Source organism: Monodelphis domestica, chromosome 2 (genome assembly GCF_027887165.1).
Source record: "Monodelphis domestica isolate mMonDom1 chromosome 2, mMonDom1.pri, whole genome shotgun sequence".
NCBI classification, from domain to species: domain Eukaryota; kingdom Metazoa; phylum Chordata; class Mammalia; order Didelphimorphia; family Didelphidae; genus Monodelphis; species Monodelphis domestica.
In genome coordinates, this window is record NC_077228.1 from 64,531,440 (window position 1) to 64,659,631 (window position 128,192).

The 128,192-nt window shown below is 36.9% G+C and overlaps 3 protein-coding genes across 13 annotated transcripts; 1 reads left to right on the top strand and 2 right to left on the bottom strand.

The window, feature by feature from the left end:
- Positions 1-11,582: 11,582 nt before the first annotated feature.
- On the bottom strand, positions 11,583-15,510 carry METTL18 (methyltransferase 18, RPL3 N3(tau)-histidine). Of its 2 annotated transcripts, XM_007480752.2 has the most exons (3): positions 15,385-15,483; positions 14,164-14,454; positions 11,583-13,200 (listed from the first exon to the last, which is right to left on the bottom strand). In XM_007480752.2, exon 3 carries the CDS (start codon positions 12,940-12,942, stop codon positions 11,815-11,817), a length of 1,128 nt encoding a protein of 375 aa, XP_007480814.2. In that variant the 5' UTR covers positions 12,943-13,200; positions 14,164-14,454; positions 15,385-15,483; the 3' UTR covers positions 11,583-11,814. The 2 variants fall into 2 exon arrangements, with proteins under 2 accessions (XP_007480814.2, XP_001372447.2); XM_001372410.4 differs by lacking the exon at positions 14,164-14,454 and having other exon boundaries at positions 15,385-15,510.
- Positions 15,511-15,669: 159 nt separating this feature from the next.
- On the top strand, positions 15,670-89,610 carry FIRRM (FIGNL1 interacting regulator of recombination and mitosis). 2 transcript variants are annotated; one of them, XM_056815508.1, is made up of 25 exons: positions 15,670-15,779; positions 18,024-18,064; positions 23,081-23,169; positions 24,214-24,318; positions 25,544-25,684; positions 26,650-26,815; positions 29,362-29,446; positions 31,908-32,046; positions 41,854-41,934; positions 44,478-44,542; positions 49,092-49,240; positions 50,577-50,706; positions 52,180-52,366; positions 54,517-54,599; positions 56,871-56,922; positions 59,309-59,398; positions 62,262-62,447; positions 65,210-65,332; positions 66,615-66,710; positions 70,727-70,840; positions 73,411-73,515; positions 75,965-76,045; positions 78,835-78,957; positions 82,992-83,177; positions 83,952-89,610. In XM_056815508.1, exons 1-24 carry the CDS (start codon positions 15,670-15,672, stop codon positions 83,175-83,177), a joined length of 2,727 nt encoding a protein of 908 aa, XP_056671486.1. In that variant the 3' UTR covers positions 83,952-89,610. The 2 variants fall into 2 exon arrangements, with proteins under 2 accessions (XP_056671486.1, XP_016285427.2); XM_016429941.2 differs by lacking the exons at positions 15,670-15,779; positions 18,024-18,064 and having other exon boundaries at positions 24,255-24,318; positions 82,992-89,610.
- On the bottom strand, positions 76,029-120,681 carry SCYL3 (SCY1 like pseudokinase 3). Of its 9 annotated transcripts, none has more exons than XR_008916101.1 (14): positions 120,530-120,681; positions 107,863-108,074; positions 98,043-98,228; positions 95,781-95,894; positions 94,094-94,150; positions 93,295-93,397; positions 92,168-92,279; positions 91,066-91,143; positions 89,468-89,607; positions 87,867-88,054; positions 86,564-86,735; positions 84,786-85,468; positions 83,611-83,965; positions 76,029-78,252 (listed from the first exon to the last, which is right to left on the bottom strand). XR_008916101.1 is itself a non-coding variant. In XM_007480749.3 (13 exons), exons 2-13 carry the CDS (start codon positions 108,025-108,027, stop codon positions 83,900-83,902), a joined length of 2,064 nt encoding a protein of 687 aa, XP_007480811.2. In that variant the 5' UTR covers positions 108,028-108,074; positions 120,530-120,681; the 3' UTR covers positions 83,289-83,899. The 9 variants fall into 9 exon arrangements, 6 of the variants coding, with proteins under 6 accessions (XP_007480811.2, XP_056671488.1, XP_007480810.2 ...); XR_008916100.1 differs by having other exon boundaries at positions 120,215-120,666; XR_008916102.1 differs by lacking the exon at positions 95,781-95,894 and having other exon boundaries at positions 120,215-120,667.
- Positions 120,682-128,192: the final 7,511 nt, after the last annotated feature.

A 128,192-nucleotide genomic window follows, 5' to 3' on the forward strand; every position in this document is an offset into this window, starting at 1 on the left:
TTTTTGAATATCATATTACAAGTTCACCATTCATTTACTTTGGTGCATGTTAATTTTTATGTGATTCTGACTGTGTTTCCTTGGTATGTGAATTCATTCTTTTTGGCTGCTTTTAGCGTTTTTTCTTTGACCTAGAAGCTCTGGATTTGGGTTATAATGGTCCTGGTAAAATCTACTTCTTCCTTTTTCCTTTAATTCTTTTCCCTCTAATTCTTACTATCTATAGACTCTTCTTATTCTGGGACCACACAGGCCACCTTTACCTCATTGGTAGCCTTTGATTTACCCTGGCACATGACTCATTACTCTCTATCTCCCTGCTCTACCCCAACCCACTTCATGCCTCTTCTCATGGTGTAATATAATCCCATGAAAGAAATATTTTCTTGTAGGCAGCTACTGCTAGGCTTTTGTCTTTAATACCTCCTGTTCACCTCCTCATTATTACCTCTACTAGATACCTGCCTTCACTCCTGTCTCTTAGTAAAGCTTTAGAAAGAAATCTCTTACCCTCTCTCAGTTGTCATTTTGTTCCTGTTACTGTTCTTACTTATTATATTTATTCATACCTCTTGTTGTTTGAGGCATTCAAGAAGAAAATAATCTTTTCTTTCACGGGAATACATTACTATTTGGGAGGGTACTTGCTACTTCTTTGAAAAGCTTCTGAAATGTATCTTTTGTGTAGTTTCTTCATAATAAAGGATTGTTTTTACCTCTCTCTAATGAGTTAGTCTATGGCCATCAGTTATCTTATGTCTTAGACCCAAGCTATACCCAATCAGCAAGAAGATCTCCATTTTTAAAAACTATTTCATTTCCTTTCAGTGGAAACATGCTAGCAATGGATAACTTTATATTTGGATTCTTGTAAATTCTTTTCAATTCCCATAATGACCCTTGCAGTTAGTATCAAAGTGTATACTTTTTTATTTGTGTCTATTTGATTTAAATTGATATCTCCTGGTTCTTTTTTTCCATAGAGTATAATTTTCATAAATTCTAAGATTTAGGATTGTATTATTTGTAGTTGTAATTTGTAATTATTTGTAATTGGGAATTGTATTTTGTAAAATCCAAGATTTGAAACTGTAAAAATTAAATTAGTTTCTCTACTAAAGTATTATATTTTATGAGGTTTATTAAAGATTATTAGAAATCAACAAAATAAGAAAAACATGTGTCTAGGGCTGATTAGCCCATTCACATTTCACTTACTACATCTTGCATGCCCAGTAGAGAGACACGTATGCTTAGAAGCGGAAGAAGAGAGAGCTTGGGAGACAGAGAGCCCTTTAAATACTAAATTGTGTTCTTGCACTCAGGTGAGGACTCAGGTGAGATTACAGAGAATTCTGGGAAGTACCAAGGACTTCTGGGGATTGAAGTCCAGGGTTCAAATCTCCATTTTACAAAATCTTTTGAGAGTAATTGTAGGATTTGTTAACTCCCCGAATCAAGAAAAGTGAACTGTTTTAAGAAGACACTAAAGAAACCTATACTGCATTGGAAAATCCAAAGTGAACTATGAGAAATAGTGATTGAACAGAAGGGGATCGAATGCATTTAATGAATGTAAATTTCTTATGCCAAAGGAGATTGCCCCCTACTTGACTTTTTGTCAATGTGCTGTAATATAGGTCAGTAAGGGAAGTTACACTGATGAATAGGGGAGAGGGAGAGACGGGATTGAGAGAATGAGAGGGGAGAATAGATTGATCTTCCCCTCTCTTCCCTTTGGTGAAGACAACCTGAGTTTGTTCCCTGAGGGACAGAGTATGTCTTCCCAGACATTTGGTTTGGGAGGTACAAGTTAAGGACTGGAGAAGAGGGCTTTGGAGAAATGACCTACTGCCTCCTTTCTTCATCTCAGGTGCTGTTGAGAGGCAGGATAGATTTTCCTACCTCTGGATCCTCCCAATACCCCAACTACCACTTTCCCTTTGAGATCTGGGTTCACTCCCAAACCCTAGTCTTGAGCTAATCCTCCTCCTGGGGGAGAGGTGTGATTCTCCCCAAATCTTCAGTACCCTTCTTTGGTGTCAGAAAGCAGGCAGACCTGGTCTATATAATAATACTTTAATAGAAAATCACCCATGAAAGGAACATAGGGGGGTTGAGTAAGGAAAGTAGGTAGCAGGAGTCCCTAAAGACTGACAGACTGACCCCCCCCAAAATTTCAGGGGGCCCAGGCTCTAAGCCTTGACCCCTCTTCTGATCAGCTGCTGGTTGTCCCTATTCCTGAGCTAAGAACCTGTCCTTAAATTAAATTAAATGCTGAAATTGAGGTCAGATTGTGGGGGGAGAGATGGAGAAAATCCTTGGGAAGGATTTCCTCAGCAGACGGCTTCTTCTAAAGTCTAGTCGACCATGTTCAGGTGAACAAAAGATTTCCAGGGATCACTAGGAAGTCTTTGGTGTTCAAAGGGAAACCTCCAACCTTTGAGATCCTCTTGTCAGGCTCTCAGCTGAAGGAGTCAGAGCTGAAGTGGCAGTTTCCTAGTTCCCTCAGCTTTTGTTCCCTTTGGAATTCTGGGTCCCTTCCTCCTTGTGCGCTGTTTCTTGCTTTACTGGATCAGATTTCTTTCCTTTGCATCTTCCTCTTTTGCAAATTTTCTCTTATGCCAAAGGAGATTGCCCCCTAATTGACTTTTTGTCAGTGCACCTACCTACCATTGGTTTTGCTTCCTTTCTTTTATTTCCCTTTTCCTTATTATTATTTTAGTTTTTCTGTTAGTGTAATATTATAGGTACTTTAACTAGAAGATTTTTAGAATTATAAGTTGGATATGTTTAACTGATCCATTCGGGAGACTAGTTTCCCAAAGGTTCACAGGGAATATTGTAAAAAGGAATTCTTTAATTTAATGAGGGACCTGGAGGTCCTCTTACCATAGAGATGTGTAGGGATTAACCAGTCCACAGTGACAGTAAATAGGAACTAGGGAGCCCCCTACTGAGTGAGTTAGTTGCTGGCAGTTGGTTGGTAAGTTGCTGACAGTAAGGGCTGGCAATTGGGGGGAAGTTGGCTGCTGGGCGTGAGTTGATGATGGGGGTTGGTTGCTGGTGTTGTGTTTGGAGTTTAGCTATATAAAGGTCGGCCTGAGCTTACTGAGAGGGCTTTTTGCCTCTGGACCTTGAGGGATCAGGAATCTTTCTCTGAGGTAAGGGGAGTCTGGGAGTTAAACACTGGCAGTTGAAGGATAAACCTTATTTAAGGAGGTTGTGGATGGTGGCTATATATTTATTAGTGTAGATAGGTAATTAGTGAATCAATTTCAGGTAGAGTAGGTTAGATTAAGCCTGGTCTGCCCAGGCAGAAGAACCTGTCCTTAAACATAGTCTGTCCTTAAACATAGTTAGAGTAGGGTTTTTAGAAATTTTAGGTAGTATTAAGAATTTTAGGTATAATTATAAGGTGTAAGATTAGTAATCTCTCTTTCCTCTTTTCTATCTTTTTTTTTCTTCCAGGTGTAACGACTTTTCGTGCCAATGGACCCAGGCTTCCAATGCCGAGAGAGGGACTGTCTCTGTGCATCGACTTTTCCACTAAATCTTCACGCACAAGTGTCTTTGTGCACAAAACAATCGTCATCCTCCATTACCGAGAGACTACTACTATATGTATACATGTATATATATATATATATATATATATATATATTGCTAGAAGCTTTCTTTTCTCTAGCTTAAAGAGATAATATTAATTTGCAATTCTACTATATTCTCATTAAAACTTGAATTATTAAAAACTGTTCTCTTATTTTGTCAAAACCCCTATTTTAACCCCGAAAAAGACATAAAAAAAATGTTGAAATAACATTTGAGGGGAAGGATAGAGCTGGTAATCATTGTCTTACCTTCCTACAATGCTTCCCAAATGACTGCTCACCATATAAAAAAAAAAATAAAGGTCTTTTGTTCCTCTTTGTAATAGGCAAATAATTTGTACATGAGAGAAAGGAATGAGGGATAAAGTAAAATTAAATGAGTTACAGGGGGAAAAAATATAAGATCTTGGCTAGAATGTAAAAGGAAGAGTTCCAAAGGGATATAAAAAGAGGAAAATAGAGGAGTTTAAGCTGAAGCTGAAAGAATGTTCCTATCTCGGAATTCTGAGAGAGCCTTCTGGGAGGTTCACTGGGTGATCCTACATTTGGATCCTGTCCATTCCTGAGACAGTCTGGCCAATTTCTGATCTAATTTAATTCTACCTGTGATACTTGAAAGAAAGAAACCCAGTTTGACTTGACTCACCTGTTATACCGACCTCCATAGGCAGTTGCCTGAATCCTTGGTGATCGGGCCATTTTGGTCACCAACCCTCATCCAGCCAACTTGATTTGTTACCTTTACCGAAAACTGTTTTGGAGAAGCTATAGATTAGGGAAGATAGGATAGGGATATTTTGGGGGACATAGCACAGACAGGAAGGGTGTGAGATAGCTTGGAAGAAAAAGAAACAAAGCTTGTGAAAGTCTCTTAGTTGGGGGTTAAGCATAGTTTTATTAGCCTAGGGACCTCCTTGGCCCTCCACCCTCACCCAGTCCTTGTGTTACTTCATTAAACCTCTGTTAACAATTACACATCAGTCAGATTGCATTTTTGAGAACTCTAGGCCTATGGGTAGCCATCTTGCCTTCTGAGCCTGAGAGAAGCAGAGACAACAGACTTCTGATTTTACTAATCTGTTCAGTGGCCAAACGTCAATCTTTCCCACATAGGTTGGAAAATTACATTTTATTTGTGGTGTTTATGGATAAATGAAAGTAAACCAATTTAAATCACCAGGGGATTTATTAACATTCTAAGTGATTTTGATTATACTTAACTCAGTTTCCAGGCAATTTGCCTATAAGAAAGGAGTTGGTAAAATAGTTTAAGATTCTTTATTCTTTCTTTGAGAGTGAGAGTTTGATTCTTTTTGAGATTAACTCCAGGAAAGAAAAAAACACTTTTGCAGACATATAGGAGAGGCCAGCTTCTCAACATATCCCTGATTTTCAGCTAGTCTTCCTAGAAAATTTAGGAAATTTCCTTTAGGGTGAGATCGGGATGTCTCTTGGTTAAAAATGTCTTAATACTTGAGGGAGAGGGCAGCTGGGTGGCTCAGTGGATTGAGAGCCAGGCCTAGAGATGGGAGGTCCTAGGTTCAAATCTGACCTCAGACACTTCCCAGCTGTATGACCCTGGGCAAGTCACTTGACCCCCATTGCCTAGCCCTTACCACTCTTTTGCCTTGGAACCATATTGGTTCCAAGGCAGAAGGTATGGGTTAAAAAAAAAAGAGAGAGAGAGATACTGGCTAAGAAATTCTTTGTTCTGAACCACTGATGAACCAGCAGTACTTGTGGTGTCATAGAGGCAGATAGATATAATCCTAGTTGTATACCCTTTTCTTAGAGAACAACAGCCAGATTATGGCCCCTTTTCCTACTCAGTTTTTCTTGGAGAAATTTCAATTTCAAATCTCACCATGAGCTACCTGTTTATATCTTTAGCCAGAACTTTTCTCTGTCACAATTCTACTTTCAGACAACTCCAATTGTTATGAAGATTTTCCTCATGTGGAGTCTAAATTTGCTTCTTTTTAATTTCTACCAATTTTTCTTAGGCCAAGCAAAACCAGTTTTATGCTGCTTTCAAAGAAAAGCCCTTCAGACCTTGAAGAGAGCTACCATATCTCTCCCCTCTCAGAGTTTTCTCTCCTCTAAGCTAAACATCACCTACAAACATCTTTCCAATTGGATAGTACAGTATGATCAAATGCTCATAACCTTTCTTTTTCTAACCTTGTGGACCCTTATCCATACACTCTCCACCATACTTCCACTCCTTGGTTACTGAATTTTTCTCATATGAGTATATCTTCTTAATATATAATACTGTATTGCAATCTTCTCCCCCTCCCCGCCCCCAACTCTTTAATCTAACCTATTCCTTTTGAATAAAATATCCCCTTACAAAGTCATATTCTAGTCATGGGCCCCATCTCACAAAGTTTCAATGATTCTTATGAGGTCAAATTGTATTTGTTCTTTATTCATGTGAGACTCTTTGTGATCCATTTAGGATTTTCTTGGCAAAGATACTGGAATGGTTTGCCATTTCCTTCTCTAGTTCATTTTATAGATGGGGAAACTGAGGCAAACAGGATGAAGTGACTTGCCCTGAGTCATACAACTAGAAAGTTTATGAGGTCACATTTAAACCCAAGTCTTCCTGATTGAAAAAAGTCCTATCCTATTTTACATAGACCTCTGCCCATTTTGAATCAATAATTTTATTCCTATGACTATTTCTAATTAGTATTATCTAGTTTAATGTGATTCCATAGGGATAGTGATGTTACTTATTAATAAGCAATAATCAGAAGGAACTAGGTATAGGTTATAGTTGAGTAGGTTCTGTTCTATAATTAGTCTTTCCTGCTGTATTAACTTTGTTAATACTTCAACTTCAACTTGTCAGCATAGTTTGAAGGAGACCTCCACACGGATGTCAAAAGTTTCAGTGAAAAGTTCTGAGCTTTATTAAGAGCCCATCCACTCTGTATCACTTCCTCCTCATGAGGCCCCTCCAGTCTGGACAAGAGGCTTGACCTAATACCAGCCATATCAGCTTAGGGTCTGTTGCTGAGTGGATGTCTTGAGGTTGGGGTGTAGATGGGCTGATCATCATGAGAATGGGTTGTAGATGGGCTGGTTGCTATATGCCCACTTCAGTGTTTGGTTGCAACGTGATCAGGGGGCATAACAAGAATTTGGAGTCCACCAATGAGATAACACACTGATGCCTAGAGTAACCAGATATATTAGTATGGAGCTAGGCACTGAAGGGTATAAAAAGCGGTATTCTGGAGGTGGGAATCTCTGATCATGAAGAAGGTCCATGATGGAGGGGATCCGATCCCTCAAATAAATAGTTACTGGCTCAGAGCTCTGCCTCAATTATTTTATTGGACAAAATTCTAGCCTTACATGACTTCAGGCCCCAAATTTTGACCACTGTACTAGTAGCTGCCCCCACATTGCATTAGGATCTTGATTTCTCCTTGTTATAGTTTGCACATTAGTGTATATGGGTTTTGTGAGCTCTTTGATCTTGTCTCGTATGAATTTCTAAGTGCTTCTATTAATGTTCTTCCTACATTGCAATTACTCCCTATTTATTCCTAGCTAAAAGGTCATCAATATTATATTCATAAGACATGGTGCAGAAATCGAAATGCAGTTTCCAGATATAATCTTTCCATTTTCTATTTCTGTCTTTTTCTTCTCAAGTCTTTGCCTTTGCTCACAGAAATGCTGAAAATTCCCCCTGTAGACCAAATGTTTTTAATTTCTTACCATAGACCAGCATTGGCAAAGTATTACAACGTGTGCTGGCCCCAGCACAGGGGAGCTGCTCTGTTCCCCCCGCTCTTCCCAGCACCCAAGGACATTTTTTACAGGAAAGGCCCCTCTGTCCAGTCACCCAAAGCAAACACTTCCTCCTTCTGTTCTCTAGGGTAAAGCAGAAGGGCTCATAGGCAGTTTGAATTTGCCCTCTGGAATTTGCACTCCAACTCGAAAACCTTCATCGATGATGCCATAGACTATCACCTCTAAAAATGATTCTTAGTTTTCTTCTGGTGGTATAATTTGTTGCATATGCTTACTATAAGATATCACTCGAAGTATACAGAAAAAATTTGGTTTGATAAGCCTTGAGAAGTTCTCTGTCTTCTCCTGGATACATGCCCTGGGAAGATAGTAAGTTATGAGGCCAACAAGTATATGCCTCAGAAGCCTTTAGCATGGAGTCCATTGACTCTTACTGAATGCTTTTTCACTTGGAATTGTAACCTTGAAAATGTGAGTTTCAAGACTGTGAATGGCCAAACTGTAAAGATAATTTTTAGTGTCTTGATTTAAATAAAAAATAAGTGGTCACCATGGGAAAAATTCCCAAATATGAAACTACCCAAGTCAGCTGGGCTTTATGGAGATTTTAATTAATACAAATGAAGAAATTAAGGAAAAGGAGAGAGTAGAGAGTAAATAGTATGAAGGGCCTAGGCCTGAGCCTTAAGAGAGACTAGTCAGTCTTTAATCACTCACAAGATTTGTCCCAAGCAAAACTCCAGTCCTTCACTGAAATCCTCAACTCCTGAACTGAGTTTAGAGACCCAGCTCCTTCAACTAACTCCAAACTCGAACTAAGTTCAGAGAGCTAGCTCCTTTTAAAGAGAAATTTCTCTTATGTCACCTCCCCTAAATTTTCACATCTACCAATCACAGTAGATGTTTTCCCCAGGACTGACCATTCTTAGTTCACATCTTCTTTTGTTATCACCTTCTCTGATTAGATTATGTCTTCTGAGTATTTCACATCTCTTTGCTAAGCTTGCTTGACCTTTTAGTGATTAATTTAACCTTTATAGGTACTTAGCACCCTTTTGTATTAGATCTAAAAATAGACCTAGTTTAAGGTTTTGGCTTCACTATAAGTATGAGTTAGGGACTTTTTCATTGTTCCATCAGGAGTTTACAACTTTATCTTCCCCTAAGGCACTGTCTGAGCAGGGTGGAGTAATTTTAAAGTTCTCAATACATTTCTGACCAAGTACCTCCATTTGTTACAATAAGAGAATAGCTTACCCAAATCTTCTAAGGTAGAGTCTGGAGCAGTTTTAAAGATTCACAGAATCCACACCATCATTCCCTGGAGAGTAGTCAGTTATTTTCTCTCCAGAGGGAACAATTCTCTCCTTTTCAGGAATAATCTGTTGCTTACTTCCAGATACTTTTTTTCCTAGAAAGAGATCAGTCTGATTTCTCTTTTATATTTGTGTATATTTCATATCCTTTTAGGAGAGCAGAGGACAGGGACTGTTACAGATTTCTCTAATAAAATTACTGAGAATATATTACATATGATTTACTGAGCCAGGTGCTGCATGGGATATAAAAGGAAAAGTAATGGTCCCTACTCTGAAGGAGCTTATGACTTAATTGAGAGTACCTGAGTTCTAGGGCAGATAGATGGTGTGGTGGATAGAGCATGGAGCTTGGAAGACCCGAGTTCAAATTTGACATCACTTATTAGCTGTATGACCCCAGGAAAGTCACCTAACCTTGTTTACCTCCGTTTCCTCATATGTAAAGTGAGTTGAAGATGGAAACAACAAACCACTCCAGTATCTTTGCCAAGAAAACTCTACATAGGGTCATCAAAAGTCAGGCATGTCTAACTACATTAAGAGTCCTAAGGCAGCAACCAAGCAAAATTGTGTAAACATTACACCTAATAGTCTGAAGTTAGTTTCCTGGCCTTTTATGTCAACACAATGAAATTTCTCTCTCTCCTCTTAACTTCTGAGCAAGACATGATGTAAAGCATATGGATTATTGTTTACCCTGCCTGAATTGAATTTTTCTTCAGAGAAATGGGAAGTGCCATTAGATTCCTGCAAATGTCTCCACACTACCCTATCCCAATTTTGTGAATCAACAAGTTTTTTTTAGAGAGAAATCTTGAGTAGGAAATTCAATCCTTCCTTAAGGGCTTAGACATTTTTTTTCTTCATTGTTGCCTGATGAAGGCAAGGGATACTGAATAGAAAAGTTGCTTTGGGAAGTGAACAATTTAGCTAAGAAGGTAGTATTTGAAAATGGGATTTGGAGTTGCAATTTGTATTTTCAATTAACCACTAAAAAGTCCCCAAGACTCTTTCAGGGGTTCGGTGAGATCAAAACTATGTTCATAATAATATTAAGACATTTTAATTTCGAACAAGGTAGTTGTTGCTCTTTCATTTTTTAAGACAATGACATCATCTTGACTTATGCATTAGTTGGATTTAAATGAGGCAGTTGCACCAAGTCATCAGCCTCACTCTTTCTTCCAATTATCAAAGTCAAGTGGCAAAACAGAAGTCAAGATGACTGGTGATGGCCTGATATGCATTAGATGACCGTGGCTTCTTTGATATCTGACCAAGCTTTAAGTGATCCACAATACCTGTTTCAGCCAACTTCATACAGATTGTTCTTACCTGACCTTTCTACCTGGGAAAGTCTTCATATGGGATACATTCCCATAACTCACTGAGGGATTTGTGGTCCATCAGTTACCCTCAACCTTGTTTAGCTGACTGTTGCAGAGACGGTTTACTTGGCCTCTGTGCATGCTATAGCTTCCTGGAGTCAGATGGGGACCAAAGGTGAATGAGCAGCCCTGAAAAGGGCTTGACAAGCCCTCACACTAGAGATACTAGTTCTCCTTGAACACCTGTATGCTTTAACATGGGAAAGAAAAGACTGTTTAGGTTTTTGTCTTTGTATAGCTAGATAAGAATGTGGTATAGTGAGTAAAGAATAGACTTTGGAATCTGGAATATTTTATTTCAGTCCCACCTCAGACACCTATTGACTGTGTGACCTTGGGAAAGTATTCCCCAAGAGCTAAAGTGAGGAAGATCCAGAGTTCAAATTCTGAATTTCACATTTTTGTGACCCTGGGTAAGTCACTTAACTGGTTTATCTGTTTTGTCAACTGTAAAATGGAGATAATATTATCACTTAGTTCCCAGGGTTGTTATAACAATCAAAGGATATATTTCTAAAGTGCTTTAAAATAGTGACTTGCACATTGTAGGTTACATAGAAATGATTATTCCTTTCTTTCTTCTCCATAAGCTTTGGTTGTTTCATTCATGGGGATCTGTATTCTTAGTACCAGCACATAATAAATCCTTATTTCCCTTGGGAATCCTAAATTCTATTGGATCAGTCAAAAGTTGTGTAACTTTACTTTTCTATTTTTCTCTACCACTAAATTATTTACTTAATAACCACTGCACAAATTAAAACTTTAAAAACTCCTAGAATAAATTTGATTACTTTCTATACAAGGTTTCCCCAAATCTAGAAGTGGTAAACTTTAATAACTCCAGAAGTAGAAATGTTCCAAACTTATAAAAAAATTTGAAAACTTATTTACATTTCCTTTATGCCAATTTAGTTTTCTGAATAAAATATTTTAATAAGATGCAAGCATCTTGTCATTTTGCATTGTGTGACAGTGTTTGGGTGACACTTTTTTAAACCAAAGGATTGGTAGAGGACGTCCTTTTGATTGGCCATTTCTGATCTATCTACATTAGGCTGTCTCTTATGAGGTCATATCCAAACTGTCACACATGCATGAAACCTTTTTGTTGGGATGTCCTTAAGGCTAGGATTACAAATGCAATCCTTTCTTGCCACTTAGCAGTGTCTGATTAAAGATTTTAAAGTTCAAGAACTGGCTAAATATATCAGTATTTAAAAAATTTTAATAATTAACATTTCAAATTTTTTTCTAAGTTTGGAGCATTTCTGAAGTTATTAAAATTTAAGATTGTACCAAGATTTGGCACTGTGCTTCATGTTTGTCTGGAACCTTTTTAAAACTAATACCAAGAACATCTGACTAGATACTATCTTTGAATTAGGTCTAAAAAGTTGGAAAGGAAGTTTGCAAGTTTTGAATAACAGTTTGTAAATATTTGTGAGAATTGCTTCATTTAATATCAAATGAGAATGAAGAACACAGGATTTGATTCCAAAATTATCAATTTAATAAAGGGTGTTCAGGTATATCAGTTTCTCATGATTCCTGTCTTTCACCATAGATGACCTCTTATTTTATAAAGAAAAGAAAACAAGGAAGGTAACACTGGGTCGATTTCATAAAGAGATCATAATATATATAGAAAATTGATTCTTAGAGCAAAAATCTTTTAGTCAACAGTTGAATACAATGAAAACAAAGGAATGAATTTGGACTTCAATGGGTCTGCTTAAAGGCCATTTTAATTAAGACCCTCTTTAGTCCTTCATCAATTATTCTAAGTGTACTAGTTTCAAATACATTCCTTTCTTCTACATACTTCTGAAAGAGATGAATACCTCCTCCAACACCAAAATAATGTGCTTTACTTGCTAAGAACACCTGTCCATTTTCATCCAACAAACTAGCTAAAGTTTGGTGGAAAGAACTATAATAACTTGGATTATAAATGGTCTCAGAGGTAAGAATGATGTCATATTTTGCAAAAGCTTTTTTGCTACTTAGCACAAGTTTGGAAAACTCATACCATTCTCCAGAAAAGAATCGACATTTGATGCAAAGTTCTTGTGTAGGGTTCAAGATCTTCCTTCTTTTCAAATCTGGCTCATTTACTTCATCATCTTCACATTCAAAAGTGGAGTTCACTATTACATTTGGGATGGTTACTTCATCAATTACAGTGCTATTATAATCTTGAAAGTGGATTTCTTTAGCTTTTCCCTTGAGGGCAATTATACCCAGAAGCCCTGCTCCACAGCCAAGATCCAATACTCTTTTCCCAGCAAACTGTATTTTTTCATCCCATAAATAAGCAAGAAGATCAAAAGTACACTCCCAGACCTTCAAACCTCCTTCATAGATACCTGTGATGAGATCAGAGTGAAAAGAAAAGCTTTTGGATACTATGTCTTCTCCGCAAGAGTTGTCTTTCAAAAAGGCCATTTTCACTATTGACAAATTCATATGCTGAAGATCTGGTATAACTTCTACCACTTTATCTTCTACCACTTTCTTTAAATCTTTAGGGACATCATGTTCTTTGGCAACTTTTAAATAAGACTCTTTTTCTTTGGGCCCCAAATCCCTTGTAATTTCATCTGAATTAGCCAATGAGTTGTCATAGTCTTGAAAAACCTGAAGTTTTGGTGATGATTTGCATCCCCACAATGGCTCCTCTGATAAATAACATTCTTCTGAGGACCATTTTCCACCTTTCAGGTTTCCTTTCTGACTCCCTAAGAGTGATGTTTTTGCTGAAGATTCCAGGCCTGAGGTCTCATCTCCAAGGGATGTTAATTCATTTTCTTGGTGGCTATCTATAGTAAAATTAAACTGGAATGTCATTTTCTCATTAAATGCACAGAACTCTTGTATGCAAAGTGATTTATAAACATAAACAATATGAAGTTATGGTGAAAGTCACTACTGACTTTAGGAAATTTCAACACTCATCAAAAGAACTGGTTAAAAGAAATTCTTCCTGAAATATGCCATTAGTGACTTGCTGTGATAAAAAAAAAAATCTCTCCAGATCTGTAGCCACAAGAGGAATCTTCCTGAGTTCACTGTTGCCTTGCATGCATATAACATCTCTCAATTTTGCTACAGGAAGAAAAGAAACAAAACTGAATTTATCAAACCAGAATGTCAGAATTCCCTGACCTATGATATAAATACCTCAATCTGATGTGGGCTGACAGTGGGCAGTGAGGGTAGTAATAATGGGAAGGGCCTCATACTCTGAAATCCTGCATTTCTCATTAATTAGCACAGGTTAAACATCAACTGCAAATTCAGTTTTAGCATTAATCAAGCATGAACTACCAATTGATCAATTATCCATTCTGTATGCTGGATCTGTAATATTCTATACTGGGCATCAGCTTTATGCCTAATCTGTTTTTATTAATTACTCATATTGTTCTTAGAACTGAAAGACATAATTATCTATAGTGTTTCTCCAATGTACCATATCTCTCCCCTCCCCCACCCATGTTCTCATTAGAGAAGGGCAGCAAGACCTCCCACATTGACAAATGATGACAAGTTAGACAATGGGGGAATATGGAACCTATGCATTGGACACTGGCATTCCTGAAGAATCCCCCAAACTTGAACATGCTCCTCATTCCCTCTGGCAATAAACACCAAAACATACTTCCACTTGAATTTGGAATGGGAGATGACAAGCTCCCAGACCCCTAAAAATATGCCAATCCTGCCTGAATCACAGGGTATAGAAGATGTCATTCCTCAATGGAAGCTGCTATTCCATACTATCAGCTCCAGAGAGGTCACTCTATAAGCCTCTAGGCTTGTCCAACAGCCCTAAAGCTACCAGGTTAGCCCAGACTATTCCATCTATTCCACCAGCTATTAGGCTATTATACCACCATAAATCACTTCAAATAAAATTCTTTTCTTACTTCTGGATTGATATGGAGTCTCCCATTCTTGGAGTGAGACTCTACAAACTTGGGTGTGTTTTCTCCCACAACAAATTTACAAAAATAATTACACACAGGAGAAGATCTTTGTCTTGCCTAATACTCCTAGGAACCTTACCAATGGTCAGGTATGTACTTCAGGATTTGAGAAAGTCATCTCTCAAACTCTCTAGGATTCAATTTCTTTCTTTTTTTTCCAAAGGAGGGGGGTTAAATTTGGTCACATGTAGCACTGGAACAGACAGACTTTGGAGATCATAGGGTAAAAACCCTTCATTTTAGAGGCAGTGAAAGCAGGCCAAGGATACATATCCTTCCAGGGGTTCACCCAAGGTAGGCAAGGAGACAAAGGCAGCAATGAAAGGTAGTAGACTCTGTTTCCAAGGCTGGTTCACCTTCAGCAGGGCTCCTAATTGGTTTTCAAAATAATGATTAAGGAGATAATGACTGACATTTACATAATATTTTGTCAATTGACAAATAGTCACTACTACTTTTATTCCATTACAGATAAAGAAATGCAGGCTTAGAAAAGTGATTTGCCCAAATCCAGTTAAGCAGCAGGGGCAGGGTTTAGAAGAGGTCTTTCTGATCCCAAGACTTGTATTAATAACAGTAACAATTGCTAGCTACCATTTAATAGCCCATTGAGATTTGTTTGCAAAGCACAGAAACCGAATTTAGACCAGGTCTTTCTGATCTCAAGTCTAACAATAATAGCTACCACTTAATATAACATTTAGTTTTCTTTGCAAATCACTTTACAAATATTATGACACATAATCCTCTAAAATCCCACTTCCTACAGAACGCCTTCCCCAACCCCTCTTAATTCTACTATCTTCTCTCTATTATTTATTTCTTATTTATTCTGTATAGAACTTGCTTTGTATCATTTGTTTACATGTTGCCTCTCCCATTAAATTGTAAACTTCTTAAGAGCAGGAACTCTTCTTCTTTTTGTATCCCTGGAGCTTAGCAAAGTACCTAGCACATAATAAATGTTGGTAGAATTGAACAACCCTGAGAAGTAGGGTCCATCGACTCCATTTTAGCTTTGAACTCAGGTTTCCCGGGCCCACGGGTCTATCCCCTGTGCTAGCTATCTGCCTAAACCTAGTCTGGGGCTGCCCTTTAACTGTTTCATCAGGTCCTGGGCTTTTGGGGTCACTTTTGGTACTTGATTCTCCCAAAGAACCACATTCCACATGTGTGACTCAAACCTCCTCTGAAGTCCAGTGGCGGCTTTCCGGGTTCAAGCCTTCCCTAAGGCCGTGGGCCCAGACTCTTGTCCAGCCACTACTAGGGAACCTGACACCCTCCTGCTTCCCCTCCTCACCCCATCTGGCCACTGTCAGGGTCCGGATCCTGGGATTCCAGTCTTCCACTTAGGGATCCTTAAAGTACAGCACCGTCTTCCACTTTCCGGAAGGCGCTTGAATGTTCATGCGCAATAACTCCACCCCTCCGCTCTACTCCAATCCTAAACCACGGTTGGCAGGAAGCTTGGGGAGTTCGCAAAGCTTGCCGGGACGGCGGAGAATTTTTTTTTTTTCCCCGGCGCTAGAAGAGGGCGGGACAGATCTGATTTGAAGTGGCGGGATTTTTTTTTTCTGCTGAGAGGATGTCTCAGGGCCACGCGGAGCCACCGAGTACCGTCGTGCTGGAAGAGCTGGCAGGCTGGTCCGAGGACTTATGTCGTCAGGAGCTGCCTTCCGTCCTGCCCCAGCTTCTCATATCCTTGATTATCCCCTGGGTCGGCAGCATGCGTAGCTCCCCGTACCTCCCCAACTCATCCGCTGGGTAGAGAGGGTGGGCGGGATGCGTATGCGCGCGATTCGCTCCTGCGTACTACCTAAGCTGGAGAAAAAGGAGATACGTTTTCTTTTATATCCTGAAGTTAGTGGTGGGACGAGTCGCCGGGCTCCCCTTATTTAGAATTCAGGAGTGGTTGGCGAGAATTTGTACCCGTAATCTGTTTGCTCTCCACGTCTCTTTCCCCGCCCTCACTCTCTTCAGCGTGTTTTTGTGATTCTCCTTTGCTTCTATAGTACCCTTGACTCCCCGGGTGCACCATAAATGCTTTTTGCCGCTGCCGTTATGTTGATGACCCTTCATGGAAAAATTCTTACTACCGGTCATTTTGACTAGCCTGAAAGATCTCCACTGCCAAACTGTAAAAGAGAGTCAACTCTGGGACAGTTTAGGACATGCTCAGCCACATCTATGACTTTGTAAAAGTATTTGGATTCCAAATGCTTCTTCCTAAGTAATTATAGCAGATAGAACTATATAAATATTATATAACTAACATAAACTATGTAAATCTATAAATAACAAAAGTAATTATAACAGTGCTTCAGATGACCACCTCTATTAATTGAGAAAACTCACTTAACCTCTCCAGGACTTTTTTTTAAGCTGTGAACAGAGGAGTTTGAATTAGATGATAAGAGGCAACCCTTGTGGATAGATGCTGGGTTTGAAGTGAGGAATCTAACTCAGAAACTTTAGCAAGTCGCCATTGCCCTGGGTTTTAATTCTTAATACATGTCCCTTAATGAGGGACTACTACTATCTTAGATAGCCTTTAAGATCCCTTTTCACCTCCAACTAATGTATTTTAAGATCACAGGGATGATTTCATCAGAATAATATTTTTGAAAGTGAATTTTATAATGTGGAAGGTAAAAAAAAAAGAACATACCTTAAGACTAAAAACTTTTGGATGACTAGTTAAATGTTAGAATTTGGTAGAATAATGCTGATTTGCATTTAGGAGCAAGTGTCCTTGAATTCTGTGAAGATAACAGTAATTTATAAGTTATTATTTACAACAACTTTGTTAAGGTATTGCAAGTATTTTTTTTTCTTTTTATAGATGAAGGAATAGGATCTGAGAGACTAAGATATTGGCTTGAGATCACACAGGTTCTAAGTGTTGGAGCTGGAACTTAAGCCAAGGTGTATTCAATCTTGATTTTGGGGTGAGGTAAAACCTTATATTTAATAGTTAACCTCATTAGCTCTAAAATATTAATATAAAAATCTCAGACTACTATAAGTAGAAAAGACTTGTCCAGCCCTCTCAGGGTTTTGCAAGTGAGGAAAGAGCCCAGTGAGGCTTCCTATACCAAGGGTTCTTAATTTGGGATCCATGAATTTTTTTTTAATTTTTATATGTTTATTCAAGGAAAATGATATCAGTAACTTATATTTGGAGCTCACTATTATTATTATTTTCAACCTTTACTTTCATCTTGGAGTCAATACTAAGTAATTGTTTCCAAGGCAGAAGAGTGGTAAGGGCTGGACAATTGGAGTTCATGACTTGCCCAGGGTCACACAGCTAGGAAACGTCTGAGGCCAGATTTGATCCCAGAACCTTCTCTCTCTAGGACTGTCTCTCAATCCACTGATCCACCTAGCTGCCCCTCCCCCCCATTAATATTTGTAGAAAGAATGTTATAATATGGTGTTGCACCTTCATTACATTGAATAAAACTAGATATTTTCTCAAGCTCCTAATACTAAACACACAGTATAATACAGTAGTTAGATTTGGTGTCAAAAGAGCTGGTTTTGGATCCTGGCTTTGCCACATTGCAAGTTACTTAATTTATTTGGACCTCAATTTCTTCCTCATCTGTTAAAGGAATGGGTTAAGTAAGATTCTTTCCAGATCTAAATAAGTGTTCAGTTTACTCAAACCTTAGAGTAAGAAAGGTAACAAATAACTTACTACACTAAACAATGACTTGATGTTGAATTGGCTTGATTGTGCCTCAGTATTAGATGGGATTTTTGTTGAGATCTGTACTAAGAGAATTTCTAATGTTCAATTAAAATGTCGTTTACATTTGTATTCATATTTCTATTCATATTCATATGTGTGTTCTTATTGAAATGACTATAATTCCATGTTGTTGGAAAGTGGCAGACATTTTAAGTTATATTGGGTATTCCTTAATTAATTTACTCTAAATATCAGTGTTCTGACAACTGGAATGAGCACATACGTAAGTAAGAATATTTTGATTGTGTGGTTCTTAATTTGGTTTCAGCAAAGTCTGGATTCTACATCTCAGTGGAAATGCCTTTTATTATTGTGCTTATTTACTGGAAAATGTCAATTCCCATTTTTTAGTTTCTTTAAAGCTACCTTTACTTTTAGTGAACTTAAAGTATTTGACCCAGTTCTCAAGTTAAAGTGTTTTCTCTATTCAAAAAGGAAATTTTAATTACACTTTTAAATAATATCAGAATCTGTCTTTTTCAGATTTTTAGCTATGTGGTATATGGTTAAGTTTGTATATATAATTTGTAGAATTTAGAATTCAAAAGAGAGCAAGTTGGTGAAGTTGATAGAGAGTTGAACTCAGAATCAGAAAGACTAAGGATCCTCTATGACCCTGAGCTGGACACTTAGCCTCTTAGTGATCTAGACAACTCTTTAAGGTATGTTGTAGATAAAATGCTAACTTGCATTGGTAGAGAGAGTTTCCTTATTTTAAAAAATGCTTATTTTAATTTAAAAAAGTTTTGTTGATGCCTTTTGTTATTACAATTAAATTATTTCCCCTCTTAATTGCCCCCTTCCCATTAATCCCTCTCTTTTAGGGAGGGAGTTATAGCTTTCTGCTCTGGGATTAAGTTTGGGCATAGTAATAATGCCTTCCTCTTATGGTTATCCTGAGGATCAAATGAGTTAACATATGTAAAGTAAACCTTATAGACTGTAAAAATGCCAGCTATTATGATGATGGTGTTAAAAGTGTTTGTCAAAAATGGGTTGTGCTTTATACTCCCAGAGGGCACACAAATAACAAAGGGAGGGAGGGGAAGAGCAAAACCCCCCACTGGAAAACCAGTTTAGCAGAATTAACACATCAAACTAGTATTTCAGTAAATTCCATGTTCCTAACCCATAGCCCCATATCTTTTTAAAAGGAGAAAAGTACTTTCTCTTTTGGTGGGGTAGGGTGTCAAGTTTGGATATAATTGAACAAAATAATGGTTTAGTTTTTGTTGTCCTTTCTACTTATGTTATTGTCATTATGTTATTTTCCTGGTACCACTTCTTTTTGCAGCAGTTCATGTAAGTCTTCTCATGCTTTTCTGTATCCTTCATATTCATCATTTCTATATAGCACAATTTTTAATATTTCTTTACACTAAAGTATCACAAATTTATTCAGTCATCCCCCAGTCAATGAGAGTTAATTTTATTTCCAGTTTTTTGCTTCTACAAATAGTGCCAAAATAAATGTTTTGGTATATAATTGAACCTTTTTTTTTTAATCATTTCTCTCTTTAGTTTATTTGCCTAGCAATTGGATCCCTGGGTTAAAGGTTATGGACATTTTAGTTACTGAATAATTTACTTTCCAGAATTCTTTGGTGAATTCACAACTCTTCTTAGTGTATTTGTCATTCTACTGTTCTTCTAACATTCTCTTCTCTTGTGATTTTTGCCAATTTTCTTGGTGTGAAAAGTAACCCCAAATTTGTTTTTATTTTCATTTCTTATATAATTAGTGATCTGGAGCAATTCTTTATATGGTTATTAATAGTTTGCAATTATTACAAAAACTATTTATTCATATCTTTTAACCACTTTCCACTAGGGAATGGCTTCTGGTCTTTCCTATTTGATTTACTTCCCTATATAATATATTGGTGATTGGATCCTTATCAGAGGTATTTGATACAAAGTCATTATCCTGTCTCCACCCCATGCCCCCCCCCCCAGTCCCCATCCTTCTTACAAATCATTTTCAATTTTCAACTTAAATTGAAATATCTTTTATTTTTTCTGATTACCTATATCCTTTTATTGGTAAAGAATTCTGCTTATCTACAGCTGTAGTTGTACCTTGATTTTTTTTCTCCTGTCTAGCTTTTAAAATGCTGCACAATTTGGCCTCAACTCTTCTTTCTAGCCTTTTTTGGGCATTACTTCTCTTCTTGCCTTCTGAAATTAAGTAAAACTGAACTTATCTCTGTTCCTCACTCAATTTCCCACTTCTAGGCTTCTGCATTGTTAGGTGTCCTTACCTGGAATGTATTTCCTTCTTACTTTGATCACATGGAGTCTCTCTCTTCCTTTAATATGTAGCTGAAACTACCATTTTCTTCAAGAAACTTTTTTTCTGATCCCCTGGATGCTAGTGCCTTCTGTCCCAAAAATCTTTCATTTCACTGCTTTCTATATATTAGTATTTATTTACTTTGTATTTACACTGTATGAAATTACTTTTTTTTTTTACTTGTGATCCTCATTCAGATGTAAGCTTCTCACAATTAGGGACAGTTTCTTTGAACTTGTATCCACAGTGCCTGGCACAGTGCTTAATAATTACTTGTTGGTTGATTGAGGTCTATGTCCAGTAGTGGGAATGCTGGGTTAAAAGTTATGAAAAGTTTAGTCTCTGTACTTGCATAATTCCATTTGATATTTTCTCTAGAAGCACATCCTTCTTTGGTTTTCGATATTTAAAAATAGATGTCCATCTCAGGAATAATTAAACAAATTGTGAATACATAAATGTAGTGATAGAATATTAACTGTACCATGAGAAATTATGAATATGATGAATACATGGATGAATGGAAAGATTTGTTTGGTTTCTTCTTGTTTGCTTCTGTTTGCTTTCTTTTCCATTATCGTTCTTCCCACTCCCCCCAATTTTCTATCCCCCCCCCCCAAGCTCATCATCATAGGGATTTCTTTAGTTTTCCTACTTATACCCATTTGAACCCTCAGTTGCCTTTGTTTCTCTGATTGAACAGCTGGGAGGGCAGAGCAAAATATTCCTTCCACTGTTTCCCTTTTTGGAGAGCTTAGTTCCCAGCCAATTCTTCATTTTATACTAACTTCTCTGCTGGATTTTGACTCAACCATTATTATCCCCTATATACCTGCTCTTATTCCCACCCCACCTTCACTTCCTTTTGTGTTTTGACTTCCCCTATTAGATTGTTAGCTCCTTGAGGGTAGGGACTGACTTTATTTTTCTTAGTGTTTAGTACAGTGCCTGTCATATAGTAGGCCCTTGATAAATGTTTGTTGTATTTTACTTGTTTAAACAGATAAAAAGTAAAAAAGGAACAGTAAAAACTTACATCAGGGAAAATGGAGAGAACAACCAAAAATTGAAACTGAATGTTATGAAATTATGATGACCAACTTTATCCCCCAAAAAGGATGAAAAGGAACTTATTTATTTAAGTGGGGGTCTGTCAATATGGAACACTGCATGTAATGCCAGATTTGTTTTTTTTTTTTTTGCTATTTTAGCTAGACTTGCTTATTTTTTTAATGCTTCTTTTTATTCTTGTATAAGAATTGGCTTTTAGGAAGGAATTGGAGAAGAGTGATGCATTGTGTAATGTGAATCTTAAAACTGCTCAGACTCTACCTTAGAACATTTGGTTAAGGGTGTTTCCCATTTAAACAATGGAGGTACTTGATCATTCCTTAGGGGAAGATAAAGTTGTAAAACTCCTTACTGAACAATAAAAAAGTCCCTAACTCATACTTATAATGAAGCCAAAACCTTAAGCTAGGTCTATTTTTAGATCTGATACAAAAGGGTGCTAAGTACCTATAAAGGTTAAATTTATCACTAAAAGGTCAAGCAACTTACAAAGGACACGCTTAGCAAGAGGTGTGAAGTTTTAGTCTACTCAGGGAAGGTGATTAACAAAAGAAGATGTGAATTAAGAATGGTCAGCCCTTTGTACCCCAAAGAGATAATGGACAAAAAGACTTGTACAAGAATATTCATAGCTGCACTCTTTGTGGTGTCCAAAAATTGGAAAATGAGGGGATGCCCATCAATTGGGGAATGGCTGAACAAATTGTGGTATATGTTGGTGATGGAATACTATTGTGCTCAAAGGAATAATAAAGTGGAGGAATTCCATGGAGACTGGAACAACCTCCACGAAGTGATGCAGAGCGAAAGGAGCAGAACCAGGAAAACATTATACACAGAGACTGATACATTGTGGTACAATCGAAGGTGATAGACTTCTCCATTAGTATCAATGCAATTTCCCTGAACAATCTGCAGGGATCTAAAAAAAAATACTACCCACAAGCAGAGGATAAACTGTAGGAGTAAAAACACAGATGAAAAACAACTGCTTGACTACAGGGTTGCAGGAGATAAGACTGAGGAGAGACTCTAAATGAACACTATAATGCAAATTCCAACAACAGGGAAATGGGTTCGAGTCAAGAACACATGTGATAACCAGTGGAATCATGGGTCGGCTATGGGAGAGGGAAAGGCGGGGGGGGGGGGGGGAGGGGAGGAAAAGAAAACGATCTTTGTTTCCAATGAACAATGTATAAAAACGACCAAATAAAATAATGTTTAAAAAAATTTCAAAAAAAAAAAGAATGGTCAGCCCTGTGGAAAACATCTACTGTGATTGGTAGATGTGAAAATTTAGGGGAGGTGACATAAGAGAAATTTCTCTTTAAAAGGAGCTGGCTCTCTTTAACTTAGAGGGAGTTCGGACTAGTGAGAGTTCGGACTAGTTGGAATAGCTGGGCCTCTGAACTTAGTTGGAGTTTTGCTTGGGACAAAATCTTGCAGTGAGTGGATAAAAGACTGACTTAGTTTTCTCTCTTAAAGAGAAAGGCCTTTTCCTACTATTTCCTCTTACTCTGTCTCTCTCCCTTCCCTTAATTCCTTCATTCGTATTAATTACAATCTCCATAAAACCCAGCTGACTTGGGTATTTCATATTTGGGAATTTTCCCCATGGTGACCACTTATTTTTGACATAAAATCAAGACACTAAAATTATTTTTACAGTTTTGGCAATTCACAGTCTTGAACCCACATTTTCACAGTCACAGTAATGGATGTAATATAAAAACAGAAGACATCAGTAATAGTGATTTTGAAAAAAACATGACCCATACTTGAATATTTCTGCATATCAATATACTCTAGTCTCTGCTATCATTTTGCTGGTTTTGATTTTTGTTTTTTCATAAAGCATTTAAATCTTTATAGGAGTTCTGAAGATGCTTACAGAAATGTTTCTACCTCATATCAACCACTTAGCATTGGAACAGACATTTTTTTCACAAGTATTACCAAAGGTATGACATTTATTAAAAGTATTATATATTTATAAACCAAATGAAAGAAAGAAAGCTTTAACCTTAGAATATATTTGTATTTAGAATATTAATCACTAGGGAGGCAGCATTGGAGTCAGGAAGACCTGGGGTTATACTTTGACTCTGTTCCATATTAGCTGTGTAAACCTGGACCAGTCACCTAACTTCTCAGTACTCCAGGGGATTAAAACAATTATTAACTGCTCCTTGGCAAAATTACTTTATCAGTATATGTGCCCTTCACTTAGACAATAATGTAACAATTAAATTCATTGATTTTATTTTTCTCTCATGTATTTTAATAATAATTATGATATTCTGTTGCCTTAGGGAAAAAGTAACCAGAATCTTAAAAAAAAATAACCAAAAAGAAAATTTAACCAGTTTATAGGATTATATGAGTTCTCAGAAGACTTCTTTTTTAGATTTGTTGCCTTTACTCCAAAAAGCATGGTAGTAAATTTAATGATTAGCTAAAACAAAAGCATATGCATAATTATTTGGATTTATAGCTGTAAGGGTCAAAGTAACTTCTCTGTTACCACCTTGAATTCTAAATTTTATAACAGTCATCACTTTCCTTGTTTTTGTTGCACAGTCTGAGAGAGAGAGAGATAGAGTCAAATAGAATAGTTGGATAGTTAGGTGACTTGGTATAAACCTATTTACCATTATTAGGGGGAGGAAAAAGCAACTTTAAATTTGTATCTTCATTATGATTAACCAGTGGGAAACCTAGCATTTAAAATTTTTCCACCATAAAAATTAGAATTTAGAAATTTGGTTTTATGAGTTATATAGAAAACAGATGTCTTTTTTGTTAAGAGAAATTCAGATCTGTATGTTCTCAGCTAGGAGTTATAACAATATGTAATGTTTTTCTAAATTTTTATCTTGGAAGTTGATAGTGTTAAGTACTATAAATAGACAAAATCAAAGTATGCTATTTTGTGTTCTTTAAATAACTGAGTTGTTTGCTAGAAATTTCTGTTTATTTTGGTCTGAATTTCTCTACTTTCACAGACTGTAAAATTATTTGATGATATGATGTATGATTTATCCAGTCAGGCAAGAGAATTATCAAGCCAAAATTTAGAACTCCAGGCTACATTAAGGAACATTTTACAAGTAAGTAAAATCTTTTTGGATAAGGGGGAAAGAACTTAAAAGAATATATAGTGAAGCAACTGGGTAACTTAGTGAATAGAGAGACAGACCTGGTGATAGGAGGTCCTGGGTTCAAATGTGGCCTCAGAGAATTCTCAGCAATGTGACCCTGGCCAAGTCATTTGGCCCCAATTACCTAACCCTTACTACTTTTCTGCCTTAGAACCAATACTTAATATTGATTTTAAGACAGAAAGTTAAGGGTTTTTTTTTTAAAGAATATATAGATAGGACAGTAAGTCTGCAAGCATTTATTAAGCATTTACTATATACCAGATATTGTCCGAAACACCAGGACTACAAAGATAAGCCAAAAAAAAAAGGCAGTACTTGACTTCAGGAAGCTACATCCTAGTGAGGGAAGACAACACATGAAAGGGAGTTGAAAAGTCAAGGGAATTGAGGTGACAGAGGTATCTGAAAGGGACATGGAAGAAGTCCAGAGAGGCAATAGAAATAAGAGAGAAGTGAATATAGGGCTAGCCTGGCCCTTCCTCAAAATGGAGATTCCTGGGATGAACTCACAGAGGATGGGCCATAGGCATCTTCCAGGATGAGAAGACTACAGAGAAATTTTCCAGATAAAAATGCTTTTCAGTTCTCTGTTTTGATGCATTTTATGTATTATTAAAGATCAATTCAGAGTTTGAAATTTAGTTGCTAGAAATTGTAGATAAGAAACAAATGCTTGACATCAAGAATTCATATTCATATTTGTGTATATATTCTTTTTCTCTGTACATATCCTCAATTTATATTTCCTTTTTTTGTATACACTTTCCTTCCCCCCAGTAGAGTGTAAGCTTATTGGGTGCAGGGAAAGTTTAATTTTGGTCTTCATGTCCCCTATCCATAGTGTGGCACCATGAAAATAGTGAATAATGTTTGCTATATTAGATTCAATTCACCCTAATTTACCTGAAAAAAAGAATGATATTGATTGCATGTATAAAATATATATCGAATTGTTTATCTCAGGGAGGGGGGAAATGGTGGGAAGAAAAGAGAATGGAGAAAATTTGGAACTTAAATTTTACAAAAGATGAATGTTAAAAATTGTTTTTCCACATAATTGGGGAAAATAAATATAATTTAAAAGAAAAAAGAATGATATAGCAAGACCAATTTTAAATCCACATGCATATATTTAGAGCCCTTATTATTTAATCTTCTTCCTTATTTCTAGTCAATGGTGCAACTCTTAGGAGCTCTTAGAGGATGTGTACAACATGTTTGTACCCTGCAGGAACCCATAGTTCTAGAGAATATACACAGCCTCCCCTCTTCAGTCCTTCACATAATCAAGAGCACATTTGTACATTGCAAGGTGAGTAACAACTAGAATTCTGAATTCCTGAGCTAAACATTAGGTGGCTAGGCACTAGCATATTGGAATTTTAGAAATGGAAGTGTGTTGAATCAGTTGGTTCAATGCCCTCATTTTACAAATGAGGAAACTGAGGCCCTTGGAAGTTAAAGTAAGTTAAAGTAAAGTGTACAAAGTCACAGGATTACCAGGAGATCGACTGATCTGCCTAGAAAATAGAGATTCGGCATTTCATCCAATCTGGCTGAATTAGATGCAGATCCCAAGGGATATATATATACATACATATACATATGTATGTATGTATGTATATGTCCTTTGGTTTTGGTTATAGATACCAGTACAATGATTGTACTGTCTTTTGTCTCTTTTACTTTCTATATGGGCAACCTACCTCCCTTTCTGCTGATTTATGCTACTTTCATTTATGCTTACCATATATATTTTCATTACCTTTTGGATCATCTGTAAATTCAGTTATTCAAAAATCATGAAATTCTGTGATTTATAGCCATTTCTCATCCCTGGGGAAATGTTGGTGTTAAAAAGCTGGGCTTTTGGGATGATTAACAGCTTCAGCTCATTGAAAGCACTGAAAAATAAATACCTCCCCCCTCTTAAACTCTGTACCTATGAAACATATAACATACCACAGAAAAAGATCATTTTGTGAGTTAATGAAAAAAACAATCTCTCAATCCCTGATGGCCTGATAGGGAGAGAGTAGAGTGAAGCCTTTTCCTTCTGCCAATGCCAGTTAGTTCATTCTCCAAAATTGTCCAAGAATGCTGAGAGCAACATAAGTAACTTTCCAGGGGTTATCTAGCCATGTATCTGTGGCTAGATTTGAACCTAGGGCTTCAGCCTCCAAAGCCAGCTCTAACTATTACCCTAAACCTTTAGCTGCAAAATGGACTTTGAACTTGCTCTCATTTGTTTTCTCTCTTATGTTTATCTGTAATCAGAATAGTGATTCTGTGTACTGTGGACGATTGCACCTGGTTTCAGATCTTCTTCAGGCCCTTTTCAAGGAGGCTTATTCCCTTCAGAAGCACTTAATGGAACTACTGGATATGGTCTGTATGGATGCTTCAGTGATAGAGGAGAAAGATATTTCAGATATGGCATCAGGTGCGTAGATAAGGTTTGTCCACTCGTGTTAACAGTATAAAATTGCATTTTATGTGTCACTTGTGCCCACCACTGTACTAGAGATGATTGTTTCAACACTCAGTTTAAGTATGAAATAAATATCATTGAATAATATTTTAAATTCATTTTCTTTCTTTTTTTTTTCCAAAAAAAAACATAAATTTTAGTTGCAAATCCTAGACAATTAAAAGATAACTCATTAGTTCTTATTTCTCAGTAACGTCTCTTTGAAAATGTTTGAGATTTAGGTCACATATACTAGGCAACAGAATTTAGCATCTTCACAGACCAACTAACTATGTTTGGGTAGTTTAGGCACATTTCATAGCACTTAGCCTTTATTTTAGGCTTGCATGGCAAAACAGTTTAACATTTCACTCTTGAACAATCTGATTTATTTTTTAAATCACTTTAGAAAGTATGTCTCAGTTTTAGTTTTTTGTTGTTTTTTGTGTTTTTTTTTTTCAAAAAAGAAACAAACATTGAAAGTATCAAAATTTTACTAGCTCTACAGGTCACCTTATTAGGTTATAAATTAATTTATCTTGATAGTAAATGGTCATCTATGTGCTTTGTTCAATTCATCTGCTGTGTACAGAACATTATGGTAAGTGCTGGAGAGATGTAAAGTTTAGATAAGGCACAACCCCTGCCCCTATAGATGAGGAATAAGATAAACTTAGAGATAATTATAATACCAATAAGATGATAAATTTATTAGGGTGATGCAAACAAATGTTATATGAGATCTGAAGAAGGAATGGAATTGTTGACTGCAGAAGATGGGAGAGATTAACTAAGTAATGCTTAATGGAAGAGGTGGTTTTTAGATTGGACTTTAAAGAATGAGTAAGAAGATGAAACCCATAAGAACATCAATCAGAAGAACATGAGCACAATGGAGGCAACAAGTATGAATAACTATTAGAAGAAGTTTGTCACTGAGGAGAGAATGAGGTAGTGGAGGAATGGGGCAGAGGGTCAAAAGAAAGGATGTGAAAGAATTGGTTGAGAAGGAGAGATTAAACATTTAAGAGAAGGAATGTGAAAAAAGGAAGAAAGGAAACAAGAATTTATTAAGTGTGCCAGGCACTGTGCTAAGCACTAAGAATACAAAAACAAGTGAAAAAAGACCATTGTAGCCTTCAAGGTGCTTATGTTCTGATGGGGAAAGACAACACACAAAAGAGAACTAAAAAACAGAGTGTATGGATGGAGAGGTGAAATTACTTGGCTAAGTAATACGATTTTGAAATCTAGAAATCAGGGGTAGAGACCCTAGAGAATGAAGACTTGCCAGTCTAGACCAGAACATGAAAGCCTCAAGAGCTATTTTGGGGCAGAGCATCAAGATAGCTTAGTGGATTGAGAGGTAAGCCCCAGAGACAAGATCCTGGGTTCACATCTGGCCTCAGACACTTCTTAGCTGTGTGACCCTGAGCAAGCCACTTAACCCCCATTGCCTATTCCATATCACTCTTCTGCCTTGGAACCAATACAGAAGGTAAGAGTTTTGTTTTGTTTCAAGTATTTTAGGGTGCTAGCTTGTGAAAAATCCATGTGACAAGTTGGGAGTAAAGCTGGGATCCTTAACGTTGTGGTTCACAGACCCCCTTCTTTCCCCAAATCCCTGAAAGGCCCATGAACTTGTATAGGAAAAAAGTTAAATCTTTGTTTTCACTGACCTTTAACTGAAATTTAGCATATCTTCCAGTTGTAAGAATTATTGTGAGAAAGGCCCATAAGCTTTTCTAGATTTCAAAGGAGTCTGTGTCACAAAAAAAAGGTTAAGAAACCCCTGCTAGATATTATTTCAAAGAGACACAGTATTGGCAGAGAATGACCTTAGAGTTATAGATGAAGGAATTTAATTTTTGTAGCATTGGCATTTAAGACTAGATTCTTTCCTCAACTAGTCCCTTTCCTAAGGGCTAAGGAAAATAATACAAAGTGAACTAAATGGAATTTAGATTGAGTTACTGCTTGGAAGAGTAGTTGTGTTATGTGAATGGTATAGACATAAGTCTTTTTTTATAAATCTGTTTATTTGATCTCTTCTGCCTAGGGTTGTTCCTTTCTTTATTAAATACTCTGAGAATAAGGATTTATTGAGAGGCAGCATAGAGTTGAGGAAAGAGGGCTAGCCTTGTTCAAATTTGTCTCTCAGAAGAGGGATCTGTAACCTTAGGCATGTCAGCTAATGTCTTAGTCATCCATGCAACTTGATCTGTCTGGCCTCCCCCACTGGGGAAAAAAAGAAATAATTTCATCTTTTTTATATATTATGAGTCAAATGGTAAATAAGAACAGAATAAAGGCTACAAAACAGCAATTTTTGTCTCCTCTTTTTTAAAGATCAGTTTCCTAGAGTTTAACAATTATAAATGATAATTGTTCTATATAGTCTTACTATTTTTAATCCAGTAATTAGTGAACTTTGTCAGCAGATGCTTTTTACTAGAATAGGAAATCATCTAGTAAGTAAGCTTATATTTAATGATTATTCTATTTTTTTTTTTTTGCAGTTATTCATTCAGTTTTGGATATCTGTTCTGTTATTTCTGGTATGGACCAAGCTTTTCATGCCAATACTTGGAAGTTTATAATTAAGTATGTATTTTGTTCTTTGTATGTTTTATATTCCATGTTTTTACTTATCTACAAGTAGTATTCGTTTAATTATTTAAGAAAAGTTTTTTAATGTCTTTAGGTGTCTTCCTCATCAACCATTTGTTGTCATTCTTTTTTCTCTCCCTTATCTGTACTAATTTTCTCTTGTCAACTAACATGATCAAATCTTTTATATAGTTAAAAAAGCCTTCCCTTGATCCTTACATCTCTTAGGTGAGTGTCCTCTGTTCCCTTTCACTGCTATACCCCTAAAAGAATAGCCTATATTTTCTTCCTCAAGAGTTTGGATTTTTGGTCATCTTGGATTCTTCTCCCTCCTCCATGTCTAGTCAGTCCCGAAATCTTACTTAAAATCCACTTCCTCAGGATCACTTGTTTCTATTACCACTTCTTCACTGCCATTGCCATTTTTCTAATGTAGGTACTTGTCATCTCTTACCTAAACTATAGATCTCTTTTTTTCTCCCATCCATCTTTCACACAATTGTCCATGTAACTTTCCCAAAACGTAGGCCTATTTAAGAAACATCAGTGCCTTCCTATTGCCCATTCAATGACATACAGTCTCCATAGCCTGGCACTTGAGGCAAATTTCCAGCTGCTTCCAACTTGTCTGTTTTTAGTTCATACTACTCCTTTTCACTAACTCCGTGTTCCAGCCAAAGTGTCTTACCTGCTAGTCCCCAAACTCAGCATTCTAATGCCTATGTACAATTCATCTCTAGGCTCTGGACTCTATTTCCAGTCTAATCTTTTTCTTCCTTCTAGGCTTGGCTCAATGAGCCTTTATGACCTTGGCTGAAAGTGTTCTTTCTCTCACTTATCCATACACATATTCCTAAAATATTTTGTCTAGATCTCTCGCATTTGCCTTCAGTTTGCTTTATTTACCCATGTCTATGCCATGTCTACTGGACTACTACTTATCCATGTTCAAGTTATAGGCTCCTTATAAACTTAAAACTCCTTAAGGGTAAATACTATGTCCTTTTTCAACTTTATATCCTTAGTAGCTCATACTTAATAATACTTACTAAATATCTGTTGAATTTAGTTAAATTTATATATAATGATTTCTGGTTCTATCTTTTTATGGGATTGATCCTGTCTTGGATAGAACTGAATTCTTTTTATTTTCTCTCTCTCTCTCTCCCTTTTAATTTTGAGAGTAATGGCTTCTCCCCTTCTACAACAGTGAAATAACATTCCTCTCTTGTTCCTATGACAAATTCCAGTGCCATTGGGGGGGGAAATTACAGAAATAGGTAAAACTTTGAGATTAGAATATAATAAAAAATTGTCATATAATTTTAAGAGTAAAACTAATAATTTTAAAATAATTTTAAAAGTTAGCATTTAGTCACTTCAATAATATTTAGATATCACCTGTTTTGTAAAGAAATAAAGAATTGGTGAAACTTTCAAATATTAGTTGTCATTCTATGATTTTCCCCTTTAAATACAGAAATCAGAGCTTATTGTATTCTTTTAAAATTGTAATAATTAGATTACAAATCTACTAGAGAAGCAAATAATTAATGAATATTTACTAAAGTACTAGACATTGTATGTTCACTTGAATTCAACAATTTAACACTTATTCAGTGCCTTCTCTGTGTAATATGCTATACTATATCCTGAATATACCAAGACAAAAATGAAATAGTCCTTGCCCTCATAGAGGTTGTATTTTATTCATATAGTATGTGCACAAGTAAGTATAATACAAGGTAAATTAAGGAGAGAATACTTACTACTGGGGTGTATGTGGGAAAGTCTTGGAAAAGCTCATGTAAGAGGTGGCACTAACCCTAGTATTCTGAGGTATAAGAACGAGGAGAAAGTATATTCCAGACTTGGAGAATAACCCATACAAATGTATGATGTTAGGAAATAAAATGCGAAATTGGAGGGACAACTACCAGTCCAGTCTGACCAAAATGAAGTTTGAATAGTTCATGAAAGGGAATAGCAAGAAAAAAAGGCTTGTAGCCTCAGCCCAAACAATATACCAACTAAGAGAGGAAAAAGCTGAAATGTAGGTAGGAGATGGATTACCTGGAATCAAAAGTCCAGATATATTTGTTTTTAGATCACGAGAATAACATGGTCCAGCTTGTGCCATTTGTGCCAGCTTATACTGTGAGGGATTTGGATTGCAGCACTTTCTGTGTTCATTTGCCCTGGAAATTCTCCTTTGAAACAGCAGAAGGAAAACAATTTAGCCAAGCCTTGGGAAAATAAGAGATTTAAGGTTCTTGGGTAGTTTCATATGCCTGTGTGCTTTGTGTGGGTGAGCATAGGCACCTTTGTGCTGACTCATTCCCATGACCATAATTCCAATTCTAGATCTTTAAAAAGACATGTTTTTTTTTACAACTGAAAGCAAAGTGAGGTTTTATTTGTATTAATCATCAGCTGAATTTTTTTCTCCTCTTAGGCAGAGCCTTAAACACCAGTCTGTGATTAAGAGTCAGTTGAAGCACAAAGATATACTCAGTGCTTTATGTGAAGACATTCTCTTCTCCTTCCATTCTTGTTTACAATTAGCTGAACAGATGACACAGTCTGGAACACAGGTAAAATTTGTTCTGATAAAATATGCTTGATTTAAACAAGAAAAACCAACTTTTTCTTTGACATTAACTGAACCACATTTTCATTGTGACAGTCATTTGAAATTTGAGTTTTCTTCAACTGTATGATTGATTATGTAAGTATTTCCATGTGAAAAAGCATCCAGAAATCCAATTTGGAATGCACACTTTGTTATGTTGCAGCCTTTGGAATAGACATTCTCTTTCCCCATATTTTTGGGCAGTGGATGTGGACTCCCAGTGCTAGGCCTCTGTTGGAGAATCCAGTGAATCAAGGGCCAAAAGGACTAAGTAGATAAAAGATACAGGGTGGTTTAGGAAGGAATTGTGAAGAGATGGCAGAAATGGCAGAGGATAGACCTAGAAAAAGTACTATTGGGAATAAGGGGAAAGAATAAGGCCTAAAAGCAGGTGTAATTACAAAAAGGCGAGTTTTACTCTTTCTAGTGTTTTCCCTATGTCACCTGTGTTGTTGGTGATTGGGAAATCTTCACTGACTAAGTGCAATTTGAGGGTTTTGAGAAGGAACAATGATAGTTCTTTGGCAACAAGGTTGGGCTTTTCTTGCTACCACTCACTAATGCTTGGCATTGGTTATGGCTTATGGTTATGGCAAACGACATATGGTTTCTATCTGGATTTTGGAAAGAGTGGGTGAGGTGGGGCAGAACAGGGTTTTTTGTCACTTGGCCTCTTGTTACCACCTGTTTAATTTGCCATCATAGACCATTCTCCAGACTACACTAAAACAAAATAAAAAGAAAGAAATTCCAGGGAAGATTTCTAGGCAGTCTGTGGCCCTGGAATAATAAGAGAAGAAGAGCAGAGAAATTCTCTTACAGCATTGTAAAAGGAAAAATTCCTAGGGCCACTTGACAAGATTGTCTGTGTGCAAGTCTGCTTTGTATATAAGCCTCTGTCTGCATAGAGATGTCGTTTTTATGCTAGAAGAGATCTTAACCATAATCTAATTAATCTCTTTGAATTTATAGAAGAGGAAACAAAGTGCTAATGGAGTTTCCTATTTATTGAAATCCTGCAAGGAGTGGCATAACAGGATTGAATTCTTGTTTTCTGTCTCCCAGGCCAGGCTCTTTCTACACTATATATGAAAATTTAACTTCTTCATTATGCTACTTTGTTTTAAATTTATGCATCTATTCAGTGCTGTTAAAAATGACACCGTTACCCCTAAATTGGGCTTCACATTTTCCATATAGAGTACTAAAGATGAACTTGCCCTACCTCTTAGTGTTCACTATTGTAAGGGTTAAAATTAAGGGTTTGACTAAAATATATGATTCAAAGTATTGCTCAAAGTTGAAGTGACCTTTGAAAAAGTGAAAGTAGAGAAATACAAAAGGGTAGAGAAGACCAACTCAACCAGGACTTGTTGACCTTCAACCAGAATTAAACTCTCCAGAAGACTGGAAGGGAAAGCCAGCTATCAACTCACCCAAGTTCCCTCCAAGAGGCAGGTCAAGACTATGACTCGAGCTGAAGGTGACTCCTGAGGCCAACTTTCTTCTTGAGCTGACTTCCTTCTTGAAGTCCAACTCCTTCTTGGAGTCGACTTCTCTAGCCCCAGAAATTCAGGGTCTTTTATAGTAGCTCCTTGTCCATTCCCCCTTTCACAAGGACCAATCACAGTTTCCAAATTGTCTAGCATTGCCCAGGGGGCAGTGTCTGTGGGATTCACACCTCTCATCCTCTTGTAAAAATGGAGATTTTGAACCCCAGACTTCAATCCCCAGAAGTCCTTGGTATTTCCTAGAATTCCCTATAATCTCACCTGAGTCTCCACCTGGGCGAGATCACAATTAGTATTTAAACTGGCTGTAACACCTACCTCAGCCTTTTCCTCTACTCAGCCATTGCAAGATGTAGTGAGTAAGCTGTGAATGGGCTAATCAGCCCTAGGCACGTGGCTTATTATTTTGTATCCTTGATTTCTAATAATTTTTAATAAACCTCATAAAATATAATATTTCTATTACTAGAGACTAAATTAATTTTTACGCTCTAAAGGTGTCAACTCTTTATCAAAGGCCTCTGAAGGTCAGTTTCTCATCAAAAGGTTCACAGTTTCCTGATTGAATTTCTAAGGGTGTGAATTCTCTAAGTAATTTGCTAGTTCCTCTACCTACTTCAAGCTTTTGTTGATTCAGTCAAAAGGTGTGTTAAAGGGGGCAGCTGGGTAGCTCAGTGGATTGAGAGCCAGGTCTAGAGATGGGAGGTCCTAGGTTCAAATCTGGCCTCAGACACTTCCCAGCTGTGTGACCATGGGCAAATCACTTGACCCTCATTGCCTAGCCCTTACCACTTGTCTGCTTTGGAGCCAATACCCAGTATTGACTCCAAGACAGAAGGTGAGGGTTTACAGAAGAAAAAAGAAAAAAAAAGGTGTGTTAACTCAAAATAGGCAAAGGGAATAAAGGATTCCCTTTCACAAGTGTCAATTCAGAATAAGCAAAGGAAACTTTTCGCAATCTCCCTTATGATTCTTTGGAAGACTAGTCCTCCCCAATGAATGATTTTACATAATCAGAAACTACAATAGTTAGAGATAAGAGGGAAATGAAAGAAAAAGAGAGAGCAAATTAATGTTTGCTAGGTGCATTGACAATAAGCCAATTAGGGGGCAATTCCCTTTGACATAAGAGTTTACATTCAGAATAAATATGTTCAACACACACACACACACACACACACACACACACACACACACACACACACACACAGAGTTCAATCAATCATTTTCCATGGCTCATTCTGGGTCTTCTGATGCTGTGGAGCATCAGGCTCCATGTGATGCTTCAGGCATCTTCATGGCATCTTCAAACAATGCATCTTCTAGTTTCAAAGAGTTATCGAGCTCTTTCCTGAATGTTTCTCAAAAGAATTTTTAGTTTTGTGACAATTATACATTCCCCCTTGAGGAGGGTGTTGACAAGCACTTGGATCAACTTAGGATACATAAATTTTCATTTAGAAAACAGCTTTATGTAAAACTTTTGTAGCAGGAACTTCGGTTTTCTTCTCTACTTTTAATTCTCCATTCTTTTAATATATATAAAAAATCATTCAGAAGCTACTATACTTCATGTGAAATGCTCCCTCTTGTGGGCAATTTAGGGGTATCATACCTCTTAAGAAAACTTTTCCACCTTCCGTATAAGACTATAACCCATCATGAGGTAATCAAACCCTTTGGGTTTGCTCCCTCCTTTGGTATGAAACTGTAACAGCTCTAAAAGGCATGTCTTTTATATGTCCCATCCATTTTAATGTGGTGGCAAGGACTACAATAGTGAAAAATCACTTCAGAGCTTTCATTCATTGTATTTTATAAATGTTGGGGTGGGTAATATTATAGGCACTTCACTTCAGAAGGTCCTTAAGTCAGCTTCAAGAAGGAGTTGGACTTCAAGAAGGAAGTCAAAAAGGTTGGCTCAAGGAAGAAAGTTAGCCTCAGGAGTCACCTTCAGCTTGAGTCATCATCTCTACTCAGCAATAATACTTCGAATTGGCAACCACCATTATTATTTATAATCTTCATATATTTTAATCAGACCATTAAAACTTAATTCTTACACTATGAAGCTTTGTTTAGAGGTCAGAGAATGATTTTTTAATACTTCAGACCTTGAGAAATTGATTACAACTTTGCTAAGCATGTCATGGTACCATGAAGAACATTCCATTTTTTCTCCAAAATAAAGCTTTAAACTTGGTTTCAAAAATGAGTTATGGCTTCCCAATCCACAAATGGTCAAGGGACATGAATTGCCATTTTCACATTAAGAAATCAAAACTTATCAATAAGCACATGAAAAAGTGTTCTAAATATCTTCTGATTGGAGAAATGCAAATTAAAACAAAGTTGAGATACCACCTCATACCTAGCAGACTGGCCAATATAGTAATAAAGGAAAATAATAAATTTTGGAGGGGGGGTATTGTAAAAATTATTTTAGTCTCTAGTAATAGAAATATTATATTTTAAGGTTTATTAAGGATTATTAGAAATCAAGGAATAAAGAAGATATGAAATATAAACCACGTGCCCATGGCTGATTAACCAATTCAGAATCCCAGTGCTTAGCTTGCTTACTTACTATATCTTGCAATGGAAGAGCAGAGTATAGAAGAGGCCAAGGTAGGCATTACTGCCAGTTTAAATACTAATTGTGATCTCGTCCAGGTGGAGACTCAAGTGAGATTATAGGGAATTCTAGGAAATACCAAGGACTTCTGGGGATTGAAGTCTAGGGTTCAAATCTCCATTTTACATTTACTCCCCCTGAGGCCTAAGGAAGACTAGTTTCTCCAATGGGTCTTATAAATATACCAACTTTGAAATTACAATAATTTGAGGATAAGAGGAAAAGAGAACCCCTTTGGCATAAAAATGTACATTCAAAACAAATGCATTCAAACCCCACATAGTTCAAATCACCACATCCCAAAGTTCACTCTGGATCTTCTGTGCAGTGTGTTGTCGGTGGAGGCGTCTTCATGGTGTCTTCTCCAAACAGTTTACTTTCTGGATTTGGAGAGGTAGCATGTTTCTTAACCTAAAATTACTCTCAAAAGGAATTTAAACTTTGTAATTTAAAATAATAATAATTTATACATTCCCCACCTGAAGAGGGTGATTGAAAAACACAGGGATCACTCAGGGATGCATGGCTGAGTTATGAGGTATATGAATCAATTGGAAGAGAAAGAAAAATATAAAAAATCCAAATAGAAAAAGATAATTTCTGGATGAAATATAGACTATCAAAGTCTTGTGTGTAAAAAATTCTAAGTAAAGGAAAAATAAATCTATAATAGGGCCTTGAATCAGGGCCTAATTAAGATGATATAAGCAATTTACACATTTACCTAGTCAGTAGCCAGGACTACAGAAAGTTGCCACTTTATGAAAGACAGAAAAGGGACTAGATTATAGGAGCCAGGTAGGAGCCATGTTTGAGATAATTGTCTATTAAGTATTTTCACAAAGAGTGTGTATACAAGGAAGGCCTACATCAACGTATGTCAAGCGTTGCAACCTCGAGTCTCACACTAGGTTCAAGTCCTTTTGTCATGGCTCAAAATTTTCATCAACCCCTTTGGGATTCTTGGTCTCTGACCTTGTGCTTTATTGGCACTGTGCAATGGCTCTTTTTGTATTCTCTTGTCCTGGAATCAGACAGAATCATTAAGCAAAGTCCAATAATTTTTATCAATAAATGGCATCATTTTTTTATAGTCTCAAGCTTTTGGGGGCATACATTGACATTATGGCAAATATATTTTAAACTTATATTACTGCAAAATTTTAAAAAAGTTAAAGAAAATCTTAATACTGGTGACATGTGCTTCAAATATAAAAAGGAGAGAAAAAATAAAACAAATAGTATATTGCACATGCAAGCCAAATATAATAATAAAAGAGTTTTTAAATTCAAAAATATAGCTTATAATCATTGGCACACTGTGTCAGCTAAGAAAATATAGAATACAAGACTTTCTCACCAAAAATGAGATCCATTTCCTCTTCATATCTGGCATGATTCACTGTGAATGCAAGCAAATGAATTTCACAAGGTAACAGTAGTACCACATGTAATGCACATTCAAAAGGTATCAATATCCCCCAAATTCACAATAACCCAGTTAAACACAATAGCAAACAAACCCACTATCATATTTCACATAAGTTGCTGTATGGCATTTTAAAAGCCAATGAACTAATGGATATTTGTCACAATTTTTACAGACGTAGCAAATCTTTCAACCTTGGCAAATACATTTTTAAACAAAGCAAAACTTATTTGGATCTAGAACATCATCAAGAAATCTAGATAGCATTAAAAAATACAACAGAGGAGTCTAGGAAAAAAACCTCAAACCTCTGTACTGTTGATGTTAGGTAAAGTGAGCTGAAGAGTTATAAATGAGAGATGCTCCTCTTTTGGGAGTCATCCAGGGGTACCATGCCCTGGGATTAACTTCCCAGCTCCTTTGTTATGAGACTGTGATGTCCCATCCATTCACATTTTTACAAATGTGGGAGGTGGGGATTATAATTGTATTTCACTTCAGCTACCTAAATGGACCTTACCTCTTCTTAGAGGCAGGCAAAATGATCAGAGTTGAGGGGGAAAAAATCTAAAATCATGTCTAAAGAACCCTTAAAATAAATTTGAGATATTTAGCTCATTAAATTTTCCAAAGGTTGTTATACAATTGTAACTAGTTTGATGAAGTCCATCTATCCTCTATGTGACAATTTACAAAGTCAAAAATAGAAAAGGCTGTTTATATATATTTAATATATGGGCTTATTCAATAATATTTGTTCAGTATAGCTTTAGGGGGAAAGCAACAGAATATAGCAGTAGTTAAAACCCAGTACATTAAAATGATTCAGTGTAACAGAATAGTATTGAATACATTAATATATGAACTGAAAACCAACAAAATTAAATCTTAAAACAATCAGTAAATTCAATAAAATACAGAGATTTTTATAAAACATTGAAGTCTGAAAAGTCTTAAAAATATAACCTCCAGTCTCTTTAAAGTTCATTGGTGGTTTTTTTTGTTTGTTTGTTTGTTTGTTTTTTATTTGTTGAGATGCTTATTGTCATGGAATTGGTTCCAAGGCTGAAGATTGGTAAGGGGTAGGCAATGGAGATCAAGTGACCTGCCCAGGGTCACACAGCTAGGAAGTGTCTGGGGTCAGATCTGAACCCAAGACCCAGTCTCTAGGCCTGGCTCTCAGTCCACTGAGCCACCCAGCTATCTTTCCATAGTGAGGGTGGGTTTTTGGAATCTCAAATTGGGTGGGCCCAATTGGCATAGAGTTGCAGGGAAATGAATTTCTCCCTAAATCTCAGGTGAGATAAATAAAAGAATCAGTGCACTCATGAAAAAACATCCTTTGAAATAGGCAATGCATTGCTCTCCCATAGAATATGCCATACTTGTAACTTCCTGTTTGGAAAAGTCTCTTCCTTCTCCTTGTTCCCCCCACCTCTTGAGGTCCCCTGCCACATGGAGGCTAATAACACCCCGGTTTTTAACCAGTTGGTTTGTGATTCCTGAAGACACAGGAGCAGCTACTAGCAGCCTGGGGCTGGGCCTGGGGCGATGAGCGATCTGGGTCAGAGGCCAGAGTTGCTGGGGCTGGGGCTGAGGCTGGGACTGGGCCAGGTGAGCGAGATGGCTGGAGGCCAGGAGCGGGCCAGGACCAGGTGAGTGATCTGGGTCAAGCAGGGCTGTAGCGGATGAATGGAGGCAGGAACAGGCAGCAGGAGTGAGCTGAATCAAGAGGCTTTGCTAAAAAGCCTTGGAGAAATGTGACTTAAAAAAAATTATCTAGGCTAACTTTAAAAAAAAAAATTGAGAGTTTTTCTCTCGTCTCTTCGTGGTTGCCAAATGTAAAAATTATTTTAGTCTCTAGTAATAGAATTTTTTGAGGTTTATTAAGGATTATTAGAAGTCAAGGAATAAAGAAGATACAAAATATGAACCACGTGCCCATTACTGAGTAGCCAATTCAGATTCCCAATGCTTAGCTTAACTTACTACATCTTGCAATGGAAGAGCAAAGCATAGAAGAGGCTGAGGTAGGCGTTACTGCCAGTTTAATTAATTGTGATCTCGTCCAGGTGGAGACTCAGGTGAGATTATAGGGAATTCTGGGAAATACCAAGGACTTTGGGGATTGAAGTCTAGCGTTCAAATCTCCATTTTACAGTAGGGCAAAATTGGGACACTAATGCATTTCTGGTGGATTTGTGAATTGATCCAGCCATTCTGGAGGGCAATTTGGAATTATGCATAAAGAGCTTTAAAAGATTCCCTGCTCTTTGATCCAGTCATACCACTGCTGGGTTTGTACCCCAAAGAAATAATAGGGAAAAACATGTACAAAAATATTCATAGCTGTGCTCTTTGTGATAGCAAAAAACTGGTAAATGAAAGGATGTCCCTTGATTGGGGAATGGCTGAACAAATTATTTTATCTATTGTGCTGAAAGGAATAATAAACTGGAGGAATTCCATGTGAACTGGAACAACCTCCAGGAATTGATGCAGAGTGAGAGGAGCAGAACCAGAAGAACATTGTACACAGAAACTGATACACTGTGGCACAATTGAGTGTAATCGATTTTCTACTAGCAGGAATGCATTGACCCAGGACAATTCTGAGGGACTTTTGAGAAAGAACACTATCCACCTCCAGAGAAAGAACTGTGGGAGTAGAAACTCAGAAGAAAAAGACATGATCGATCACATAGTTTGATAGGGATATAATTAGGGTCTTGGCTTTAAAAGATCACTTTATTGCAAATAAGAATAATATTGAAATAGATGTTGAACAATGATACATATAAAACCCAGTGGAATTGCTTGTCAGTGCCAGGAGTGGGAAGGGTTGGGGGGGGGGGGGGAATCATGAATCATGCAACCATTAAAAACTCTAAATAAATAAATAAAATAAGCATATTTAAAACAGTCACCAAAAAAGGGCATATGGCATTGAATTTAATTTCTTTTCTACTTTGACTCCCTATTTTATTATCACATTCCTTGTAGTTTCAGAGCTACTAGTGATATTCTTTTTCTTCCTAAAAGTTTGGGAAATTTAATTATGAAACATCTTTAGCATATTTTATTGCTTCTTTAGTGAAATTGAGATTTAGGACTATGTATGACAAATGAGCAGATTAGACTCAATGATCTCTGAGGTTCTCTCTAGTTTTATGATCTTATTACTTAGTATGATTAACAATAACTTATGATACATTAAAATATTGACTAAGCATAACTCAACTAATTGTAGCCTTCAGCTAACCAAATTTTTTTGGATGAAAGGGAAGAGAAAATGAAAATAATTAAGTTGATGTCAAGAACTTATTTTAAAAAGCATATTCCCTTACATGTCTTAGGTTCAATAAAATTGGTATCAAAATGCTGAGTCATAAGACTGTCATTTATCAAAAAAAAAAGATTAAATTATATTTACCATTTTGTAGGTGGAACAAGAAAATAAACAAGTGCCTTTAAAAGACCTTTGGTGCAAAAACTGAGATAAAGAGTTGTGGTGCCAGAAAGTTGAGTTAACTAGAAAAATCCCATTTCTTGACTATTTTTTTTCTAATCCATTTCTTTGAATTTATAGAAGAGGAAACTAGGGCTAATTAAGTTTGGTATATATTGAGATGCTTTTATTGCTAGGAAAGAAATAGAACAGAATCAATAAATGAAAATTAAGTTTTGTTCCTTTCAGAAAAAAATTAGAGAAACTGGTATATGTTTATTTGATATTGAAAGTTATTGATTTGTAGTGTGTTAAGCATTTGTTGGTGCTTTTGTTTGTCATAGATGTTAGATAATCAATGACTACCTCAAACTCTTGTTCTTATTTTTAGCTTCAGCCCCAGAAAGCACAAAAACTACCTAAAGCTATTGAAATCTCTTTAACTGTTAAGTTAATCAAGAATCTTAAATGTGCTTAGTTGTTAGTGATTGATTCATTTTATAAATTAAAAGGCCATTTAATTTTTTAAAAGCCATTTGCATTTGATTTTCAGGTATTGCCTTTACAAATAATTTTTTAAATGCATATATTTCTTCATGTTACTTGGACAAATCTAGTGGAAAATTGCTTTTCTTTGGAATATTTTAAACTCTCAGTGTCTTCACTAAAAATTGAACTTAATTTTAAAAATATTCTCTTTATAAGTACTTTTCTTATTATTTTTTTCTTGTTTTAATTTTTAACAGGATAGTGCTGACAGCAAATTATTCCATAAAAGAGTCAAATTATGTCGTTTCTTTACCAATTCTCTTTTACACTACACTAAGGTAAGACTTGTTTTTGCTTCTAAGTGATGCCGTTTGCATTCATTTCTATCCTTAAAAAATTTTTTTCTTTAAATTAGTTTTACTAGCAATGTGATAACTAGTAGAGAAAAATGGATAAAGCACTGAATTTTGACTTTTTTTTTAATGGAAGCAAGTCTTTATTAAGTAACTTTTAATATCAGAAAAATAAAACTCTTATAATTCTCTTTACCACAAATATATAATATCAATTCTTTGGCCATCTTCAGTTAAAGGCCCTTTATCATAAAATATATGATTTTTAAACTTTACTCAAATTGAATTTATAATCCCTATGACCTCCCTACATATACATAACAAAAAAGTGTAGTAAAATTAGCAAATACTATACTATATTGATGGTTTTATCATTCTTAGTTTGTAGTTTATAGAAATGGTATACCCACCTAATATATGTCGATTCCTTGGCTTATTAGTTGCAGTGTATGATGCAATAATGCATGCTTGGTGAACTTGGTGAACATGGCGTTAAAAAAGGTGACCCTGGAGAGAGAAATTTGCTTCTGGCATTATGGTGATGTAGAAGAATAGGGTTTGGGGGAAGAAGCAATATAAGACATTTGTAATTGTGATAGATTGTGTAGTAATAATCATAAATTACAGAGGAAACTCAGAAGGAAAAATGAGATTTGGAATCATCAAGAAAAGCTTGAAGGATGGTAAAATTTGAATTGAATAGATTTAGGGTAGATGAGGGCATTCTAGGCAAGGGGAATAATCTAAGTGACATTTTGGAGGTAATTAATGACCATGGCACAGGACTTTGGGACATTAAACAGTGCAGAGAAAGTGTGCTGGGGAGTAGTAGAAAATTAGAAAGTTAGATAGGTAATGTATGCTGCAGCTAGATGGCTCTGCGGATAGAATTCCTTGCCTGGAGTCAGGAATACTCACCCACCTAAGTTCAAATCTGGCCTCATACACTTACCAACTGTGTGACCTTGGGCAAGTCATTTAACCCTATTGTCTCAGTTTTGTCATATGTAAAATGAGCTGGAGAAAGAAATGATAAACCACTCCAGTATCTTTGCCTAGAAAATCCAGAATGGTTATACTCCAAAGAGATACTAAGGAAAAAGACTTGTACAAGAATATTCATAGCCACGCTATGGTTTCTGGCTGCTGTATTGCAGGGTGGATGGGATGGGGAGAACCACTCAGACACCATTTTGTTCATCTAGTTGTGAGGTATTAAGAGATCCCAGTTTAGGGTAGTAGCAGTGGAAATGAAGGGGTAGGAGACATCATAGTAGAAGTGATCATTAAAACCATGAAGAAAGATGAGATCTCTAATAGAAAAGTGGATTTTTTTATGTATGTGGAGAGGGGGGAGAGAGAGAGATTTGTATACGTGTGTATACAAACACCAACATACACACGTATATACATATCGGTACTTTTACAATATAGATGTACATTGCCACTTCTCTATCTTAAAGATCTCATCTAACATTTATTCTCAACTTTTCACTTGCATTAATCTCTGCCACAAACCTACCCCTATACCCATATCTAATCAGTTGCCAAGTTTTTGGCATCCTACCTCCTTAATATCTCTTCCTCTGTAAATAGATTGTATATATATAGTTAGATATGGAAACATACATGTGTGTATTGTTTTTAATGTATTTTTTTAAAGAGAGAGATATTGAGAGGGTGGGGTCCACAAAATATATATGTCTCTCTGTCTGGCTATTCATCCATCTGCCTCTAGAGAAAAATAGCAACCAGTGATGGAACCCTTGGGAATCCTCTCATTTAGAAAGCAGGCAAGAGAAAGAGGAACCATAAAGAGAAGTGTTATTTTGTGCAGGAGATTAATGCTCTTTCTTCATCTTGATCATTATCTGTCTTGGTTTACTTTTCCTATTATTTTTTCTTTATAAAGAAAGAATAGCTATTTGAATTAGTGCAAATATACTTTCTATAGGCTTTATTGAAGTTGGAAAAAACACTTGCCAGAGAGTCACACAATGTTTTCCTATTTGACATTTTGGGCAAGCCACATTGTCTTGGGCTCTCTTGCCTCATCAATTGTTGTACTTCTAGGGTCCCTGCATTTTGTTATTATCTTGGTTTCAGCCAGTGGGACTTTTGGGAGAGAAGATAATTTAAGATCACAAGCTATTTCCATAAATTCCAATATACTACAGTCCCTCATGTCCCTACTTTCCTAGAAGTTTAGAAATTGGGGGGAAAAAAAGAATGACAATTGCAACAACTAAAAAGTTGCCCATGAGTTTGTTTATTCTGTTTTTTTTATCTTTTTTCCTAGTTGAATATGAATCTTTTACATTATATTCAAATGGGAAAACTATTCTTTATTTTGTGTCTCATTAAGAATTCTTTTTAGTCTTTTTTTTTCCTCTGGCTCCGTTGTTTTTTTCTCATGCAAGAAATCTAGGTCTGAATTTTACTTTGCATTTTGATTTTAATGCATATGTTACTATCATTCATATGTATTAAATATATAAATATTGAAAATGAGCTTTTTTTAATTTTAGGAATTTCTTCCTTTTCTCTCTGATTCCTGCTGTACACTACATCAGCTTTATCTTCAGATACACAGGTAAGGGAGAGAAAATCACATGATAATTAAAAAACCAGATATTCCATTTAAATAGTGGACCTCATTTTCCTCATTTGTAAAATGAAGGGTGTTGGATTTTGTGACCAATAAAGTGCTTTTCATCTTCAAATCTATGATTACATGATCCCCAAAATTATTTAATTATTGTTTGACTTCAAAGCCATTATGCATCATTTAAAATTAACCCATTGTAGTGATTTTTTCTTGCCATCTTTTCAGTAAATTTTATTTGCATAACATAATGGGATTTGTATGTTTCTCATGGTTTCTCTGTTGGATTTTACTAAATCTATGGCATTGAGTTCAGGAATGTTATATATTATCATATAAACATTATTTGCAGTTTGTGTTACAAGCTAGTAGTTTGTATTTGTCTTTTTCTTATATGAGGTTGTCAAGTGTTATATTAGCCCTACTTTGTAGAAGGAGAAATTAGATTATAGGGATGTAAAGTTATTTGCCTAAGAATTTATCATTAGTAAGTAACATCTGATGAGTAGAGTACTGAATTTTGATAGTCTGTTCACTTGATAACCAAAATAACTAACTCATGAAAAAATGAGTCAATTAATTGAAAAAAAATTCAAATAAATTGTTTTTGTTGGGTAACAAGAGCCCGGATTAGTTAAGCGATATAACCTGAAATTAAAAGTTGACAACTTTATTGATCTCAATTGTGTCTTTGCTGCTATTGTTATACAATAGACTAACTTTTCTTCAGTACTATCAGGGTTATCACAATTAAAATAGCTTTTCTAAAAAAGGAAATTAAGTTAAATTCTGATTTCACATAGATTTCATATGAAATTTAATTTGTAACTCTAGTCATCAGAAGCAGAAGATTCCACTTCTATTGTAGTAGAGTAAATTTAGTATCTTTTTCTTTATCCTTCCTCCAGCTTACCCTTTATTCCAACATTTCATCTCATTTTCTATCCCTATTGTTTTCCCCTGTGATTTCTTCTTATATCTCTAGAGTGTTAGTTCAGGACTGCATTTTCCAAATAAGTCTTTCAAAAAGTGTGTTGTTTGATTCTCAATTTGACCCCTGAGAAAGAAAAAGTTTCCATAAATGTTTAGAATCCCTCCTCTCATATTATTTCTTCTCATATATCTCATCACTTGTCCCTGAACTAGTCAAACAGTATTGTTGGATGAATTCACTTTCTCTTTAGATCTCAATCTGCTATCCCTGGTTCTAGGAGCAACATTTTTTTTTCTCTAAATAAATCCAATTGCATTCTTATTCAGTGCAAGTTCTCTCTTCCTAACTTCCCAGTTTCTATCAAGGACAATAGCATTCTTCCAGACACCCCAAGTGTGTAACTTAATCCTCAACTTTTTACTCACATTTATCTCCCTCACTCAAATTAGTTGCTAAGAATTCCCCTCCTGACATCTCTCATCTGCTCATCTCTTTCTATTTCTCTTAATTGGTTTCCATGCATTTGTTCCTTTTCCTCTTCTTTTTATACTCCATATAGCTGCCTCCTTAATAATGCTAGCTCATTATCCATGCCATGCCTTCTAACTGTGGCTATTTCACAAAGTTCTTTCTTTTGTTTTTGTTTTACTTTTAACCAAGTCTTTATTTCCTTGTGAAGGTAATTTTGCTCTGTAGAGGAGTGATATTTAAAAAAATATGATTTAAGCAAATTTGAATATTCAACAAAGAATAGGTGCTTAATATTATTTTGTAATTACACAATGTTTTTTACACATGAAATTCAAAGTTCTCAAATTTTAAGTCAAAAAGACAATGCAATCTCTATTTATCAATGATATAATTTTTCTTTTACAACTCATACAGATCTGAACTTTTCTCATACCTGCCCATTCATAAATTGCCCATAAATGTCACAATTTAAGTTGATGTAGTTTGTTCACCTGTATAACAAAGAAATTATCTTTTTAAAGCTTTTAATTAAACAATCACCTTCAAAGTAATCTGGCAAAATTGTTCAGTTCTGTATATTATACTGTTAACTAATATGCTATCATTTCTACCCATAAGAGATACTTAATAGCCATATTAAGCATCATGCCTGTCACCTAAACTTTTGGGGCCTTTGTTTTCTTATATATAAAATGAAGGAATTAGACTAGGTTCTCTTCTAGCTCTAAATGCTATAGTACTTTCTCTTAAATCAACCCCAATAACTTTTTCTGACAAATTTATATTGAAAAAAATTTGATTATTCAATATATAGTACCATGTTTTGTCCTATGAATAAAAAATTATTTTAAAAATGGATAGTAATCTCATATTGAAATATAAGGAATTCCCCTTGAAAACAGAAAATCCTGGGAAATAATTTCTATTCTTAAACAATTTGACTACAGTCTTTCCTATAACAAAACAAATCTGTTCTGGAATGTGTATTATACACACACACACACACTCTCTTTTTTTTTATCCAGAAGACTGAAAATATTGTTTTATTATATACTTAAGTAACAACCACTATTCCCACCACCAAAAAAATTTAAACAAATACATAAAAAAATTATGTGCAAAACCACAAACTCCACATTGTTTGTTTGTTTTAAACTATGTAAATTATAGATTTGTGCTAATATCCTCTGCTTTTGCATTCCCTAAGATTTGTTTTACTTTGATGCCTTTTTCTCTTGATTTTGTAGCTATTTTTTATGTAATCATAGCATGTATTATTCCCTTTTAATCTCTTCACATATTTCCTTTATTTTCTTTATGTTTTCAGTATTTGTCATTGCTAATACCATAATACAATTCATTACATTCAGGTATCACAATATATTCAGTCATTTCTCCCAATCATCATATTTGTATTATTCCCAGTTATTTTGTCATTACCAAAAAAGCTTCAATAATTTCATAGAAATACATACACAACTTTTTATACTCTGTCAATAATGCCCTTAGGGCCAAATCTTAATTCCTAGGTTAATTAGCATAAACAGCTTTACAGCTCTTAATGTATATTTCCATATTGTTTTCTAAAAAACAATTCACAGCTGACCTAGTAATATAATCTTAGGCCTCTGTGTACATTCTCCATGTTCCTTTTAGCAACTGATTTGATAAACTTAACCACCCTGGTTCTCAGTTAACATACATTATCAGAGCCATATTTAACTAAATTGGTCCTTAAGCAGCAGACACAATCTATTGCCAGGACTATACTCTTTCCAAAACCAAGGCTTTCTAGCTTGGTCATACCCAGTGAAATTTTTGTTCCAATTCCAAAACCCTTCAGGAGTGCAGGATTACCTCCATAGTATGATGAGTGTTAAAGTAAGACTTTTGTAGAATATTTATGCTCTCCAAATTATTGCTGTCTCACCAAAAACTGTTTTTGGATTTGTGTATGCTCAAGCTTACACCTACTGCTAGTTTCATATAGGTGGGGAGTAGGGTTCTGTAGATATCTATCATATTTAACTTATCTAAGGTTCTATTCATCTCCTTAACTTCTTTCTTATTTTTTTTTTGTTAGATTTATCTACTTCTGAGGGAAAATGAAAGTTTCTTGCTATTGTTATTTTATTATCTATTTCCATCTTAATCTCATTTAGTTTTTCCTTTAGAAATCTGAATGTTATTCTCTTGGTACATTGATAAATTTGATAATATTTCATTATCTATAGTACCCCCAAAATAATCCAGTTAACCTCCTCACTCTTCTGATTATACACATTTTAGCTCCAACTCTATCAGAGATCCTGCTCCTCAGTAGAGGCACAATATATTCTGCTCCAGCCCCTTATCTTCGCTCTATGTGTCTCTCATTTTCAGAGTGTTTCTTATAAACAACACATTGACAGGTCCTGGTTTTTGCTCTTTTCTGCTAACCCTTTTTTTAAGGGTGAATCCATTCCATTTACACAGTGTCATAGCTACTAACTATGCATTTCCATCTACTCTGTTCCTCCTCATTCTTTGTCCCCCTCTTCATTTCTTTCCATTGTTTCCTGCTCAAATGTCCAATTTCCTTTGACTGATCCTTCTCCAATTCACACCCCTTTCCCAAAATTCTCCCTTATCCTTTCCTCTTGCCTGCTTAATTCCAAAAGCCGGAGTCTTTGGGTAGTAAGCTGGTAACCTTATCTCTCTCTTTATTTCTCTTTGCTAAATAAATACTTATAAATTTAGTATACAGCCTCCAAGATTATTTTTTATTTATTACAATGTTTACTGTGTTTTTTGGTCTAGACTGAAAACTTCAATGGTATGGGGAACTCCCCATAAGGCAACTCCCTTGACAAGTACAGATAAGTAAATTATATTGTTAGGGAGTTGCCTAGAGAACTGAGAGCAACTGGCTGAAGCTACCACAACCAGAATTAATTGGAGGCAGGTTCTAAGCCCAGGACTTTCTGATTCTGACAGTAACTCTTTATTCTTCTCTATTCTTCCTCTGGATAAACTTCTTAAATAATTTTAGTCATTAGGATTTTCTATATTGGTTTAATCTATTCAAATATCAGTTGGTATAGAATTTGCTGCTATGTAGACATCACTAACAAACTTTTTTTCCCTTTGTAGTAAGTTTCCTCCAAGTCTGTATGCTACAGTGATTCCCAAGGCACAAGAGAAAGAAATATTAGGTGTATTTCTAGTGGCTCTGGATCCACTCATCAGTCAGCTTTTATCATTCAGCCCTTTTGTGGAAGCAGTATTGGGAGACAAATTAGGTAGGTTTCAAAGTAGAATCAATTTGAGGTGTTTTCCTAAAGCATTATTGTGATTGTCATTTCTCTATGAAAAACTTAGAGTTTTGCATATTGTCTGCTAAATAAAATATAAAACTCCTATGCACCATTTACCATTCAATTACTTCTATAATTTGACTCCTATCTACTTTTCCAGCCTTTTAACATAAATCTGTTCCCCTCTATCCTTTTTAAAAGGGAAGTTCTGAAAATCCATATCAGTCCCAGGGCTCAGCCCCACCTTTTGGGCGTGTGTGCATACTCTGGAAGGACACCAGAGGCTTTGTAGGCCTTGTAGGACACCAGAGGCCTGGTGTTCCAGAAGATGCTTGCCTTTTCTTCCTTGTGACTCCTGGTTCTGGAAGACTGAGGTCAAGTCCAACCAGAGAGATCCAAAAGGACTGACATCACTGGGGATTTTAAGAGGGGGGTTTGAAGGAGAGCTCTCTCTAGTCTTGTCTAGTGAGATAGCGCTCACTCAGTATTTGCCTGGGAAACGGTTTGAGACCATTTTGACTTTCCTCATGCAACCATTCTTGACTAGCAAATGGAGATACGAGCGGCAAACTCAGATTAGCTAGACGCGGGTATGATGTTAGGAGCTTTTCTTTCTGTCTAACTCCAAATTTATTATCTAATAAATAATTGTAAATTACTATATACAATCTCCAGAGAATTTTAATCTTAACAATTCGATTCAAACTGGGCAATTCCCAGTCCCTTGATCTCATTCTGCATTCTCTGATTCCCTGACTGGAATGATATTCTTCTCTTAATCCCTTCTCCCCTACCCCTACCTCTTCATTGTCCTCTTGTTGAAGGAGGAAGATATTTCTTCTTTTATGAAAATTTTCTTTAAGCTTCTTTCTCCAGATGATAATGATCTTTCTTTCTCAATGTCCATTATTGCTCATTTCTTATCTTACTTATTTGTGTATATCTTTCCCTACTTATTAGATTATAAACTCTTTGAAAGTAGACCTTTGTCTATCATCAGTGCCTAGTACAGTATCTGCATACATAATAGCCATCTAGTAACTATTTCTTGGATTATATAGAATACATAGTCCTAATCATTATATCTTTTTATGCCCAAAGTGATATTTTGTATAGGTAAATACGTCACTTCCCATTTCTGTGACTTCTGATTCTTTTTCCTCCTACATTTGGATTTGTAATTGATTTAATTTTTAAAATATATACACACATTTAAAAGCATCTCTTAATTACCATAATTTAATCTTAACTAAAATAATGTGCTTTGTATGTTTGCACATATGTAATTATATGATTCTTTCATTTGTTTGTCACCTTTAAGACATATCTTCTGAGCTTCAGCTTCCACAGTGTCTCCTTTTGATCAACATAATGGACAAACTACCTTCTCAGCCTGAAAATGTACAGAGTCTTTGGTGTCAGAGAAACCAATATTCTGAACATAAATCCAGGTAACAAGAACATTTTTTAAATATGTAAATTGTGTAAAATGTAAAAAATACCTATTTTAATACCCTGTCCAAATATTCTAATCAGTATTTTTTCCCCTGTATGGATTGCCATTTTTCAGAGGATTAGAATATGATGACAATTTAACATTAAAACTATTGTATACTTGATCTAATCTTTGTAATTTTCAGAAATTAATTAGATGTTATCCCTTTTTTTAGACACTAGATCTCACATTTGATTATTTAATTTGGGCATTTTCATGACATGCACTTATTGAAACAAAAATCCTAAATACCACATCTTTAAATATATTTCTTTTTAAAAGTTTTTATTTTGAATTAATTCATGTGATCGTATTGAGTTAGTCATAAGGTTTTTCTACATTAACCTCTGGAATAGATATTGGCATTTGGCAATTATAATTGATAATTATTAATGATCTTCTTAGTTAGCTTTTGCTTATGATCAGCAGTAGACACCATCTTGTTTCTATGACAATATTTAAATCTTTTCCATTATGAAGGAACCCAAACAGTTTGTACTTTATTGCCATAGTATATTTCCACATCCCAGTGGGTAATTTGAGTAGGATTTTTATGGAGAATCTCCTAATAATAGTTTATATACATATATGTATATATTTAGCATTTCATGCTTACCGAAAGACCTTTACATGGGATTGTACTTGGAACCTTAGTGGTCAAAATCCTTTCATTTCACAGGAAAGAAAACTGTGAATACAGCTCTGATCATGTCAGTATCATAAACTCCATAAAGTGTTTCCTCTAGGATAAAATATAAATATAAATTCCTTGGTTGGGCTTTTAAAGCCCTTCACTATTAGGCTCCAATAAGTAACATAGATTAGAATAGACAAAGAAGGTAAGTAAGTAACTGGCGTGGACCAGGATGGCACAATGCAAACACCTATCCAGACTCATTATATTTAGTCCCCTTCCCATACTTTCCATTCTCTCTTTTTGGGAATCGTGTCATCGTCCTCTAGCCTTAACCCACTCCCCTTTCCCCAGTTAAAAAAAAAAATCTGTGTCAGCTTTGTAACAAATATGAATAGTTAAGTAGAACAATTCCACATTGGCCTTGTCTCCAAAATGAATGCCTTAGTCTGTATCTTGAGTCTTTCACCTCTCTGTCAGGAGTTTGGTAGCACATTTCATCTGAAACTTTGGAAAGTCTTTACATTAATCAGTCTTTCAAAGCTAAAAACAGCTTTACTTTGTTGTTACTATATGAATTGTTCTCCAACTTCTGCTTACTTCACTGTGCAGCAGTTCCTATGTTTTCTCAGGTTTCTTTGAAATCATTTCTTTTGCCATGTGTTAGATATCTTTACTCTATCTCTTAAAACAGTTTTCTTGGCCTTTGAGACTCCCATATGTGTTATTGTTAGAACTATATGTTTGAAGATTAAATGCTAAATGTACTGGCTTCAATGTTCTTACTTTCTCTAGAATATCTTTGCTTGAAGCTATTTTCTACAGTTTTGAGCAGTGTTCGAGTGAGCTGTCTTTACCAGCTAATTTGCCAGAAATATTGAGTAGAGGGCAAGCTGAAGTGGCCATCACCTTATATCAATATGTCTGTGTTCATTTGTGCACCTTCATTACTTCTTTTCACCCATCATTGTTTCCTGAACTGGTAAGCTATGTTAAAATTCTGGGAAAAGCATATCAATGAAATCTGTAATAGATATAATTCTTAGTATTTTTTCACTGAAATTATGGAACATAGAAATTGGGGAGAAAAATTGGGGAGTAGTCAGAAATTCTTATCTTCTTTAACATTTTATGTATACTTTGCCTTTATTTAATATTCATCCTCAGAAATCAGTATTTTTGGTAATCATATTTAGGTACATTTATTTGATCAACATCTTTCTAGATATTGAAGTGGGAAATAGAAGGAAGGAAGTAGAATTGTGGATAGAATTTTAAATCTACTTAACTATTCATATTTGTTATATGTCCTATATGAGGAGAGGAGCAGGATACTAAAAAAATTGTTTTAAAATTAGTTATATATAAAATTTGGTCTTTTATAAATCTTAGACATCAAGGTGTAATTTTTGAAGTATAATTAAAGACATGCTCAAAAATTCCACATTCCTATTATTCCACATAGTCCTTCACTTCCCCCCTCAAAAAATGCATAATTCCCACCAGAATTTTCTCAACTTAATTCAGAAATTTAGCTAAACTGTAATGATTAAGTTTAGAAATCCAGTTGTCCTGTTCATCACCATTCTGTTCTTGCCTTAACATTATCCTTGAGGGAAACAGATAGACACCAGGGAATCTGGTCTAGTATCTTTAAACTATCAATCTATCCTTCAATGATGTCCAGTTTACTGTCCAAAGAAGTGTGGTCCATTGTTTCTAACCTTGAGGACAAACTCAAACACAACAATTTTAAGTCACAGGAGTAAAGGAAGAGGTTGTTGATATACCCTTATCCCCAGTTTCCAACCAATCATATTGCACTCCATGCCTCATCTCTGCAACCAATATTAGTTTTGCCATTCATTTTTCTGAATTTTTTTACCTTTATTTTAAAAATATTTTTCCATGTTTACATGATTCATTTTCTTTCCCTCCCCCTTCATGCTGAACTCTTTTAATCGATCATAACTTGTTCCCTGCCTATGAAGTACTATTCTTTGTTCTCTTTTCTCCAAAACAATAAAATAAAGCTGTTCCCCTCATTTGGGGTCTTAGCTTTGCTGAGGAAGTTGAGATCCTATTTCTTGGCAAATTAGATTTTTACTCATAAATCAATTGTGCTTGGAACTTTTATTTTTCTCATTTTGACTAATAAGAATCATCCTCAAGGCATTATTCTCACTAACTTCCCATATCTAGTCAGTTGCCAGCTTTGACCAATTGTACCTCCATTACATCTTTTGCATTTGATTCTTTTTCTCTACCTACACCAGAGGCATTTTAGCTGAGGCCCACCCAAATGGGTCTCCTTCTGTCCTTCCTCTTCCTTCTCCAATCTATTCTCCATGCATCAGTGACTCCCCTTAGCCCTTCATAATCTGGCTCCAGCCTATCTTTTGATCAAGAAATTTATTTGTTATGCCATGCATTGTGCTAGGTGCTGGAAATAAAAGAAAAAATTTAAACAATTATGCTATCAAGAAGTTTATTTTCTATGGGGAGAGAGTCAGCAGATACAAACATATGAAAATATACACAAGATAATTAGAAGGTGAGAAGAAGCACTGGGAACTGAGGGTATCTGGAAAGGTCTGATGCAGGAAGTGGTCTTTGAGCTGAAATTTGAAGGAAACCAGGACTTACCTGAGGCTTAGATGATTTCCAGAGTGATGCATTATTCCTCCTCATATACTCAATATTCTAGCCAGCTGGTCTACTCAAGTGTTCCCTTTGGAAGACAGTCTATCTCTTGGCCCATCTCTTTGTCATGGTCTGTTCCTCATACCTAGAATGCACTCCCAGCTCTCAGTTACCCCTTGGAATCTTTTTCATTTTTTCATTTCAAAGATCAATAGATTCTCCCAAATTGTTAGCTCTTCCTTATACCCCTGAAATTATGTTGATTATTATGTGTGATTATTATGATATATCCTCCCTTTAGGATAATAAGGTCATTGAGGGTCAAAACAGTTTTATTTTTAATCTGTATCCCCATTACATAGCATAGAACACCTTATATACAATTGAGAATAAATTCTTGTTGAATTGAGCTCTAAGCAAAAGTGTGTTAAAGCTAATTTGTTGTAAACAAATTATACATAATTTAAAAATATTTCTGCTTTTTATCAGGATGCCACCTTATTGAATGCTGTACTTAATTCTGGAATGATCACCTCTTTATTAGCCATGGATATATGGTGCTTCCTGGCCCGGTAAGGTATAACCTAAAATTGCTCTTTGACATATCTTTATATTTTTTTAATTTTTTTTTAAATTTATTTTTAATTGTTATTTGGTCATTTCCAAACATTATTCATTGGAAACAAATATCATTTTCTTTTCTCCCCTCCCCCCCTCCCACCACCTCTCCCATAGCCGGCGCGATTTCACTGAGTATCACATGTGTTCTTGATTCAAACCCATTTCCATGTTGTTGGTATTTGCATTAGAGTGTTCATTTAGAGTCTCTCCTCAGTCATATCCCCTCAACCCCTGTAGTCAAACAGTTGCTTTTCATCAGTGTTTTTACTCCCACAGTTTATCCTCTGCTTGTGGATAGTGTTTTTTAGATCCCTGCAGATTGTTCAGGGACATTGCATTGTCCCTAGTGGAGGAGTCCATTAACTTCTATTGTACCACAATGTATCAGTCTCTGTGTACAATGTTCTCCTGGTTCTGCTCCTCTCGCTCTGCATCACTTCCTGGAGGTCGTTCCAGTCTCCATGGAATTCCTCCACTTTATTATTCCTTTGAGCACAGTATTCCAACACCAACATATACCACAATTTGTTCAGCCATTCCCCAATTGATGGGCATCCCTTCATTTTCCAATTTTGGGCCACCACAAAGAGTGCAGCGATGAATATTCTTGTACAAGTCTTTTTCCTTATTATCTCTTTGGGGTACAGACCCAGCAGTGCTATGGCTGGATCAAAGGGCAGACAGTCTTTGATCGCCCTTTGGGCATAGTTCCAAATTGCCCTCCAGAATGGTTGGATCAATTCACAACTCCACCAGCAATGAATTAGTGACATATCTTTATATTGATTTGTAAGAATAAGTAGAAATAATTAATTGTCAGTTGAAAGATACTTTGGTTGCAGATTCAATCTTTTGTATCATAAGACGAGTAGAGTAGTGTTGCAGTTCAGAGAAACATTTTAGGGCCATCTTTCTGAAGACTAAACTAACACTTCTCAGCTTGGTTTTTGCCATTTAAGGATTGAAGTTTGTGTTTGTTTGTTAATCTTTTAATTTAATTTTTGGAGGGAATTACATTTTAAGTGCTGAGCTGTCTCCCTCTCCACCCTGAAGAAGAGAAGGCACCATTTGACAAAGATACATATATAAATATGTATCTCTCTCTCTCAAAAAAAAATACATATATATATATATATATATACATATATATATACACACACATAAATAGATAGTAAAACTATATCATTCATACTTCTCTTTCTTATTTTTTTCTCTGGAGATAGACATTCAGTTATTTTTCATAAAGTATCACTGTTGCTATATACGACATTCTCTTGGTTCTGCTTATTTCCGTCTTCATTACTTCATGCAAGCTTTTCTATGTTTTTCTAAAATCAACCTGCTGCTCACAGTTTCTTACTTCACAGTAGTATTCCATCACAATCATATACCACAACTTGTTTAGCCATGTCTTCAATCATTTTAGCCAGTCTGATAGATGTGAGCTTCCCAGAATTATTTTCATTTGTCTTTCTCTAATCAGTGATTTAGAGCATTTTTGCACGTGACTAAATATAGATTTTTTTTTTAGCCCCCACCTTCTGTCTTAGAATTGCTTTTAAGAATTGTTTCCAGGGCAGAAGAGTGGTAAGGGCTAGGTATTGGGGGTTAAGTGACTTGTCCAGGGTCACGTAGTTAGGAAGTATCTGAGGTCAGATTTGAATCCAAGACCTCCCATCTCTAGGCTTGACTCTATCAACTGAACCACCTAGCTGCTCTGAAAGTATATATGTAGTATATTTTTTAATCCTTATCTTCTGTCTTAGTATCAATTCTAAGAAAAGCAGCAAGGGCTGGACAATGGGGGTTAAATGACATGCCCAGGATCACACAGCTAGAGAATATCTGTGGCCAGATTTGAACCCATGTCTCCAAACCTGGCTCTACCCACTTAGCCATCTAGCTGTCTCAGATTATATATAGCTTTGGTTTCTTCATCCAAAAACTGTCCATATCCGTTGATTGTTTATCTCTTGGGGAATGATGGCTATTCTTATAAATCTGACAATGTTTTTCTATACATTTGAGATATGAGATCTTTATCTGAGAAACTATAAAGATTCAATGCTCTGTCAATTTCCTGCCTTCCTTCTCCTTTTGGCTACTTGATTTTATTTGTACAAATGCATTTCTTTTAAAAAAAATATTGCCTTACTGGACCTCATTTTCTCATTTGTCTTAATAAGCATATCAACCTGAATTATTTCTCTTTTGTATCTCAGGTTTGGGACTGCTGAACTCTGTGCCCATCATGTATTTATAATAGCACATTTGGTGAGTAGGATTATTAGGCCAAAAGCCTGATCTCTTTCTGCTTTTATCTTGGAGAATGCTAGAAATAGGAGGTAGTATGCATGTTGAACTACAACATTCATTTCTTATGTGTTTAGATTGATACTTAAAAAAAAAAAGAAATAATAATGGTGATTGAAAACTGAGGAAATTGTTACATGTAGAGGAAATTTTAGAGAGTTTCAGAATAATCAGAATCAATTGAGTATGTATAAAATTAACTTTATAAATGAAAAGGAACTTAACATTGAATGTAAAGCAGAAACCAACAAGTATGCATGCCAAAATATAGTCTCCTCTTCATTTGTTGCAAATAAGACTTACCTCATTTTCACGGTGAGCTCTGAATTGAAACTTCATGGAAATGAATTTTAAAGTGATTATTATCTTTGACTTTTTTAAAAAACAAAGATTTATAAAGGGGAAAAAATTATGTTGATGTTTGTTCAACTGAAAAGGAAGTTGATTGGATATTAAAATGGATAAAAACCCATTTTAAATTCTAAGAAGTTTTGGGCAAACTGTCTAGCTTTTCAATGGATAGGATATTCTTTTGGGATCTGTACCTTATGGGGAAATTTTAATAGGACTGATCAATTAAGGGATGATTTTTGTATTCTAAAAGCATTTTCCCCATCTAGATTATGTATGTGGTTTTTCACAAAGGCCTACTCTGACATCTCATCATAGGATAGAGGTAACCTTAGGTTCTTTTTTTTTTTTTAATTTCTTTCTTAGTAACAGAGAGAAGGGCAAGAGCTAGACAAACGAGATTAAGTAACTCACCAGGGATCACACAGCTAGGAATTTACTGTGGCCAAATTTGAAACCAAGTCCTCCTGATTCTAGGATTGGCACTTTATCTACAGATTTCCCCTAGCTGCCCTCATCTTAGGTTCTTAAAGATTTTGCCAGAAAAACGCACACTGGTAAGTTTTCTTCTGGAAAGGCCTTGAATATGGTGCCAGAAGAAGAATGTGTTTGCTTTCTGAAGCCCAGCCTAGCTGAGTACGAAGAACTTCATCACCAATAGACTTGTCACTTGGTGATGAATTATTTTATTATGGCAATCTCTGAAACGAGATAAGTGAAAAATATTTCTGAGTCCTTCACGTACCCCCTTGCCCTGCTCTTTCATGTCATCAGGATAGCAAACTGACAGAAAAATAGCATGCTGAGTTACCCATTTTTTTAGACTGTCTAAATAGAAACTTCTGATAATCCAGATATGAAATCTTTGTCCAATTATCAAGTGCATATAGACAGAGTAACTGATTCTTCAAATTAGACTTTCTTGCTATAAAAGAAACCCAGAGGCAAAAAGAAGTGGCAGCTAGTTGGAAGGATGACTCATAGTTTCTCTTTGAGAAAGGCAAATGAAGGCCCTGGTGGACCTGATTAAAAGTATAACCACAAATAACATTTATTCAGCTTTCCAATTCCAATAATTGCCCATAACAAGTGTTTCCAAGAAAAGCCGTTGGTGCACTAATACCCATTATAGGGGACAAGGATGTAGAGAAGACTATGAAGCATTCTGTAAGACCTTCCTCATTCAATCAGTAAATATTTTCATGCTTAGTGACTTCAAGGATCACAAAAAGCAGGTTGTCAGAACAAGCCATTTTGATCTTGATGGGTTTTACACCCCTGTGAATAATGTGAGGAAAAAATCCAGAAGTCTACCAGTTTTTTTGTGCAGAATAAATGCTTACCTCAGTGCATTTGGTTAAATTCTAAAATCTATTGTAAGAAGATAAATGTGATGTTGAATGAATGTTAAATGTTTTTACTTTGTGGTCAGTGTCTCAGCTCAAAACAAAACCAGATTTAGTACTGCATATATGAGAGTTGAATATGTTGCAATATAATTAGATATGTTGCATAAATGGAAGTAGTCATGATTTTTCAAGTTTATAATAATTCATCTGAGTATAGAACAAATTGCATTTCTTACCAGACAGTAGAATGTTGGGCATCATCTCTGAACTCTACGTGGACTATTACTGTTAAACTATTAAAATAGAGAGTAAACCTATGGATTTTAATAGCATTTTTTTAAACTCTTACCTTCTGCTTTAAAGCAATACTATGAAGAGCAGTAAGGGCTAGGTAATGGGGGTTAAGTGACTTGCCCAGGGTCTTACAGCTAGGAAGTGTCTGAGGTCACACTTGAACCCAAGACCTCCCATCTCTAGGCCTGGCTCTCAATCCACTGAGCTACCCAGCAGCCCCCCACCCCCACTCCCAGCATTTTAAAACATATAATAATACATAGATTTGGAAGAGAATTTATATTTTCAGGAAAAGCAATTGGATTTGTGAGAAATGTCTAAAAGAATAAAAATGGACCCCATTTATTTTGCAGATTAAGTCTTGCCCTGGAGAATGTTACCAGCTCACTAATTTGTCAGTTCTGCTAAGGCGACTATTATTCCTCATGGATACACACCATCAGGCAAGAATGCTACTGACTTCTTTTGTCTTCAACATATAGAAATTAGATTTCATTTTAATACTTCTCATTTTTAAATTTCAGTATCAATTCAGTCTCAGGTATCTTGCCTATAGATTTTGAGTGTATTGTTTTATTTAAAGAGATCACATAGCTAAAAGCATGTATTCATTTGTTAATTCCAAGTTTTTATTATTTAATCATGTATTCTTTTAAAAGGTCCACTTATTTCCTGCCCTTCCTTTATATACATGTAAGAAATGTTTCCTCATCAGATTTTTTATTTAATGTAACTGGCATTTTAAAAGTAAATATTAAGTCAAGTTGTATTTATGCATATAATGGCAGCTCTCAAATTTTTCTACTGCTTGAATTGAACTTTAGGGTAAAACTTGTATATAAATATAATATTAATAACATCATAACATAAATACCACAAACATTTATTCACTATTATTGCGGGAAGTTAGCCCACAAAGTTGAATTTCCAAAAGCATCTTTTATGGATATACTTTCTGAAACATATTACATCTTTACTTAACTGTGAACATTAATTCAACATCATTAGCCATGGGTGCTAGTAGGGTGCCTTGCCATTAGAACAAAGTCACTCACTCCTATAGTTATTTTATCAGCAAAATCTCTAAAACAAAAGGAAGAATATATCACCTATCCAAGAGAAAACTTCGTCTAAGACCAGAAACATAATCTTTTCTGCCTCATGTTCACTTACCAGCTTTATGTCAGTTTGGTGCCATGTTTTAAGTAAAAGGATAGTTAATTATATAAAGCAGACCTAATATCTTGAATATGTATACATGGATCTGATATAGACTTGTAATTGAGCATTCATTGCAAGCCTACAGTTTTTGTCCTAGTTATTTTAGTATTTGCTTTCTGCTTGTAAGTTCTTCAGGTCTGTTGAATATGCATGTAAACATGTTTCATCACTACTGACCATAAGAAATATACCCTGGGTAGATTATTCAGTCGTGGGATAGATGTGCCATCCATATCTTTGTGTGAGGAAGTTATGCATTTGTGGATATAATCTGTATGTAGTATCATAGGCTAGAGAAAAGTTATCTGCCTTGTGACCTGGTTTTCATTAAACACTTTGCTCCAAGCCAACTGTAATGTTTAACTAGTTGTTCTTTTCCTATTAGTATACTTTAATAGTATGCCTGTATTGAAAGAATATAAATTTGAGTTTTTATGCTAGTATGAGAATTCTATACTAATATTATGGTAGCCGATTTAAAGATATTATCACTGAAGTCAAAATGACTTTTTGTAGATTTGTTTACAAAAGGGTGGAAAGAGTGAAAGTGGGAAAATGTAAGAAGAAGGTAGAGAATTATCTAGCCTATCACCCTAAGCACTGCTCAGGTGTGGGACTCAACCCAGGCAAGGCTTCACCACGTCCTTTGTCCCCATATGGATTTTCTGGTAATCCTCAACCAGAAGTCTTCAGCAAGGGTTCTTCTATCAATGCAGCCTCCTCCCGGAAAGGAAGGCCAACTTCCCAAGACAAAGTCCAAAGGAGAAGATCCAGAAGCAGTCCTCCAAGAAGCAGTCCAAGAACCAAGGTTGAAGGACCAAGCTCTCCTGGACAAGAAATTCAGGACTTTTTATAGTCCTTTTTCCACATCACTCCCTGTCCCTTCCTCCACTTTAGGGGAACCAATTGCAGTCTTGCAATTTGCCTAGCATTGCCCAGGGGCAGGGCAGTGGCTTCTGGAGTTGTCACCCATTTTAGTAAGTGACTTGTGAACTCTTGTACTTAGTGTTAAGTAGGGGTACTTAAGTCTTTGATTAATTTAAAAGTTGCTGATTGATAGACAAAGAAAGTTTGATTCACTCTTCACAGTATCAGTAATACCAGAAAGAGTTCAGAAGAATTCTGGAAATTTTCATACCTTCTAGGGAAAATCCATTCCATTTAACATCTCACATAACAAATAGTTTAATGCTTGTCTTTAAAATTTCCCAGTGAATTTAAAACTAATGCTCCTTGAACTGCTTTTGCTTTTTTTTTTTTGAACCAAAGAGAATAATATTTGTCTTCCAGTTCACAAAGATTTGTGATGAAAAATAGGTCTTTTCTTTGTTATAAATTTTCATGCAATTAAAAGACATTATAGAAATGCTAAAGAGTAAGTGCATATATAGTAAAAAGAAAATTTCTTTATTTTAATTAATTTAATTAATTTAGAATGGTTTTTTCCATGGTTCCATGATTCATGTTCTTTCTCTCCTCTCCTCCCACCCCACTCCCATAGCCAACGAGCAATTCCACTGGGTTTTACATGTATTATTGATCAAAACATATTTCCACAGTATTAATATTTGCAATAGAGTGATCATTTAGAGTCTTATTTCCCCAATAATATTCCCATTGAACCATGTGACCAAATGTGAACAAATGTTTTTCTTCTGCATTTCTACTCCCACGGTTCTTTCTCTGAATGTGGATAGTGTTCTTTCTCATAATTCCCTCGGAATTGTCCTGGATCATTGCATTGCTGCCAGTAGAAAAGTCCATTACATTCAATTGTGCCACAGTGTATCTGTCTCTGTACAATGTTCTCCTGATTCTGCTCCTTTCACTCTGCATCAATTCTTGGAGGTCATTCCAGTTCACATAGAATTCCTCCAGTTCATTATTCCTTTGAGCACAATAGTATTCCATCACCGTCAGATAGTTCAGCCATCCCCCAAGTGAAGGGCATCCCCTCATTTTCCAATTTTTTGCTACCACAAAGAGCACAACTAGAAATATTTTTGTGCATGTATTTTTCCTTATTATCTTAAAAGAGAATTTATTGACCAGGTTGTTATTCATCCATATAACGATTTCTTTCAGATGGAGTTTATCCAGAGATTTCCTCCTACAGAAGTGGAGAATCTGCCTTTGTGGCAATATGTTTCCTTCAAGGCTTTTTCTCCTGAACTTAAAAGCCAAACAGCAAATGAAGTCACCATGATTGGAATTGCACAGTGTAAAAAATGGTTAAGCAGCAGACATACTTTAGGAGAACTTGAATCTTTGGTAAGTAAAGAGCTAGAAAGTGATTGGAATTACTCTTTAGCATCATAGATTATTAAAGAATTCATGAAAATATTGACTGTTCCTTTTGTGTGGAGTGGAATTTTGGAGAGGCTCATACTCCCAGAATTCACTCTAATGAGCAGACAGGAGACTTGATAAGATGCTGGCAGAGAAAACGGCTATATTTGGAGAAAATGGCAGACAGCAGGGGAGGGAAGGAAAAAAGATTCTGCCTACACAAGTGGCTTGCTCGGGGGCAAAAATGTCCTCTCTTCTAGTTTACAATCATAGAATTTTATAGTAATCCTGATACAAGATTCTCCTCCTTTCCTCTGTCCAATCTTACTAAAGGTGGGGCTGTGATGTTCAGAGTCTTGAGTGCATGACTTTTAACATTACATACCCCTAAAGATCCCTATGATCAAGAAAAACCCGTGACTATCTTGGGATTCACAGCCAGGGACCATAAAAGATAGTTTTGAAACTCCCTGTTCCTTCTTATCTTATAGTTGGCTTTCTTCCCAGGGTAGATAAACTCTTTTCAGGGTTTTTGAAAATAGGTCAGGAAAACTAAAAGTTATGAGGGGGAGCAATTTCAGTCTAAGGAATAGTAATCCTATTACTATTTAAAATTTTAAATTTGGGGTTACAAGCCAAATACTACTCTGAAAACTATACACTGACTCTCATCCCACACACTTTAATAGAAGATATGTTATGCCCCCTTTTGTACGACTGATATAGATATAAGGAAAAAGTAAATTTAACACAATATTTCTTATACTTTATGCTGGGAAAACTTTTGATTGTGGATAACTGATTATTCCCTTTTTTTCCCTTCCCAAATGACCTAAGGTGATTATTAGGTTTGATTCAACTATATTTTGCTTCAAGTCTTGGCTTTACTATTTAGGATATAACCATAAAATAAGGAACATTAAAAGGGAATCATTGAGACAGTACAAGGCAGGTAGCTCCTCTTAAGAGAAAAATGTTCCTTCTGGTGACTATATCCTCAGATTTTCTAAAACTAAAAAATTTGGGGCTGAGGTCAAAGAGCCTCCAGCAGGCAAGTTGGAGTATTTTTTGTAGAAACAGAAAATTAATGTAGGAAAATGAGTATCATAAAGATGCACTCAAAATCTTAATTTGAAAAGTAGTGTTAGGATCTGCTAATATAAGTGCCCAAAGTATGTTGTGCAAAAATCATTACTGTATCTGCTAAATTCTCATCATTCTTTTACCAATTTTCTTTTCACTAGCTTGGTATTATTGTACAGCCATATATCTTAAAAGATTAAATCAGTTAAGAAAAATATATTAAGTGCCTATTGTGTGTCAGGCACTAGGAATACAATGCTAAATATGAACTAGTTCCTGCCCTCATAGAGCAAGTAGATTGGAGCTTTGACTTTATTTTTCTGTGGAACATGGTTGCATGTGGTGGTTAGTTTCTTTAGTAGTATTATACATTACGTGTTTCAGTGATTGAGATTTATGATCTCCTCGTTGTAGCTCTTTCCTCAATTGGTATAACTCACAACCCATCCTTACTTTCTCATCCTATGTAAGTAATTTTTCTCTACATTTTCCCATACAATCCTCTGTAGAGGAACTCTGCAATAGGTTAGGGGCTTTCCTTTGTCACTCAGTATTTCCTGGATACTTGTGTAACACTCAGATAGTTATCTCCTCACTCTTGATATATGACCAACCTACCTCTTTTAATGACTATGCGTATCTGTAATTATGTCTTATGTCACTTCTTGAGCCACACTTCATTGATGGTAGTATATTGTAATCCTCCATACATCTCTCTGTTGTCTCATGGGTTACCTATAATTTTGATTCCTCGGAGCTCCATGATTAGCAGGCCTGGAATGTCACTGAAAATGTTGGTTTGGAAAATAATGGCTTTTGTGTCAAGGATCCCTGAAAACATAATTCATTTTCCCAAGAAGAATCTAGCCTCCTCTCCTCTCCTTAATTCTATAGGTTCATTTCATTGTCCATTTGACTCTCCATGATACATGGACTGCTAACCTCAGTAAGTTACTTAAGTGCCAGTGTAGCCTTGGCAATAAGCATTCTACTTGTGAGAATCATACTTTGTGTATAGTACGAGTTTAAGTGGTCCTGTGAACTAGCATAGGAAATCAACCACCATGTCCATATATCATTGATTAGGTGGGAAAATAAGTCTTGATCTCCAAATAACTGAATAACAAATCAGCTCTTATAATTCAACCTGTTTATAAGTTAGGACCTTCTTATAATTTCTTATGCTTGTTTTTAAGCAGAGATTTAATGTTTATGGATCACTTTTGCAGTACCATTTCTAGCTATGTCTAGACTTCTTAATTTCATACCAATAGAGAAATGTAATTTTTGTTTAGGAACATGTAGCGTTTCATATTTAAAGGGAACTAACTGAAATACATTTTGTTCTTACTGCCTTTAGGTTAGAAGTGCTTCACTTTTTTTTTTGTGCCTAAGATTCCTTTGGCAATTTGTTGAAGCCTTCTCAGAAAAATGGTTTTAAATGCATAAAATAAAATACATATAATTATCAAAATTCTTTCTTAAAAATAGTTCATCAACTATAATAGCAGAGATTAATAACCTGCCCAGGGGATTATGCATTGATGTTTCTGGAGTGCTTTTTGGGGGTGATGCCTCTAATGCCAAAGGGATCAAGCTACTGGGATTCTTGTAAAGCTTTAACTTATAAACTTAATGTTGTTATTTTTTCCTGTTCTTAGAATGTTGCACTCTCTGCTTTGCTCACTGTGTGTAATTCTGTAAATGAAGCTTTGGAGATGGGCCAACAAGTAGGAGTCCTGGAAGCTGTGAGTCCACTCTGGACAATCCTAAATGCTAAACAGGTAAGAAAACAGCTTAACATTTCCTTGAATTAAGTTGAAATTCTGAAAGAACTAATGTGTTGGACCAATTGTATCATTGCTAAATTAGATCTTCCTTATTCTAGTGGCTTGAGGACTCTTTCTAAGACTGGAGAGTTTGCCAGTAAATGCTAACCAGCCTCGGGTGGGGGAGAAGAGTAAGGAGAGTTAACTTGTCTTCTCACTTCCCCTGTCCCTGAAAATCCAAAAGTCTGCCAGGCCAGCTGCACCAGAAGAGAGCAGAGCCAATTACTTTACTTGTTTCTAGACTTGAAAATTGTATTTCAAAATTTTTGTCAAGAAAGCCTTTTTGAATTGAAATAAACTTGTGAACCCTGGATTTTCAACTAGTGAAATGTCAATACGGATATTGCCGTATTTTATGATGCTGCCAGACAGGCTATTGTTATAACATCTATTATCAAAGTATTTTTAGATTTCAGATATTTCACTATTTTCCTTAACGTAGTATTTTTTGGTCCCTACAGATACTTTGCACCAGGGTTCTTAACCTAAGGACTATGAACTTGATTTTTAAAAAAAATTTTGATAACTATATTTCAATATGATTGATTTCCTTATTATAATCCTGTATATTTCATTTTATGCATTTAAATCACTGAGCAGTCCATAGACTTAACAAGACTGCTAAAGGGGATTTAAGACAAAAAGAAAGGCTAAGAATTAATGCTTTATAATGTTGCCTGTATTCTTCATGAGAGAAATAAAATCCCTGTAGAGAGAAAAAGTAGAATTTTAAAAAGAAAAGATATATTGCCAACTGGCAATAAGCAATTGTTTCCTATTAGACTTGAAAGTATTTACTGCACAGTTTTGTCTTCTTTCCTACTATATATGTATTTTTGTTTCTGCAGTTTCTTATAGGAAAAAAGGTAAGCCTTTCTTTTTTTTTTTTTAAACACAAAGCCAACCATGTTAAGAGGTCAGTTTTAATGATATACAATTGAGATGTGATTCTATGATGAGTTGCAGTAGAGAGCTGAACCTAACAGAAAAAAAATGATAACTTTTAATCTGACCTAATTAGAGATTTTTCCACAAAAAATCTTTTAACCCCAAGATAGTATTGCTTTTAAAAGGGAGTTTGACTGTTTTGACTTCTTCCTCTCTTCTTACATTTTAGTATTTTGTGGCTTTTTCCTGGTGAAATCAGATTAAATGTCCAATGAAGTATGAATAATTTTTCTTCTCAGTTAACTAGAAATACCATAATTAATACTGCTGCATTTTGATATTTCCCAAGGTCTCGAGTCAACCTTGTGTTCAGTGGACTCTCAGTCTTTTACTTCCACTTTTGGGATTTTTCATACAAACCATAGAACCTCAGCTGATAAGTCAGGTAAGAAAATTGTTCCTGAACAAATAACCTAGGCTATTTCTAGGGAGTTGTTTTGACTCCTACTAATTTAACAAGGGTTATTTTGAAGGGCATATTTTTTATTTATTTGGTTATATCATAATTGAACTGTGTATAAAATCCATGAAGGTTTTTCCTCAAATTCTATGTTTGCCTTGTTTATTCAGAAACTAATTATCATTTCTCTTTACTTCCCCTTCTGTTTTCTGCAAATATTGTAGCAACTTTGTACATAAAATCAATTTCAACATAATACTGTAAGTGTTCCATCTCCCAAAAGCAGGCCCAAGTAAGCTGTCACATTTTTTTTCCCTACCATCCAGAAGTCAGGGGTTGCAGGTCATTGACCCATAATCTGGGACAACTTCTTTGCTATAGTGTAGGGTAAAATCAAATTAGAACAAGGTGATTTGTTTTCCCTCATTGTTAATAAGATGCGCTAGGGGTAAGATTTAAAGACTTAAATGACCATGTCTTCTGAAGAATCTTTGTAGAGGAGGTTAAATTCTATTCCCTGTGGGGATTTTAAGCCTGGGGAGATTGAGGAGGCATGGATCTTACAGGATCTCTAGGGTGTGATTTGGAAGGTTCAGGAGGGTATTAGAACCAATTGACACACACAGAAGTCAGTTCCACTAGTTCAGGGTCTGGTTTACTACCCCTCAGAGAGTGACCTAAAAAGCTTGCCAGAGTGTAAACTGAAATCTTCCAGATAGATGCTTATCTTTTACTAAATATGTGTGTTTTTTCATTTCAGGTTCAAAGGATTTATAATTTTGTGTTGCATTTTTACTTCTTTTGTGCTTCAAAATATATTACTCCAGTCCCTTATACAACTTCTTTTTTTTTTTTGGTAGAGATTTTTAAACATTAATATATAGGTTTGCTGGTTACATTAAAATTCCCATGTAGCTTACTCCTTCCCCACCCCCGCAACATAGAAAGCATCACCTGACAAAAAATTTTGTATATATGTTGTCTTGAATATTTCTGCTTATTCTTTCTCTGAAGGCAGACATGCAAAAACTATTCTTCAACTATTAATTCTGTAGCTGTATATAATGTTCTCATGCTTTTTTCTGCTTGTGTCTCTTCAGAATTTAATGTAGGACTTTGCAGGTTTTTAAAAAATTAACCTGTTCTTCATTTCATATGGTGCTATTAGTATTCCATCACAATCATCTATTACAAGTTGTCCAGCCATTCCCCAATCCCCTCAATTTCCAGTTCTGTGCTACCACAAAGAGAGCTGCTATAAGTGATTTACAACAACTCTTTTTCTTTTTCCCTGATTACCCTACAGAGCAGATCTAACAGTGGTATTGCTGGGTCTAACGATAAAAGCAATTTTATAACTCTCTGAGCCCAAGTCCAAATTGCTATTCAAAATGGTTGGATCATTTCATGGTCCCACTAACAGTGTCTTAAGGTACCCAATTTTCCACATCCCCTCCAACATTTATCATTTTGCCCTTTTATCATTTTAGCCAGTCTGATTAGGTGTGAGATGTTGTTCATCTTAGAGTTGTTTTGATTTGCATTTCTCTAATCAATAAATATCTAGAGTGTTTTGTTTCAGATAGTTTTATATATCTCACAGTGCTCTTGATCTCCTGTTCATAAATTCTCTCTTATCTGTAAATCTGATAGATAATATATTCTGTGACATGGAAATCACTTTTAAAAGACTGATATATATTAATTTAAGGTCGCCAAGGAATTGAGCTATGTAATTCCTTAATGAAAACTCAAGTCAGCCGTCAACCTTTTATGGAGTTTTAATTACAAACAGGAGGAAGAAAGGAATTAGAGATAGAGAGATAGAGGGAGAGAGAAAGGGGAGAGAAGGGAATAGGGCTTAAATACCCCTTCTGTTTAGGCTGGGCCAAAAGGCCCAAGCCCTTAGATAGCTGGGGCAATGAAAGGAGATCAGTCCCTATTACTCACGTGACCAAAAATGGAGAAACAGTCTCCGGGCCCCCACCTTCAGCTTCCTTCAGCGCAAACTTCTCAGAGCACACCGCAACCACTCCCACAAACTCCTCCACCCCCCGAGTCTTCAGACCCCCCCTATCCTTAAGGAAACCATCCAAGTTCCCTCCCCTCAGTTCTCACATCTACCAATCACCTGTCCATCAATTTCCCTGTGCCAATGGAGGCTCTCGCTTAACCCAGGACCGCCCAGAGGTCTCTGGCTTTGCACATGTCTGTTGAAGGTCATATTTTCAAATAATTAAATCTTTGATCCTTTGCTACAGCCCTTTCTAAATCCTGTTAACCTGAGTAGGGTAGAGATTGGAATAATTAAATTTTGATCTAGGCTGCAGCCCTTCCTCAATCCTGTTAGGACTGAATAGGGTGGAGATTGATTCCAAGTATCTCCATTGTATCAATTCTAAAATCAATCATGACTCAAAGAAATTCCTGTTCTATGCTTAAGCATAGGTCAAAGTCCTTTCCATTGTTCAGCAAAAGGTTTCTGTCCTAAAGTAATCTTAAGAAGGGAGAAGAAACCTCCCATGCCAATGGGGTTCACATTCCAATAGTCAAGACCCACTATCAATAGGAAATTTTTCAAGTATGAAATTTCCCAATGGTGAAATTTCCAACATTTATAAGTCTAAGAAATTTTGAGGTTTACAATTCCCTGTTCTTCTCATTTGCTTATATCTCCTTTTATGTCTAGGTCATGTATCTGTTTTGATCTTATATTCATAAATAGTATAAGATATTGGTCTATACCTAGTTTTTGCCAAACTACTTTGTACTTATCCCAGGAATTTTTGCCAAATAGTGAGTTCTTATTTCAAAAGCTTAGATCTATACTTTTGTCAAATACAAGATCACTATAATCTTTTACAACTCTTTGTTTTATATCTATTTTGTTCCACTGATGTACTTTCCTATTTCTTTGCCAGTATCAGATAGTTTTGATAACTACTGCTTTATAATACAGTTTAAAATATGGTGTTGCTAGACTTCCTTTACTTTTTTATTAATTCTTTTTTGATGTTCTTGACCTTTTGTTTTTCCCATTGAATTCTGTTATTATTTTTTTCTAGCTCAACAAAATATATTTTTTTTATAATTAAATTTGGATGGCATTGAATAAGCAGATCCTTCTACATTTTCTTCTGGGTGTAAAATAGTTTTATGTCATTTGAATTTCCTTTATATTGCAAAATTTGTTGTGATTAGAAGTGTTAATTTATGCCACTATATTTCTTGGCATTTGAATCTTAGGATCTTTTTCCAAAGACGAATATTCTATGGATTCTTTTGATTTGTGTTTTTGGTTTTTTTATTTATGAAATCAGGGAGGTTTTTTTCCCTTCCTGCTTGTACAATGTATTCAAATTTTGCAATTTGTTATCTTCTCCTAAGATATTTGTGATCTTTAAACTATCTCTAGCATTCTGTGTTTGAGAACAATGATATAAAAATGTTCTAGATAAAGTACAGATCATTATACAAACCAGAGGTTTAATTTGCAGCAAACAAAGCTGGTTATAGGAGTGTATAGTTGGTTCTTTTTATGTTGAATATGATGAAAAATAACCCACTATATTTATATAAATATCTTTAAATTTTTATGATTGGGGACATGAGGGATTCTTACTATTTAAAATAATTCAACATGAAATCTGTATTTACTAGAAGTATTTCTGTCACAATGGGATTTTCTCCCCAAGAGGATTTACCTCCTGAATTCATTTAAATACCATATCCCCCTAGTATATTTAATATATTTTATTTATAACAGTTCAGTTATACACATCTTAGAAGCTGTATACAACTGGCATACATGTATTGTTTAAAGCTGCATAATTCTAAAATTTAAATAAGTATTCTTTAACTTTATTTCTGACTTCAAAAAACATGTTTAGAATTTAGATCAATCAATTTAGAATTGATTGTTTTGAAGTATTGGGTAGTGTGATATATATCATTTAAGGTTTTAATATGTAAATATTCTTAGATTTGTTTTTTATTTTAAGGTAATAACTCTGCAGACTTCTCTACTTAAATTGGATCCTCCAGACCATGTTCGTTTGGCAGTTCTCAATTTTGTGTCATCTTTAGGGAAAATTTTTATTCCACAAGCTATTCAGGTAATACTCTATAGCTCTGTTATTTTCTTTGTTCTTAAATTTTAAATTTCATGTCTCTTAAAGGAATGATGCCTATAGAAAAGAGAGGTTTGGGATAGGGTTTGTATTACTAAGATCTTATGGATTTAATGAATATGTTGGAGAAACAAAGTATTTTATTATTAATTTTCATATTTTTTAAATTAACAAGCATTTATTTCTCTTTCTCCCATTCTCTAAAACCTTTGAACAAAAAAGAAAACCAAAACCCTCATTTTATCATCATATTTTATTAAAATTGTATAATGAAGCAAAGTAGATTCCCTCATTGGCCATATCCAGAAATGTATGTCATATTCAAAATTTTGAATCCATCACTTCTTAGAAGAGTTGGGGGAGGGGGGGGTGGCAGCTGGGTATCTCAGCGAATTGAGAGCCAGGGCTAGAGATGGGAGGTCCTGGGTTCAAATGTGACCTCAGACATTTCCCAGCTGTGTGACCCTGGGCAAGTCACTTAACCCCCATTGCCTAGCCCTTACCACTCTTCTGCCTTGGAGCCAATACACAGTACTGATTCTAAGGTGGAAGGTAAGGGTTTAAAAAAAAAAAGAGAGAAGAGGTGGATATCATGCTTCATTTCAGTTTTCTAGATTTGTGGTTTGTTGGTGCTCTGAAGTCTTTCAAAGAAGCAAATATATTTTTAAGAGATGTTAAAATTTAACATTTGCCAAGCCCTATGCTATGTAGAACAAATGCAAAGATAGACTAGATAAATATGCAGGAGAAGCATTTGCATAGATTTGAAAATTTTATTCATCCATGTGAGCTGATGAAAGATGGCCAAATGACATAGTAGAGAGGGCAAAGAGAAGAGCCAGGATGGAACCTGGCAGGCATTATCTGAATGAAGGTCAAGAGGAGCAGTCTGATAGGTAGAAGGAGAACCAAGAGACAGGAGTGTCATGGAAATCCACAGAGAAGGGAATATCAAGGAGAATCAGGTGATTGAGTGTCAGAATCTGAGGAAAATTTTAAAAGGATGAACCTGTTTTTTGGAAGTCCTTAGAGATAAAACTGGGGCAAAGAGTCTGTGTGGGATGCAAACCTTATTCTCACCTTTTCATGATATAATTTCATATTTATTTGACCAGTTAAGATGCTCATCAATCAATAATCAAAAATATATGACTATAATCAAAAATATATGAAAAAATGAATGAAATGAATGAAAAATATATGAATTCCAAAGTTTATAGCTGTAAGGATATTTGACTAAAAAAGTTTTTTGTTTTGCCTTTAATCCAAGTGCTCTAAAGGTTTAAATAAGAGCATGTATGTGTAAAATCTTAAAATTTACTATAAAATGTGAGCTATTCTTTTTTTAAAACCCTTACCTTCCACCTTAGAATCAGTACTGTGTATTGGCTCCAAGGCAGAAGAGTGGTAAAGGCTAGGCAATGGGGGTTAAGTGACTTGCCCAGGGTCACACAGCTGGGAAGTTTCTGAGGTCAAATTTGAACCTAGGACCTCCCATCTCTAGGCCTAGTTCTCAATTCATTGAGCTACCCAGCTGCCCCTGAGTTATTCTTTTTAAAGAAAACAGATTTGAGGTTGAGTCTCTGGGGGCCTATTTTCTAATGTTGTGTAAATGTAAGTGGACCTTAAATTATCATCTAAGGTGGTTGTACTTTATAATTATAATTGAAAAAACACTACTCCCCCCCAAACTACAGATTTTTCCCCAAAAGTTTTTATTTTGCCTAAATTGTTTCTAGTGAATGTAAGAATTTAACCAAGCACAAAATTCATTATGATTCTGGGTTATCAATGTTTATGTTAAAAATTTGGAATACTGAAAAAATTGAATATTAGGACATCTTAAATTTTTTTTTACCAACAAAAGAATTAAGCTTGTAAAGTATAATTAATTACATACTTAAATGGCAGCCTTTTTGGCAATGTGTGGTGTGTCCTCCAGAGATTCATATCACAAGCTTCAATGCCTGGTCATCCTTAACAACTTTTGGCCTTGCAAAGTAAGTTGTGAGTTTGTCACTGGGGGGTCTACCAAAAAGATCTGAGGACTGTCCTTAATTTCTCTAGCTATTATAAGACTACCAATGGTTCACTTACCTTTTCCAAAGATTATCCTTATAACATGGACCAGTAATGGGCAAATAGGTAGCTTAGTGGATAGAGAGCCAAGCTTGGAGATGGGGGGGAGTCCTGGGTTCAAATATGGCCTCAAACACTTATGCATGTGACTATGAGGAAATGACTTAACCCTAGATGCCTAACCCTTATCATTCTTCTACCTTAGAATCTATACTTAGTATCAATTCTAAAACAGAAGATATGGGTTTAAAAAAAAAAGAAAGAAATAACTTGCCCACTCCATCTTTTTCTCATATACGTTTCTTTGATGACATCCTTTACTCTGCTCTTTAATAATCTCTCATTTGAAAATGTTATTGTTTACTCTGGTCTTCCATGTCTTTTGAAAATAAGAGTGATAAAACATAATACATTGTTGAACTTACATTACCTGAAGTCTTTTTTTCTTTTGTGAAACAGTTCTTTTCTCTTTACAGGAAAAAGTTTTACCTAGTTTGCCTTGCATTTTTACCTTGCTGCTAAATGACAAGAGTTGGCTGATAGAACAGCATACCTTAGAGGCATTTACTGAGTTTGCAGAGGTAAATAAAAGACTGATATAATTGATTGATTTTATTAGCAAACCAGTAAATAATTATTATATTGTATGAGAACCTTCTGTCTTCATTAATTACTTGGATTATGTATGAACCATAGCAGTACCAGTTTCTGTTCTGTTCTTTAGTGTATAGTAGAACAAGGTCATTTGTCTCATATAAATATTGTTCCATAGCCACAGATTGTTAGCATTCTTATATATAAATATACTTGGCTACAAAGGCTATCAGAGGTATGAATATGATTAGCCAACAGCAACCTCATCCCTTTAAGTAGGAAAAAAATTTAAAGAGTATGTTCTGATGGGGCAGAACCAAGAGAGCTGAGTAAAGGAAGCATTTTCCCCAAGCTTTTCCTGTGTTCCCCTCTAAATTACTTTTAAAAGCATGTCAAATTAACTCTAAGTAGTACAATGAACAAAAAGTGAAAGCGGGCCATTTTCCCACAACCAGAACAATTTAGAAGAGTAAGAGAGGTCTGCAGAACTGCGTGGAAGGCAGGCTAGGAGTATAATGTAGTGGAAGCAACACCATCAGTGGGCCTTGGAGGTAGCAGCAGTAATGGAGGAATGCTCAGAGATGGTAAAGGCATTGAACTCCTTACAGAAAGAGATTACAAGGAATTCCTGTGCTAGCACCAGGCCTCATTTGGCACTCCATTGACCATTATCCAGTTCTTGATTACAAATACAGGGCTGGCTTCTTGTCCAGCTCAAAAAAAAAAAAGTTAATGTTGTGAGGGAATAGGGACTCTATCTGGGTAAGGGCCAGAACCAAAACCAGGGGAGTAGTGACCATAACTCTCCTTGAATCATACTGACCAAAAAAGCACCAAAAGTTTACAGGCCCCCAGAACTAGCTCTGAAAACAGTAGGAAAAGAAATGATAGTGCAAGAAAATTATGAAAGAATTAATAGCTTGGTAAAGGAGGCACAAAGTGAAGAAAATAACTTCTTAAAAAAAAAACAGAATTGAAAATAATTCCTTAAAAATTAAGGCTTGGCAAATGGAAGCTAATGACTTCATGAGACATTAAGGAGCAATAAAACAAAGTCAAAAGTATGGGGAGAGGGAATAGAATAAAAAAATCCTATTGGAAAAATAACTGACCTGGAAAATAGTTTGAGAAAGGGTAATTTAAGAATTTTGGAACTTCCTGAAAGCCACAATTAAAAAAATAAATGAATAAGAGTCTAGACATCGTATTTGAAGAAATCAGAAAGGAAACCTGCCTAGAAATCTTAGAAGCAGAGGAACAAATAGAGATTTAAAGAATTAACTGATCCCCTCTTGAAAGAGATCCCTAAATGAAAATTCCCAGGAATCCTACTATATCCAAATTCCAGAGTTCCAAGGTTAAGGAGAAAACACTGAAAGCCAAAAAAAAAATCAAATACCATAAAGCCACAGTCAGAATAACACAAGATTTAGCAGCCACCACAATAAAGGAACTGAGCACTTAGAATATGATATTCTGAAAGCATAGAAACTAGGTTACAAACAAGAATAGCATCAACCTAACAAAACTAAGTATAATTCTATAGGGGGAAAACATGGAGATTTCCTGAAATAGAACACTTCCAAGCATTCCTGATGAAAGGAGCTAAATAGAAAATTTGACATTCAAGACTTAAGAAAAACATAAAAAGGTACACTAGTGAGAAAATATAAAAAACTTATTGAGGTTAAATTGTTTATTTTCTCAAGTGAAAAGATGATACTGGTAATCCCTAAGAACTAGTTCATCATTAGGCATGCAGGAGTCTACTTATATGGCATGAGTGTGAGTCTATTATGTTGAGATAATTTCAAATGAAAAATGGAGGGTGAGAAAGAGGGGATATACTAGGGAAAGGGGAGGAAGAATGTGGAAATTTATTTTATATAAAAGAGGCACATGAAGATTTTACAGTGGAGGGGAAAATGGAAGAGAGTGGACAATGTTTGAACCTCACTTTAATCTCGATTGGTTCAGAGATAAGAGAGAGAGAGAGTGTGTGTGTGTGTGGGGGGGGGTGTTTGTGTGTACATACTAGAAATGCTAGCTGTAACAGTAAGACAAGAAAAAGAAAAAGAAAAAGGAATAAGATTAGACCATGGAAACAAAACTTATCACAAATCAAAGGGTTTGCTTAGCATCTTGAATCCTGATAGTATTAATTATCCTGTTTGTCAGTCTACTTATTTCGTTTCTAGCCCTTCCTAAAAAACTGACCTCTGTAACATTACTTCCTTGATGTGCTTTTATTTCTCCAGTGAATGCTGTTAGGCCAACCTTCCTGTATGTCAAGGTCATACAACTAGTCTATCTACATCAGGGGCAAGACTTGAGCCCTGGTTTTCCTGAATCTGAAGCTAATAGCCCTTTAACAGATTATGTCTTGCAATATAATGAAAAAGAACAGTACTAACAACTTGTTTAAAATGTCAACAGGGGACAAACCATGAAGATATTGTTCCACAGTGCCTTAATTCTGAAGAGACAAAGAACAAAGTTATATGCTTTCTAGAAAAGGTATTTTATTTATAAAGAGCCAAAATAAAGCCTATTTTATGTTCACTTTTATATAACCTTTCTGTGAAATACTATAAATGTAATAGCTTGAATGTCCCCTTTTAGTTAAATTTTTTTTGTGTAATGAATGCCTACTTACATTATTTGTATTCTATTTTGCAGGACAACATTAAAAAAAACACTCATTATTTTTCTTTGAAATCCCCAAATATTATTAGACTCCTCTTTGTTCCATTTTCTTAGAATCAGAGGAATTACACTTTTTCTGGAAAACAATCCATAGTCTCCTCCAGGGTCATTTGTTCCTTCTTTCAACAAGACAGCAGCTGATTGGATGTTGGGGCTGAATGATAGGGAAGAGAGAAGGATGCCCCAAAGGTTACAAAATGGGGTGCCTAGTCAGAAGGGCTTCAGTTCTCTGCCAATCAGATGGCTCATCCCTATGTATACAGCCCTAATCTCTTTCCTCCATGCTTACACTTCCATTTGCCTATTAGAACACTCCATCTATATTTCTTTAAATATTTCAAATGGCTTGCTTACTTGCTAAAAGGTAACTTCCTCTACATTTCCCTCTTCATAACCAACCAAAACAAAAACACCTTCCATCTTAGAATCAATATTAAGTATTGGTTCCAAGGTAGAAGGATAAGGGCTAGGAACTTGGTACTTCCATATCTAGACCTGGCTTTCAATCCACTGAGCTACCCACCTGCCTCCATATCCCTTTTTGTTGAGAGTATCATCATCTTCTCTTTACCCCAGTTTATAGTCATAATTTCATGTCATGATTGATGACTCTTCTCTCCCTCACTCCCTTATCCAGTCAGCTGCCAGGCATGGTCAGTTCTGCTTCCACAGTGTCTCTTGTGCCTTTCTACTTCCTTCCACTTTCATAGCCACTCCCTTGGGTCAGGAGCGTACTGCCTCCTGCTGGTCCTATTGGAGTAGCTTTCTGTGCAGTTTCTCCTCCCCGAATTTTTCCTCCTTCTGATTAGTCTCCATTTAGTTTTCAATATAGTCTTCCTAAGGCAGTGGTCAGATGAGGAAAGTCCAGTGTCTCTGGCTGGCTCCCCAGCCCACCATTCTCAGCTCTTTCACCCTCACCTTCATACACTTCTCATTTGAGACGGTGCGTCTAGGCACTGGTGAAGGCCGTCCTCTTTTGTTCTCAGCTCACGTCAAACTCAGTGAAATACCGTTTCCTCAGTGAGGCTTTCCTTGACCTCTGCCATGTTCTTCTCAGCCAATTGTTAATCTTCTTTCCCTTTTACAGTCAGATTCCCTTGTAATAATGTTTTTATGTAGAGGGTTTTTTCCTCCTTAGGAAGCCATAAGCCCCTTAAAGTCACAGATGCTTTCATCCATGTCTGTATACTCTAGACCTAGCACGGTTTCTTGTCCATAGTAGACACTTGGTAAATTATTCGTTGAGTTTAAATTCTTATAAAAATTGAGGTTACCAATTAGATTTTGAAGCTGAGTGCCATGAAAGAATGGGTTTCATGTCATTTGTGCTTGGGTTGTCCTGAAAACTTACTCTTAAAAAAACTCTTAAAACTCTTAAAACAAGTTGTGTGGTACTAGAATGTATCTAAGCATTAAAAACAAGTAGGTATGAGAAGATAATCCTTTGTACTTGTGTCCTAAAAGTGACTTAGGCCTAGTTCTTTTCTTTTGAAAAGGCTGTACTCTATAAAATGCATTAATCTATATAGTTTCTTAATTCAGTTTTAGAATAAATTATTGAAAATCACTTGGTCAGGATTTCTAGAATATCAGATGTTCTCATTTCTCTTGGTAAGCTGTTAACATACATGATACACCCTCTGTCTCTTCTGTATTCTTGGTCCAACTATGCCTAGTAATGCTAATTTATCCCATCCTTATACATTTTTACAAATCTTAATTCAGTCCACGCTTTCATCTTCCTGATACTATTTTTACCATCTACCACTTTTCCTCTTATCTATAGTTCCCCTATGTGTGCCACTTCTTTTGTATATAATGTTTTAATTGCAGCTCATCAGCAACCTCTCATTCTTCTTAGATGCCTCCTTTTTTTCTTCCTCTTCAGCATTATTTATAGTTTTCAAATTTTCATTTTTGAGAACTTCACATCTCTCTTGATCTGTTTTCCCCTTTTGGTGTCTTCATCCATGAGATCATCCTTTTAATTCTTCCGAACTTGGAGACATCTGTTTTTTCTAAAATTTAAGGAATGTTAAATCTGTGTTAGGAAGGACCTCAAAGTCATCTAATCTTATCCATTTAATAAGATATCAGTCTAATCTGCCACTCTAACAAATGATCATCTAACCATTGCTTAAAAATTTTAAGTAATGAGAAATTTGACTACCTTCTGAGGCAGACCATTCCATTTCTACAGTCCTTAACATTTAGAGTTTTTCATCTGATTGAGTCAGAATGTTTCCCTGCACCACTGACTGTTCAGCCATTAGGGATGGAGCAAGACATGTTTGAGTATTCTTTCACATGACAACCCTCCCTTCTACCTTAACATCAGAACAACAAAGTTGGAAGGGACTTTGGGTCACAGCAAGTCTAACCTCTTTTTCCTCCAACTTGACTCACCCAAACCGACAGGATGATACCGAGTGCTTGTAACACAGTGCTCTCAGCACCTGTGATAACATATCTTCTTGCCTTCTTTGTCATTTCGTTGGGCATCATTAAAAGTAAACATATGAATGTCTATTAAAACCTTGAGTGACTCCAAATAACAGGGTGTACATGCTTATGCTGGGTTTTTATGGTCTTTCTCACAGACTAGATTGGTAGATGAAACAGCATGTGCTAGAGTGGCCCGGGCCAAGTTTGAAAAGGGGATCTTAAATGGACACTTTGTTAAAGCAAAGGTTGAAAGAGAAAGCTATTGGTCAACTTTACAGGTACGTGCCTTTTCATTGTCAGAGAATTTAAAAATTACAAAGGGGCATGAAGTACTATTAATGGTGTTAAACAATAAAAAATATCAGATAGGTACTTTCACAAGCCACAGAACTTTTTTTAAAGTGTGGCTCTCACTACTTTTTTTCACACTAGAGCCTTTTTGTATAGCTCAGAGGCAAAGTAAACCTTCGTAAGCATGAATTAGCAACAGTTTAGGCTATGATTTTCTTTAAAAATGAGTTGTAATATTGGAACTTTTTGTCATAATTCCTATCAAGCACTAAAAAGTTGGATCATTGTACTTCATATCTACATACATTTTTATCTCTAGTGATAGATACAGAACATGAAATTTTCTCACAAACTCACTTTAGCAAAAAATTTCTTTTGCATATTGACCTCATTTATTTTAAAATTTAGCACATTAGTCTACCATCATTCTAATTAAAATTTTGTACAATGCTTTGGAAAAATGTGTCTTTTATAGAAAAAATTATTTTAGGGGGTTTCAAGTATGTCATTTTACATATTGTTGCTGCTTATACATATGCTTAGTATAAAAGGGGGAATCAACATAAAATTTTTTGGACTCCCTTTGTAACCAGTTTTTTCATTTATGGGGTATTTATGGTACCTTGTTATAAAATTGGGTTAAATATTTGGACATGGGCTATATAGGTAGGTCAGTATGTAGGTCATTTACATTTCTAGTATATTTGTGCCATCTGTTAGTTTTCACATTCCTTTCCCAAACTTTTATTTTAACTTAAAAAAATATATGTATATTTATGGTATAAAAAGCTAAAATGTTGACATTATACAATACTAAACATATATTTTATGCAATTCTGAGTTTCTAAACTTTTCCTGTTATGTGCTGGCCTGTGTACATTGTCTATGACTTCAGCAGAACTTCTCTAAAATTCTCATTTCTTATGCCAACTTATGATATGTTGAAGCCACAATGGCTAAAGTTGTGATGTGAAAGAAATATTTGTATATTACTTTTTCACTCTCAGCTTTTATGAATTTAATTATACATATAATTAATAAAATTTTATGAATTTAATGACAGCTTTTGGGAATTAAATTTTAATGCTCTTTTAAAAATCAAGGTCATTGAGGCCAAATCTGGTTAGTAAGGCTGTTAAAAATAAGATCATCCCATTGGTTGTGCTCCTTTTGGTTAAAAGTTATGAGCCATGACAATGAGATTGATTTTCTCTTGACACAAATTCCTAATACATTATCAAAAATTATTGTGTACAATAGTATTGAATAAATAAATGTATAACTACTCCCAGGGCAACACCCTTCCCTCCTTACCCCCTTTCTTTCTCCTTTTTTCCTTCCTCAACCTTCCTCCAGGTCACCAACCCCTTTCTGAGTGGGTTCACTATATAAATACTAAATTAGCTGGGACACCCTATCAGTTTAGTCCACCGTGGCTCCTAACTTCCCAGTTCAGAGCCCCTCCTGGGAGTAGTGACACAGGCATGTCGCTACCAGCACAAGGTGGCAGAAGGACCTCACCTATCAGCTGTCCGTTTGTTTAGAGATGTTGGCAGCTATTTAGGTGTCTTTGTACCATCTTCCCTTCTGTTTTAATATCTTTATGATTTATTTGCTATTTGCTTATGTTCTTAGTTGGCTTCTTTTGGGGATCTTTGGGGGTTTGCCGGTTTTCCATGACTCACTTTCTGACTCTCCTTCCATTTTTGAGGAATTCATTTTTTATCAAAATCCATCTCTGTCTTCCTCTGGGAGGATAAGACTGGCCCTAGAGGGGAGCCAGTCCCTTTTCCTTCAGACCTGGTACAGCTTCACACTCACATTGGCATCCTGACCCAATTAACTGGTAATCTGAACAGTCCTGCCCTCTGTAAAGATTAAAATTAATATACAATAACTAAATATTACATTTTGTAAAGTTTTATAATAACTAAAGCAAAAGAACTGTCTGAATTCAGCCCGGTCATGGGTCAAAGAGGGCTGGAGACTGGGCTGAATCAGGAGCAGGCGGAGCACAGTGGCCTCAATGGCGGGCGGGCAAGAGTGCAGGCTTGAAAAAATATATCTATTCCTAAAAATATTTGAGAGTTCAATCCCTTTGTGGTTGCCAATTGTAAAGATTAAAATTAATAATTTGATACTCCAAGTATTATTTTAATACTATTTATTAAAAACTAACTTGGAGCAAAAAGGGAAAATTAAATGCCAGAGCAAAGGTCAGCCACACCTAGCTCCATGCTCCTACTGCCAGCCAGCCTCAGGGACTGGTCTCCCAAAGGATCAGAGGGGGAAGTGTATTGATTTAAAATTGAACCCTAGAGACTACATTTCCTACAATCCCCCTTTTCCTTTTTCCTGTCGTGCATCATGGGTTAATTTTGTATTGAGTTTTGGTTTTGAACAGGTTTTCTCTCTCCCAGAGGCTGACTGGCAGTAGTAACATGGAGTTAGATGTGGCTGAGCTTTGTGCTGGCATTTAATTTTCCCTTTTTGCTCTAAGTCGATTTTTAATAGTATTACAATAATACTTGGAGGTTCAAATTGTTAATTTTAATCTTTATACCTCCCCTATTTCCCCTTCTAAACAATCCCCCCAAAAGGTGATATTCACTTGTAGGTCAAACTTTGTCTCTCACAGATCTTGCACATTAGAAATTTGGCTCCTAAGAGTTAGTGATTTGTGAGAAAAAAGGTATGCTTTGTTACAAAAAAACCTTTAATGTCTAATATTGAAACTGAGTTCTCTTACGTCCAAGAGAAATTAAATTAAAGAGAAAGAAATGACTTTTAAAAAAAACAAAACTTTGCTTCAATCTGTGCTCCTTGGTACACTTTGTATATGGTTAGCCACGTGACCAGGTCTTCCTCTGGCAAAAAACAGCTAAAAATATTGAATTATCTGCCATAACTCATCTCATTTGGCTTAAATAAGAGGTCGATTTAGTTTCTTCACAACAGGGAACAAAGGAAAGCAATAAGGATGACTGCTCTGAACATTGTTGATCTGTACATTATAAAGCTAACACAGCTAGATAAATCATTTGTAAAAGCACTGAAAAGAGTTTGGCTCATCACTCTAACTTGGTAGCTACTATATGGTGATATTCCAGAGTAAGGTGAACAATTATTTAAGTACTCTGTTTTTAGAAATCAAACTTGAACACAAAGAAGCTAGGAGAATTTCATATGGTGAAATAATTTCAAAATCCTATTTAGTAGGGACAGCTGGGGGCTTCAGTGGACTGAGAACCATGCCTAAAGATAGGAGGTCCTGGGTTGAAATTTGACCTCGGAAATTTCCTACCTGTGTGACCCTCATCAAGTCACTTAGTCCTCTTTATCTAGCCCTTGGCATTCCTTGGCCTTGAAACCAATATATGATATTGATTCTAAGATGGAAGGTAAGGATTTTTAAAAAATACTTAGGGTATTTAAAAAATGACTCATGAATTGTGGGTAAATAATCATACTTCTTAGATACTTAAGTGGATATCTTCCAAGTTGGTGTTCCTTCTGATGCTGTATTTAAATGGCAGGTATTTTAAGTCTTCTGTAACCTAAGGGCTCCTTTACTCCCCCTTCCCACACTCCAGCAATCCTGGTCTGCTTGGTCCTCCAGCACTCTGGCCCTGGAGCCCTCTACTATATAGAGCTTGCATGCTCTTTCCATCATTAAATGTAAAGTCCCTGAAGGCAGGAACATGATTTTCTTATTTATGGCTTGAAAGAATTGAATCATTGGTTGAAATTGGAATGACATTTTTGTTGTAATGGTAAAAGCATTTAGGATAGGGAATTCCCTTCACTTAGATAGGCCAGCACCTTCTCTGCAACTTAGCTGCCCTGGGTCACTTAGCAGTATTTGACAGTGGTAAGACTTGAATCCAGGTCTTCCTGGCTCCAAGGAAGTTCTCTCTTTTCTGTACCCTTAATAAATAGGCTTTGACTTTTACTATAATAAAGTTGCATTCTAAAACAAATAGAAGGAGTAGGTATGATATATTATTCCTCACATTCACAGCCTTGTGCCAAGCGAATACGGCAGGAGTTTCCCCTGGAGGAAGAGTACAGATCAACATTGCAAACAGCAGACGGGGCCTTAGAAGCAATCCAGTTATTGCTACAAAGATCTCCTGCGCCTGGTTGGCTAACAGTGAAACTAGAGGAACTACAAACAAAGATCGATATATTAAAAAGTTGTGTATAGGTAGGACTTTACCATTATTAAGATCATGGAAAATTAGTGTTATGTCTTCATTCTATTTTTTTATTGAAATGTGGATATAATTATTTATGTTTTATAACAAGCAGTTGAGAATAGATTTGAAAATAATTTTTATTGGACATGTTTAAAGAATAGAATTGATGTTCTCATTAAGAACTTTGGTGTCTTTTAGAACAGTTCACAAAGGGGCCAAGTTCACATGGGACCTCATCATACAGCTGTACATATAAATAAATAAATACGTTGCCCAATCATCTGAAATATCCCATTCAAGCCCTCACTGAACCATTACCAGTGGGACTTATTCTTCTGGCTATAGGGGGGGAAATGGCACAAAATTAAGTTAGAAACTAAAATTTTTGTATTTATTATCTTCAGATTGCTAAAATTGTCCTGGAAAAATAAAAAATACAACCTTTACTTTCCACAGCACTTGTTCTTCATGGAATCTGGCCTCACATACAAATAGCTCCTTTCTTCTAGAATCCAGTGGTGTGAACTTTATTTCCACCTATGGCTTTTAGCATAGGTCTCAGTTACTCACAGCAATTGGCACAAACTGGAAGAAAAAAAAAGCTTCCTGGTACAGGAAAAATAGGCTCTGTTGGGGTCATCATGACCTCTCTGCTAGGTGCCTGCTGTTGAGGTAATAATTTGTAAAACCAATATAGAAAATATTTCTGGGGTGTGCATCATGCTAGTTGTCACCAGCTACTATCATCTTCTTCCCAATTTAATTCTTCTTCTTCTCCCCAGCCCTCAGCTTCTCCCTGCAATGAGAATACATGAAAAAACATACTTTAAGAAGTGAATGGGTCACACTTTACTTTTATATTTTGGAGTATAATTTGATATTCTGTAAAGCCAGATAACCTTTAACAACTACGATCAGGACTCTGAACTCTGTGTCTTTCCAAGGTTCAAATCACTAAAAACTTGAAACAATAACAAGGTATGTAAGCTTTTATTTTTAGAGACTGATTTTATTTTCTCTGCAACTTAACTCAAGCACATCACCAAAGTTGTTCTAAACTCACTGATGACAAAACCATATCTATTTCATTATTTAGTCCTCTCTTTGCCTAGAATGAATCAATAAAGCAAGCCCATTTTGTTCTCATTTGCCAGCTGATCTGCTAAAAAGTTAACTATCATTCAATGAGTGTCTTTTCATGCAAATACTTATGGATCCCAAAGAAAGTTTGGCTTGAGCTGCTTTGTACATGATGAATGATGAATTGTTCTTACAAACCCTATTAAAATAATGGAATTTACTATGTCAGGATGTGTTTAAAAATTATCACACTATGGTGACGGGATTATAACATGTTGATAACCCCTTCCATATTTTAAGGTCTCCATCTTCCTTCTCTCACTCCTAAGTTCAATTTGTTTTCTCCATTTTTCCAAAAGCAAATTTCTACCCACTTAGCTCAAAGCAGTGTTGATAACAAAGTTGGTTTAAATCCATGTAAAAAATTTTGGTGTGAGAATCCTGGATCAGTAAAAATAATTACAACTTGTTTTACTAAAATGAGGGGTGTATTTCTCTCAAGCACCCCATGTAATTTAAGAATAAATTATCCTTACCTCTGTAGCTTCAGTTGCAGCAAATTTTGATGAAAATTGCAAAGTAGTCGAGGCATCTTCTTTGGAGACCACCCTTTCTGTCCTCAATTCAGGGAGGATCAGGAAAGCTTCTGAAGGTTTAATTTCTGGGATCATATCAGCAAACCAGTCCAACTCTGGATCTTGTATTGGTTTTCTTTTCACCTGAATAGTATATTCTTCTCCTAAACCAAATTCAGATGGAGCTTTAGGAGGCCTCTCTTGTGGCAATTTTATTTGCTTTAAATCCTCCAAGCTTTCTGGAAGGTCAGCCTTTTGGGATGGATTCACTTTTAGAGGCTTGGTCTCCTTTTTGGCTAGAGGAAGGACAACAGAATCTTGCTTCTGCTCTCTTGTATTATTGGGCCTAGCTGGACTGGGGTCATTCCCTGTAGATGTGTTAGTATCAGTAGGCTCAAAACCATCCCAGGTCTCCTCCAGAGTCAAGTTAGTGAACTGAGGCCTAGGAGTATCGCACGATTCTACAGGCCATATCTGTATGTCCACCATCTGGTTCTCAGAGGGCTCCTCAGGCTCACTCCAATCTGGCCATTCCTCTCCTGATTTTTTAGAATTTGAGGGAAAGTTTGTACCACCTCCTAAAGCACTTCTCATTGGTGGGACTCCATTCACAGAGAGCTGAACAGGCTGAGGAGCCTCCTCACCTGTGGGAGAAAGAAAACATATAAATAACCCAGGTATTGGCTCGTATGAGATTGTGGCAAGGGTTTCTTTACGAATCTCAAGGAACAGAAATCTAAGAGTAGCTGATAGTTGATGCTGTTTTGGCAGAAATTAAATCCTAGGTCTTTAAATGTTCAATCTTTATATGTGTCTTCCATATCTAAATTTTCAATTAAAAATGAGTAGCACCTCAGAAGAAGTGCAGAGCCCTTAAATTAGAAAACCTTTACACTTCATAGTATTGCTCTTAACAATTATAAACCCCAAAATTTAGAACTACAGTCAGACCTCTAAAAGCAATTCAGTCACCTAAAGAACTACATGCTTCTTTGCTCCTTAAGTAAGGAAGCAGTACTAACAAATGGTAGCTTGTAAGATTTACATACTTCTTTCTGTTCATTCCCACGATCTCTGCCCAGTCTAATGAAATAACAGTCATTACCACAGGTGGTATCACTTCCTTGTTAAAGATGAGGGCACCTGAAAGCAAGTAAGTAGCCTGGCCCTGAGGTCCACCCCTTCCCATCTCCCAATTTTCACCCCTAGACACTGGTGTATTTTCCCCTGTGTAGGAAGTGGCAGCTCAAGTGCACAATGGTAGACAGGGCTCTGATACCTATTGGTGAATTACCACAAAAGCATCTCTCATCGTCCCACAGTCTATCTGCATTTTAGAGCAGAAGACAAGGGTTGTCCTTTAAAGTTTTAGGTTTTCACTTGGGCCATATTCAGCTGACACCAAGGAGATGAAATGGGTCTAAAGAAGCTTCTCCACCTTGTTGACAGAAGTCAAGAACATTGAGCACAAGAAGACTAGGACCTTTAAAAAAAAAATCTTTACCTTCTTTCTTAGAATGGATACTAAGTATCCATTCCAAGGCAGAAGAGAACGGCAAGGGCTAGACAAGGGGGTTTACATGACTTGCCCAGAATCACACAACTATAAAGTGTCTGAAACCCGATTTGGACCCAGAACTTCCCATCTCCAGGCGGCTCTCTATTCACTGAGCAACCCAGCTGCCCCCAAACTAAGACCTTTGAAAGATTCCACTCCACATCATCTTTCACTTATTTACCTTCTAGAGAAAGATCAGCTATTTTTGTGAAACTTGGTGCTGTGCGTTTGAATATCTTGGTTCTTTCTCCTCCAACGACCACCTCTGGTCCAAGTAGGGACACCAGCACAGCCAGGCTGTGAAGGGTTATGGCTACAATGGAATCATTGGTATCACGCAGGCCCAACAAAACCTAGGGCAGAATCCAAAGGTCAATGTACACATGCACAGAAAGGGATTGTAATGGTTCTCTTCTCATTTCTCCTTTAAACTCTCATCTCCATCTACCAGATTTTTGGTCCTTGTATTCCACTGTTACCTGCCCATCTGAAGACCTCTTCACAGAATCACAGAATTGGAAAAGGCCTTAGCAGCTATCTACTTCTATCTACCAACTTTCCCCTAAAATCCAACAGAGACAAAACCCATGACTTCCCAAGGCAGCTCTGCTTATAATATTATTAAATCTGTCCTAATTTAAAGCCTAAATCTGGCCTCTGAAATTCTCATTTATTGCTAAGTTCTGCCTGCCCACTGAAGCCATCTAGTAGCACTCTCTTAACCCTGAAATCTTTTTTCTGGGGTGAACTCCAGTTTCTTGAACCAATCTTCATTCAAGTTATAACTAACCTACTGCTTCAGCCTCTTCTAGATCCTCTCCAATTCATCAGTATTCTTCCTAAGATGTAGATGTGTACTCAGAATAAAACACAGTACTTCTTGAAAGAAACGGAAAAAACTAGAATAGAAAGACTATTTTCTCTTTATTCCAGGAAGCTATCTCTAAATATTATATCCCAATTGTCATTAGCTTTTTGGCTGATGTATGTATATCAAACTAAATTTCTAGTTTACTAAAACTCCCCTTTTCTTTATCAATATTCATGATTGCACCATCAGGATTTTTTTTTCCATTTCTGATAGCTTTCTCTTCTTCAGTCTTTTTTCCCTTTTAGAGTCTTGGTTTACAACTATTCATTTACCTCACCCAATAATGTTATAAAACATTACTATTGGGCATCTTAATAATCCATTTTTATGAAATGTTTTATAAACAAAATTTATTCTAAAGAATAAATCACCCCCATGAAAAACTGGTTTTTCCTGTGTAGATAAAAATTCAGAGTTGCTGATTTTAAAATTCATAAAGTTTAGATAGTACAGATTCAATTTAGACTTTTTTTGTCCCTTGCATTCCATTGTTTCCAGTCCCACCCACTTTTAGCTAAGGACACAAAGTTGTATTTATTTAACTTTTAATTCAAACAGTAATACCCTGCATTTGTTGATTTCCCACTACTGCTAGTCCTGATTGCATTCTGACCTGTGGCAAGATGACTTTTTTTAGCTGCTCCTGAGTGAAGTATTTTGCATAGGCATCTATGTGAGACAGAAGCACCATCCGGACATGTTCTTCATGAACTTCAAACAGCTTCAAAAGCACAGGGATCACTCGGGCTTGAAACAGAGCTGGTGAAAGCAAACAACCTGTCCGTTTCTCTCCCTGCTTATCTAGTTTAAGAAATGGTGAATGGTACAAATAGGAAAATATTTCATTTTAATAAAAAGTAGCCTTTGAGCTTGGTATAACTACACAAATAAATTACAAAGGACAGTCCAAATTCTTTTCTGAGATAATCTTGCTTTTTCTGTAATACACATGACAGTGGGTTCTGTTGGACTAGAAGGCTCTTTCCCCATTACAGGTTTCTCCTCCCTATCTATTAAGGCTGGCCTGGCCATGCTCTTTCCATCTATGAAATAAATGTGTTACTGCTCAGCAGCTCTGCCCCTGTTTCTCCTAACTCTACCTAGAGCAGAAGGATAGTTTTGAGGGTAAAACAAATCAAGGTATTTATTCTAAGGTCTCCTTCTTGAGGAGAAAGAGCAGCATTCTATTCCTTCGTCAGAGACATAAGGATAACAGAGGATGACATCAAAAGATTGTTTCTTGGAAGGGAAGTTAGAGAAGTAGCGAGTGCTCAGGAAGGAAGGGTCCCTGTACTGCTAGTAGGGGAAGAAGGAGCAACTTTCACTAGCCAAGACAGATGTAATCTGTGATCCATACCTCAAAGCTCTGGACTTTCATAAACCAGGTTCAAACTTTGGAAACTGCCTCCCCAAAGCATAGCTCTTTAAATTGTTTTGCCTCTACTTAGCCTCCCCATGGAATCTCAGACTATATATAGATCATATTTTGATTGTCACAGAAGGCCTCAGAAGGAAAAGCTCGCAATAATAATGAGTATTTTTCATGAGTATTCTCCTCTTTCCTACCTTTCCAATATTGTTTTATTCTCTGATGAAGATGTGGAATGGCCTTTGTCCTCAGCAAAGCCAATCAATTCTTTCACCCTCTTGTGGGTAATTCTAACAAATATCCAATCATCTTAGAACAATACCAGAAAAGCAGTTATTGGCTCCAAAATGGACATGTACTATTAGGGTCTATCTTTACCAGACTGCTTCAAAAATGAGAATGGTCTTAGCCTTTATTGTTAAAATATCCTGATACTATATTAAATCAACTCTAAAATGTTACTGATTTTTGAAATATCTACTGTTTTTCAGACCACAATGTCTTGGTCTCATGATCCTGGGAAGTATCTTAAACAAGTTGGAAAATCATGATAATTGTCCCAGTTCTATTACTGATGAAGAGTTATTGTCACCTCCATATTCCTTAGTTTTCGCTGCCAAAATGTGAGAATAGTGCATCAGTACTGGCTATAAATAGTTCATGTAAAATGAAATTTGGTATAGGGCAATATACCTTATAAAGTGTAATCTAAGCTCCATAGGTGAGCAATAAAATTCCAGATGAATATTTGTAAAATAGATGTTGTGTCATGTGCAAAAATCTATATAGACACTGGCTGATAATAATTCAAATTTATAGCTATCAAAAACGCTTAAAATATTCACCTTTCTTTGGACCAAGCAAGTGAGGAAGAAAACTTTTGACAGCTACTGGTTCTGCAAACACCAGTTGGTTAAGCAGTAGAGGGACCAATCTTGAAGCTATCAGTTCCTGTGACAAGCCGCTGACTCTATCAAGCAGAAATCTATAGACCAAAAATAGAAACTTGAGAAAGGGTTGGTGACATTTGATCTACTCATTTTTAACCTTAAAATTTTCCTTATTCTGACGCTATCTGTGAAACTTAGCTGTGGAAGAGCAACAATTTGTTCTGCTAGGACCTTATATTTAAAAAATTCATGTTTCCTAGAGGCAAAGCACAAGATTAGCATTTATGAACACTGAAAAGTCCAGAAATGAAACAGGAAAAATAACTGCTATCTTTCCTTCTGAACTGGTTAATTGCTTTCTAGTCTAAAAAACAAAACAAAAAAAAAGATACTTCTTCAAATCTGAATAGATGAGGACATAACTTTTTTAAGAAGCCCAATGTGAAAAATGAGTAAAATTAAAGTAGTGGCTCATGGTATAACAGATAACCCATGTCCTAGAACCGTGATGATGAATCTATGGTACAAGTGCCAAAAATGGCATGCAGAGCCCTCTCTGTGGGCATGCAGGCCATCTCCCAGTGGAGCTGTTCCTTTCTCCACTGGGTCTCCCCAACCCTTTGCACTTACTCTCTTCCCCTAAGCAGAGCCCTCAAGGCCACTCCTTTCCCTTTCTCCCTCTTTTGTCTGGCCCAGAGCTCCTGTGACTCTCCTCCTCTCCTCCCTTCAGGAGAGGAAGCTGAGATTGAGGGGGAAGACTAGTGCCCAGGCCTTTGATGAAAAGCAGGCTGAGCCCCCACCACAGGCCGTGTGCAGCTAACCTGGGTGGTAGGAAGGAAGGAAATAGCAGTAGAGACTTGGTCCAAACAACCCATTCCCATCTAACTTCCAGCCTGGAGCTCCTCCTTTGCTTTCAAGATCCGAATCTTCCTGGGAAGAGCCTCTCTGAGTCCCGGGGAGGGCCCACCTGTTATACCAAGACTCCCCCACCTCCACCAGTGTTACAGAGTACACATGTGCTGGCTCACTGAAGGGAAGTAAACTCCAAGACGGGGGAGGAGGGGGGGAAGGGGGGAGCACAAGTCCCCCTGGCAATGCCACCCTCACCTGGAAGACTTCAGGTCAGACAAACTGCAAGCCAGGCCACAATCACTGGTAAAGCAATTCTTGTAAGCCTTGACTTGACCTGAACCCAGATCAGGATTAACTGCCCCAAAGGACAATTTTGTTGGAGGTGGGAGGGAAACTTGTATTATTCTAGAACTCTATTTAAGCTGCCTCTCCTCCCCCAAATAGAATGATGGCAGGACTTGCTGGCCCAAGAATCTCTCCCACCTGGCTTTTCCTGAAGAGAACTGCCTAAGGTGGTCAATGACATCCTGAAAAGTAGACCCTCCTCCATACAGGATCTAAGGGGGGAAGAGTAAGGCCTGCAGGGCATGGCACATTGTCTCTAAAAGATTCACCATCACTGCCCTAGGACATGTCTTCCTATATATAGCCCTGGTTTTACATGACTTAAGGAATTTAACATCTTACTTTGTTTCACTTACTTAAAAAATTCAGTTTTTTCTTCTTCACTCTTTAATGTTAAACTCTTCAGGAAATTCACAATTTCCAGGAAATCATTTCTACATAAAAAAAAATTAAAGATAAAGGTTATATAAAGGAAGTAGAAACTATCCAATAATTAGTTTCAATATGTCTCTCAATTAAGTATTATAGGTCAGGAGGCCTCTAGTCTTTAGGGAGCTGTAGAAAAATCCCATAAAAAATGAAAACAAAGGAATGCTATCCACTTTCAGAGAAAGAACTGTTAGAGTCAGAATGTGGATCAAAGCACGTGATTTTTCACTTTAGTTTATTTGGGTTTTTATTTTGAGATTTTGGTTTTATATGATTATTCTCTTAAAAAAAGGAACAATATAGAAATATGATCTACATGATAATACATGTTATGACCCAGATAAAACTGCTTGCTAGCTCTGGGAAGGATGAGGGAAAGGATAGAGCAAGACAATTTGGATCACATAACTTCAGAAAACTTATGTGGAAATTCATTACTTTATTAAACAAAAAACCAACACAAAGGAAACTGAAAGGAAGGCGGGATTTTCTAGGCTTCAATTCTGGATTAGCTGCCCCAAAGGACAATTTTGTTTGGAAAAAAACAAAACAAAACTGTGCTTTGTCACTGTGACCTTGGGCTAATAATTTTCATTGCTCTGAACCTCATTTTTATTATTTGGGAAATGGTATAACTATAATACCTGCTCAGCCTACCTCAAAGGGTTGTTACACAGAATCAAATAAATATGTGAAAGGCACTTTACAAAGGCAGTATAGTATTCATTAAATCTCTTTTTTGTTTGCAACTATTATTTTCAAGACTTGGTTGTAACTAATTATATTGACTGATCATGCACAGAAGCAGGTTTTGTGTTTAAGTTCAGACCCTCAGAATAGTACTACCTGCCAAGTTATAGATGCTAAATCTCCATGCCTCGAAAGCTCTGTTTTCCTCTTCATTGCTCCCTGATGACCTCTGCTAAATGAAGATTATATTTTGGTCTAATGTGTTTAATGATCTCCAAATCAATTACATAAACTGTATAAAAGGAAGGAGGCAATCAGTAGAATCAGAGATTTCCTCACCTAAAGAAGTCATGAGACAGTAAGGTACAGAGTGCCGGCCGACCCTCTGGATCAGGGTTCAAGAGTGTTGCGCGCAAGGTCTGCTGGAAGCCCAAGAGGCTATCTGCTGAAACTGTAATTCAATTCCACAATTAGTTTCCGTTCTCATCTCGCCTCCCCCTTTTAAATAGATACCTCAAGCTGACTTGCAGGTGGCAAAAACCCAAAGTCCTGGCTTTTTTGCTAGGTGGCTCCCATTTTGGCAGCAGATGTTGCAAAATTCACTAAAGCAAGAGGCAGTGTTACAGCACAGCACACCCTCCATTTCTGTGACTACAACATTACTCCTAATTTCTTTGGTCTCATTTACATTCTAACAATTATATACAAAAAGGTGAGGGGAAGAGGTGTGAGCTTGAGAATTATCAAAGATTTAGAACCTGGAATGTTCTGATTTAAAGGTCTCAGCAGCTAGTGATGCCACCACATTAAGGAACACTGCTCTGGCATTGGCAGAAGTAACCATTCAATTTCTGTCAGGGAGGACACTGACAAAACACAGGCCAACAACAGTGAATAATCAGCAGATGTGGAGGAGTTGCAGGGCAGGGAAGACTGCTACAGAGGCCCCAAAAGCTTACAGAGAGAGTAGGAAGGACAGAAGAAAATGCAATGGCCTAAACGGTTAAGCTAAAGAGTTAGAAGGGAAGAAAATGGCAAGATACAGCTAGAAGAAGAAATCAAAAGGATCTGGAGAGAAGGAAATCAAGAAAACTTCATCCTGGTCTAGAAAAGTTTTTTGTTGGTTTGAAAAGTTTAAGCTTTTGCTTCAGTCTTCAGATCTTGCATCCTCTAATAAGGCCACCTGCTGGTTGGTGTTGAGTACTGACCCATGACTGTATGTCTCAAGTCTTTCTACCCCAAACTGTGTGGGTCACCCACAGTATTTATAGCTTGACCATCTTGGTTCTTTCAGAATTCCTACTTACCACAAAATAAGGAAATGATGGTTTCCCACTATTAAAAATGCTACTAATTTCTACTCTAAATGGGTTATACTAGAGATTAAAAGTTTTTTGATGAGGACTATAGATCAGACTCCCATTGGAAACACACAAAGAAGAGCCAATGATGCAATCTTAACTCACCCTGTTCACCTAGGATTGTGAGCAAATTTTCCACCATTATTCCAAATGAATAGGCATCTCGGGCGTGTCCATTTTTCTCCGGCAAAATTCTGAATTCTGCAGACTGAAAGTATTAGAGATCCTCAAGCCAGGATGTCTGCTTTGTATGAATCAGACACATCTTTGCCATAGTACCTTAAAACCTGTTAGAACCAATGTGATTCATTTCAAAGCTAGCTAGAGTCAAAGTGCTGGGCTTCTATCGCCTACATAATACCGTAATAGGTATAGAGGAAAATATGATAATAATTAAGCATAAAAACTATTAGCTTTAAAACTTACCATTAATCAATAAGTACATACATTAAGCAGCTTCTTTATGCCAAACACTGTCCTATGTGCCAGGCAAATAAAACAAAAGAGCTTACAGGCAAAAGCTTTGTAAAGAGTGTACAGGTAAGCATTCTCCTTAGAGAAAACACATCATTTCCTATTCACACACATCTGCAATTAATCCCTAAAAATCAACAGCCCATTTAGGTAGATGAGTTATTGGGCAAAGCTAAGTAGGTCTGAAAAAATTTCCTAATTTGTGACTTTTTGTAAGAAAGCATCCATGGGACTGGTTTCAACAATCGGCATTATCCATACTCCAGAGTCTTTTAAATTTAAACATATGTGTCAAGAAAGAAATCTTGTCTCTATTCTTTTCATCTTCAGCCCCAGGAGCCAGTAGGAAAAAGGCGACAACCCAAATAGAGTAAAGAAAAGAAATATGAAGTGCTTTTTGTTGCTATTATTGGTTTTAACTATAACATACCATTTCTTCAGGAGGGACAGATCCCTGGTCTCTCAATGATTGAATGCTTCTCAGAAACTGAGGGAAAAAAACAAAAACAAAAAATCAGGGCAAATAATGAAAAACAAGAAACAGTGATCAATCTTCAACAACTTCCATTACCTATGCTATTAAAACTGTTGTAGACAGAACAGAAAGTCATCCTCATTTGGCTGATCTTATGGAACCCTATAGTTGACCAAGCATAATAATCCTGGTTTTTATTAATGAAAACAAGACTGGAAGATAAATCAATAAGCATTTATTCCATGCTTACTGTGTGCTGCCAGGCATTTTGCTAGGTGCTAGAGAGGCAAAGACACAAATGAAACTTTCTATTCTCTTGAAACTTCCCTGCATCTTAAAGCTATGACATTTGTAAGTTAGACTATCCCTTACCGTTGCCCCTACCCTACCTACTACCTTATGGCAATAACAAATTAAGAGAATTTATGGCTAAAGCTAGGCTACAATAAGCCTTCATGAATAAACTGATAATTTACACCATAACTATGATGTGCCTAGTACCAAGCTAAGCCTTGTAAGAGTATATAAAAGAAGGGGGCAGCTGGGTAGCTCAGTGGATTGAGAGTCAGGCCCAGAGATGGGAGGTCCTGGGTTCAAATGTGATCTCAGACACTTCCTAGCTATGTGACTCTGGGTAAGTCCAAATGCCTAGCCCTTACCACTCTTCTGCCTTGGAACCAATACACAGTATTGATTTTAAGATGGAAAGTAAGAGTTAAAAAAAAAAAGAATATATAAAAGAAGTTTAAAGTATGGCCATACATGCTAATTGAGTCTCACTGTCTTTAAGGGAGAAACAACCAGAATTCATGAATTACAATGATTTAGTATGAAACCATGGAATTGTCATATAAGTGCAAGTTAGAAGAGAAAGCTGAATTCAAGCTAATCCTGTCCCAGAGGACTGCATGGAGGAAGCGATATACCTCTGAGCTGAGGTTAGACAAGCAGAAGGAAAAGAAACCATTCCAGAGAGTGAAGACATGAGGATGCAGGAATAAACACAGACTATTCTGGTAAAGTGAAGCAATCTGCATGAAGAACCAGAACTGTAATCCTGGATGGTAACAGGGTTGGAGAGGTAGAATAGAGCCCATCTCTGAGGGCTCTGAAGGCTACAGGAATTCAGACTCGACTCTAAGAGGATCCTCATATATCTCTAGAATCCATCAGCTAACTGGCATGAGAGAAAACTGCTTTCAGAAGAGTAATCTGGCAACACTGCAGAATGAATTAGAAGGGAAGAGAGTTAGAGTCAGAGCAGGGAGCCAAAAAAGCTAGAGAAACCAGAATAAAGGTATTGCTTTCAAAAGATGGACCAGCATGGTTTCAATTGTAACTGTTGCTATTCTGTGACCTTGGGCAAGTCATTGGTTATCCCCTCTGGCTCTCAGGTGAACTAAGGTATTTTTAAAGTCCTTTCTAGGCCTAAAATGATATAATCTTCTATGGTGAAGAAGGGTTGGTCAGAAAAAAAAAATCAGCTTCTTAAGGGTAGTTGCTGATTCCAAAGGAAAGATGATGTAAAGAAATTAAACCACTAATACCTGTCATTGTTACTAAACAATCATTATACTTGGCTAACAACCAGAAGCCTGTTCTTCTCAGTCCAGTATAACACAGTCTCGTCTTTGGCTCTTACCTCTGGCGTGGCTTCAGAGACCTTACAGACTGTTTCCATTCCTCCTAGCTTCCAGTGCCCATCCTCACTTACAAACACAGATGACAAACAGACATTGTTGTGCGTTAGGTTTCCCTAAAAGAAAGCACATGAGGATGGAAGACTGAAACAGCCATTTTGCAATGAATGATCCAAGTGGTAAAGAAAACAGAATTACAAAAGGAGCCTTTGCCAGGCTGATAAGCTCTGAAATGAGTGTGACTTCATTTAATCTAGTATATGGGTAGAAGTCAGTGAGATACATGACTGTACCGAGTGATGGTTATAGAACCACTAATGATGGCACTGAACTCAAAATTTGTTTTTGTTTTGTTTCTGAAGCAGTAATCTTTGATCCCCCTTATTCCAAGGCAGTGACATGGCCTCAAGAAAGGTCAAGTTGAATGTCTGCATGACCTGAGTAAAGAAGAAAGGAAAAATGCTCCTATCTGGCAAGATGGGTCTGGACAGATATTCTAACTACCAGTGTTTCTCAATGACTACATCCAGATTAATAGTAATTCTTAGGAGAGCCAAGAGTACGCTAGCTCATCTGCATGCCAATATGGATAGTGTTTATTATCAAATGTTTTCAAAGAAAAATGTTCTCCTAAAGGCTTTGATTTCATAATTCTTCCCCCTTCCTATTTTTTCCCCACCATAGCACAGACCCTGATCAACAGGACAAAAAGAGCAAGAACCTCATGAAAGATGACTTAAGGGCCACTAGAAATATTTACCAGACTGTGGTCTGGTAAAGACTGGATTAAAGGACTGTGGGAAGAATAGTCAAATAGACTGATAAATGCATGAGAACATAATGCAACAACATACTCATTTTAAATACCCAGAATTATTCCAGAACATTCTTGTTGTTCAGTAATTTCCAATTCATGACTCCATTTGGGGTTTACTTGACAAAGATAATGGAGTGGCTGGCCATTTCCTACTCCAGCTCATTTACAGGTGAGGGAATTGAGGCCAACAGTTAAGTGACTTGCCTAGGGTCACATGGCTAGTAAGTATCCAATCTTCTTTGGATCTGAACTTAGGAAAATGAGCTTTCCTGACTCCAGGCCCAGCACTCCATCCACTGGGCCACCTAATTGTGCTCAAGTAGATTTAACAATCACTTAAAAAATTTGACTCACTGGACCTTTAACAATCCGTGTTATATAAACTCTAAAGACAACAGAAAATATGCTTGTACACCAAAAGCCTGGTGTACTAAGAAAAGTCCTGGATCCAGCAGGTAGAGAAAGCTAAATCTAGGGATAATCTGCTTAATGTCATTACTTGGCTCTGCAAGATATAATGCCCAAGACAGTATCCTTGGGAAGTGCTATCAGCAGTGATGCATCTCAGATGGATGTCATGAGTGAGCAAAGGACCTTACTACAAATGCATTAATGGTGTTATTGCAAAACCAGGACAGCTAGGAGAGTCAAAGTTATGGAGGTTATTATGTTTGTCAGAGTGTGATGCATGCAGATCTACCTTTATAATCCATTTTCTGCCATTTATGGGCCTGTAACACTGACTGGCATGTCATTTAATGGCTCTGGATCTCAGTTTTCTCACTGGCAAGTAAAAGAAACCAAACAAGGTGATGTCTAAGGCCCTTCTGACTCTTAAAATAGCACAATTCCTATAATCTTTGAAACTGCAAGGAATTGTCAAGAACTTTATACTGCAAGCCTCCTAAGAATGGACTGAGGACAACTAGTGGACAGAAGCATTTTCCCAGAATCCCTTTAGTACTGATTATCAGTGAAAAAAGCACAGGATTGGGCCACTTAGAATCCTGTCTAAGGCAGAAGGCTGTAGAAAGAGCTACAGATCCAGAGCCCCAGGGCCTGGTTCTGACGCTCAAAGGCTACTTATTGCCCACCTGTGTGACCACCTAGGGGTGAGCTACCAGTTCTGTAGCTTCATTTTCTTATATATAAAATCAGAGCCAAGCTAAATTCCTCCAGCTGTGACCGAGAGCGAGTCAGTCTACTTTTAAAACATGGTGAAGGCTGTCATGTGTAAAACCAAGGTTTAGGAAGTAATAGCCCAGTTAATAGATGTTTTTACTACGAGCTCCTTGTTCTGTAGAATACAGGAAACTATCCTCATTCTAAAAACACTGACCCTGAGGGTGTCCTAGGGAGATCTGTCAAGAGCGTGTCACAACCTGCCCAAAGCGCTCTCTCCCAGCAGGCTCGGGCTTTGCTAACGTCCTGGGTGCTTCGTACTCACTCTGTCGTGAAGGAAGATGAGAGCCAGGAGTACATCGTAGATGCCGGCACAGAGCTCTGCGGCAGACAGCGTTTCCAGAGCCACGTCAAGAGGCTGCACTCTTTCTGTGACCAGATGGATGCCGTTGGTGTCCACAGTGCAGGACAGGAAACGCAGCAAGCATGGGTGGCGCAGAGTTTTCAAGTGCTTTAAAAGATGAGAGAGATTGGATTGGTTGATTGAATTTAATCAATTCATTGACAGATTCTGCCAACACTTGGCAGGTTGCAATTAGTATAGCCAGATGACACAAGAGGAATCAAGAATCCTGGATTCTGATGATTCATAAATATGGTTTTGTGGACAGGCAAAGTGCTTTGCGCTTCTTGGTTAGTCCATTTTAAGTCTCCATCAGAATTGTTGCATAACCTCAAGGAGTGGTACAATGGAAAAAAAACACTGACTCTAAAGTCATAAGGCCTGGGTTCAAATTCTGCCTCTGAGGCTACCTCTGTGACTTTGGGGAAGTCACAACTTCCATGGGCCTCAGTCTCCTCACCGACTGAATGGGGGTTGTACTAGATCAGTGATAGCAGACCTGTGGCATGTAAAGTGCTCTCCGTGGGCACTCGGCCATCCCCTTTCTCCCAGAGTTTGTTGCTAGAAAGGCAGAGGGACTTGGGCAGAGCTGCTCCCCTCCCCTTTACCCAGCAGCCCAATGAGAACACACAAGCAGCAGAGCTGGAGGGGAGCAGAGTGCTAGAGCCCCTTCTCTCCCCCTCTCTCTACACACACTCCTCACTTCACCTGCCCAGGAACTCAATGATAGCGCTTCCTCCTCCGGTGTGGGATGAAGGTGCGTGGCACGGCACATGGCCTCTGAGGGTTGGGGTGGGGGCGGGGCCCGGCACTCCATCACTAAAAGGTTCACCGTCACTGTCCTAAGTGATCTCTGAGGTCCTTTGCAGTCCTAGATCTTTGATCCCATGAGGTTTCTTTCTCAAGTATAGTTTATCACTAGGGATGATCACTACTTTTGTTTAAAAAATGTTCCAGAGTAGTATCAGCTACTAACTACTGTTCAAATCTATAACAGAGATGGCTGTCCAGACTGTTTAAGGCAATACATAGTATCAAAGATCAGACAAGAGCCTCTCCCCCCAAAGTTTACTGTTTTCTAGAAGAGCACGAAGTCAACATAAATGTATCACACAGTACAGTAAGATCACAGGCCTGGAAGGGACCCAAGAGGACGTCTAGTCCAACCTCATTTTTCATTTAAAAAATTTAAGACCCAGACAAGTGAGGGTCACAGGGAGGAAGCCAAGATTCAAAGTCAGCCTTGAACTCACAATCCAAAATTCTTTTTTGGGGGGCCCCTGTGGCCCCTAATGTTGTGGGTGCAGCATCTGGGAAGGGGCTTCAGAACGGATTCATCTGTTACGCTTGGTGATATCCTCAGTTAAGAAGTAGCTGCGGTAACGACCCGCCCTGAGTGGGAAGCTCTTTCCCACACTTTCCTTTATCCTCACAGTAACCGTGTGAGCAGGTGCCATCATGCCCACCAAGGATGAGGACACGGACACAGACACGGAGCCTCGCGTCTCCCTGACTCCAAGCCCAACACTCTTTACCCGCCACTGGGCTGACTCGAGAGCTCCTGTCCAGGCATACGATGGCATCACAGCATTTATGCTGCGCTTTAGGGTTCGTGAAGTCAGATACAGGCGGACGCCGTCTCACTGGATCTTCAATGGAGCTTTCCCTTCCACTGCTATTAAAATTCAGACCCCCCACATCTGAGTCATTAGAATGGAAGCACCTGGAGGACAAGGCTGCTGAATTTTGGCATCTGAATCCTCGGCACCTAGCACATGCTTTGCACTGGGTAACGGGATGGAAGGGAGAGACACTGACTAGCCTTACCTTCTGCCCTAGAATCAATTCTGTGTATTGCATCAAAGGAGAAGAATGGTAAGGGCTAGACAGTTAAGTGACTTGCCCAGGGTCACACAGCTGGGAAGGGTCTGAGGCCACATCTGAATCTAAGCCCTCCCGTGTCTTGGCCTGGCTCTCAATCCGCTGAACTGCCGAGCTGCCCCGATATAAGAAACGCTTAGTCAGGAAACCCCCTCTACCACTGTAGATCTGAATCTGCTTTTTCCACCAGGGCCATGTAACCAGTTATGCGTGACTCCAGGCCTAATACTGAGGCTTGTCCACTACCCCAGGGCTCCTCTCCTTGCATAGAGCAGACCCTTAACACATGCTGAAGGCTCAATTTGAGTCCCAGCTCCTACTTGCTTTATGACCCTGGGAAAATCACTTAATATCTACACTTATTTCTTCTGCAAAAAAGGCACTAACTACTTGGTTTTCAATGAGTATGAAACAAGTTGTCAATGTATTCCCTCCACATTTAAAAACTAAATCAAAGCAGCAATGTTTCTGAGGAACATACATTTAATCTTTTCAAACTGAAGGTACGTAATGTCACAGAATCTTGACACCTATTCTAACCTCTACATAAATAGGGATTCTCTCCACATCCCTACATCTGTTTTGCCCAGTGTAAGATTTAAATTAATATCCAACACTCCAAGAATTATATTTTAGAGTTTATTAATTACTTGAAGTAGAAGGAATAAAGAGGAAAAAAATGTTAAAAAAACCCTAATTATCTAACAAAACTAAAACCACGTGAGCAAATTCTCCTGCCTCTCCCACACCTGACCTCCACAGCACCCTCACTCAAAGAGGGCGAGAGGCGAGGCTACACCCAATGTATATCCTCCCTACAGCAGCACGTAATGTGAGAAGGAACATAGGACGCTGGGGATCGTAGTTTTTAGGCTAGCAGATTCTAATTACACACCAGTTAACAATTTTCCTCTGCAGACTAAACATCCCCAGAGGCTCCAACCACATCTCAGAGGCCATTTTCTTGAGAAACTTCACCAGGCTGGTTTCCTTCCTCTGGAAGCTTATCAATGTCTTTCCCAAAATGTGCTACTCAGAAGTAAATGAGGGACTCCAGGTGCTGTCTGACCAGGCCAGAGGCCAGAAGGACCATCAACACTTCCCTCCATCTGGCCTCCCTCAAAACTTCCCTGAGATCACATCAGCTTTCTCGGCTGCCCTATCTGCTAACACACATGGCAAGCTTTCATTCTATACAAACACCATATTTTTCCCCCAGACTGAATTCTCTCCTCTGATACTACCACTGCCCTAGTGTAAGTCCTCAGTACCTCACACCAACATCATTACAATCAAGCCTTCTGATTAGTCTTCATGTATCAAGTTTCTCCTCACTCTATTTTATAGTCACACATCACCTCCCTATTCAATAAACTCCAATGGCTCTATGAATTCCAGGATCAAGTATAAATACTTATTTGATGGTCAAGGCCCTTCATAACCTTGTCCCTTCCTGTCTTTCCAGTCTTCTTAAAAAGTATTCATTCCTCATATACTTTAAAGCCCAGCGATAATAATCAACTTGCACTTCTTTAAGACAATCCACCTCCTGAAACTACATTTTTACTGGCTACACATCCCCACCCCATAATTGAAAGTCTCCCTTTTTATTTCCTATTTCCTGCTCATTTTGGTTTTCTTTAAATCCCAGCTAAAATCCCTTTTTCCACAAGTAATTCTTGGTCTCTCCCAATGTCTGCACAGTTGGTGATATGTGGTCTCTCCCAACAGACTTCAAAATCCTTGAAAAAAAGGGACTATTCTTCCCTGCCCCCCCCTTCTTCATATTCCCAGCTGTGTATGGGCAGAGTACTTAGGAAAGACAATGACCCTCTGGACCCTGAAAGTCTTACAGAATGACATGGTGAAGAGCCCCTTTGCCCCATTAATACATGATGGTGGAGTCATATCTACTATCTTTTCCTCATTGCCTAAAAACATGCCCAGATCTTCTCAACCATTAAAGAACCTTCATTTGCCATGTCTATTCCACTTCCTTTATAGAGCTATGGTCCTAAAACAAACCTTTCTTACCCCACTTTCCTCCCACTAATTCCTCAAAACCTTTAGCCTGCCTTCTGAACTTACTACTCAACCGAAATTGCTTCCTCTAGGATTATTCTTAATTGCTAAATCCTAGTCTTTTCACCTCAGCCCTCATCCTTTTAGACCTCCCCAAAACACCTGACATTCTTGAGTACCTCCTTATGCAGGATAGTTTTAAAAGTCCCTACTCTCTCCTGGTTTCTTCTTTTACCTGAATCACCTCTTGTAATCACTATCCATGATTTGCCCTCAATGAAGGCTTCATCGTGGGCCCATCTTTCTCTCCATATCCTATCTTGATGGTATGGTGTCATCATTTTTTATGACATTTTTGATTCAATTATCATCGCTATGAAGATGATTTTTCCATCCCTTATCTCTCAAGTTCTAGTCCTGTATCCTATCAGCAGCAATCTACTGGACATCTTCCACAAGTACCTCAAACTCAACAAATTCAAAGTAGGATTAATTTTCCTCTTCCCCAAATCCATCCTCCACATTTCCTATTTCTATTGATGTTAACACCAGTTTTCTAGTTACCTAAATCTGCCATCATTAACTCTGCCTTTCCCGATATAGACAACTGATCAGTTGTCCTATCTTGACAGTTTCACCTCCACATTTTTTGTATTCATCCTAAATTTTTTTTTATCAATTTATTTAGTCAATTTAGAACATTATTCCTTGGTTACAAGAATCACATAATTTCCCTCCTTTCCCTCTCCCCATTCTTCTTGCAGCCAACACGCAATTTCATTGGGTATTACATGTGTCCTTGATCTGAACCTATTTCCATGTTGTTGGTATTTGCATTATCATCCTAAATCTTTACACTTCCACTATTATCCCTACAATTCAAGTTCCCATTCCCTTTCACCTACAATATTGCAATAGTATTCAAATTGGACACCCAACCTTCAAGTTTTAACCTGTACAATCCATTCCCTACACAACTACAAAATTATTTTCAGAAGGTCTAAGTTTGTCCACAGTATCATGCTTTTCAAGGACCTTCAATATGTTTTATTCAAAAGGCCACTGGCAACCACTCTTTGGTCCAGTACTTAAAAGCCTTCATCACTGGGGTCCAGGCTACTTTATCTCATTTCTCATTGCTCACTTCATGTATTCAGCAGTGAAATTGTTGTTTCTCAAACTTGGCACTTCACCTCCTACCACATGCCTTTGCCTGGACTGTCCACCATATATCCCAGATATACTCCAATCCTCACAGAACCTGTATATTCTTCTAAAACCCTGGTTGTGTGCCACTATATCCACATGATCAGCTGTTTATATATCACAAAAATAGATGGCAAATGCTTTGAAAACAAGGACCATTTCTTACACATTGCCTTGTATATGTTAGACATTTAAATATAGTCCAGCAAACGTGTTATCTCCATATATAAATGGCACTTACTGCCCATCCTTCAATATGGCAGAGTGGAAATAATACTCAATCTTGAATGAGAGGACCTCAGCTCCAATCATATGTCTAATCCCTTATTATTTGTGTGGCCTTGGGTACTTCATTCTTCTAAGAGGTTCAGACTAGATTGACTTCTGGGGTTCCTTTTAATTCCAAATCTATGTTCTCTTTGGCTGTCTGGCATATAGTTCTAAGGAACTGGTTTTCCAGATTTTCCAACATGCAGATGATACAAAGCTAAGAGGTACACCTCAAACATTGAATTAATTCAGGATTCAAAGAGGTCTTTATGGGACAGAGCATTAGGCTGAATATAATAGGATGAAATTCAACAGAGATAAATATAAGATTTTATACTTAGGTTTATAAATTTTTTTTTCAAGTCTAAAACATGAAGCCTTGAGGTATAATTAGACAACATTTTATCTGAAACAGATCTTGGGGGTTTAGAGGATTTCAAGCTCAATGGGTCAGCAGTGTGATATGGAAGCCAAAAAAAAAAAAGAAAAAGAGCTAAAATGTGATCTCAGGCTACATTAAAAGATATAGTTTTCAAGAACAAGAAGGCAATAATCCCATCGTGCATCTGAGTAATGTGATCAGTTATGAATGTCAGAGCTGAGGATGGAAACTGTTAAACTGGAGAGTGTCCTCAAGGCAGGCAACTAAGATGGTAAATTGGGGTTTTGAGTTCATATCACATAAGGGGAGATGTTTTTTAGGGATAATGATGATAATCATTCAATCATGTAAAACTATGTAGAAGTGGAGTTAGACTTATTCTATTAGTCCTAGAAGTCAGAAAAAAAAATTAATTCCATGTTAGGCAAAACTTTCTAACAATTAGATATGCCAAAACAAGATGGACTACCTGGAGAGTTAATCTACAAGTAGATTGAATGGTCACTTATCAGTTTATCAAAAGGGATACCTTTTTTTTTGCATATGGGCTAAATTAGATGGCTACTGGGATCCCTCTCAATTCTCAAATAAATTTTGTGATTCTTACCTTACCTGTGAAAAGATATAACCAAGCACTTCAAATGTTTCAAGCCTCTGAAACTGAATGGGAATTTTGATTCCATTATTCTGGTGAGCTGATAGTTTAAAAAATCTTAAAACAATAGTTGCATGATAAATATTACTGACCATACTCTATTCACAGATAGAAAAAGTCAGGTGAGGATCAGAAGACTTGATATATATATCCCATATTATTCTATAATCAGAGAGCACAACTGATCTGATATTATTTCAGATGTCCACAAACATTTGTACTGTGATAGCTATACTTCTCCCAACTCCTAACTACTATGGAACAAAGAACTACTAACCAGCAATACTTGCTAAGGAAATCAAGGAATCAGCACAGTATATGCTAAGTAAAAACAAATGTGTTGGAATTTCATATCGAACTCATTGAGAATAGGAACAGAAGATCAAAGTTTTGTAGTTAAAAGGAACCTTGGAGGTTATTTTATCGAGTTTCTTTATTTTTACATATAAGGAAACAAAGGCCCAGAGAGATTGAGGATAATGATGAAAACATTTACATGGTGCTATGTGACAGGCATTATATGCTAAGTGCTTTACAAATATTATCTTATTCAATCCTCATAACAACTTTGGTTCAATGACCAAAGTCATATAGATAGCAAGAATAAAAGTCAGAACTCCAGGGGAAAGTAAATTATTCTACTAAAAAGTAATTTAGTGAATCAGGCAGTGACTTTTTAAAAATCAAGTGCAACAAATCACACATTTCTCAAGTTCAAAGATATTTAGAAAGAATTTCATATTGTTCCTTTTCAAAGTATTAAAATTGTAACTCATGAACTGGTATTTTGCTATAGGTCAGGATGAAAGCATCTGAATAGTTCCTTAGGAAAACAAACTTCTCTTTTTGAACACTAAAACTTAACTCTGGCTAGAGCTACCAAAGAATTTGGGCCTAAACCGATATTAAGCAATGGTCCATATATTAATGAATAAGAGCCTTCTATAGACCTAACTTTGTCACCTATTGTTAGAATACTCCGGGAAGGCAGAATGAGTACTATATAAAGGTTTTTCCACAAGTATCTTGTATATACATTCAATTGATTTTTAACTTGGCTAAATGTTATCATTCATGAAAAATTACCCTCAAATTTTCACTTCCCCTAAAATAGCAATTTTTACATTTGTTACAACATACATGGTTAACATGGAAACTCCAGCTTTAAGTACATGTGACAAAGCTAAAAGTATTTTTTTCTTTCCCACAAATTGGATTTTATTTACAACATAATAAAAAGGGCTTGATCCTTCTCAATAGTATTAGTTCACTTTTAATTTCCTTATCAATAATGAATAATCACATTCAAATTATGCACATTGTGCTAGCATTATGCCTTTCCAGAAAAGAGCCATGAAATATAAGAATTATTGATCTTTCTTTGGGTATATTTAGACAACGTGGGGCCAATGTTATGAATGTTTTTATGGCTGTTTCTATTCAAGATATCAGATATTTTGGTAATCCATAACTAAGTTAAAAGCTAAGTCATAAAACATTTAACATGCATTTCTTTTTCCTTCCCTGTAGCCTGTCCTAAGAGGTATTAAGTCACTAACCATTAGTTTTAGAAAATTCTCTCATCTTTGGTAAAAATATTAAATTCTCCTATTGCTGTTTGTACAAACTCTGAGAAAAACATGTTCACCCAGTTAAAAAGGAACTTCTCTCCCCTTCAAAACACATTTGGTTTAAAAAAAACTAACATTTTAAAATCAAAGTACATTGTAGTTTTAGAATGGATCTTAAAAAATAAATCATAATTCCTATTTCAAAGAATGATCTATTAGCTTCATTAACTCTGAAGAAATAAGTAAAGAATAAGAGACAATGATAAATACTTCATAAGTGTATAGCACTTTTCAAAGCAATTTCACATATTCATTTGACCCTCACAACAACCCTGTGAGGTAGGCAGGAGTAGTTATTATTATCCTCATTTTACAGATAAGAAAACAAAATCAGGTCAGAATGTTCATATGATTTAATAAGTGACCTAGACAAGCCTAGAACCTAGGTCTTCTGCTTTCTATTCCAGAAGTTTTTACACTAGACTCAGGAAGTATTATATCAGAAAATATCAGCATCTTGCACTGAGGAGGGAGGTTAACATACAATGCATTTTCCATTACATACTAAATTATTAACAATATATAGATTGGGGCAGAAGGGAAGTATGGTTTTGAAAAAAAGTAAATTACTTAGCTTTAATATAGGTAATCCCCAATTTTACTATAACTGTGAAACTATATCATAAAGTGGACTGTTATAAACCAAATCATGATTTCCCATAGGAACATTTTAATTAAAGGGAATTATATTCCTAATTAAAGACTCAACATGAAATGAACCCTATATAACAAGCAATATAATAATAAAATCAAAAATACAACTACAAACTTCTTTAAGTAAGATCAGTAACACTATAATCAAAGTCCTATTAAAGAGGAATAATTAACAAGGGATCTCAAATTATAAGTAACATTTAAAAATGCAATTGAATATCCAAAACAACATGCTTGCTGAAAAAATAATCAAATATTTAAGAAACAACAATTTTGCTCACTTCAGGAAAGTTTAATAATACATTTTTGGGAGGAATAATTTGTTTAGCTCAGATCTTTATAAAAAAGCTGTCTAGGGATATCTGATTTAATAATTAGCTTTTCCCTGTAGGAAAAAATTTACTGTAATACAAAGGCATTCAAAATCAATTCACTTACTATGGAGTGCCATTAAGAGATGGAATTACTCAAAAATTGCTTTATTAGTTCCCTGAATGACAAACTACTACACTGATAAACTGTTGAATAATTTAACAGAAATAGTAAAAGTAAAATATAGTAATTCCCATCTTTTACACTTTTTAGTTTAGGCTTCAAAGTTTCCAAGGGCAAATAGTTTCCATTTCTACTTGCAAAGATAAATTAAGTTTTACAAAACATTTATATTTCAATATTTCTCCTAAGACAGACCAACTTGTTACTGTAACTGAGCAAGGTAAAATTAGCCTCACAAAAATTTTCATTTGAAATCTGAAAAAAAGTAAATGACAAAATCCATCACATTGATTTTTATAAAGCTGCTTTATTTAGAGATTATACTTGGCAATTTCCCACCAGCTGGAGACATCCTCACAAATTGATAATCATTAATTTTTTAAAGTAGGCTCTGAATAAATCCCTGGACCCTCTCATCTCATTTATTTCAGATAAAGAAATCTGTCCTTTCTTGGGTTCAAGTTGTTTTTTTTTTTTAAATAGAAAATGATAATGGAGATAGTAGCAGATGCTGGTTATTAAGTAAAGTCACCTCCTCTACAGTACCTTAGCAGCTTTATTAACCTTGTCTTCATTTTCTCTCTTGTATACAAAAACCGAAGCGAGCTTGCCATCTTGTAGCACAGCTGGGTAAACAGCCAGTCCAGCAGGGAGGCTAAAGGGTGGCTCTTGAAGGGTGTAGCTCTTTAAAGCACTATTCTCTGATCCCATCCCTTGAGCAGTGAAGTTGAGATGAGGTTCTTTTCAGAAACACAGACCTAAAGGAGAGAAGAGATTTCCAAGTACATTAAATCCACCTGTACAACAAAAAAAAGAAAACAGAAAACTCATCTTAGACTTTTGAATTAGAATTATAGGTTTTTAAAAGCTCTAGAGTCTCTCCTTTTGGCTTTTTAGAATCCTTTGAACCCCAAACACTTGTCATTAAAAACTGAGTGCTCAGCAATGAGCCACATTCCAGACTGAGAATTTTGGACTAAGTTTATTCAGCATACACACTCCGGGAATCTTTGTAGGAGAATACAGTAAAAGAAATGTGAGAGGAGTTTGTACTAAAAGTACCTTTTGTTTGGCATTTTGGTAGATTTTAAAACATACATTTCCACGTGGCCTTCCAGATTGACCATTTTGTTCATCAACAAAGCATTTATTAAGTTTCTATTATGTGCCAAGTATTATGCTAGATGTTGGATATATAAATTATAAAAGCTCCTGAAGGTGCTTACATTCTTCTGAGGGAATCATAACACATTTGTAGGCAATTAAATACAGATACTTATAAAATAAATACAGTGAAGGAGTGGTGGTAGAAAAGGACACTAAAAAGTAGGAGAAAGGATTCCGGAAAGGAGTCCGCCATTTTCCAGAAATGGGGAACAGCTTATGCAAAGGCATAGGAGCAGGAAATGGACTTTCAACCATGGGAGACAGCAAATAGATTAGTTTGGCTGGAACCCAGAAGATTTTAGGAGTAACAGGAAATATATTTTGGAAGACTGGCTGGAGCCAAATTATAAAAAGGGCTTTAAATGCCCATTAGTTTAGCAACATAGAACTAAAGCTTCCAGAATCAGAGAGGGACATGGTCAGACCCATGAATCATCAATGCAGCAATGTCAATTTGGCAGCTATGTAGAAGACAAATTGTAAAGGAGAAGTTGGATGCTGGAATACGAATAGGTAATCTATTGTGATGATCCAGGCAAGAAGCAATAAGAATGGTTGGGGAATGGGTAGAGAAGGAAACAGATGTGAGATATTGAGGAGGTGGAACTGATAAGACTTGACACAATTTGTGAGAGAATGAATGAAAAGAAAAGTTGTGAATGATTTTATTTTATAAACCAAAGTGACAGGAAAAATGGTAGTACCACTGATGGAAACAGTGATGTAAGGAAGAGATGGATTGGATCAGGAAGAAAAATAATAAGTTCTGTTTTATTCATATTTAATTTAAGATGTCTAGAGGTTGATGCAGGACTTGAACTCAGTAGAGACATGAGGTCAGTTTTTAGCTATATGCCTTGCACAAAGGTAATAAGTAAATCCAAAGGAGTATAGAGATTGATGTGGGAGACCAGGAAGGATTGGTCCAATAGTTAAAAAACAGAACAATGACAGAACACTGTTAGGAGAACCCAGAGAGGAGAGAGTATCAAGAAGAAACAGGTGGTCAACACAAACACAGCAACAGAGCTCAAAAAGAATTAGGACTTGAGAAAATTCTAATGAGAAAAGGCCACTAGACAGAGCAACAAGGAGATGGTAAAGGTAACAATACCAAATAATACATGACAAGTGCATTATAAAGGTGTAACAAAGTATTAACATAAGGTCTGGCAGCTTGAAAGAACATTTTCAACTCAGGGAAGGGTACAGATTTCCTAAAGGAGGAACACACATATTGGAGTGTGCTTCTTTTTTTTTTAAAGGATAGATTAGAATTCAACAGACAAAAAGGGGGGTAAAGAGGGCATTACAAACATAAGAAAAAGTATGAGACAAAGAAAGGAAGATACATGATGTGTTTGATGGGTCAGATATACACAGTCAGCTGGAGTACAGAATAAGTACAGTGGAGGAGAGCTATAATAAAACAGATAAACCTGAAAATATAGTGATACCAAATTGTGGAAGGCCTCTGAAATTCCAAATAAGAGTGAAATTTTCTTGGTAGACAATAGGGAGTCTTATTTAAGACTTCTGAGAAGTAATATAATCATATCTATGCAAGAGTAAGAACTGTCCAGTAGTAATATGACAGCAATATTGAAGGTCAATTAAAAAAAGAAGGAATGGATATGACAAACCCATCAGGAAGCTATTGCTATAGTCCAGGCAGAGAATGAGTGTCTTTATTTGAGTGCTGTCAGAGGGATATGGGAAGAATTTCATGCAAATAATATTATAGAAGCAGAATTAACAGAAGTACAAAATCAAATGTATATAAGGGAAGAAAGATTACTCTAAATCAGCTAAAGACTAACTTTATACTCAGTACAGTAATAAACTTACAGATATATAGAGTTTGACATTCTGACACATTTATAATATCTTTTTTTAACACCAGCATGTACAAGAGTTAAAAGACAGTATAATTTTTACAAATCAATACTTTGACTTTTTTCAAAGAGCAAATTACTTCTTTTACACCCACTATTTTGTGAGGCAGGTAAATGACACAATGGCTAGAGCACTGGACCTGGAGTCAGGAAGCCTAAATTTCAAATCTAGTCTCAAACACTAACTGGCTCTGTGACCTTGGGTGAAATACTTAACCTCTATCTCCTTCAGTTTTATCATCTATAAAATAGGGTTAATACCTCTCAGGGTTGTAGATTAAATGAAATAATATTTGTAAAGTACTCTGTAAATCAGAAAGTAGGAAACATTATTCTTTATTCCCAAATAAATTATATGCAACAATTTTCCCAAAAGAACCTAACACTTAATTTCCTGCTTATTTCATTAAATGGTTCTCTAAACAAAAAGCCAAATGACCTAGATTCTCAGCAACCTTCAATAAATACTAATAATCACTGAGCAAAAAACTGGAGGGTAGAAGAATGCCAATAAAGTGGTAAAATAAGGCTTGAGCTCAAATGTACTTAAAATATTTCAAATAAAATTTTTCTGGTTAAAGTTACACCCCTAACTTTCTTTTCTTAAGAACAAAATAAAACAAAACTCTTTACCTTCATTTTTAGAATCAATGTTAAGTGTCCATTCCAAGGCAAACAAGCAAAAGTAAAAGACTGGGCAACTAGGGTTAAGTGACATCTGAAGGGCCATATAGCTAGGAAGTATCTGAGGTCAAATTTGAACCCAAGACCAACTGCCTCCAGGTCTGGCTCTCTAGCCAACTAAATCACCTAGCTGACCACCTTCCAAAAACTTTAATTGTTCCCCTGCCACTGTCCCTAAAGTTTGTGCAAGGAACTTTTTTCCCATAATGTCCAAAGTCCCCAAAAGATTCTTGTCCAACTTCCATTTTTACTAAATGATTCCCATATATGCTAAGCATGAAATGGCATTTTGAAAAGTTCTTACGAATGAGAAAGATTTCTTTAGATTACTTAAGAATTTGCTTCCAAATATATTTGTTTAAAATGCTACATATAGGTAGACCAATCGGCAAAGCATTTTATAAACACTTACTATGTTCCAGACAAAAGCAAAGTACTAAATGTGTTAATCACATGTTAAAAATATTAAATTTCTTCTGGCTGTCATGCTAGTAGTGGAACAAAATGCCTGTGCAATTTACTTGAAAGTTTATTTCTTTAATTACTGGATGGCATAAGAAACTACTATAAAAGAATCCTAATATTTCAGCCATGTGCAGCATCCACCTTGGGTCCTGTAAGGATATTAGAAAATAAATATTGTTTTATTAGTTTAGGGATAAGAATTAAAATGGCTGCTTGAGAAAAGAACTGGGGTTTGAAGCATAGCTGACAGTTATAACCAGTTTTCTATGTCAATTACTCTCTCTGGCAGTTGGCAGAGACACACTCTGAGACTCTCTCTCAAGCCTGGAGGAGGTAACATCTTTGCCTCTCTGTCTGAGGGAAAGATCTGAAGGAGCTCAGTGTTTTCCTTTCCCAACTTGGGAAGCACTATTGACTATTGTGGTTTTTATAGATTGGTTTATATCTGAGAAGACCAAAGAAAGTCTGTTAAGACTAATTTGGGTTAGTCAGATCAGGAAGGATTAGTGTAGCCTGTAAAACACAGGAGAAGCAGTTCCTTGTGGAACCTGGGAGTTTATTTGGGCGGATTTAGAATTCCTTAGAATTAGAAACTCTTTATTTATCCTTATATATTTCAATAAATATTTTATGTTTATAATAAGAGTTTCTTTAGCATCCTTGCGCCTGGCCCTGAAGAGAAATTCACATTTGAGCTTCTCTTCATCACTGAGGATACTTTTAATAACCTCTCTCAAAAGTAACCAAACAGTTTGAACCTGATTGGCGAGTTAAAGTTTTGAACCTATATTGAAATAGTTTTTCCATCTAAATATTTTATTTTTTAGCTTGCAAATTTATTTTTACAGTTTGGCAAGCTAAACAGGACAAAGAACCTAGCTGTCTGATTTTAAGGGTCTAACTGTCAACTTGGGACTCTCAGCAAGGGGTCTGTGGAAGGAGCTAGAGGTGAACTGTGGTAACAGTAAGTTGAATTCTCCTTGGCTACAGTCAACTTGATACAAAGAATCTCTGCTCTCAGAAAACCTGGTGAAATAGCTACATAGAATCACCATGGGATTTTCTCTATTATATATGACTTCTATCATTTTCACTATTGTAAGCAGAATTTATACAAAATGTATAGCTTTAGAATTACATAGAACAGTGAGCATACAGGATTTTTCATCTCTCCATATGCTGGGGGGGGGGGGGGATTGCAAGGATGATACTAGAAAATAAGTATTGTTTTATTAGTTTAGGGATAAGAAGTAAAGTGGCTGCTCAAAAGAACTGGAGTTTGAAGCAGAGCTGAGAGAGTGTTAATTTCAACTGCTGACAGTTGTAACCTGTTTTCTATGTCAATTACTCTCTCTGGCAGTTGGCTACACTCTCTGAGACTCTCTCTCAGGGCTGGAGGAGGTAACATCTTTGCCTCTCTTTGTCTAAGGGAAAGATCTGAAGGAACTCAGTGTTTTTCTTTCCCAACCTGGGAAACACTATTGACTATCTATGTGGTTTTTATAGATTGTTTAACTCTGAGAAGACCAAAGAAGGATCTAACTGGATTCTTGTTGTTGTTGAGATTCAACTAGCTAGCCTTTGCCATTTTATAATTTGAAGGCATAGTTAAGACTTATAAGGCTATTAGCAGTAGTTTTTTATTTATTTTATTTAGATAGTATAAATTTGGGTTAGTCAGATTAGAGTGGATTAGTGTAGCCTGTAAAACACAGGAGAAGCAGTTCCTTGTGGAACCTGGGAGTTTATTTGGGTGGATTTATAATCCCTTAGAATTAGAAATCCTTTATTTATCCTTATATATTTCAATAAATATTTTATGTTTATAATAAGAGTCTCTTTAGCATCATTGCACCTGGCCCTGAAGGGAAGTTCACATTTGAGCTTCACTTCATCACTGAGGGTACTTTTGATTATCTCTATCAAAAGTATCCAAACAATTTGAACCTGATTGGCGAGTTAAACAGTTTTGAAAAGTTTTGAACCTATATTGAAACAGTTTTTCCATCTAAATATTTTATTTTTTAGCTCCCAAACTTATTTTTACAGTCCTTTGATCTTTAGGACACTACTTCTATATGATACCCACAAAAATATACTTCCCTCTTGCCATGTCACGATATATAATTAACTACACTTCTGCTTGGTTATGTTTACCTGGAAAACAAGTCAGAATGAAGGAAGAAACCACAAAATGTTATACAGAAAACTATCTAAAGACTGGCCTATTCCCATAAATGACAGTCTGTCCATCTCCTACCCCATCCGTTGGCAAAAGCTATCTGTCCCCCATTCCTGGAAAACTTTTATACTTCTTAGCCACACAATGGTGCCTTCCCAAAATAAACCTGGGTCAAGGAGAAAGAAGGCTAAGGGGCTAATTCTTAGGAAAGCCACTCAACAGAAGTCAACATTTCAGAACAGACTTCATAAGAGTACAAGTTCTGAGGGGGTACTGTGTCCACAGGACCAGTGATTACCCAAGGACAGTCACCAGGTACTAACCATGACACTACTTTCTGAATTTTTATTTTAAAATGAACACTTTAAAACAACCTTTTCTGACACTTCTTAACTGTGTGACCCTGTGCAAATCACTTAACTCCCATTGCCTAGCCCTTGGAACAGATACTTAGTATTGATTCTAAGACAGAAGGAAGGGCTTGAAATAAAACAAAATAAGACCTTTGAGATAGCTCCGAAGGAACTTTGGATTTGGAGTCTGATGACCTAGGGTCAAACATTTTTAAGTACCTACTTTATGTCAAGTACTGAGCACACAAAATACAAAAATCAAACAATCCTTGCCCTTGAGATGCTGCTATTCTATTGGAGAGAACAACATGTAAGCACAGAGATACAAAATATATATATATAAAGTAGTATGGAGGAGGAAAGCCCTAAAAAACTGAAGAAGAGAAACCAAAAGAGGCCTCAAGCAGGCAATACTTGTCTCAACTCTGTGGGTGACTTCTTCAGATCCCAAGGCTTGAAGTATCTGCCAATGACACCTGGATTTATGTATCAAGCTCCAGTCTTTTCCCTGAACTGCAGTACTGCATCACCAATTGCCTATTGGACATTTCAAGCTGGGGACAAGTTCAAACTCTTAACATCTCTCATTCCACCCCTTTTCCAAACTTCCTATTTCTGTCAAAGGTAGTTATTTCCCAGTCTCGTTTCAACATTATCCTTGACAATCTTTCTCTAATTCTCATATCCAATCATTTGTTTAACCTTGCTCCCTCTACTTCCACAACATCTCTCACATGTGACACTGTCTTCCCCTTGATTCACTCTTATTAATACAACAGCTTCAATTCTCTTTCCATTTTGATCCATCTTTCATATGGTTGCCCAAGTGTTTTCTTTAAAGTACATATCTGACAATGTTACTGCCTTACTCAATAAACTATTTACTATAGAATTAAAAAAAAAAACTGTTGACCTTTTAGTTCTTCAAAACCTTGCCTAACCTGTCTTTCCTTCTCCCACACATGGTGATCCAACCAAACTGGCCTCCTCACATACAACTCTCATTTCCAATGCCTTTTCACTCATGGTCCCTTATATTTGGAAGGCATTCCCTCTCCTCACTTCAGTCAAGCAGAATCTCTTTCTTCAAGCAGTTGTTAGTGATAGAGCCTGGAAACAAAACTTTCTTTTCCCCTTCCCCAATCCCTGCCTGGACCAAAGCCTTTCCTTCCCCTGTACCTGCTGGAACTCTAGAAAAAAGTAGCTGTTCTACTCCATGTTGTGACCTGACAAAAAGCCTGGGAACCAAAAGTCCCCACCCCCAAAGCCAGCCCCTTTAGGGACATCCAATCATCTAGACACTAGTAACCAACTTTGCCTAATAGAGATAACTCAGATTACCTAATGCCAGACCACCACTCTATAAAAGATTGCCCCCTTGTCCACCCAGGTGTAGGTAGACCTCTAGCCATCCACTGGTTGCAGGCTCCCCCCTTCTCTCCCACCCCTGTCAGTCAGTACCCTCTATCTCAAATCTTTTAATTATTTAATATTTTCTTTATTCTATTCTTGTATTATATACTTAGATATGTCCCTATTAGAAATTCTCATTAAAAATTAAGCCCTATATCACAAATTGTTCCTAGTTCCTAAGCTAGCAGATTGATTGAAGGATGGTGAACAAGGTGTATACTCCCCTTCATTAGGGATATGTATGGGTCTTATGTTTTTCATAGGTAAAAAAGAGTTGAACTAGGTCCATTTCACTTCTAAATCTGATGCTATGAACTCTGATAAGAGACAAGGTAGTATACACAAAGAACTCTGAATTTACAGTAAGAGAGTCTGAATTCAAAACCCAACTCTTATGTGGTTAAGTGAAATAACCTATGAGCCTGTCTCTTGATCCTCAATTCTCAAATGGATGTGTCATCTCAGCAGATGGTAAGCTTCCTCTTCCAATACTACCCATCTGGTGTAATTAGATGTCCTTAGATAAGGTACCCAAAGATAAGTACCTACCCAACCAGCTAGAGGCCTTTTTTAAAGTAAAGGTAATAATATTTCCATTGTCTGACAGGTTGCTATAAGAATAAAAATGGGTGCATGTACATAAAGCATTTTGTAAAAAAAGGCACTGCAAAAATGTACTCAGGTACTCAAATAAATTATAATAATTGATATTACTCTTTATGATTTTTAAAAGCTGGTCTGACAAAATTTTAGCTAGGCACAGGAAAACAAAATGACAGTTTTGAAAAGCAGTCTGTTTTTGGCATAAGATCCTAAGGAGTTTCTCTCAAAATGTACATACAAAACAATACATGCTATATATGTAAAAGAAGTCCACATTTTCAAGAGATATTTATTTTGCCTTTAGGGAATTCACTCACATGCATATATCCCCTTTACTGCTGGTGCCTTTACTCTGGGTTTATTTTCTTTATTTTCCTGTAGATATGTTTATTTGGGCATAGCTGTTAGCATGCCGTTTCTCTCTTTAGACTGTGAGCTCCTTGAGAGCAAGAACTGTTTTTTAACTTTCTTTGTATGCCCAATACTTACCACAGTGCTTGACACATACTAAGTGCTAAATAAATATTTGCTGGGGAACCTTAAAGGACCTCAAGCTCCTCTCTATACATAAGGCTCATCATTTTTTTTTAAACCCTTACCTTCTGTCTTGGAATCAATACTATGTATTGGTTCTAAGGCAGAAGAGTGGTAAGGGCTAGGCAATGGGGGTCAAGTGACTTGCCCAGGGTCACACAGCTGGGAAGTGTCTGAGGCCAGATTTGAACCTAGGACCTCCCATCTCTAGGCCTGGCTCTCAATCCACTGAGCCACCCAGCTGCTCACAAGGCTCATCTTTTTAATATCAATATTCTCTGCCTACCCTTTGACCCAGCCATACCACTGCTGGGTTTATACCATTATTGTATAAAAATATTTATAGTCATGCTCTTTGTGGTGGCAAAAAATTGGAAAATGGGGGGGGGGGGGGAGGTGTCCCTTGATTGGGGAATGGCTGAATAAATTGTGCTGAAAGGAATGATGAACTGGAAGATTTCTATGAGTTGGAAAGAACTCCAGGAACTGATGCAGAGCAAAAGAAGCAGAACCAGGAGAACAATGTACACAGAGACTGATACATTACAGCACAACTGAATGTAATGGACTAATCTACTAGCAACAATGCAATGACCCAAGACAATCAAGAGGAACTTATGAGAAAGAATCTCCACATCCAGAGAAATAACTGTGGGAACAGAAATGCAGAAGAAAAACATATAATCGATCATGTAGTTCAATGGGGATATGATTAGGGTTTTGATGTTAAATGATCACTCTACTACAAATATGTATAACATGGAAATAGATTTTGAACAATGATATATGTATAACCCAGTGGAACTGCTTATCAGTTCTGGGAGGGGGAAAGGAAAGGGTGAGGAAGATCATGAATCATGTAACCATGGAAAAATATTTTAAAGAAAAAATATCAATATTCTAGTATTTTTGAATTGTTAAGAGACATGGAATGAAAATGACTGTTGCAAAAATGGTGGAGATATATAAAACAGACATGAAAATGACTGTTGCAAAAATGGTGGAGATATATAAAACAGACTGCAAAATATTACAAATGAGTTAGCAAGAAGTTTGGTAAAAGATACCATATCAAAGAAATGTTGCTTGAAATGGATGGGCTCCTCACATGGTAAAAGTGTTAAATGATAGATAACCTCCTTGCTCCTGCAGGAGACCACCGGAGTATGTGGCACTGATCCCAGTCATACAACTTTAAGGTAGGGATAAAGACCTAAAGAATAGATACATTTTAATTTGCATCAATTAAGGAAACACCCAAATGATGAATTCACATATCCCCTGAACATTTATTTGGCTTCAATGTGAATTTGCTAGTTAATATGATCAAATATAATAAATTAATCAAAAGCATTTGCAAAGAGTTTACTATATATGCCTGACAGCAAAGACCACGTCCAGTTTGCCAAGTCAACTAGCATTAATGTCAGTAGTCTGATGAAAACATCCTATTTCAGAGAATGATGCTACACAACCAAGGAAAGCTTTTACTGTATTGAATCTTGACTACTGTTATCATTGTCAAAGAAAACTATCCATTACCATAGTTTGCTGAAAAGTATACCCACAAATTCCTAAAGAAAATAATTCTAATGCTTTGCATATTACAAACACTGTCCTATTAAGATGTCCAGATAATGAAAATCAGTACTTTTTAAAACGTGCACCATTTTGGTTAAGAATATTAGAGGGTAGGGGGCAGCTGGGTGGCTAAATGGATTGAGAGCCAGATCTAGAGACCAGAGGCCCTAGTTTCAAATCTGACCTCAGACACTTCCTAGCTGTGTGGCCCTGGGCAAGTCACTTGACCCCCATTGCCTTATTTAAAAAAAAAAAGAATATTAGAGGGTAAAGGGCAAGATTATTGACTGAAGATATAACATGTCCCTTGGACTTAAGCTCCACATCAAGAATTCTCTCATAGCTCCAGAGGGGGGAAAAAAAAACAATGTTTATTAGCTTTGAAGTAAAACAGCCAGACTAGCTTCCTCAAAAGATTTTTTTTCCATTTTCATTCTTGACCTCACTAATAAATTGTTATTAAATTGATAATTAAGGCAATACTATTGAGAGGAAAAAATGAGTCAAAATTTAGTTTCAGAACAAAAACAGACAATTCTCAAATTCTATGGTAATGGAACTTCAGTCAGGAAAACCTGAGTTCAAATTCTGCCTAGGCAAGTCACTTAACCTTTATCTGCCTCATTTCCATAATCTATAAAATAGGAGCAACAATAGCAGGTACTTGTCAGGATTGTTGTAAGGACAAAATGAGATATTTGTAAAACACTAAGCAAACTTAAAAGTGCCTCATAAATGCTAGCCATTAAGTTATGAAATGCTTTGTAAAATTAAAAATACTATTCTGAAACTTGGTTTTAAATTGTTTATATAACTCCTTTAAGGAAAATCCTAAAATTTATATAATTAATGAGATTCTGAAATACTTCAAGATCAGATAAAATATCAGACAAGTTCTAAATGAAAATCATTTTAATGTTATGTCACTATCCTCTTAGGGTAGGGAAGTGGCACAGTGGACAGAGTGCAGGGCCGTGGAATCAGGAAGATTCTTGAGTTCACTATGTGACCTGGTCAAATCACTTAACCCTGTTTGCCTCAGTTACCTTATATGTCAAATGAAGCGGAGAAGGAAATAACAAACGATCCAGTATCATTGCCAAGAAAACCTCAAATGGAGTTCAATCAGACACGATTTAACAACACAATCCTATTTAATCAGGTTATTTGCTTAATCTATTATTCTATGCTATTGCTTTCCCGAGTAGCTGTAATATTTCTGAATCAACTTTAATATGGCAAGGCCTCTAGATTAACTAGTTACTGTGGTTGAGTCGCATCTGCCTCCTCTCAAGCTGAAGCCTTATAAGAACTCAAGAATCTGAGGCTTCCGGACTCCAGGTCTGGGTCTCATTTCCAGCACCACCTAATAGCTCTTAACTCTTCCCACTATAATGCATCCTAAACAATGCGACCCAAGTTTCGGAACAGTGCAGCTAGTATCACTCACTCTGCTGATAGGGGCATGTTTGACCCTCATTCCCTCTGTTTTCCGAATGGAACATGTTTTTCGCCCTTTGGCTAAAGTCAACTCCAAACTGACTAGACCGGGGCCGATTAAAAAGAAATGCCAGGCGTGCTGGCATGGTTCAGTTCTAGGATTTTAATCGTGGAAGTGCCTTGTAGTCCTTAAAAACAGAGAAGACAGGAAAAGACTTTCGACTCCTACAAGCCCGAGAAGCAGGAAGCACAAACTGGGCTTTAGGCTGCAGCAAAGAAGTCTGCACCGGCCCCAAAGGCTCCCGGTGAAGAGGCGACCCGGCGGGGTCCTGCCCTCCAGTCCAGCCTCCCCTTCCCCTTCCGGGACTCAGGCGAAAAAGTCAACCTGCGGACCCGTTCCCGGGCTCCTCACGTGCGCCCCAAGCCTTCCTAGCGCGTGCCCCTTTCGTCCCCAGGGCTGCGAGATCCAAGTCCCGTCCGTCGGCTCGGTCCTGGGCGGTGTCCCCACGCACCCGCCAGGGTCACGGCTCCCCAACCCCAACCTAGACGACGACAGGCGGCGAAAGGCAAGGTACCCTCACCTGCTGGGACTGCAGCGCCAAGAGGCAGAGGATCCTGGTTCGGGTCGGCCCCTGCTTAGCCACCAACACCACCTATGACCCCTGACCTTCCCCCCGCCCCTCCAGGCTGCTGCCCCAGTGTCCGCTGACCAGAGTTCGGTCCAGCCGACACCATAGAGACGCCCCCGGAAACGGGACAGAACGCCTGCTTTGGTCCCTCCGACTCCACCAGCGAGGCGGAAGAACCCGGAATCGCACTAGAGCGGCCTTCCTCCGGCAGCCTTCAGACATTGGCGCCGAGCTCTAGGACGAGCGCCATTCTACTCTGTCCCTCACCGTGGGCAGCGGAAACGATTATTCTTAGTCAGGCCTCGGCCCCGAAAGGCATCTCCGAAGACTTCTCTACAACAGAACTAAAAATCCCGGCTACTGTGCTTGGGTTCTATTAGCCACTTCCGCCCGAATCCAATATGGCCGCCGGACCACTTCGCCTCAGGTCGTGCAGGAAGAGGGCGGGGCCTTGGTGTACCTTCAACCCTCCGATTGGTTCCTTAACCGGAACCAAATCTCTGTGGGCAGAGACTGACGCTTTGCCCGCCATGATGGATTTGGGCTAGCACTTGAGGCCAATTTCAGGCTGTGCAAGTTCAGCTAGGCCTGGTTGGGCGGGGCATTCAGCAGGTGAGACTGGTTTTATGGGCTAGGCCGCGTCTTCCTGTTTCCTTCTGGTCACCCCTATGATATTGGTACACAAGTAGGCCTCCGCGGGTTTCCTGAGGTGAACGGGACAGGATCTCCATATGGGTCCTTGTCCATGCCGGCTTCATAAATGTGGCATTAAATTTTATAAATGAGGAAACGGAGTCCTAGAGAAGGTAAACCACTTACCTAAGGTCACACAGATAACCCAGGTAACAACTCCAAATTCAGTACACTTTCCCCAATATAAAAAATAATTGTTTCCTTGAACAGGGGTTCACTGACAACCAGAGGGAAGAACCAGTTTCACCCATAATACTTTCCCAGTACAGTGATTCAACCCAGCCTTCAGAATGAGATGATACCTTATGCTGAAGAATGGGGACCCCTTGCCTCAGGCACTTGGGGAAACACTTAGTAGCAAAATATCTAGCTACTTCCAAGAGATGAGGAAGCATAAAGTAAGTAGATTCTTTAACAGTAACTGTGAAAATAATGTTGCCTTTATATATCAAAAACATTTAAACTTGAAATTCAGGAATAATAATAATGTACTGGACTGAAATCACTGAACAACAACAAAATTCTTATTACCCAGCTTCATGACTGCCTGATTGGGCAGAGGATAATTATTCTCTTGAGAAACCCCAAGAAACCTTGGCCATTTGGCCTAATATGTACTATCACTCTCAATGCTGCACACCACAAATATTTTCTCCCATTTTCTGTTTTATGGCTCTCATTTGTCTCAGATTTTGGCTCCTATGCCATTTTCCTTTCTCCATGCTTATGAAGGTTCAATATCTAAGGGCATATTTGTCAACCTAGCCCTGGCAAAAAAAGATAATTCACTTCACTCTTATATCAGGTGCTTTGATGTTTTGAATGATTTTTCTAGGTAGGACTTCAAAAGGGATGGGGCTAGAGTTCTTCATGACTAGTGCATGTTCCTGAACCCTGGATATATAAGGCATTTGTTCATAATTCTACAAACATGCCATAAGAATGTCTTCTGTCACATTGGAATGCACTCCTCCCTCCACTATGCCTATCTAAACTACTCTCTTCTAATGCAGTGTAGTATGCGGGGAAAGAATTAGCTCTGTAGGAGATTGTTGTAGAATGAAAAGGAGAAAAGGATTCAAGCTGAAAGCAAAAAAAAAAAACTGGATTCATTCGAGATAAGACTGAAGACAAAGAACTGGTTCAAATGATTAGAGAGGATTAAGGAGTAAGATTTTAAGAGAAATTAAATAGAAAAGCATTTATTAGTGCTTACTCTGTGCCAAGCACACCTAAATGCTGAAGATAAATGTAGCATATCAGGCATGTTAGCATCTGGGAAGTATGGTTGATGTATTGATATTGTATCATATATATTCATTTACCAGATACTTGGTCAGATCAGTTAATGATCATTGTATAGAAGTTACAGTCCAAAGGACAAGAGAATTCCTGATTGGCCATAGGAGCCTAGCTCACACCTTGCCAGACCACATTCCTTTGCAAGGAGTATGTCAGGTTAATCTCCACCTCTTTGATCTTGTCATTGTCAATTCAACCAATATTAAAACCTATGCCATGTTACGTATTCATTGATCACCTCCCAATCCACAATCCTAAAACCTCCAATAAATACTGGGGAACAAGCTCGAATCTCTCTCTTACTTTCCTGGATCTTCTGACTTCTCTGTCCTATCTTTTCCTGCTGATCTCTCTTTCCTCACGATGCTGTTGCCCCCATGCTTCCTCTTAATGCTTGGACTCTCTTGTCCATAGGAGGAATTAAGGAGTTGTTACTCCCCACATGTTTTCTTATTCCTCATGTTTCCCTTTAATTAATTATCCAAGGGAAATATTAAGGAGTTCATGCCTCTCCCTATGTGTTTTAACTTGTTGTCTCTGAGTCTTTATTATTCACCTATTTCCTTAGTCTCCCTTCTCCTCAGGTTTTTACCCACAGGTAAAAAATATATAGGGACTGCAGGCCGGTCCTTATAATAAACTAGAAAAGCAAGGCAGCCCCAGCTCTCAAAGGGAAGACAGACAACATGGGTTCATCTACAGGTCAGATGACAATACCCAATGATCCAGAAGGCATCATGGTCAGTCAGATGATAAGACATGGTAGATGTTAGGGAGCAATGGAAGGACTGATGGTGAGATCCATTGACCCACTATGCCAACTGCAGGTTTGTAGCTGATCATTCCCTGCTCATCCAGCTGGTGTGAATGTCTCTTCTTAAACAGTGATCATTGAGAAATATAATGGAACTGAAGATTGGAGTAGATAACTTGGTCATTTTCAAATAGGTGGGGATTAAGGGTCAAAATAATCATCTGGCATTAGGCAATAGGCACTAGGGTGGGGAAAGGGAAGAATTATCAGAGACTTTCTGAGTCGTCAGTCAAGAAAATGTATATGAAAAAATTGTATAATAAAATGAATTTAAAGAAATGGGGGGGGATATGATGTTGGAGAGCTTTTAATTGTTTATAATCACTTCTCACTGTGCCTTACTCTACCCAATTGAAAAATAATGAATAAACAAAAACGAAAAATAAAACCTTAAATATGCATACAACAAAACAAATTTCCTCATAGGCCATCCCTGAATATAAGTCTCAGTTTTAAGATTCACTTAATTTTTGTGTATTCTTCCAAAGTATATTAGAATAGGGAGTTGAAGTCTCTCTCTCCTCCCCAACACCCACTAAATCCTTGAACAACAAATGTGACACAGCAGGGAAACATGTCAGGGAGACATGAGTCCCTTACTCATTTAGCCCAAGGTCTTCAAGGACATTGTTAGAAACTTCTGCTTAGAGTGTGATTTTAAATATCTTGGGTATTTTGATACTAGAATCTAGCCTTCTAGCAAAGATAAGAGATTTTTTGAAGAGTATTAACTCTGAGAGTTCCCTTGTGGATCAAAATCCCTAATTCAGGGGTTCCTGACCTTGAGATTTTAAATGTAGGATGTTTCTGATCGAGAATTTCTATTGCAGCAGTAGGAAAGAGTAAGAAATAACCATGCTTCTTCAAGAAAGAATACAGTCTATGTGGCTCCTGTCTAGCATGCCACATGAGCTACATGAATATTTCAACTACAATAAGATGTTTTGCATATTTAGCAAGCTTCAAAGCACTTTTTCAGGGAAGTATAAATCAGACTTGTAGTATGAATCTTGAGGAGACTATACAGTACTATGGAAAAGACATTTAGTGGAATGAAAGACATTTTCTCTGACAGAAACCCCACATGTAGTTTGTTTCTGGGGGTCAACTGATGGGTTTTCTGAATACTTTATGCTTTTTAACTTGGAAATAACACAGAACTACTAAAGGACTCGGCAAAAATCCAGGCTTTAATCAGGAAAGGGATAGGTCTAATATTTGACCGCTACACAGAGCCCTGGTACTTAATTTCTCAAGGGGCAGAGGTAAACTTAGGGTGTCCAGATTTCAAGTTGACAGGCTTCTCTATTCCTGAGTGCTTATGAACAATGTCATATGTATTTTTTTGTAGAGCAAAATAAGAGATTTTCCATAGCCATTAATCATATGTTGAATGCCAGGTAATATTTAGAGACTTTGCCACCCACACATGGAATATGCTACACACAAAATTGTAACCTAAATTTTTTGGATGATCTTGGATTAATCTAGGTGGCTTTACTAAAGTTGCATCTTGTTCCAATCCCCTTAACCACCCCTTCCCCCCTTCTCTAGTCAATAAATTTTAGCAGTAAATTAGGTAGCAGAGGGAAAAATCAAAGGAGCATAATTTATAAAATTTTAAGATATTTTTACTAAAAACTTGTGTGCTGAATCAGGAGAACCCATGTAAGCACTGTTGTCAAGGGTTCTAGTCATGATATGTAATTTCCATATCTCCACAGCTCCAGAACAGGCAAACATCATAAAGGTAGTGATAACTGAGATGACATGGACATATAGACTTCTAAGTTTTACTGATAACTTTGAAATGCTCTGGATATGTTAATGAACTAATCCCTTTATCCCAGTACCTAAAAGAGTTTGTCTCTTCCCTTAACCCTACAAAAATGAGGCTCCACAATCCTCCCACCCCAACCCTCTTCCATCTACACAGGGTGTGTTAACTTGGAAATAACACAGAATTACTGAAGTAGTCAGAAAAAACAGTATAAGTCTTTAATCAGGAAAGGGATAGTTCCCATATTTCAGCCTCAACCAACACCAAAGACTTTTACAGGGTCTACACACCCTGGGACTCTGGAGACAGTATCCATGGGCGTGACACCATGCTAAGTGATAGCTCTGGGGAACAAAAGAATTTGGGGAACTTATATACCTTTGGGGGGACCCAGGGTCAGGGAAATAGGATTGACATTACCATGACTACCAGGAAATGGGAATGTTCAAACTGCACTGACAGGCTTGGGAAAGGAAGCATAGCCAGAGGCTAGGGTGCAAAGCTTACCAGGGATACTGTAGGGGAAAATCCTGACCAGGCCTGGGCCTCCTGGGAGAGGGCTCTGATATAATAAGAGAAACTTTGAGGACAAAAGGATATTTAGCATTTGATTAAAGCCTGCTAACTCCACCTAACTAGGACCATTAAATGTCATAAAATCTATTATCCAATCTGAGACTGGGAGAATCTGTGACCTCCCTAGAGGCAGATTCTCACAGTACAAAAGGGCAAACTTGGAGGTCTTCATCTTTCAAGCTAACTAAACTTGGGGTTGCTAGATCCCAAATAAACACAGACTTTGGGGTACCTCAGATTACAAGTTGATGGGTACATCCTGCTAAGTACACCCAAATCACCCATTCATGATGTGAGTGATATTCTCTGCCTCTTCCCTTTCCCATGCATGCTATTTCCTTTCACTATCTTCTTCCTTCTATATTCCTTCCCACTTTTCACTGCTTGTCTCTCTGCCCCGTTTCTCACTACCAGTTGTAGTCTTTTTCAGCAAGTACCCAAAGAACTGAGTATACCAGCCCCCATTTCATAATTTAATTATCAATTCAGTAGCTTTAACAAGCCACACAAGAAGGGAAATTAGAAATTTATAGATGAAACTCCTAGAATCAGGCCAACTCTGAATGAGTCTAGTATCCTTGGGAGTGGCCATAGTTCATGGATTACTATATCTTAAACCTATGCAAAATACTGCAATTTTTAGAATAGCATCACAGAACTATTATCTTATACTGACATGGGCACTGTACCCCCAGAAACCCAGGGGAACTATTATCAAGGAAACTCCCTTGCCTTTGCATCCTTGTGACTCTTAACCTAGAAACACCCAGTGATCCCACCTAGGGTCCTGAGATGACTGTCTACCTTTGAAAGTCCGATAGACTTAAGATGGATAAAGAGATGAATTTTTATGCCTCCAGGCAGGCCCCAGTCAGATGACCACCTCACCCCACTAAATGCCTGAGGGACTAATACTCTAGTTCACGTGCACACCAGGACATAGCATCTAAAGAGTATATAAACCCCAGAACTGAAGTCTGGACAGCCTTTCCATCCATGCTGTCCCCATGGAGGAATAGCCTTCCCATTCATGCTGTCCTCCCAGGAACTGCTCCGCATCTTGCTGTCCCACCTTGCTATCCTTCTGGCCATTCTCAACATTACTTTCTAAATTAATAAATTTCTCTTTTTGTTTTTAAGCTAAGTTTTGGAGTCTTGCATTCTTGTAAAAGGTATCCTTCCCACCCATAACAATACAATTCAATTATACAGATATTTATTAAATGCCCACTATGTGCTATGCTAGATGTTGGAGACAGAAAACAAAAACACGAATGCCAAACTTCAAGAAACTTGCATTCTTTTGAGGAATAAACCAAGACAACTTGAGGATGAAGAGATCTAGCAACTTGTGTAGAGAGGAAGGGAAAGAATCAGGGGAGGTTTCATGGGGGAGAGGACAGGATCTGAACCTTGAAGAAAAACAATGTTTCTAAAAGAGGGTGATTAAAAAAAAAAGTTCATTCCAGGAAATTGAAATGCTTTTTATGAATGTTTATCAGAATGGTGTAACTCGGATTCCACCCAAGCCTAGGGGCAGTTTTGTCAGCTGTTGTCTTGGCTTTTTTTCCTTAAACCCTTACCTTCAGCTTTGTAATTAAACTTAAGTGTAGGTTTCCAGGCTAAAGAGCAGTGAAAGACAGGCAATTAAGATTAAGTGACCTGCTCAGGATCACAAAGCTAGCAAGTGTCTGAGGGCAAATTGGAACCCAGGACCTCCCTTCTCCAGGCCTAGCTCTTTATCTGGAGCCATCTAGCTGCCCCTATCTCAGCCCTTGATGAGATTCCTGATGAGGGCCAAGCCTGCAGGCTTCAGACTTGCTTTAAGGAACTTAAGTCAGTAGGTTTTCAAGATTTTTCTGAACTCTAGGAAAACAAGGGAGGAAGACTTTGAATGCCAGACAATAGTTTTCTATGTGGCAGATCTGTGGAAATTAGCTCTTTTCATTTTCCTACACTCCTGAGCCTGCAATTCTAGTAACTGCTAAAAGATGACTTCTGTGTGAGATTGTTCTCTCTCTTGATTTGGGTTGAGATTTTTAATTTTTTAGCTAAAAAGCTCCTTTACTTGAGTATTTCCTGTCCATTTTGCTTCTCCTATGTTTGTTGTTTGCCTGGGGGAATACATTGATTCATTATTGGCTCTTTCTGATGGTCTTTGGTATAACTAGTATTTGGAAGCAGGGACTAATATGATGGGGAAAGATCAAGGAAGTGTCAACATGGAAATCTAGAAGTCCCCAGTTTATTTAGTTTGAGGGTAGAAACCCCAGGTTTTGACCTTGTCACAGGAGAGGTTTCCCCCTGAGGGGAGGTCCCACTTCACCAGACAATAGACATCCACTTCAGTTTTGGCACAATAGGTAGCAGGTCAGTCTCACAAGCTGAAGGTCCATCCTTGGAAGGAGGGTGTGGTATACTGGGAAAGGCTTTTGGAGACAAAAGAGCTACTTGACTTTGGATGGGGTCTGCCTCCCACCTGAAGTAGATGTCTATTGTCTAGTGAAGTGGGACCTCCCCTCAGGGGGAAACCTCTCCTGTGACAAGGTCAAAACCTGGGGTTTCTACCCTCAAACTAAATAAACTGGGGACTTCTAGATTTCCATGTGTTACAGAAGCCACTTTTCCTTTTGAACCTGTCATACCTTTAGTGCATAGAGATTGGGTGGGGGTTACAAACAAGTAATTCTAGCCCCAAACTCCTCTTGAAGAGAGATCTTCCAGTCCTTCTCTGCTTCTCTCCCTAGCTATGGTATGCTGGCAGT

Excerpts from the sequence above, each read along its gene's own strand:
- METTL18 (XM_001372410.4), bottom strand. The coding sequence starts at position 12,942 with ATGACATTCCAGTTTAATTTTACTATAGATAGCCACCAAGAAAATGAA.
- FIRRM (XM_056815508.1), top strand. The coding sequence starts at position 15,670 with ATGTCTCAGGGCCACGCGGAGCCACCGAGTACCGTCGTGCTGGAAGAG. Across the intron at positions 24,319-25,543 it reads CATTAAGGAACATTTTACAA|TCAATGGTGCAACTCTTAGG; the intron begins GTAAGTAAAATC and ends CCTTATTTCTAG. Across the intron at positions 32,047-41,853 it reads TGACACAGTCTGGAACACAG|GATAGTGCTGACAGCAAATT; the intron begins GTAAAATTTGTT and ends AATTTTTAACAG.
- SCYL3 (XM_007480749.3), bottom strand. The coding sequence starts at position 108,027 with ATGGGATCAGAGAATAGTGCTTTAAAGAGCTACACCCTTCAAGAGCCA. Across the intron at positions 85,469-86,563 it reads AGCTGATCTTTCTCTAGAAG|GTGAGGAGGCTCCTCAGCCT; the intron begins GTAAATAAGTGA and ends TTTCTCCCACAG. Across the intron at positions 83,966-84,785 it reads CTGCAACTGAAGCTACAGAG|GGAGAAGCTGAGGGCTGGGG; the intron begins GTAAGGATAATT and ends TTCTCATTGCAG.